The following is a 144179-nucleotide window of genomic DNA, read 5'->3' as shown; positions in this document are numbered from 1 at the left end:
ACGGGTTATGGAAAGAGCCTTGGGAGGAAAACAAACACTAGATCCTTCTATTTGGGGGAAAACCTGGGAACCATAATGGGGGGGGGGGGGGGTCATTTTAACCTTTGTTATGGGCCCTCTCTTTTCTATGTACACCATTGATTACGTTTTCTCTCATTTTAATTTAATGTTTGTTTCCACCATTTCTAATATTTTTATGTTTACTGTGTCCTAAATAAAGATTAATATTATTATAATAAAAAATGCACATTTTTTTTTAATATATTTTTTTCCTAGGGGCTGTTTTGTGCTCCATTGTGGGTTTACCAGACTTAGCAATTTCAGTTGATCATGGTATCTCTGACAGTGCCTACTGCCTAATTGTATACATTAGCTAGTTGATGGTTATTGAGCTGCTGAGCTAAGAAGTGCTAAGGAAGGAATAATTACCGGCAGTATATAGGGAAATGGCTCTAAGTAGTAAAACATGAGGTTTACAGTAAAACAAAATGAAAAATATGTTATATAGTGTATTTGTTGGGATAAGTTTATGGGGTAAAACTACGCACTTAAAGGGGTTGTGTTATGACAGACATTTATGGCATATTCACAGTATATGCCATAAATGTCTTAAAGAAGCGGGTCCCAACTTTGGGACCTGCACCTACCTCTGAAACGGGAGTACGCCGACCCTATGCCGTCTTTTGAATTGACCTTTGGTCGCCGCATCTGGGCGGGAAAACAGTGCACAGCAGATCGGGTTTCCAGAAACAGCCGAGTTCACTGGGATTTACATTCACTTCTTATGTGTATTTCGGAAACAGTGTAGCTTAGCACGAGCTCGGCTGTTTCCGGAAACCCGTCATACTGTGCACTGATGCTCCGCCGAGAAGCAGCGGCCAGTGGTTGCCTCACCAGGCGGGACAAGGAAGGGGGACTCACGTTCGGGAGATAGGTGCGGGTCTGAGAGGTGAGAGCCGCAATTATCAGACATTTATTGGATATCCTGTGAATATGCCATAAATGTCTGTCATGACACAACCCCTCTAAGAAAACAATCGATTTGCAATTTACAATTAGGCTGGGTTCACACGTGGTGGAATTTCACTTAAATTCCGCTGCGGACACTCCGCAGCGTTAATCCGCAGCGGTGCCGTTTGTTCATTGACTTACACTTTAATTTAGCAGTGTTCGTTTAGACGAGGCGTAAAATTCCGCTGCGGAGCATAGGCTGCGGAGCGGAATTTGGTGTCCGCAGCATGCTCTGTCTGTTGCGGAGCAGTGGCGGACTCATGGCGGAATTTCTCCATTGACTTCAATGGAGATTCTAATTTCCGCAATGAAGTCCGCAGCTGTCATGCACATGTTATGTGTGCTGCGGATCCGTCTTGCTTTTTTAACTTGACATTTCTTCATTCTGGCTGGACCTATGTATTTCTAGGTCTACAGCCAGACTGAGGAAGTCAATGGGGCTCCCGTAATGACGGGAGCGTTGCTAGGAGACGTCAGTAAATAGTCACTGTCCAGGGTGCTGAAAGAGTTAAGCGATCGGCAGTAACTGTTTCTGCACCCGGGACAGTGACTACCGATCCCAATATACATGTATCTGTAAAAAAAAATGAAGTTCATACTTACCGAGAACTCCCTGCTTCTGTCTCCAGTCCGGCCTCCCAGGATGACGTTTCAGTCTAAGTGACGGCTGCAGCCAATCACAGGCTAATAACAGGCTGCAGCGGTCACATGGACTGCCGCGTCATCCAGGGAGATCGGGCTGGATGCCGAAGGAGGGACGCGTCACCAAGACAACGGGCGGTAAGTATGAATTTCTTTGACTTTCACAAGGGAAAGTGCTGTCCCTTCTCTCTATCCTGCACTGATAGGGAGAAGGGAAGTACTTTTACCGCAGTCCGCAGCAGCTAGTCCGCATCAATTTACTGCACATTTTGTGCAGATCCGCAGCAGAATCTGCAACGCAGATTCTGTGCGGCATTGATGCGGACAGTTGCGGAGGAAATCCGCCACGTGTGGTCATGCCCTTACTGTTTCTTTTTTTTTTCTTTTTTTAAAGCATAAAGAAAAATAGACAATATACTCGGTACACGCCAAGTCGGTATTGACATCGGCCACAGGCCAGTAACTTGCATAACAAAAGGGCATAAAATGTCAATGGAAGGCAGTATACCGCTCAGAATAGTAATGCAAGAAATGCAGATATGCACCATGAACCCGCAGCGATGCATAATACTCCGTAGTCGAGCAGCAATATAGTAAAAGAAAGAAAGAAAAGCGGGGACAGAAGGAGAGAGAGAGAGGGAGAGGAACTGACCTGACATAATCGGGCCTAGAGAAGAAGTCAAGAGGCCATGATGGCCTTGTATTCCACAGAGGATTGAAAACGGATCCATTCACGCCAGGTTCTGAGGAAGGAGGCATGGGACCCTTTCATTGATGCCGTGAGGTCCTCCATCCTCATAATCTCCTGGATTTTGCCACACCACATGCCCACTGATGGGGGACAGGATTGTCTCCACAGCGCAGGAACACATGCTCTAGCCGCGTTCACCAAGTGGTGAACAACTGAGCGCCTATACATGGACAACGGTATCTCACACAGATGGATCAGGAAAAGGTCCGGCGACCTCAGGAGGGGTAAATCCGTGAATTTCGAGGAAATGCGCCACACCTCGGACCAGAAATCAGTCAGGAGTGGGCAGTCCCAAAAAATATGCAAGATCGTACCCACATGGTCACCACATCTCCAGCACAGAGGCGAAACCGCTACAATTACTGTTTTGCCCATGAACAAAATCCTTGCCAAATCCAGCTCTCAAGTGCTTTACCTGTGGCTATCAGCCTTGAAGGAGACATAAGAAAACACATGTTTTCCATCATGGCTTATGTATCGGGACAACGACCACTGCTTCTACCTTTGCAGCTGCTGCCGGTCTCTCCATAGCGGTGAGTGATTAATTAATTCGGCTCAGAACTGCCACTACTTGACGGAGCAAAAAGGTTCTGTGGATCCTGTCCATTTGTCAAGGTGTTTGTTTGCTATTTTGAATTTGTCCCGGGCCGTTTTCTGAATCCTTTCAAGCACTGCCTGCGCTGAATTGTATTTGTCTTTTCATGTTGCATAAACTTTGTCAGCCGTGATCTCGGATCTTCCAGTCGTTGGTATTTGAGACTGCTCTGGGGACACAACTTGGGGAATCCCTGCACAAATCCTTACCGCGTAAGAGGTGCTCTAAGGTAAGGAGTGTACAATCCCTTAGACCCTGCCCCCGATTTAACCCTAGCCTGATCTAATAGTGACTGGAAAACATTAACAGGAAATAGACATGGACCGCACAATCCACAATGTATACGTTGATCTGGGCCGCTAGGAATAATTTATAAACATGAACATGAGGTTCTTTGTTAACATTTTGATCAAACTGTATAAGCCCACTTGACACTACACGGCGACCTCCTTTAATGTGGGTCCCTACTCTACCGGTTGCAGCACCGCATGGCAGCCACCGCAGAACCGCTCCTGCAGAGGGTGAAACCCAGGGGCCCAAAAGCACCCATGCCATCAGACCGTGCCAAGCCTCCTTGGCTCTGGGCTACATCCCCCCACAAAGGCAGCACCACAGCAACAGGTACCACCCCACAGCACCAGAACAAGTGAACAGATGGAATAAGCTCATTTTATCATGCGCCCCCAGTGGCCGACTGAGAGCACAAGCAAGAGCAGAAACACTCATGAGGTTATTCCTGGATTAAAATCAGCTGGGGTTTGTGGATTGGTTGGTCCATGTCTATTTCCTCTTAATGTTTTGCATATGATCTAATAGTGACACAGTGGTTCCACGCCCCTGTTTGGAGGCTTGACCGTGATAGCACATAATTATATTACTAGATACACTCATGTTAACATTTTCTGTATATCCAAATGTCAGAAAGAAGATATTTGGGGGATTTAAATAGACGTATAAAACTAGACAACTGCGCCAAATTTATCAAAATGGTGCGCGCTGTATGATAAATTTGGCTTTACATGTTAGTAACTTTTCCCTTACTTTACCTCATGGCTGGTGTACTTTACATCGATATTTTGCGCCAAAAAATGTCACATGCCATTAACAAATCTGGTTGATTCCACTCTTAGCCTTTTTTGCTTAATATCTCCCTAAGGGTATGTTCACACGCAGAGTCAAAAATGTCTCAAAATACGGAGCTGTTTTCAAGGGAAATCAGCCCCTGATTTTCAGATGTTTTTTGAGCAACTCGCGTATTTCGCTGCGTTTTCCGCGGCGTTTTTTACGGCCATTTTTTTTGGAGATGTTTTCATTGGAGTCTATGAGAAAACGGCTCCAAAAACGTCCCAAGAAGTGCACTGCACTTCTTTTGACGAGCCGTCATTTTACGTGTCGTATTTTGACAGCGACGCGTAAAATGACAGCTCGTCTGCACAGAACATCGTAAGACCCATTGCAAGCAATGGGCAGATATTTGCCGACGTATTGGAGCCGTTTTTTCAGGCGTAATTCGAGGCGTAAAACGACCTCCATTATGCCTGGAAAATGGTCGTATGCACATACCCTTATTGTTGTTAGACACATATAAGTTAGTATAGAGTTAATTATACAGTGATTGCAAAGACTTTTCGTTGGTGGACAGTTGTGTGATCATCAACAAGTGCTTGTTGATAAATGGGACATTGTTTCCGTTTTGCTGCTCCGTCTATAGTAAAATATAAAATGTACAGCATAACACTGCATTTTGGTTTTGTGGCGTTTTGAGGCAATTTTGGGGTCAGTGGCGTTTCTTTCCAATTGCAACATGCTCTGGTATCGCGTTTTTTTCATGCATTTTTTCATAGGCTTCTCTATAGGACTTAAAGGCTATGTACACCTTGAAGTGCTTTTTTTTTCTTTATTTTTTTTAATAAATAGATCAATCAGTGTGTTTTGTGTAACTTCTTAATTAGTTTTTATTAAAAAAATATTTGTACTTTTTGAGATACAACTGTTCTGTATGCAGTACAGTTGTATCGTTCGCTATTCACTGAATCCGTCAGTTCCATGGACCTGACGGGTTCAGTGTCGGTGGGTCCTGAACTTAGATGTCATAGTTTACAGGTGGATCCTACGAACAATACAGTTGTATCTTCAAAAGTAAAACAAATTTTTAATAAAAACTAATTAGGAAGTTACACTAAACACACTGAATGATCTATTTATTTAAAAAAAAAAAAAAAAAAAAAAGCCCTCAAAGGTGTACATAGCCTTTAAGAAACGCCACAAAAAAACACCAAAACATGGTATTGCAGCTCACTGCTGTTCAGTTCCATTCAAGTGAATGTGTAGTGGCAGGAAGGGGGTGAAGGGAAAGTGAGCCCTAATCTACCCACCGCCCTGTCCCTGCCTACTTGCAACGACCCGCCCTAGGCGACGGGGTACAACTGGGCGGCGGTCCCTACGTTGTCTAAGTGCACGGGAGAACAAACAGGGAACACGCAAGGGAAGGGGCAGTAGCCCACGGAACGCCGCGAGGAAACGGAGCGGTGAATGAATAGTCAGGACCAGGATGAAGTGGAGTATACCAACGTGAGCATGGAGAAGGAAGCAAGCCAGGGGCAAAGCGAAGCAGGTTAAGCGGAACTGCAGCAAGGCAGAAGCACGGCAGAAGCAGGCTGGAGCAAGCAGCAGTGGAGCCAGGAATCCAGAAGAATTACAAGCACTGAGGAAGAGAACACGGCAGGAAATAAAGGACAGGGGGCGGAGCTAACTCCGACTGACCAGGCCGCGATAGGCTCTCCCACTCCTGAGCCTGCCACCCTGGTTGGTGGGAGACGGTGTCAGTCTAACAGGTCTGGCCTCAGGTGTGGATTGATTAATCCCAGGAGTATACCTAGACATAGTACCTGGCAGATCCCTAACAGTACTCCCCATTTTATGAGGGGCCACCGGACCCTTACTAAGAGGACCCGGCTTAGTAGGGAAGAGAAGGTGGAACCTCCTGATCAATACCCCAGCGTGAACATCACGGGCAGGTACCCAAGTCCTCTCCTCCGGCCCGTATCCTCTCCAATGGACCAGGTACTGGAGGGAGCCCTGGACCATCCTACTGTCCATAATCTTGGCCACCTCAAATTCCACCCCCTCAGGGGTGAGAACGGGAACAGGAGGTTTCCTCGAGGGGGACCAGGACGGGGAGCAGCGTTTGAGGAGGGAGGCATGGAAGACGTCATGTAGGCGAAAGGATGGGGGCAGCTCCAGACGGAAGGATACAGGGTTGAGGACTTCAATGATCTTATAAGGTCCAATAAATCGGGGAGCAAACTTCCTGGACGGGACCTTAAGGCGCAAATTCCTGGACGACAACCAGACCAAATCCCCGACGACAAACCGGGGGTTAGCAGAACGTCTACTATCAGCCTGAATCTTTTGTGCGCTCTGGGACGCCTCTAGGTTCTTCTTAACCTGGGCCCAGACTGTGCACAGTTCCCGATGAACATCCTCTACCTCAGGATTATTGGAACAACCAGGGGAAATGGAGGAGAACCTTGGGTTAAACCCGAAATTACAGAAAAACGGGGAGACCCCTGACGAGTTACTGACCCGGTTATTCAGGGAAAATTCAGCAAGGGGAAGGAATGAGACCCAATCGAATTGACAGTCAGAGATGAAACACCTTAAATATTGTTCCAGGGATTGGTTAGTCCATTCCGTTTGGCCATTAGTTTCGGGATGGAAGGCGGAGGAGAAGGACAGAACAATCTCCAACTTTTTACAAAAAGCTCTCCAAAATAAGGAAACAAATTGTACCCCTCTGTCAGAAACTATATTGACTGGGGCCCCATGGAGACGCAGGATGTGTTTCACAAACAAAGAAGCTAACGTCTTGGCGTTAGGTAGCTTCTTAAGGGGCACAAAGTGGCACATCTTGCTGAAGCGGTCTACTACCACCCACACCCCCGACTTGCCCTGAGATGGGGGCAAATCGGTGATAAAATCCATGGAGATATGGGTCCAAGGTCTCTGGGGAATGGGCAAGGAACGTAGTAGGCCCGCAGGTCGGGACCTAGGGGTTTTGGACCTAGCGCAAACCTCACAAGCGGCGACGTAAGCCCTAACGTCTTTAGGCAACCCAGGCCACCAATAGTTTCTGGTAATGAGGTGTTTGGTGCCCAAGATGCCAGGATGACCAGATAGAGCGGAGTCATGGTTTTCCCTGAGTACCCTTAGCCGGTATTGCAGGGGAACAAACAGTTTGTCCCCAGGGACGTTCCCGGGAGCTGAACCCTGATCAGCCGCAATATCAGAAGCTAAATCAGAATCCGTGGCAGAAACGATTATACCAGGGGGTAAAATACAAGCAGGATCCTTCTCGGAAGGAGGATTGGCCATGAAACTACGTGACAGAGCATCAGCCTTAATATTCTTGGACCCAGCCCTATAGGTAACCAAGAAATTAAATCTGGTAAAGAATAGTGCCCACCGAGCTTGTCTAGGATTAAGCCTCCGGGCCGATTCTAGGAAAACCAGATTCTTGTGATCCGTAAGGACCGTTACCTGGTGTCTGGCCCCCTCCAGGAAGTGCCGCCACTCTTCAAAAGCCCATTTAATGGCTAGAAGTTCGCGGTTGCCAATATCATAGTTACTCTCCGTGGGCGAAAACTTCCTAGAGAAGTAAGCACAGGGGCGGAGATGGGTGAGGGAGCTGGTACCCTGGGACAAGACGGCCCCCACTCCCACCTCGGATGCGTCAACCTCCACAATAAATGGCTCCTCTTGGTTGGGCTGAATCAGCACGGGGGCCGAGATAAAGCACTTCTTGAGGGTCTCAAAGGCCTGGACGGCCTCAGGGGGCCAATGGAGGACATCAGCACCCTTGCGAGTAAGGTCCGTAAGAGGCTTAGCGACGACCGAGAAGTTGGCAATAAATCTCCTGTAATAGTTGGCGAACCCTAAAAAACACTGTAACGCCTTAAGGGAGGCAGGTTGGACCCATTCCGCCACAGCCTGAACCTTGGCAGGGTCCATGCGGAATTCATGAGGAGTGAGGATTTGCCCTAAAAATGGTATCTCCTGTACCCCAAAGACACATTTTTCAGTCTTAGCAAACAGATTATTCTCCCGAAGGACCTGGAGCACCTTCCTGACATGCTCCACGTGGGAGGACCAGTCCTTGGAAAACACCAGTATGTCATCAAGGTACACAACAAGAAAATTACCCAGGTAATCTCTCAGGATTTCATTAATAAAATTCTGGAAGACAGCAGGGGCATTACACAACCCAAAGGGCATGACCAGGTATTCGAAATGACCCTCGGGTGTGTTGAACGCAGTTTTCCACTCATCCCCCTCTTTGATGCGGATAAGGTTATATGCCCCCCGTAGATCGAACTTAGAAAACCATTGGGCTCCCTGAACCTGATTAAAAAGATCCGGAATCAAAGGAAGTGGGTACTGGTTCCTTACGGTGACCTTATTCAGGTTACGATAATCAATGCACGGCCTAAGACCACCATCCTTCTTCCCCACGAAGACGAAGCCAGCACCTACAGGAGAAGTCGAGGGGAGAATGAAACCCTTGGCCAGGCATTCTTGGATATACACCCTCATAGCTTCACGTTCAGGACATGAAAGATTAAATATCCTACCCTTAGGAAGCTTGGCACCAGGCACCAAATCGATGGCGCAATCGTAATCTCTATGGGGGGGCAACACCTCGGAGGCCTCCTTAGAAAACACATCGGCGAAGTCCTGAACAAACTCAGGAAGCGTGTTTACCTCCTCCCGGGGAGAAATAGAGTTAACAGAAAGACATGACATAAGACATTCATTACCCCATTTGGTAAGCTCCCCAGTATTCCAATCAAACGTGGGATTATGCAACTGCAACCAGGGAAGACCTAATACCAGATCAGACGATAATCCCTGCATCACCAGTACAGAGCACTGCTCCAAATGCATGGAGCCAACCAGGAGTTCAAAAACAGGAGTATGCTGAGTAAAATAACCATTAGCAAGGGGGGTTGAGTCGATACCTACTACAGGGATAGGATAAGGTAAATCAATAAAAGGCATCTTTAGAGACATAGCAAATTCCACAGACATGATATTAGCAGATGAGGCAGAATCCACGAAAGCACTGCCCGTGGCAGACCGGCCAGCAAACGAGACCTGAAAGGGAAGCAAAATTTTATTGCGTTTCACATTAACGGGAAATACCTGTGCGCCAAAGTGACCTCCCCGATGATCACTTAGGTGCGGAAGTTTTCCGGCTTTTTATTCTTGCGCCTGGGACAGGTGTTCAGTAGATGCTTGTCGTCCCCACAGTAGAAGCAGAGACCATTCATTCTGCGAAACTCCCTACGTTGTCGAGGGGACATGGAGGCCCCGAGTTGCATAGGTACCTCCGAGTCCTCCGTGTAGGGGCGAGGGGACAGGACCTCGGGGGGGATCGCAGAAAAGTCACAGGGGAGCACAATGAAACGTTCAAGCTGACGTTCCCTGAGACGTCGGTCAAGTCGTACTGCTAGGGCCATAACCTGGTCTAGGGAGTCAGAAGAGGGGTAGCTAACCAGCAGATCCTTCAGGGCGTCAGATAATCCTAACCTAAACTGGCACCTTAGGGCCGGATCGTTCCACCGAGAAGCTACGCACCACTTTCTAAAATCAGAACAGTATTCCTCAACCGGTCTCCTACCCTGACGTAAGGTCACCAGCTGACTCTCGGCTAAAGCAGTCCTGTCAGTCTCGTCGTAAATGAGTCCGAGGGCAGAGAAAAAACGATCAACAGAGGAAAGTTCAGGGGCGTCAGGAGCCAAGGAGAAGGCCCACTCTTGGGGCCCTTCCTGGAGTCGGGATATGATGATACCCACCCGCTGGTTCTCGGAACCTGAGGAGTGGGGTTTTAGGCGGAAATACAGTCTGCAACTCTCCCGGAAGGAGAGAAACGTCTTACGGTCCCCTGAGAACCGGTCAGAAAACTTGAGGTCGGGTTCTAGAGGTGAGGTGAGGGGTACTACTAAGGCAGCGTCACCCTGGTTGACCCTCTGGGCCAGGGCCTGGACCTGTAGGGAGAGGCCCTGCATCTGCTGGGTCAGGGTCTCAAGGGGGTCCATGATAGCGTCAGCGTAGGAGAATGGTAGACTAGGTATGGGCTTGTAATTATGTAGTGGCAGGAAGGGGGTGAAGGGAAAGTGAGCCCTAATCTACCCACCGCCCTGTCCCTGCCTACTTGCAACGACCCGCCCTAGGCGACGGGGTACAACTGGGCGGCGGTCCCTACGCTGTCTAAGTGCACGGGAGAACAAACAGGGAACACGCAAGGGAGGGGGCAGTAGCCCACGGAACACCGCGAGGAAACGGAGCGGTGAATGAATAGTCAGGACCAGGATGAAGTGGAGTATACCAACGTGAGCATAGAGAAGGAAGCAAGCCAGGGGCAAAGCAAAGCAGGTTAAGCGTAACTGCAGCAAGGCAGAAGCACGGCAGAAGCAGGCTGGAGCAAGCAGCAGTGGGGCCAGGAATCCAGAAGAATTACAAGCACTGAGGAAGAGAACATGGCAGGTAATAAAGGACAGGGGGCGGAGCTAACTCTGACTGACCAGGCCGCGATAGGCTCTCCCACTCCTGAGCCTGCCACCCTGGTTGGTGGGAGACGGTGTCAGTCTAACAGGTCTGGCCTCAGGTGTGGATTGATTAATCCCAGGAGTATACCTAGACGTAGTACCTGGCAGATCCCTAACAGAATGGGACCGAGCTGCAATACAAGGCACAGCCACTATTAAGTGTACAGAGCTGTGCCTTGTAAATAATGAAAGAGATGCGGTGCTCTCTGGATCGTCGCGGCCCCTTCAATCAGCTGATCATGGGGGTGCCAGGAGTCGGAGCCCTACCGATCTAATTTTGATGGCCTATTCTATGTATAGGCTAATAATATTAAAATCCTGGAAACCCCGTTTTAGCATTACACAATTCCCATTCATATCAATGGGTTTTCTGTGTAATGCAGGACAGGACAGGTTATCCAGAGCGAGAGACGCTCTTTGTAACTGCTCTCCACTCTGGCCAAAAGAGGAAAATCTTGAACAGAAGACCCCCCTATATTAACTCAGAATTCCCCTACAGTTATATGAAAATGGGTTTTCTACATTGGATAACCCCTTTAGGAGACATGCTACGATCTGTCTTCAGACATCAATTTCATTTATGGTTGTGTGAAGCTGACAGGCCTGCCACTTAACCAGGGTTTCATGTTTATGTCTTAGACCCTTTTGTCACTGTAACACTCCTTTAACAACTAGAGAGTTGACACTACGTCTCCGATAAAAGAGAGAGACCTCAATTACACTTCATTAACTCCAGGTCGCTCAAGAGGAAGTGTATGCAGGAGTAGTTCAAACCTCAATTTCTCATTGCTCACGTACAAGAATAAAAATGTCGTAGGATGTGTTTGGCAGACTATTATAACAGTCAGTTGTATAGAAATACTAAGGTTTATTATGGACGGCCATGACTGCAATTAATCGCTGAGCTTTGGAAGTGTCAGTAGTTATTAGCCTTAATTATAATTAATACTTCCGCTTTCCCGTGTGAATTATTTGCAGGTTAACTCTTTTGTAGAACACGGTTGTAATGTCTATAGAAGCTTTGTGTGATTTATGTCATATTATATTCCCACTGAAAGCCGCTTTTGGAGTTGCTAGGCAACATGGTTCTAAAAGCTCTGTGTCTGCGAGTCACAAGTGTAGAATGAGAATTAAGGCAACTCAATACTTCTTTTTTTTGGCATTGAGGCCTTAGTGCACATGTACTGTATAAAGTATTGTCCTCCGCATTAGCATTACTCAGGTATACCATGTTCCTTTTGTAGGTATTGAAATTCAGTTTACAAAGCGGTCCTCACAACTTCTCCTCCCCCGAAACGGCCAATAAAATTACAGAGCAGTCAAAAGTGTGTATTACAGAGAAGTACTTTAAGAAGTTTCAGCGTGCGACGGGTCCTACATGTGAAGATTACAATTCTAACACATTATGAATTGATTTGTTCGGTGTCTGCTCTCCTGACAAGTGCCCTGAATATTACACAACTGTACAAATGATGTAGTCATAGAGCCTGAAATCTTCCTTCTATTCATGTTACCATCTGGACCTGAGCCAGAATGTTTTCCTCCATGGTGCTAGTTCCCAACAGTGGCAGGACGAGCGGTAGGTGGAGTAGATGGCAGCCTAGCACACCATTGAGAAGATAAGGGAGCAATTTAGAGGTAAAATTAATATATATATATATATTCTTTGGCATAAATTTCTTGGTAACCTGCCAATTGGACGCTCCGTCGAAGTTGCTGTTAAGGTTGTAGGTGCCAGGGTATGAGAGCTTCCCTTTAGTGCATTGGAGAAGAAACAGAATCGATTTTTACTGTGTGACAGGTGCCCACTACAACAATCAACACTTCTCTGTAAAGAAAAAGATGCTGACTGAGGGGTCGGACGGCAGCATATATTTATGATGGGGTCACGAGAAGGACTGCACGTGTCGGCAAACCTTAATACAGATACTTGGAAGAGTATCCTGCTGGCCCAGCATTGTGAATTGCACTTATGTGGAGGTGATAAGGGTAAAGGTAAATGGGGAGTATGTGTTATAAATAAAAACATGAAGGATTGACAGGGAATGGGTTGAAACAGAAATGAGAGTAGGGGAAGGGGCAAATTCTGAAGGACCTGTCGTGGGCACCCCAAGAGTTTTTTCCGTTTTTCCCACCCTTAATTCTTGGACAGCAGGGCACATAACTTTTTCTGCACCCCTTCCAAATGCTTGTAGGATAAAAGGGCAGATTGACCCTCAAGCTATTTCTTCCCTCTCTTTATTACTAAAGTTGTGTGCCTACAAAGTAGAGGAGACCTGTAAAGGTTTACATTACAAATGGGAAGGATAAAGGAGCTAATGTGAGATATCTTCACAAAAGCATGGCAGCTGTAGAGGTTGTCTGTATTGCAGTGCTGGTCAACCTAGCACATTATGGTGGCCACATTGAGTCCCTCAGAAGTCCACACATTACATTATATGTTCTTATGGAAACAGTCACGTGAGCTTACTCAACTGTTACCGTAAGGGTAGGTGCACACGACCTCTTTTCAGGCGTAATGGAGGCGTTTTACGCCTCGAATTACGCCTGAAAAGACGGCTCCAATACGTCGGCAAACATCTGCCCATTGCTTGCAATGGGTCTTACGATGCTCTGTGCAGACGAGCTGTCATTTTACACGTCGCTGTCAAAATACGGCGCGTAAAATGACGGCTCGTCAAAAGAAGTGCAGGACACTTCTTGGGACATTTTTGGAGCCGTTTTCTCATAGACTCTATTGAAAACAGCTCCAAAAACGTCTGTAAAAAAACGCAGAGAAAACGCGAGTTGCTCAAAAAACGTCTGAAAATCAGGAGCTGTTTTCCCTTGAAAACAGCTCCGTATTTTCAGACGTATTTTGTTAATCGTGTGAACATACCCAAATGGTGTGCGGCCATATCTATCCTCCAAATGGCAGGCCCTGTTCTCGGCATAAGATAGATCGACTCCTATCAGTCAAGCATTTATGGCAGATCCTGTCCAAAGCCATAAATGTCTATAGTGGGCAAAACTCCATTAAAAGTGCTCAGGACACCAAAAGAAAAAGAAAAAACTGTTAGGATAATTAATTTATGTCTCAGATAGTACACAGCTCTGAACACACACTCTACTATTCTGCTTACAGAGATGGACAAAGAGAACCAAGGGCCACAGTAAGAACAGGAGAGCCACATGTGGCCTTGGACTGTTAGTTGTCCACCTCTTCTTTGTGGTATATACCTCCCTCAATAGAATATAATGGCACAAGCAGGGCCGGCGTTAGGGGGGGCAAACTGGGCAATTCTCTAAAGGGCCCCCTCCTTTAGCATTGCCCGTCCGTGAAATCAAGCGGGCGGGTAGCTAAAAAGCAGTATAGGGAGTCTCTACCAAAGAATCAGCACGGAGGAGAACTGCGGGAAGGCCGATATTCTCTAATCCGGCGGCATGGCGCTCCTCCGTGCTAATTCTATGGTAGAGACTCTCTACCTGACTCTCCTCCAAGTCCTGGCATGTGTACCGTGTCTTCCTGATGCTGTCAGCGTCATGACGTCGTGTAGGCTGGGCAGTATCAGGACACAGTAAATTGTCAGTAAGGGCCTGTTCACATCAGCGTTGGCTTTCCGTTCCGGGGTTCCGTCTGAGGTTTCCGTCGGGTGAACCCCGCAACGGAAAGTCAAACTGAAACTACAGCTTCCGTTTCCGTCAACATTAATATCAATGGTGATGGAAACATTGCTAATGGTTTCCATTCGTTACTATTCCGGCAGGTTTCCGTTTCTCCAACGGAATCAATAACTCAGTCAACTGCTCTATTGATTCCGTCATTAAAACGGAAACCTGCCGGAATGGTGATGAACGCAAACCATTAACAATGTTTCCATCACCATTGATATCATTGGTGACGGAAACGGAAGCTGTGATTTCAGTTTGACTTTTCGTTGCGGGGTTCACCCGACGGAAACCTCAGACGGAACCCCAGAACGGAAAGCCAACGCTGATGTGAACAGGCCCTTAGTATAGCAGGCAAGATCGGAGGAGGTACATTTATACATAGGCAGCACACTGCCATAGAATATTATCTCCATGGTCTGATTTATTTATTTTATTTTGTGGTGAAAGTGACTTAAATCTGGGGTTAGATTCTGAGCAATGAGGAGGTACATATAATATGTGTGTATGATATGTGTATGATATACGCATATTATATGTACCTCCTCCTTGGTTTTCCCATCAGAGACATGTCATAAATGTCAGATAGATACTTGTCTCACATCTGGGACCCGCACCTATCCCTAGAAGGCGGCCCCCTAAACCCTGTTTTACTGCTCTGTGTTGTGGCTGAAGTGTGTGATTTCCGACCATGAATTACGGAAACAACGTAGCTGAGCTATGCTGTTTCCATAACTCCCATAGTAGTGAATGGCAGTTAAGGAATAAGCGCAGTATGCGAGCTACGCTGTTTCTGTAACTACCATTCAGTTTTAGGGGATTTACAGAAACAGCGTAGCTCAGCGAGCTATGCTGTTTTCACCTAACATGGTCGTGAATCACACACTTCAGCCACAACAGAGCGCTAGAACGGGGTTAAGGGGGCCCCGTTCTAGAAATAGGTGCGGGTACCAGAGGTGGGACCAGTATCTATCTGACATTTATGAATGGGCTTGAAAATGGCTTCATAGAGAAGGTGAAACATGGTATTGGATATTGAATAAATAAATCCATTTTTTTCTGAGTGCTGCTTCACTTTCTCTTCGTTTTGACGTTCAACATACAAGGAGGGGTCACTCCTTTGTTTGAAGCATAGCACCGGCCTTGTTAGGCGTATACCCACAGTGCTGCTCCAATCCTCTGTTTTTTGTCTGACATTTATGATATACAGTGAAGGAAATAAGTATTTGATCCCTTGCTGATTTTGTAAGTTTGGCCACTGTCAAAGACATGAACAGTCTAGAATTTTTAGGCTAGGTTAATTTTACCAGTGAGAGATAGATTATATTTAAAAAAAAACAGAAAATCACATTGTCAAAATTTTATATATTTATTTGCATTGTGCACAGAGAAATAAGTATTTGATCCCTTTGGCAAACAAGACTTAATACTTGGTGGCAAAACCCTTGTTGGCAAGCACAGCAGTCAGACGTTTGTTTGTAGTTGATGATGAGGTTTGCACACATGTTAGATGGAATTTTGGCCCACTCCTCTTTGCAGATCATCTGTAAATCATTAAGATTTCGAGGCTGTCGCTTGGCAACTCGGATCTTCAGCTCCCTCCATAAGTTTTCGATGGGATTAAGGTCTGGAGACTGGCTAGGCCACTCAAGGACCTTAATGTGCTTCTTTTTGAGCCACTCCTTTGTTGCCTTGGCTGTATGTTTCGGGTCATTGTCGTGCTGGAAGACCCAGCCACGAGCCATTTTTAATGTCCTGGTGGAGGGAAGGAGGTTGTCACACAGGATTTGACGGTACATGGCTCCATCCATTCTCCCATTGATGCGGTGAAGTAGTCCTGTGCCCTTAGCAGAGAAACACCCCCAAAACATAATGTTTCCACCTCCATGCTTGACAGTGGGGACGGTGTTCTTTGGGTCATAGGCAGCATTTCTCTTCTTCCAAACACGGCGAGTTGAGTTAATGCCAAAGAGCTCAATTTTAGTCTCATCTGACCACAGCACCTTCTCCCAATCACTCTCAGAATCATCCAGATGTTCATTTGCAAACTTCAGACGGGCCTGTACATGTGCCTTCTTGAGCAGGGGGACATTGCGGGCAGTGCAGGATTTTAATCCATTATGGCGTAATGTGTTACCAATGGTTTTCTTGGTGACTGTGGTCCCAGCTGCCTTGAGATCATTAACAAGTTCCCCCCGTGTAGTTTTCGGCTGAGCTCTCACCTTCCTCAGGATCAAGGATACCCCACGAGGTGAGATTTTGCATGGAGCCCCAGATCGATGTTGATTGACAGTCATTTTGTATGTCTTCCATTTTCTTACTAATGCACCAACAGTTGTCTCCTTCTCACCCAGCGTCTTACTTATGGTTTTGTAGCCCATTCCAGCCTTGTGCAGGTCTATGATCTTGTCCCTGACATCCTTAGAAAGCTCTTTGGTCTTGCCCATGTTGTAGAGGTTAGAGTCAGACTGATTAATTGAGTCTGTGGACAGGAGTCTTTTATATAGGTGACCATGTAAGACAGCTGTCTTTAATGCAGGCACCAAGTTGATTTGGAGCGTGTAACTGGTCTGGAGGAGGCGGAACTCTTAATGGTTGGTAGGGGATCAAATACTTATTTCTCTGTGCACAATGCAAATAAATATATATAATTTTGACTACGTGATTTTACATACATAGTTACATAGTTACATAGTTAGTACGGCTGAAAAAAGACACATGTCCATCAAGTTCAACCAAGGGAAGGGAAAAGGGAAGGAAAAATTTCTACACATAGGAGCTAATATTTTTTTGTTCTAGGAAATTATCTAACCCTTTTTTAAAGCCATCTACTGTCCCTGCTGTGACCAGCTCCTGCGGTAGGCTATTCCATAGATTCACAGTTCTCACTGTAAAGAAGGCTTGTCGCCTCTGCAGCTTGAACCTTTTTTTCTCCAGACGGAGGGAGTGCCCCCTTGTTTTTTGAGGGGGTTTTACAAGGAACAGGATTTCACCATATTTTTTGTATGTGCCATTAATATATTTATATAAGTTAATCATGTCCCCCCTTAGTCGTCTTTTTTCAAGGCTAAATAGGTTTAATTCTTTCAATCTTTCCTCATAACTTAAATTCTCCATGCCCCTTATTAGCTTCGTTGCTCTTCTTTGTATTTTTTCCAACTCCAGGGCATCCTTTCTATGAACTGGAGCCCAGAACTGAACTGCATATTCTAGATGAGGCCTCACTAATGCTTTGTAAAGTGGCATTATTACATCCCTGTCCCGTGAGTCCATGCCTCTTTTAATACACGACAATATCCTGCTGGCCTTTGAAGCAGCTGATTGACACTGCATGCTGTTATTGAGTTTATGATTTACAAGTACACCCAGATCCTTCTCAACAAGTGAATCCGCCAGTGTAGTGCCCCCTAGGACATATGATGCATGCAGGTTGTTGGTACCCAGATGCATAACTTTACATTTATCTACATTAAACTTCATCTGCCAAGTGGACGCCCAAACACTTAGTTTGTTTAAATCTGCCTGTAATTCATGAACATCTTCCATAGTCTGAACTATATTACATAGCTTGGTGTCATCTGCAAAAATAGAAATAGTGCTATTAATCCCTTCCTCTATATCATTAATAAATAAGTTGAATAATAGTGGTCCCAACACTGAACCCTGGGGTACACCACTTATAACCGGTGACCATTCAGAGAAGGAATCATTGACCACAACTCTCTGGATACGGTCCTTGAGCCAATTCTCAATCCAATTACAAACTATATTTTCTAAACTATAAACTATAAACTATATTTTCTTTTTCTTTTTTTTATATAATCTATCTCTCACTGGTAAAATTAACCTAGCCTAAAAATTCTAGACTGTTCATGTCTTTGACAGTGGGCAAACTTACAAAATCAGCAAGGGATCAAATACTTATTTCCTTCACTGTATACTGTGGATATGTCCAAAATGTCTCTGATGGGAAAACCAAGGAGGAGTTACATATAACATGTGTATGATATGCGTATGATACACACATATTAGGCTCTGTTCACATCTGCATTGGGGTCCCGTGGGCACCGGATCTGTCACCATTGAAAACAATAGTGATGGAAACTGAAACCTCTGGTTTCCGTCGGTGTCAGTTTGTGTCTGTTCAGGGTCCCCTTCTGACAGAAAGCTCCAATGGAACGTCAGAACAGGACCCCAACGCAGATGTGATCAGAGCCTTATATGTACCTCCTCATTGCTCAGAATCAAACCTCAGATTTAAGTCACTTTGACCACAAAATAAAATAAATAAATCAGACCCTGGAGATAATATTCTATGGCAGTGTGCTGCATTCATACACTGTCTGAATAAATGTTTTTGCAATAATACTATGAAGCCAGGCCATATAGTGCTAAAGACTGTATATGAGAGCTGCATATATACTCTTAGGCCTCGTTTGCATCAGCATCGGGCTTACGTTCATGGGTTCCGTTACACCTTTCCGTTGGAGGAACCCATGAACGGAAAGCCAAGCGGAAACCATAGCTTCCGGTTGCATTACCATTGATTTCAATGGTAAAGCTTTCGTTACAGTTGGTTTACGATTGTTTCCGTTCGGTAAAGTTTCCATTTTTTTTAGAGGAAACAATAGCGCAGTCGACTATGATATTGTTTCCGCTAAAAAAACAGAAACCTTATTGAACGGAGACAAACGGAGTCCATTTGCAGCAAAAGCATTACCATTGAAATCAACTGTAATGCAAACGGAAACTATGGTTTCCGTTTGGCTTTCCGTTCATGGGTTCCTCCGACAAAAAGGTCTAACAGAACCCATGAACGCTGATGTGAAAGAGGCCTTAAAGGGGTTGTCCAGGCACGGGCAACTGATGACCTATCCACGGGATAGGTCATCAGTATATGATCGGTGCAGGGTCCGCGTGTCAGCCCCTGGCTGCCTCCGGGCACAGCAGGTGGGCAGGACTCCAAACGCAGAATAGCGGCCTGGCTGCAGTGCTACAGTTCTGCTCCTATTTGAGTGACTAGGAGCAGATTTGCAGTTCTACAGCAGAGCCGCTATGCAATGTACGGAGCTAACTGGTTCCAGCTCCGTACACTGCATAACATCAGATGCCCAGAGGCAGCCGAAACAGTTGATCGGTGCTGGGTCTGGGTGTCGGACCCCCATGATCATATACTGCTGACCTATGCTGTGGATAGGTCATCAGCTGCCCGTGCCAGAACAACCCCTTTCAGTACTAATATAATGGTGGTTTCTCTTGGCTCAAATACCCACAATATCTCTCTCAGACCGGAGCAGGCAAAACTAAATTGGGTATGATCCAAATACCCTAAATGGCATATATAAAGTACAGTTAAGTTTACCGCTCAGATGGCACTGGTAACAGTCCAATATCATTCAGTATGGACACTCTCTCCCAGAAAAATGCAGTGGACAATCCGCAATCCAATGTGGGTATGGATGGTAATTCTTATCCTTGTAGTTCCACCGAGCTCCTTATCGTCTCTCTCCACATTCAAAGAACTCCTGGTAGGAAAAGGATCTTATGTCTCTAATAGATGGAAAAAGGAAGACACATAGTGCAACACCCTCTGAAAAAAGATTGCTCCATGCCAAGTTTAATCCATACTCACAGAAGTAACAAGAAATAAAAGCATCAAGGTAAGTAAAAATCTTTAAAATTTCTAGGCGGCACGCCAAACACTCTCGCCCTTTCAGTACTATATGGCCTGGCTGCAGCAGTTGTCTGGTATGGGGTCTGAATTTTTTTTTTTAATTCTCTGTTATTGTGACATATATAATCTGTGGTCTGAATATATATTGCTGCAATAATACTATGTGAGTGTGAATAGGGAACCTGATTAATCCCTTCCCTCCACAGCCATTTATCAGAATTTCACTCTTGTTTTTCCTCCCCACTTTCCAAAAGCTATAGCTTTTATATTTTACTTTAATATTGCCATATGAGGGCTTGTTTTTTGTGGGAGTTGTAGGTTTTGGCACCATTTATTGTACCATATAATGTACTGGGAAACGAGAAAAAAATTATTTGTGGGTGGAATGTGAAAAAAACAGCAATTCATTAATATTTTAGGGGGATTTGTTTTTACGGCATTCACCGTGGGGTAAAAATGATATGTTAACTTTATTCTGTGGGTCAATACAATTGTAGCGATACCAAATTTATATTTGTTTTCATCTACTGAATTGACTGAATGTAACTATGTTGTTGGTACATTATTTTAAAATTTGGACTCCCCCCTCAGCACAAGAGGCTTTTAAATTGTCACAGATACCAGACAGATGTCTGTGAGGACGCCAGCTGGCCACAAGATGGCAGAACTGGGCTTCACATAAAGCAATCCCTTTTCCCAGAGTCTAACAGTGTCTCCCAGTACTCAGTTATCCCCCGGACTTAAAGTAGGGCCAAATTGTAAACCTACCGGACAGTCGAAAGGAACGGAATTATAGAACATGTATCACAAAATAATGAAAGGCAACAGGAATAAAAGAAACCGGAACTCACCTTACCGATTAAATACAGGGATGGTAGCAAGATGATGTCAGAAGGATGGTGGAAACCAAATGGATAATGGGTGATGTTAGAATACTAACCCTAATTAGCTGTTACTATATCTATTCCTGGATCTGTCACTAAGCACTGACACTAAAATTACACCACTAACCATCACTGACCCAAACACTGCCCTGAATGGAGTCCCTAATCTTCAGACACTGTCACTAACACAGCACCAGGAAAACACTAGGAGCAAGAGGCAATGAAAACAAAACTAACAGATCCAAAAACTTGTGAAAAAAGCAAAGCAGAACAGGGAATAATAGAGACAGGATAAAACTGAACAACTGAGCAAGACCAAACACTGAAGTAAACATGGACTGAAGAAATACAAGACAGAGCTGGCAAAACACAAGATCACAGAAGCACAAGGACAAATTAGCACCAATCAGGTCACTCTCTCTAAACGAGCCCCAGTGGCTCACATCAGTGTGGTCATCTGACCATCAACTGTGCAGTAGTTATCTCAGCAACTGCCCCAGCTGCTGCTAAAGAGCTAGGAGATGATGAGCGTGCAGGAACAGACCTGCTGCTGGTAACACTGACCAAGAGTTTCGAATGAGATGTATTGTCCTGTCGTTCCGTCAACATTGCAAGTTATCTGGCTATGGCCTTTTTGCTGAAGATATACTGCTCCTTCTACGTCTGTTGCCAACTAGGAAATTGTTGATTTTAATTTATATCAGGGGTCTCAAGCACGCGGCCCCTGGGGCTGTCATCTGCGGCCCGCGGGACACAGAGCCGCTAGTATCGGCTCTGCTCCGAGACTCTGGAATTCCCTGACATCGCTGTCCACATATGAACAGCGATGTCTGGGGCTTCCCCAGAGCCGGAGTCCCGAGCAGAGCGCTGGTGTCGGCTCTGCTCCGGGACTCTGTGGAATTCCCTGACATCGCTGTCCATATATGAACAGCGATGTCTGGGGCTTCCCCAGAGCCGGAGTCCCAGGCAGAGCGCTAGTACAGGCTCTGCTCCGGGACTCTGTGGAATTCCCTGACATCGCTGCCCATATATGGACAGTGTGTCAGGGTCTTGCCCAGAGCAGAGCAGAGCGCTGGTGTCGGCTCTGCTCCGGGACTCTGTGGAATTCCCTGACATCGCTGTCCACATATGAACAGCGATGTCTGGGGCTTCCCCAGAGCCGGAGTCCCGAGCAGAGCGCTGGTGTCGGCTCTGCTCCCGGACTCTGTGGAATTCCCTGACATCGTTGTCCACATATGAACAGCGATGTCTGGGGCTTCCCCAGAGCCGGAGTCCCGGGCAGAGCGCTAGTACAGGCTCTGCTCCGGGACTCTGTGGAATTCCCTGAAATCGCTGCCCATATGTGGACAGTGTGTCAGGGTCTTCCCCATAGCGGAGTCCCGGGCAGAGTGCTAGTATAGGCTCTGCTCCGGGACGCTGCGGAATTCCCTGACATATCTGCCCATATATGGACAGTGTGTCAGGGTCTTCCCCAGAGCGGAGTCCCGGGGAGAGCGCTATTATCGGCTCTGCTCCGGGACTCTGGGGAAGCCTCTGACATCGCTGTCCATACATCGACAATGATGTCAGGGGCTTCCCCAGAGCAGGAGTCCCAGTGATATCAGGAGCACAGCTGGAGTCCCAGGAAGAGCCTACTAGCGCTCTGCCTGGGACTCCATTTCTGGGCAAGCCCCTGACATCACTGGGGCAGCCTCTACAGAGGGCACTGGGGCAGCCTCTACAGAGGGCACTGGGGCAGCCTCTACAGAGGGCACTGGAGCAGCCTCTACAGAGGGCACTGTGGCAGCCTCTACAGAGGGCACTGTGGCGTTATCTACAAGTTGGTGTGTGGCAGTATCTGAAGAGGACACTGGCATTATCTAGGGGTGTTTTGCATTATCTACAGAGGGCACTGTGGCCTTATCTACAGAGGGCACTGTGGCCTTATCTACAGAGGGCACTGTGGCCTTATCTACAGAGGGCACTGTGGCCTTATCTACAGAGGGCACTGTGGCCTTATCTACAGAGGGCACTGTGGCCTTATCTACAGAGGGCACTGTGGCCTTATCTACAGAGGGCACTGTGGCCTTATCTACAGAGGGCACTGTGGCCTTATCTACAGAGGGCACTGTGACCTTATCTACAGAGGGCACTGCGGCCTTATCTACAGAGGGCACTGTGGCAGCATCCACAGAGGGCACTGCGGCAGCATCCACAGAGGGCACTGCGGCACTATCTAAAAAGGGGCTGCCCAATCTTGACATGTGTGCTAACTGAGCCGCCGGACTGCATTTAGCGACACTTAAACTGGAAAGCTGTATTGTTGAAATAAGCACGTGGAGAAATATCTCAAATTTTAAACCTAGCGGTATTATTATAGTAATGTAGTATTGTTATTCTAGTAATATAGTTTCTTAAGATAAAAAGGGGGATAAAAAAGAGAGAAACCGGCGCTCCTCTAAGGTGATATCGTTCTGGTATTTGTAGGATAATGAGTAACTTAATGAATGGAGCTCACCTTGGTGAGTTGTGCAATGTCGCCAGCACAACTTAACTTTGTAGCTTGTACACGCTTGATCACACTGTGCTTGCCTCTGGAGCCATAACCGCATAGGGTGAATTCGTATCAGGAACTCCTCTCCTTGCGGTTTTGAAGTAATGCAGATTAGGAAGAAAAAGCTGCTCCTCTGAACGGGTGCTCAGGTGTGGATTGTACTGATATCTTCACAAAAATCGTCAACAATTTAATTATTAAAAAAGAACAATATAAAATTAGATTGCTTTAATAATTAAATCGTTGAAAATACACCCTGACGATTTTTGTGAAGATATCAGTACAATCCACACCTGAGCGCCCGTTCAGAGGAGCAGCTTTTTCTTCCTAATCTAGTAATATAGTGTTATAGTAGTTCAAATAACTAATTGATAACAATAATTTTGTATTGTATCAAATTTGAAAGTAATGCGGCCCATTCAACTTCCCATTTTTTCTATATGCGGCCCACTTACCCGGCCGAGTTTGAGACCCCTGATTTATATGGTGAGATCTAAGTAATAATGGTCATATGAAGTAGTTTTTGCAATGAATTAGGTCATGCTGTATACAATTGCAATTACTCTCCTTGCAAAATTGTGACTGCCTAGTCATGTCCTCTTGAAGGAAAAACTTGAAAACAAGGGCAATGCATTAATAAATATAATGCACGTCACACTCACACGCACGTACGTACATTTACCAATACTGGCACAGCTGAGTGGTGGGCTAGTATGTATTTACAATGTAGCATGCACCTTATTCCTCAATACAGCACTCATCTATTGAGGAATACAGCATGGCTATTGAACTAGACTAGGGCTTGGGTGATTTGCCATAATTGATGGTACGATAAATTCTACTCTCTAGTAGAAAATCCTGAATGATCATGTCCAGTCATCATTCGGGGAACTGAAGCTCGAGTGGAATTGAATTATGTAGAAAAACGTATATAAAATTTTGTTTGTAGATCTGAAAGAATTAAGTGTGACAAATATGCAAAAAGAGAAAAATCAGGGAGGGCGCAAATACTTTTTCACTACACTGTGTGTGTATATATATAAAACGATATTGTTTTTGTTTTTTTGTAAATTCTTTTTTTTTTTGTATTAAAGAGGCTCTGTCACCAGATTTTCAAACCCCTATCTCCTATTGCAGCTGATCGGCGCTGCAATGTAGATAACAGTAAAGTTTTTGTTTTTTTCAAAAACGAGCATTTTTGGCCAAGTTATGACCATTTTTATATTTATGCAAATGAGCCTTTCTTAAGTACAACTGGGCGTGTTTAAAGTTATGTCAAACTGGGCGTGTATTGTGTGTATCTGGGCGTTTTTACTTGTTTCACTAGCTGGGCGTTGTGAATAGAAGTGTATGATGCTGACGAATAAGCATCATCCACTTCTCTTCGTTACCACCCAGCTTCCGGCAGTGCACAGACACACAGCGTGTCCTCGCGAGATCACGCTGTGACGTCACTCACTTCCTCCCACAGGAACTTCATCGCGTCGGATGAGCGAGGACACGCTGTGTGTCTGAACTGCCAGAAGCTGGGTGGTAACGAAGAGAAGTGGATGATGCTGATTCGTCAGCATCATACACTTCTATTCACAACGCCCAGCTAGTAAAACAAGTAAAAACGCCCAGATGTACACACATAATACACGCCCACTTGGACATAACTTTAAACACGCCCAGTTGTACTTAAGAAAGGCTCATTTGCATAAATATAAAAATGGTCATAACTTGGCCAAAAATGCTCGTTTTTGAAAAAAAAAAAAACACGTTACTGTTATCTACATTGCAGCGCCGATCTGCTGCAATACGAGATAGGTTTTTGAAAATCTGGTGACAGAGCCTCTTTAAAGTATTCTAGGGGGGGGGGGATACAGAAAGGAAAAAAAAAGTGATGGGTGGGATAGTAACACAATAACAAGTCATGTTCAACTATATTGGTTTTTATCTTTTCATCCAAGTTATTCGTTCGCCTAGTAAGGGGTTTTATGCCCCCTGCTGGTCATTTGTACTCATTTATTGAATAACCTTTTTTTTTTCTTTCTATTTAGTTGAACCATTTTCTTTTGGATGCAGTTTTGTTTGTGGAAACTATACTCCTCAACATTGAAGTTGCAACACCAAGAAGGAAAAGTTTTGGAATTATGGAAATCACACAATCGATAGACATGTTAATGATATGCAAATGATAAAAAAATGGAAACAAAATATTCAAAACATCTTGATTTATTCAGTACCGAGTATGAGCGCCACGTGTAGAAATACACGCACTTACGCGCCTTGGCATGCTATCAATGAAGTTATTAATGGTTATCTGCGGAATATTATGCCACGCTGAATACACTAGGTCACGCAATGTAATACTAAGAGGATGTCAGCTGTATGTTACAACCAACACTTCAATGCAACCCCTTATATGCTGCGGTCATTAGCAACCGCGGCATCTAAGCCATTAGAAACAGACGTCCCATTGGCCCCCTGCGACACGATCGCTAGGGTTGGGGGTTGCCATGGTTGTTATTGCAGCCTGGGGGCCTAATGAAGGGGCTTAATACCCCCAGGTCTGTCATCTTTGTGGTCCTATAACGCTCCACCAGAGAATTAGTATTGCAGTATATCATGTAAGAAATACAACAATTGCTGGTTCATGTGCCCTAGGGAGACTAATTAAAAAAGTAAAAAGTGTTTTTTTTTTATGTACACAAAATGTTTTAAAGTTAAAAAAAACTCCCCTTTTACCATTTTCCCACTAAAGCAAAAGCAATGTAGAGAAATAAATAAACATAATTGGTATCGCCACATTCGTAATAGTCTGAACTATTACTATATAACATTATTTAACCCGCATGGTAAAAGTCTTAAAAAAAGCCATAAAAAAATTTGAAATGCCAGAATTGCTGTTTTTTGGTCACCTCGTGTCCCACAAAAAATGTAATAAAAAGTGATCAAAAATTCTTATATCCCCAAGAATGAGACCAATAAAACCTACAGCTCGCCACACAAAAAAAAACAAGCCCTTACACTGCTCCATCAATGGAAACATTTTAAATTTCTTCTTTGTAAAATTAGCAAAACATAAAAAAAATTAAAAATAAATTTGGTATCACAAAAACCGTATTGACCCACAGAATAAAGTTAACATGTTCTTTTTACCGCATGATGAATGTCGTAAAAACAAAATCCAGAAAACAATGGAGGAATAATTGTTTTTTCCAAATTCACCCCACAATTTTTTTCACACTTTACCAGTACACTATAGGATATAATAAATGGTGCTATGAAAAATTCTGACTCGCAAAAACAAAACCTCGTATGGTGATATCGAAAAAAAAAGAAGTAGGGCTTTTGAAAGAGGATGTGGAAAAAAATAATAATTCGGAAATACAAAAATAAAGAAAAAATGGCTGCGGGGCAAGGGGTTAACTTTGTGAGTATACATACTGGATTTTAAAGATGCATACATCCATAAAACTCAGTCTCACCCCCATTGTATATGGAAGTAATTGAGAACGATCCCCCAATCTCCACACTACTGCTATTTCCCAGACTCATGGATCACATTATTAGGCCCCTATGCACGCGACTGTAGATTACGTCCGTAATTACGGACCCATTCATTTCTATGGCCGACAGACACCTCCCCGTATTATACGGGAATGTGTCCGTGCCGTAGAAAGGCCTACGCAAAAGACAGGGCATGTCCAATTTTTTGCTTTTTACGGACCGTGCTCCCATATTTTAAATGGTAGGATGTCCCGCAAATGCGGGTGGCTGTCAGCGGCCGGCTGTGCCCGTAACCACAGACTTTGATTACAGGCACAGTCGTGTGCTTGGGGCCTCATGCTTCTTTTTACTTGTTAGGATATCTTCACACGGCTTATTTACGGACGAAATTCGGGCGTTTTACGCCTCGATTTACGTCCGAAAATGCATCTCGATAGCGTTTGCAAACATCTGCCCATTCATTACAATGGGTCTTACGATGTTCTGTGCACACGGTAATTTTTTTTACGCCCCGCTGTCAAAAGGCACTAGATCAGGATACAGGTTACAGGAACAGGAAACACTGGGAGCAGGAAACACTAGGGGGCCAGACTAGGAATACAACAACAACAAAGCTCAGACATAGAACTAGGGGGCTGGACCCCTCTTATAGTCCAGAGTACTCACGGGTCAAAGTTCAGGAACGAGGTCTGGTGCGCGCACTGCCCCTTAAGAGCGACGCTACGGGATCCGGCATTGGTGAGTAGACGTGAGGGATGGCTTCTCCTGAGGAGGAGGCTGGGGCGAGAGCTTGCCGACTCGTGGCTGCGGCTGTCAGGGGAAGAACGGAGCTGACAGCCCGCAGCCACGGACATGACAGTAAAAATGAACACTGAGCAGTCAATGGCCTCAGCAATAATAGAAGATCATCCGGTGTGTGTGCAACTGTACCTTACTTACAAGGGCAGTCCATATGGGACTGTGGTTGAGAAGAGGATTGGGTGAGGGGGAGCACCAGCAGAAGAGAGATCATCTGAAACTGCACGTCCTACAAAGTTTATTTTCTTTATTATAGAATCTCATTTTATTCCTCTGAAGCTCTGGCATCAAAGGCCCTAGATGTGCATTTTTCCATAGCGAGTTTGCTTTATTACAGATAATCACAATGAAATCCCAGCTCTACAAAGGCTTTTTGCCTTTAATGGAATTTCTCATTTGGGTAAACTCACAGCTCGGTTTTCCTGCCACATCCATTGCCTGTCAAATCTGCGCTGCACTTAAAAGAGCTGAAATATTAGATACAGGTTTATTATTAAAAGAAAAATTCGATTGTGTTTTATATCTAGTCCCGCATCACTAATAGACTCGGAGGCAGCACATTGTGTTATTTGGTTAGTGTTTAAACCAATAACTGATAACATATATTCAGGCGATCAGCAGGTCAGGAACACAGGGCACTTTGTTGAGGCTTGTTCCATAAGATAAGGCTTTGTCGTTTTTGTCAATCAAGACACTTGGCACAGCAGTCACTCGTGACGTTCAAGGAAATCTTATCCAGATGTGTCATGTGCTCTACTAAAATACTGAAAAAACATCGAGTGATTTAAGAAAACAAGATTATCCTAATGTTAAAGTGTACCGCCAGCCAAAATGAAAACATCACATTGGTCCAGAATCTACACATGGACAATTACACGGGCAAACGAGCGTTCATGTACGCAACGATCTGCCAATGAATGAGTGAACTTCATCGTCTGATCTGCTAGTTTATGCAGCGTTAAATATTATCATGTCGCCAGCACATCTTGGTGTGTAAACTGGGAGGTGCTGCCGACATGATGATAACGTATGGGGACGAACGAGCATAGTAATGATCGCTCGTCCCCATACATAACCAATTATGGATCCTTGTGAAAGAAGCAAAACGAGGGCCAATTAACAAGCTGTCTCGTCAATCGGCACTCGTTTACACAGCCAATATCGGGCCGTGTAAGAAGACTGTATGACAGTAAGCTCACTTTAGTGGTTGCTGGGATGCTAGCAGGTTAGTGTTTAAATCCATGTCTATACAGGGGATTTGCCGTGTAATTCACATTTAATGATACTACAATTCACCTGGGCAATGGGGTCACTGGGCCTGTATATAAAAAAAAAAAAGAAAAATAAATAAATAAAAACCAACACCTAAGCCTAAAGGAAAAAAAAATTGTTCTATAACCAGTCTAAACACTATTTATTCTCACGGAAGTTACATGGCAAATAACAGATTATACTACCGGCTTACTCAACTATTACAACCGCTGAATGTTGGTTATTTTTGGCAAAATCTTTGATATTAAACTTTGTTAAATTGTATTCAAGGTACATAGTGCTTCGAAGAATTGTAGGCGGTAACATTACAAATGATTCACAGAAATCATAGCCAATTAAATCAGGAATCGCCTCGGATATCTGTCCTTACATGTCGTTTTCCAATTTTCTAGCAGCATTTACTATTAGGCTGGGTTCACACGAGCACATTAACGTCCGTAATGGATGGACGTATTTCGGCCGGAAGTCCCGGACCGAACTCAGTGCAGGGAGCCCTGCTCCTAGCATCGTAGTTATGTACGACGCTAGGAGTCCCTGCCTCTCCGTGGAACTACTGTCCCGTACTGAAAACATGATTACAGTACGGGACAGTTGTCCTACAGAGAGGCAGGGACTCCTAACATCGTACATAACTATGATGCTAGGAGCCCGGCTCCCTGCACTGTGTTCGGTCCGGTACTTGCGGCCGCAATACGTCCGTCAATTACGGATGTAATGCCCTCGTGTGCACATACCCTTAGGCTGGGTTCACACGAGCATGTTACGTCCGTAATGGACCGATCGTATTTCGGCCGCAAGTCCCGGACCGAACACACTGCAGGGAGCCGGGCTCCTAGCATCATAGTTATGTACGATGTTAGGAGTCCCTGCCTCGCTGCGGGACAACTGTCCCGTACTGTAATCATGTTTTCAGTACGGGACAGTAGTTCCACGGAGAGGCAGGGGCTCCTAGCATCGTACATAACTATGATGCTAGGAGCCCGGCTCCCTGCGGTGTGTTCAGTCCGGGACTTGCGGCCGAAATACGTTCCGTCCATTACGGACGTAACATGCTCATGTGAACCCAGCCTAATAGTGTTCTTCAGCCATGTATATATCCCAACCCGTAATTGGTCAGTGGAGCAGAGACTGCAGAATATATCCGCGTTTTAGTATATTGCATGTAATCATGAAAGAAGCAGCTTATTGAGGATAGAAAATCCTATAAAGTACTCAGCCTCATTGGCTATGCAAGTATTGGATTTTACATAGTGATTATATCGTATTCTAATGACCTTGAACACAGAAGAGGAGAAAACACGTTCCATATAAATACACATAAGTGAAAGATTATAAACTTGTCATCTAAAACGCAGGGAGAGCGCCACACATTAAAAAGATTAATGATCATCAATAATAAGATACTGAAGTCCTTGTCATAGTCTGTTGTCAATTTGATAGCCCTTTTCTGTTCCATCCATGGCAGAGTCCTACACAGCAATCTATGTAATACATTGTATAATTGGCAACATCATTTTGCAGTGTGGAGCAGATAAAGCCTCGTCTTCACAATCGCATCCATTGTTTGTCCAAAGGACTATAATGAGCGTGCGTCTAAATCGGACCACAATGTTGAGAAATCCGAAACTTGCAGTGGAGTTTAGGGTCCCCCATTCAGGTTCCTCATCTATTAGCCAGATTGGAGCACCTCTAACTCTGGTAGACCTCGACTGTCTGTGCATTACAAGCACAGTCCATTGATTTTCATAGGAGCGGTGTAATCCTTCACTTTTCCCGTGGTGGTGGTGCTGTAGGGAAATTGAAAATTTGCACCCAGACTCCCCCACAGATTACAGCTGATCGCTGGGACTCCAAGCAGTGGGACACCGTGTGATAAGCTTATTATTGAGGGCCCCTTCAAACAAAAATAGATCTAAAGTGGAAAAAGCTTAAAGGGAATGTGTCGCTAGAAATTATTATTATTTTTTTTTTTAGTTAAACAATTATTATTTAAGTGATTACACATTGTTTTAATTTTTTCACAAGTCAGGAAATATTATAAATTAGATTCTAATTTATAAAATTTCCATGTGCTGGGCACTAGAGGGAGCACTTCCCAAAATTGCAGCATGGTAAATGTGGTAAAGCACCCTCATTGCTTTATGCTGCAAATTTGGGGTAGACACACTCTCTAGTGTCCTCACACAATCCCCTCTCCCTTATTCTGGCTAGTGCCAGGAGAAGGAGGGGGTTTGAATCGTCAAATCTCCTACACTGTGTGCCGCCATTTTCTGAGCGAATGCAGTGTAGGAGGATTAGATACAGTGCTCAGCAGACAGTATAACACAAACATACACAAACGTAAAACACACATCACATACACGAACATAACTTACCTGCTCCTGCTGCCGTCTCTGCTCCTATTCCTTGCGCCTTCGCTTCGTTGAACATATGGCCGGAAGCCGCGGCCGTAAGTAATCATCTTACTGTCCGGCCGCGGCTTCCGATCCACATGAAAATGGCGCAGGATTTCTCTCGGCCAAAGACTTTCTTTTGGTCTGTGTGGGAGCGGCGCATGCGCCGTTCCCACACAGACGCCGTACGCTGCAGTGAATGGAACAGCTCCCGTTCGCATTCTCTATGGGGATGTATGTGCCGTATTCCATCTCTGTATGTGTCGTTAATCGACACATACAGAGATGAAAAAAAATGGCAGCCCCCATAGAGAAGTAAAAATAAGAAAAAAAAGTAAAGAGTCGAACACGAACACAAATAAATTACATTTTTTTTATCATACTAAAAGCAATATGATAAAAAAAATAAAAAAAAAATTTCATGACACCTTCCCTTTAAGTTTAGATAAAAACTGGTTTCCTAGCACTGGTTGGGGCTCACTAACAAAGACAAGTAGCAGTAGGTTTTATATACACCGCGTTCCAAATTATTATGCAAATGTTATTTTTCGCTGATTTTCCTAGTCGATGCAAATTACAGTATAATCGTCAAGCCATCAACCGTTGGAGTATAATGCTAATTTTATTGAACAAATCTCCTAATAACAGATCTTTTTTTAGAAGTAAAAAACTCAAAATGCACTGTTTCAAATTATTATGCACAACAGAGATCAAAACATTTTAAAGGTTGTAAAGAGAACTAAAATGGTAATTTGTTGAATTTGCAGCATCAGGAGGTCATATTTACAGAAATCAAAAGCTCTTTCAATAAAAAACAAAAACTTAACAGGCCAAGTTACATGTTAACATAGGACCCCTTCTTTGATATCACCTTCACAATTCTTGCATCCATTGAATTTGTGAGTATTTGGACAGTTTCTGCTTGAATATCTTTGAAGGATGTCAGAATAGCCTCCCAGAGCTTGTTTTGATGTGAACTGCCTCCCAACCTCATAGATATTTTGCTTGAGGATGCTCCAAAGGTTCTCAATAACCCAAACTCTTCATTATGGGGCGACCCGCTGGTTTTGCCGTCTTCATCTCTATTGGGCCCCATGCGCTTTCAACGGGAGGTGTGGGAAACCTGTAAACAACGCTTTCATTTGGCGTCGGGTTGCCCGCCCTTGACCTCGGTACTCTACACTCCCACTATTCCGGGCGGTACTGCCTCCAGGGTAGTCCGATTGTGGACGGGGATAGAGGTATTCCATTTGGCCGATATGGTTGATCCTCACACGCTAGAGCTTCACCCGTTTTCATATTTCCAACGGCATCATAACATCCCCTCTTCTACATATTTCCACTATCTTCAGATCAGACATTACATGCAACAAACTTTCGGATCCACGCGGGTCACTACACCTACAAGCTTTGAAATGTTGTGTCGGCATACTACCACTACTAAAGGGCTTATATCCGCTATTTACGCGATACTGCTGACTCCGGATAACTCCCCTCCACTTGCTTTTTTTTGCAATAGCATGGAATTTATCCTAAAAAATAATATCTTTTCATTCAACCAGAAACTGTACCACCAAGTAAAAGGCACAGCTATGGGGACACGGGTAGCTCCTAGCTATGCAAATATCTTTATGGGAATGTTTGAGGAAGAACACATCTGGCAACATCCATGGGCAATTTCTAATATTTTATTATTCAGAAGATATATAGATGATCTGTTCTTGATCTGGGAAGGTTATCTTACAACAGCGACAGAATTTTGTCAAACATTAAATAACAATACCTGGGGGATAAAATTCACTTTTAATATACAACCAATTGAAATTGATTTTTTGGATCTTACAGTAGTAAAAACTACAAATAAAATCATTACTCGTACACATTTCAAAAAAGTTGACAGCAATAGCTACCTGGACTATAAGAGTAGTCACTACCACAAGTGGCTAAAAAACATCCCATATAGTCAGTACAAAAGAATCCGAAAAAACTGCACATTGGATAAAGATTTTAATGATCAAAGTCGTATTTTACAAAAAAGATTTAACCCCTTAAGGACGCAGCCTAGTTTGGGCCTTAAGGCTCAGAGCCCATTTTTCAAATCTGACATATTTCACTTTATGTGGTAATAACGTCGGAATGCTTAAACCTATCCAAGCGATTCTGAGATTGTTTTCTCGTGACACTTTGGGCTTCATGTTCGTGGTAAAATTTGGTCGATATATTCAGTCTTTATTTGTGAAAAATTGCAAAATTTAGAGAAAATTTACAAAAAATAGCATTTTTCAGAATTTAAATGCATCTGCTTGAAAAACAGACAGTTATACCACCCAAAATAGTTACTAGTTCACATTTCCCATATGTCTACTTTTGATTGGCATCGTTTTTTGAACATTCTTTTATTTTTCTTGGACGTTACAAGGCTTAGAACATAAACAGCAATTTCTCATATTCTTAAGAAAATTTCAAAAGCCTTTTTTTGAAGGTGCCAGTTCAGTTCTGAAGTGGATTTGAGGGGACTATGTGTTAGAAACCCCCATAAAACACCCCATTTTAAAAACTAGACCCCTCAAAGTATTCAAAACAGCATATAGAAAGTTTTTTAACCCTTCAGGCATTTCACAGGAATTAAAGCAAAGTGGAAATTAAATTTGCAAATTTCATTTTTTCTGCTGATTTTCAATTTTATTCAATTTTTTTTTAGTAACAGAGAAGGTTTTACCTGAGAAACACTACTAAATATGTATTGTCCAGATTCTGCAGTTTTTAGAAATGTCCCACATGTGGCCCTACTGCGCTCGTGGACTAAAACACAAGCCCTAGAAGCAAAGAAGCACCTAGTGCATTTTGAGGCCTCTTTTTTATTAGAATATATTTTAGGCAGCATGCCAGGTTTGAAGAGGCGTTGAGGTATCAAAACAATGGAAACCCACCAGAAGTGACCCCATTTTGGAAATTACACCCCTCAAGGAATTCATTTATGGTTTTTGTTATCATTTTGACCGCACAGTTTTTTCACAGCACCTATTTGAATTGGGCTGTGAAATGAAAAAAATGATATTTTTTCCAATAAAATGTCATTTTTGATCAAATTTTCTTATTTTCACAGGGAACAACATACCCCATTTTGTTGCCCAATTTGTCCTTAGTGCGGCAATACCCCATTTGTGGTGATAAACTGCCGTTTGGGCCCATGGGAGGGCTCAGAAGGAAAGGAGCGCTATGTGTTTGTTGGAGTCCAGATTTTGCTGGATTGGTTTTCGGGTGCCATGTCGCATTTGCAGAGCCCCAGAGGTATCAAAGCAATGGAAACCCACCAGAAGTGACCCCATTTTGGAAACTACACCCCTCAAGGAATTCATTTATGGTTTTTGTTATCATTTTGACCGCACAGGTTTTTCACAGCACCTATTTGAATTGGGCTGTGAAATGAAAAAAATTATATTTTTTCCAATAAGATGTCATTTTTGATCAAAATTTCTTATTTTCACAGGGAACAACATACCCCATTTTGTTGCCCAATTTGTCCTTAGTGCGGCAATACCCCATTTGTGGTGATAAACTGCCGTTTGGGCCCATGGGAGGGCTCAGACGGAAAGGAGCGCTATGTGTTTGTTGGAGTCCAGATTTTGCTGGATTGGTTTTCGGGTGCCATGTTGCATTTGCAGAGCCCCAGAGGTATCAAAGCAATGGAAACCCACCAGAAGTGACCCCATTTTGAAAACTACACCCCTCAAGGAATTCATTTATGGTTTTTGTTATCATTTTGACCGCACAGTTTTTTCACAGCACCTATTTGAATTGGGCTGTGAAATGAAAAAAATGATATTTTTTCCAATAAGATGTCATTTTTGATCAAAATTTTTTATTTTCACAAGGAACAACATACCCCATTTTGTTGCCCAATTTGTCCTTAGTGCGGCAATACCCCATTTGTGGTGATAAACTGCCCTTTGGGCCCATGGGAGGGCTCAGAAGGAAAGGACCACCATTTGGCCTACTGGAGTTTTTCTGGTGCTAAGTCATGTGTGCAGAAGCCCCTGAGGTACCAGTACAGTTGAAACCCCCGAGAAGTGACCCCATTTTAAAAACTACACCCCTTAAGACATTCATCTAGAGGTGTAGTGAGCATTTTGACCCCACAGGTACTGTGTAAAAGATAATGCGCAGCAGATGGTGCAGTGTGAGATTTGCAATTTTATATATGTATATGCCATTTCAGTGTCCAATATAGTGTGCCCAGCATGCGCCACCGGAGATATACACCCCTTAAATTGTAATGTGGGTTCTCCTGGGTACGACAATACCCTACATGTGGCTGTTATCAGCTGCCTGGGCATACGGCAGGGCTCAGAAGGGAAAGATGAGGGGGGTAAGCTGTGCGGAGTGCATCAGGGTAAATTGAAAATCAAGGGATGTATGATACATTTTAAAACAATCTTTTATACAGAGCCCTGGTTTTTCGGGACACGTGTCACATTGGTATATTGTGTTCTTCCTTATCCCCCTCTTATAGCAGACTCTGCACCTCTTTTGACTCTTTCCCTTTCCACCGGTTTGGGGACCTTCTCCTGGAAAGTGTTGCCCTGGTACGATGCGCCCCCCCTTCCTGGTCCCTAAAGATTAGATCTTGAAATTCCAGGAAAGTTCCCCTCTGGCCTGCACATCGACGTAGCACATACGCATTGTACAAAGCCATCTGTATGATGTGCCCGGCCAGCTTCTTATACCTCACCGCATGGCGCTGTAGGGCTTCAGGACTTGATTTGACAAGTCCATCCCTCCCATGTACCTATTGTAGTCCAGGATGCAGTCTGGTTTGGGGGTGGCCTTTCCTTCATATATCCTAAATCTGTAGGTATACCCTGATGCACTCTCGCAGCTTATACATCTTCACGCCATACCTTGCCCTCTTACCTGGCAGGTACTGGCGGAATTGAACCCTCCCTTTAAAATGTACCAGGGACTCATCAATAGAAAAACACTTCTCGGGGGTGTATGCTTGGGAAAACCGGGCACTGGAACGGTCTAATAGGGGTCTCCGTTTATACAAACGGTCAAAACTGGGGTCATCTCGGAGTGGGCACGGCTCATTATCAGTATAATGTAAGAAGCGAAGTATTGCCTCATTTATTTATTTTTTTAGGTTCCAGTTAATTTCTGAAGTTGCTTTGAGGGGCCCATATATTAGAAACCCCTATCAAACACCCCATTTTAGAAACTAGACCCCTCAAAGTATTCACAACAGCATTTAGAAAGTTTATGAACCCTTTAGGTGTTTCACAGAAATTTAGAGCAAAGTAGAGGTGACATTTACTCTTTTTATACCATTTTTTTTATAACACAAAAGGATTTATCAGAGAAACGCAACTCAATACTTATTGCCCAGATTCTGCAGTTTAGAGAAATATCCCACATGTGGCCCTAGTGCGGTAATGGACTGAAGCACCGGCCTCCGAAGCAAAGGAGCACCTAGCGGATTTTGAGCCCTCTTTTTTATTAGGCACCATGTCCGGTTTGAAGAGGTCTTGTGGTGCCAAAACATTGGAAACCCCCCAAAAGTGACCCCAATTTGGAAACTAGACCCCTTGAGGAATCCATTGTAGTTTTCATGGGGTGCATGCGGCTTTTTGATCAGTTTTTATTCTATTTTTAGGTGGCGTGGTGACTAATAAACAGCAATTCTACTATTGTTTTTGTATACTTTTTTTTTTACAGCGTTCACCGTGCGCTATAAATGATATATTAACTTTATTCTGCGGGGCGATACGATCACGGCGATACCAGATGTTTATAGTTTTTTTTTATGTCTTATGGCGTTTGCACAATAAAATAAGTTTTGTAAACAATCATTCACTTTTTGTGTTACCTTATTCTAAGAGCCATAACGTTTTTATTTTTCAATCAATAAAGCCGTGCGAGGACTTATTTTTTGCGTAACGAACTGTATTTTCCATCAGTACCATTTTTAGGTACATGCGACTTTTTGATCTCTTTTTATTCCATTTTTTGGGAGGTGAAGTGACCAAACAATTGTGATTGTGGTACGGTTTATTAATATTTTTTTTTACGGCGTTCACCGCGCGGGATAAATAACAAAATAATTTTGTAGTTCAGGCCGTTACGGACGCGGCGATACCAATTATGTATAGTTTATTTGTTTGTTTATATATTTTTATTAATAATAAAGGCCTGATAAGGGAAAAAGTGGGACTTTTACTTTTATTACTTTTAAAACTTTTATTTTCTTATTTTTACACATCTTTTTTTAACTTTTTTTTTACTTTATTACTTTGTCCCACTAGGGGACATGAGGGCAGGAGGCCCTGATCGCTATTCTAATACACTGCACTACATGCGTAGTGCAGTGTATTAGAACTGTCAGCTACTCACTGACAGCAAGCATAGTGGGTCCTGACGTTGTCAGGACCCACTAGGCTTCCGTCTATGGCATAGCCGGACGCCATTGTTTGGTGTCCGGTTGCCATAGTCACCATCGCCGGCCGCTATCGCGTAGCAGGCCGGCGATGGCAGCTTAACCCCTAAAAAGCCGCGATCTCTATAGAACGCGGCTTTTAAGGGGTTAATCAGCGGGGACACAGCGATCGGTCCCCGCTGTAGGAGCTGTGACAGCTGCTGAACAAGACAGCAGCGTCACAGCTCCTGTATGTGTCGGGAGGACGGCCGAAACGGCCGTTACTCCCGAGACGTACTATTACGGCATGGAGCGCGAACGATACAGCTGCCATGACGTAATAGTACGTCAAGGAGCGGGAAGGGGTTAAAGAAAAGAATTACCCACAGACCCTTCTCACGGATGCATATAAAAAAACAGTAACTCTAAGCCAGGAGGATTGTCTACCTCCTAAGAATACATTAATAAAAGTAAAGGATACAACAGACATAATAAAAGTGAAGGAGAAACAACAAACAAACTCTTTTTCCCTCAACTTCATAACCAAATATAATGCAGCACATAAAAATATAAAAGATATCATGAACAAACATTGGCACATTTTACATATTGACCCGTTTTTAAAAAAATAGCCTGCCAATAAAACCAATGATAACTTTTAAAAGTGCAAAAACTGTGAAGAATATTTTAGCACCGAGTCGGATTAATTTTGCTGGAAAACAAAAGATGTTTCAACAAAATACTTTGATCCCATATTTATACACAAAGGGGAGTTCTAAATGTAGAAAAAAAAGATGTTTATGCTGTTCTAGTATACGTACTACAGATATTTTTAGATCAAATCAAACAAAAAATGAATATCAAATTGAAACACAGCTAAACTGCCAGTCAAACTATGTTGTATATCTCATTGACTGTATTTGTGGTCTCCAATATGTGGGAAGAACCATTCAACCCTTACATTGTCGACTAAATAAGCATCGTTCCAATTGCAAGAAAAAAATCCTTTTGCATAGTATCTCCAAACACTGTACTTTATCTCATAATAATGATTTTGGATGCTTTAATATTACACCTATTGAACATATAAATGTAAGCCGAGTGGATAGATACGATTCACTATGCAAGAGGGAAATCTATTGGATATATAAATTGAAGACTCTAAAACCTGAAGGTCTGAATGAAATCACAGAGATCATAATCTAACAAAACGAATTTACTCTGGATGAGTCCTATTATATAAAGATAATTAAGAAATTCGCTATATGCGACTTTATATATGTAATTTTTACAAGAACCGGCAAAAAAAAAAAAAAAAAAAAAAAAATAAAAAATAAAAAAATCGCACTGAAAAAAAGAGAGAAAGAAAAAAATATATATTTTTTTTCTCATAATAAAAACCACAAAATCTCATTTTTTGAAAGTAACACCAAGTCTAGTATAAGGATAAAATTAGTATTACTATATATTTTTATGAAAATGATACAATTATAGAGAAAAAAAAGACACCTGAAAATGTATATATACATGTGTATATACACAAAATTTGCAAAAAAACTATTTTAGCTTAATACTTATGAATCTATATAGCTAAATATAAAAATAGAATAAAATGTGCAAAAAAAGAAATTTATCCTTTATACTACCATTAGAAACAACTATAAACAGGATGATACTCCATTTATACGCTAAAACTCTCTTCATGATAATTATGATCATAAACCATACATGGTCTCCAAACGTTAAGAATACTATGGTAGCTTTCTGTTATCTTTAAAAATCTTTTTTAAATAAAATCTCTTTATACAAAAACCTCTTTTCTTAATTAAATTTTAACATCACAATAATTTTAGACCATATATATATATATATATATATATACATATATAAACTGCATGTATATATGTATACGTTTTATTCTGTTTAATTAAGTTTTTATGCAATTGTTAGATATGTTCCGATCATAATATATGTTTAATTGATATACACATATACATATATACTTTTTTATTTCAATTTTAATTGTATTTATATGCATTATCTGATACGTATTTTTGTTTAACCTGTGTACCCGACCCGGTAGTTCTCGCCCTCAACTGACCTTTCATTCGGTTATTTAACCGACACCCCACCCATTTACGTATTTGTATGCTACTTGAGGAAGAAACCGGTCCGGTTTTGAAACTGTTCACTGCTAAACAGTCGTGTTTTATATCTAATAAATCCTTTTTACCACCGATCATTATCCTATCTTTGAGGCATTTGGATTGTATCCAGTATGGATGATTGCCTCGATCAGTAGCGCATAGAAGACACCCGGTTTTTTGGCTTTTGCTTTTATTCCTTCCCCTCCACTTGGGCATAGATATATGTTAAAATGGGAGATCCTGTTGAATAAACCTATCCCTCTCTCATTGTGGCAGATTATCTGGTCACAAGCAGCTAAAACTTCCATCTGCACTGCATATAAAGAAAATCAATACAAAATTCTTATGTTTTGGTACCATACCCCTGCCTTTCTGCATGGCTTCAATCCGGGTATTCCTTCGGATTGTTGGTGATGCAGAGAGGAGACCTGTTCCATATTTTTTGGAGCTGCTCACTGGTGCAACAGTTTTGGCTGGAGGTTAGGAATTTGGCGACGGCGGTATTACAGCGGGATATTCCTCTAGACCCTCTTCATTATCTCCTGAATGTCCCTCCTAGGTCCTTGGAGAAGCCACTAGCTCGACTTTTTCGACACTTTCTCACTGCCGCTAAGACTTTGATAGCTTGGAAATGGAGACAGACTGCCCCTCCTTCTCACATCGACTTACTGACTAGAATTCGGGAAATTCGCACTATGGAGCATATGACGGCCTCAATTGACAATATGCTGGACAGGTTCAAAGTGGTGTGGGATCCGTGGGATAAGTATTGGCTACAGATATGTCAGGGTTAGGCAGTAGATTGATCTCGGATTGTCCCCCCCCTCCCCTTTTGTCTTTTCCCCGGTGTTTTGTTTTGTCTGTTTGGATTTACTGCTATGTCAAATGGATTGTATGGCCTGCCCACGCGTCCTAATGTTGTGTGTATTTTGAAAACTCTCAATAAAAATACAGTTGAAACCAAAAGGTTCTCAATAGGGTTGAGGTCAGGGGAACATGGGGGCCACACCATGAGTTTCTCTCCTTTTATACCCATAGCAGCCAATGACATAGAGGTATTCTTTGCAGCATGAGATGGTGCATTGTCATGCATGAAGATAATTTTGCTACGGAAAGCATGGTTCTTCTTTTTGTATCACGGAAGAAAGTGGTCAGTCATAAACTCTACGTACTTTTCAGAGGTCATTTTCACACCGTCAGGGACCCTAAAGGGGCCTACCAGCTGTCTCCCCATGATTCCAGCCCAAAACATGACTCCACCAACTCCTTGCGGATGTCGCAGCCTTGTTGGGACATGGTGACCATTCACCAACCATCCACTACTCCATCCATCTGGACCATTCAGGGTTGCACGGCACTCATCAGTAAACACCACGGTTTGTAAATTAGTCTTCGTGTATTTGTGAGCCCACTGCAACCGTTTCTGCTTGTGAGTATTGTTTAGGGGTGGCCGAATAATAGCTTTATGCACACTTGCAAACCTCTGGAGGATCCTACACCTTGAGGTTTGCGGGACTCCAGAGGCACCAGCGGCTTCAAATACCTCTTTGCTGTTTTGCAATGGCATTTTAGCAGCTGCTCTCCTAATCCTATTAATTTGTCTGGCAGAAACCTTCCTCATTATGCCTTTATCTGAATGAACCCGTCTGTGCTCTGAATCAGCCACAAATCTTTTCACAGTACGATGATCATGGTTAAGTTTTCTAGAAATATCCAATGTTTTCATACCTTGTCCAAGGTATTGCACTATTTCACGCTTTTCGGCAGCAGAGAGATCCTTTTTCTTTCCCATATTGCTTGTGGCCTGCTTAATAATGTGGAACGTCCTTCTTAAGTCGTTTCTTTGATTGGGCACACCTGGCAAACTAATCACAGGTGTCCGAGATTGATTAAAATGATCCACAGATCCCTAAGACACAATACCATCCATGAGTTTTAATTGAAAAACTAATAATTAAATGTTTATGACACTTAAATCCAATGTGCATAATAATTTGGAACACTGTAGTGAAAACCTTTAGGGCGTTGTCCAGAATGTAAAAAAAGGCAGTTTTTTTATTTATTTTGGGAACAGCGCCATTTGTATCCATGTGTTGTCTCGTATTGTGCCCAGCCCCACTCACTTCAATATGGATGAGCTGCAATACCAGACACCGCTAATGGACATATGTGGCTGATTTTGGAGGAACAAAAAAGGCAGATCCAGTGTCTTATTTTTCTTGGCCAGTGTTTTCCGGACAAGCAAATTTCCTACTACTACGGCATTATGACCGGACAACTCTCGGGTCCTTCAAAATAAACCAATAAAACCAGTCAGATTAAATGTAACGCTATAAATTAGCGCTGAGGTCCTGGGTTTGTATCAGACCAATGACATCTGCATGGATCTAGTTTCCTTCCACAATCCCCCTTCCAATTAAATCAGCCCTAGTATATGTGTCTGAGAAATAAGATTGTGAGCACCACAGAGGACTGGGGCTGATGTGAATGTGACAATCTCTGTACACTGTTGCGGAATAGGTTGGCGCTATATAAGCAACTGGAAAAAATACTTTCTTAATTTGGCCATAGATTTGTCGAAGATCCAACAAATATTTGGTTTTTCTATCAGGTGCTCATCAATAAAAAGATAATGGACATAGGATTAGTCTAGGAGCTCCAGCAGGGAACAGAGAGGGATCTGAGTATATCATCAGTTTAGCGAGGTGGAGTACATTGACGATACGGAACGGTATTGCTGCGTGAACACACACAAATTAACTTTCTGTTTTATGAAAAATAAATTTATTACTTAACACCTTGTTTTAACAATGCTGAATAATTTTTTTTTAAATCAGAATACTTGTCATTCTTGTCAAATAGTTTGATACAGTACATTGTATGTTACAGTTTCTGCATTCCTTATAAATTCGAAGGCTTTCCCACCCCATGTACTCCGCTGTAACTATATCCATTCTAAAATAAGGTGTCGACCAAATAAAAACAAATAGGAACGGATTTGAAATCCACTAGACCAAGCCAGCTGAGAAAGATCCGACCAGACGCAGTGTCCGAGGACGAGCAACTTTCATGCTCAATGTTTTTGGTTTTTAAAAACTGGTTAGCAAGTCAGCAACAGAAAAAAATAGGACCATACATTTTTTTTTAATTTCTTTTTTATTATTTTTTTTTTTTTGTTTGCTGGAGCAAACGGATTCAAATCAGTTCCAGACATTTACTTTCATATAGCAGCTTTAATACCAGTCAGGTTAAGAAGTTAATCAAAATTTGGGTAATAATCTTTGGGAGGCTCATAATGAAAATGAAAAAAGTTTAATAATGGGGCTAAAATGTAACAAAATTGCGGATTTAAAAAAAAATAAAAATAAATACTCATTTGTATCACAAAAAAAAAAAAAAAGTACCAAAATGATCTGGAGATATTTGTTCCAGCCTTGTGCGATGATGATGGTTAAGATCATTTAAAAAGAAAAAAAAAAAAAAAAAAAAAAAGTTATTGGTCAGATAATATTCTTACGGTAAAAAGTCACCACATACGATAACGAAAAACTGTTCCAAGCATACTTCACAGTTTCAACTTCTAGCATCACTGAAAGAAACGCATTGGTCGATTTAAACCATTTTCAAGTATACTATGGAAGTAGCAAATTCACAATATAGACTGTGCTAAGATTTGCGCACTCACTCGCTTTCGAGTCAAACCTCCATGTGGGATCTACATTCTGTAAAATGTTGTGTAACTTGGCTTTTGGACATTTTCAAGGTGTGGTTGTACAGTACACTCCAAAGCCAGGCGGCTACAACTCAGTCCTGTAGCCTAAGCGACAGTGCATCGACGTTTCCTGGTCTCTGGGTACAGCTCAGTACCGGTGAGTCTGATGGGAGTATTGTGGAGGCTGCTGGGAGGTAGTCGAATATCCCATGCTGCTCTGAGGTTGTGATGTGCTTGGTCCAGGGTTTGGATAGGCAGCATGTGGATTGGAACGCTACAAAGCAGAAGAAAAGAAAATTTAGAAAATGGAAGTTGCTGCCATCTAATTTCCACTGCAGTGGCCACTACAGGAGAAATGTAGTATTACATGCAGCCATTCATATGGTTTGTTCTCTGTTCTGGCTCAGAGAGGCTTCCCGATCGAGGGGGCCTCTGCAAGATGCCCAAAGGACGTGATAAAGTAATCAACTTTACATACCAACCACTAAACCTAAAATTGGCAGGTTAAGGTTTCAAGCGGTTCTCAGCGAATCATGGGGGGGGGGGGGGGGGGGGTGTTTTAGACATTTATATCTTTAAATGGCATCACTGACATGGGTAGCTTCTCTTTAGCAAGAAATGGCTGCCTACAAGGAACAAAACATTGCGCATCAAGTGGAAAGATCATATCAGTCTAGTTGGTACTTCTGTAGTGGGTGCACTACCTGGTCCTTAATCCATTAGATCCTGATTAAATGACCATAATTGTATTTCCATTGGAAAAAGATGGTGTTCTACGTTACTATGGACAGTTATAATACACAGATGAGCAAGACACAGTAAGGGAGAGCCAAATGGTTTTTACCTGATAGTCTGAGGTCATGATGAGCCCACCTGAGGTAGTGGTAGGGGGAACAACCCTCACTTTCTTCAGCGGTGGCCCTTGTGCGTGGCTGTTATCTTGGTTTCCTGGGTGCCCAGTGCCATTAGTATGATTATTGCCTTGCTGCTGCTGTTGATTTTTCTTCAGTGATTTAAAGACACAGAATTATTTTAGTGGTGAACATGAACAAAAAATTCCTATGAAAGGAGTTGTCCGTACATTAAATATCATTCATTATATAGATCATAAAAAAAAGAAAAGAAATGAACAATGTTTGCCATTTACATGCTGTTAAAAAAACAAAACGATCCAGTGAATTTATGACATTTACTTACATAGTATGACACCACCTGGTGTTCAAAGTGTATAGCCATGTGCATGGCCACCTAATGAGAGGAGTGGACACATATGTTCCATCACTCTCCCCGCAGCCAGGTCTCTGCGTAGTGATTCTCAGTTCACTGCAGAGTAGCCAATAGAAATAACTTCTGTCCTGCTGGTCAGGGAAGGATCAGAGCCTCTGCAGTAGCATGCATAACTCCGCTTCTTAGGACTGTAAATATCTATATCCTGACAGCAGATATGAACCCTGCACATGCCCACTCTTGTCTTTGTTTTATTTAATTATATATTTATTGGTTTCTAAGGGAGTGCATACTGTGGATGTCACACAGTAATACCTTCACTACTCTGGATCCCATGTTACCTATATACAGGCAAAGTAAGAATTATCAGCTGCCAGATGTAGAAGGAGACTAATTCTGCTCAGAGAGCCCATCCCCTAGCACAGATTAGAAGCAGCACCAAGGGGGACAAAGGGAAGCAAAAAAATAAAAAAACAAAAAGCTATTATTGAATGCTAGAAACACTGGGTACTACTAGAACACAGCTGTTAACGCCATTTCTGGACACTTGGCATGAAAAGGATTCATCGTATAACCATAACAGAGTGAAATGTACTAAATATCTGATGCAGGTAGGAGCAATATGGTGTGAACCATAAATGTCCGCACCATCATAATAGCTCATATACTGGGGCTACTGAATGGCTATATTCTATAGAGAGGACCTTTGTACAAACAGCTGCTAAAAACACAAAATTTCCCCAGTCCAAGTAACATTACCTACAATTACAAAACCTTTCAGAGGGTATTTTGCCCTGATTAAATTTACCCCCCCCCCATTATAAATGGGCAGTAACTGAAGACCACTTACATGGTAACATAGTTGTAAACACAATCCGATTAATCAACCATACTTTTATTGAGGACATCAAAGTATATATATATATATATATATACATACATATATATATATATATATAACGACTGCATACACAAAAACAGACCTATGACACATACCTTGTCCCCCTTGTCATCAGGCTCCTCTTCAGTGAGGAACTCCCTCTTGGGGTAAGGTATCTGGCAGCCTGCAAACACACTGCAGAAAACCAAATGGTTACTACAAAAGGTCTAAAAAACACAATAATAATTATAATAAAGAAAAAAAAAAAAAAAAAGGTCGGGGTTCTGGCCGTCTACTTATTATATGGATTGCCATTCATTTGAATAGCCGGCATGTTATACTACTACTACTATTTCCCCGGCAGTGGCTGCATACAAGACCGGCCAGAGCTTCCCCCGGAAATAACAGCTGACTCCCCCTTTAGTTAAAGGGGTTCTCCGGGCACTTTTTATTGATGGCCTATCCTTAGGATAGGCCATCAATATCAGATCAGTGCGAGTCCGACTCCCGGCACTCTCGCCAATCAGCTGATTTATGGGGTGGTGTAATTAGTCACCGCAGCCTTTTCATGGTTTACAGGCACTATGCTGTACATATCCGTAGCGGCTGTGCCTGGTAAACACTGAAGAGGCTGCAGCAATGAACGCCGTGGCCCCTTCAGTCAGCTGATCGGCGTAGGTGCTGGGAGTTGGACCCCCACCGATCTAATATTGATGACCTATCCTAGGGATAATCCATCAATAAACAATGTCCGAAGAACCCCTTTAAAGAAATACTGCATCAGTCAAGCAAATATCTGGTGACCTCATCCTCCCTCCCCTGGTTTCTTAGTCTATATTTGAGAAATAAAAATCTTGATTCGTAAATCAAAGTCTGAATAATAAGTCAGCAACAGGTCTCGGGGACAATGGATAAATGAGCACTAATCTAGAAACATTAGAAGAAACTGTTTTAATCCCTCCTTCTTGTATTTTAGCGAGGGGATTATACCTCTGGAGAGCAGATTAAAGAGGTTGTCCAGGATTAGAAAAACCAGTCTGCTTTCTTCCAGAAACAGCGCCACACCTGTCCATGGGTTATGTATTACAGCTTGACTCAAATTAAATTAATTAGGCTGAACTGCAGTACCACACACAACCTTTGGACTGGTGTGGTACTGTTTTTAGAATAAAGCAGCCATGTTTCTGCAATCCTGGACAGCCCCTTTAAAGGTGGATATGATTACGTGTTCAGCAGACTCTGTGTACATGTGTACTGATATGGTCCAGGACAGGGAGATACATGCATTATATGAGAGTTACTTACTCTGATGTGGGAAGTGGGTCTTCTAGAAAATATGGATCCTGCATAGCTTGCTCAGAGGAAATTCTCTTTATCGGGTCCATTGTCAGCAGTTTTTGAAGCTTTGTGGGAGGGGAGAAAAAAAAAAAAAAAAAAGTCTTCAATAAAATCTGTTGTGTACACCCTCACCCTGATATTTTTGTGACCGTTTAGGTGCCCTATTCCCCCTGCTGATGTCAAGGGGGGGGGGGGGGATAAAATATATAATATGATCACAGGACCACAAAGCAGTTTTCTAGGAAAGGTTCCCAGAACTGCTTCTGTGAGAACAAAAAATATACACATTGCAGTTTGATTTAGACATGGTATGTTGTGGATCCCTATCTCACCACTATCGCCACATATATATCCAGCTTCAAAGAGGACCTATCAGCTCTCCTGACATGTCTGTTTTAGTAAATAATTGTATTCCCCATAAAAAAAATTCTGGAGCATCTTTTCTTAGCACTCTGCATTGTGCCGTTCCTCTGTTATTCCTCCTGGAAATGTATTAATAGATTGAGAACGAGGCGTTCCAATCAGTGCGGACAATGACAGTGTGCAGGGACACACCCTATAATCCATACAAGTAAAAAGTCTGGATGATCAAAGCGGGTCCTACTGTTTGGACTGCCGACAATTAACTATTGATCACTGGGGGAGCTGCCGGCTGAACTGAGAGACGTAATGCACAGAGAAGCCTCGATCCCCAGAGGGAGAGCCACTTGGCAGCGCTAAACTATGGCTGGGGTAGAGCGTATGAAAAAAGTTATCTAAAGCAGACAACCTCTTTAACTCCTTAACGCTAGTTCGCGCAGGAGGACGGCTATATCCGTCCTGTGATCGCGCGGGTACCGTCACTGTACCCACGCGATTAGCGGCAGGAGCACGGCTGTTATACACAGCCTGGCTCCTGCTGCAACTGCCGGAATCGAAGCGCGCTCCGATTCCGGCAGTTTAACCCATTAAATGCCGCTGTCAATAGTGACAGCGGCATTTAATGTGTTTGACAGAGGGAGGGAGCTCCCTCTGTCACCCGATCGGCGCCCCCGCAAACAAATCGCGGGTCGCCGTCGGGTTTCCATGACAGCCGGGGGTCTAACAAAGACCCCCAGGTCTGTCTTCAGCATCTGCCTGTTAGGCGATGACGGAGGCATGACCTAATAGGTTGCCTGTCAGTTTTACACTGACAGGCAATAATGCTTCGGTATACGAAGTATACCAAAGCATTATATATGCGATCAACAGATCGCATAGTGAAGTGTCCTGATGGGACTTTAAAAAAAAATGACAATCAGTTAAATAAAGTTTGTGAAAAAAAAATAAAAAATGACAGTCAAAGTCAAATAAAACTACTTTTTTGGCCCAAAAAGTGGTTTTATTTAGTAAAACTGTCAAAACAAAATCACACATACACATATATGGTATCCCCGCGAACACATTAATTAAACCGCCGGATGAACGGCGTCCAAAGAAAACGCAAAAAACAACGGCAAAATTCTCTTTTCTCCCATTCCCCCCATAAAAAATAAAATAAAAGTTACCTATGTACCCCAAAATAGTACTAATGAAAACTACACATTGTCCCGCAAAAATCAAGCCAACATACGACCACATCGACGGAAAAATAAAAACGTTACGGCTCTTGGAATGCGGCGATGCAAGTAATTTTTTTCTAAAAGGTTTTTTATTGTGGAAACGTAGGAAAACATAGAAATCCTTTACATATTTGGTATCCCCGTAATCGTGCCGACCCATAGAATAAAGTTAACATGTTATTTACGCTGCATAGTAAACAGCGTAAATTTATAACGTGAAAATTCATGCTGGAATAGCTGCTTATTTTCAATTCTCTCCTAAAATAAAGTTAATAAAAGTTAATCAATATATTGTAAGCATCTAAAAATGGTGCAATTACAAAATACAACTCGTCCCGCAAAAAACAAGCCCTTATACGGCTATGTCGACGGAATAAAAAAAAAGTTACGACTCTTGGAATGCGACCGTGAAAAAACAAAAAATAATCCTTGGTCATTAACGTGCAAAATGGTCCGGTCATTAAGGGGTTAAATGGGAACTTATAAAAGCAACACTTACCAAGTGGAATGTTTTGCTGTCGGGTTTTACTTTATGCTTCTCCATATATTTAATAAGGCTGCAGTTGGTATAACTAAAAAACATAACGAGTGTATAAATAATGTGAGAATCTACAATGGGGAAATCCCTGCAGAAACACCAAATGCCATTTTCAGATTGGAGATTAGATATCTTTGTGTGGCTATTTATTCCCCTGTGAAAACTAGGTGGAGTGTTGTACAACCGGCAGAGGAATGGCCGAGCTTTTCTACTCCCTTCCCCCCAAATCCCTATAAGGCCTCACGCACACGTCATATTACGGACCTATATTATATGGAGCTGTAAATTAGAACCCATAGAGGAGCAAAAAAAAATGGCAGCATGTTCTGACATACAACAATGAAAAGGGCGTCATCCGACAGCAAACAGTACCTAAAGCTCCGTAATAATGGGACACAGGGGGCGCAGTGTGCCACCATACGTCTCTGCGTTGTGCAGGAGGTCATAGAGATCAATATTTATCAGCAACGTGTGCTGCTTATCTCCAAAGTCATGAATTGTCTGATGTAAGGGATTGCCACTGCTGCTCCTGTCAAAAAAACATCTGAACTGGTGGTGGATACATATAATGCTGCCTGTGAGTACAAGGGCAAGGATGGGCTCGTCTACATGAAGGAACTCACAATCCAGTTACTAGAGGTAACAGGTGTCCGTCTATTACAAACTCCCTTAAAGGGTTATTCCCATGACATTGTGATGGCGTATCGCTAGGATATGCCATTGCTTTCTAAATAGCGGGGGGCCAACAGCGGGGACCCACACCTATCCGGAGACTGCTATAATGCTGTGTCTCCTTTAAAAGTTTCCCTGCACAGAGGCGCTCCTGGCCACCAGATGTGCAGGCAATCACGGCATGAACCTATTCATATAAATAGAGCGGTGCTGTGGTTCCCTGCATGGCTGCAGATAAAAACAGTCAAGGGGCCGCCGCAGCGTTAAACAGCGCTGCTGCCCCTTCAGTCTCATTATTGGTGGGGGTCTGGACAGAAAGATCTCACCAATCAGAAACTGATGGTATATACTAACAATATGCCGGCACTTTCTATGAGGGGAATACCCCTTTAACCACAATATGAGGTTTGAAACTTAAGGCTATGTTCACACAGAGTATTTTGCAGGAGGAATATCTGCCTCAAAATTCAGTTTGGAACTTTGAGGCAGATTTTCCTCTCCCTGCACGCCGATTTTCGCTCCGTTTTTCATTGAGCGCCGCAGGCATAAAACACAGTGAAATACGCTTTCTCTGCCTCCCATTGAAGTCAATGGGAGGTCAGAGGCGTAAACACCCGAAGATAGGGCATGTCGCTTCTTTTTACCGCGAGGCAGTTTTACTGCTCGCGGGAAAAAGACACCGACGCCTCCCATTGAAATCAATGGGAGACGTTTTCGGGCCGTTTTTGCCGAGTTTTGCAACGCAGTTTCCGCGTCAAAAAACTCGGCAAAATACTCCGTATGAACATAGCCTAACATGGAGCCAAGGATACCTTTCAGAGAATACGGATTAGGCCAATGTATTACAAGCATGCACTAGATTTGTAATGTACAGTAGAAGGAATGACAGAAAAGTACCATCCACTGACTTACGTATTTCTGCGAAAATCCTTCATAAGTGTAGTGTGTTCAGGCATTTTCTTGATGTCTTCCCAGTCTTTTTCTGCAGAAAAAAATAAATAAATAATCCACTTGTCCACAATGGAACTACAACAATTATCCCTTTGAAGTGTTAACATGGTTTATGGTTCGGTCACGCTGATTTCAGTAGAACAACAAAAATTGAAAGATCATGTACAGTATATACTTACCTAGTAAACTACAGGTCTCTATTGACCCGGCGCTCCTCTTTTCCCTGGCGCAGGTGGACAGGTGCATGCGAATGTCTAACATTAGGCGTCTGCAGTGTCTCTGGAGGTCAAATCCAAGTATTGCTTCCCTCTCGTGCCCATTTAAATCGGTATTCTCAAGTAATTATAACATTTTGGTAGCATTTAAATATCAGCCACGACTTACGAAAAGTGACCCTCCGACAGGAGGATTGCTTTATAGCAGGGGTGCACAACCTTTTCTGGTCTGAGGCCACATATTCTTTTTTTTTTTTATCACATTTGTTTTTATTGAGTTTTTCAAATCGAACATACAAGTAAGCAGGAACTAAGCTTACTTACAAAACTTAACATAGTAAAAATAGAAATAAATTTACATAACTTAACAAAGGTATCAGTACAATATCATAGCTTTGTGTACAATAAATCATTATGAACAATAAAACAATATGTAAGGGAATACATCAGGGAGTCTCAATGGTATTTTTGCACAATAATATATGGTTTGTATGTGTGAATATCCATAAATCTAGTGTATCGCATTACAATACTGGCTGGAGGTCCAAACATCCCACATGTTGTCAAATGAGCTTTTTTTATTTAAGGAAGAGGCGATCATAGATTCAAACCAGCAGTTGTTGTTTATTCCCTGAATAATTACTGACAAGGATGGGATTTTATTGGTTTTCCAGTATTTTGCTATTTTGAATCTAGTCACTATAATAGTGTGTAGGATAACTGCTCTGTGAGTGCGATCATACTTGTCGGCACCAATTGCCAACAAGCATAATGGGGCATCTAGGATAATTGGATAACCACATATATTTGACAGAAAACGACCCATTTTTCTCCACACTTCCAGGATATGTGGACACTTCCACCAGATGTGCAACATAGTGCCTGTATTACTACATCTCCAACACTCTTTTGATTCTTCGTAAAATTTATGAAGTTTCTCCGGGGTGAGGTACCATCTATACAAGAGTTTTCTGGCTGTTTCAATATGATTAGTACATCTGGAGATCGATGAGACAGCATAGAAGGCCGAGTTCCATTGATCTTCAGATATAGTGACCTCAAGATCATGTTCCCACTTTTGTTTGTATATATGCAAGTCATTTGGGAGGGAGTTTAGTAAAAATTTATAACATTGGGAGATATTACCTCTGGAGGATGAGTTATTTGCTAACCATTTGCTTAATTTGGATTCTGATGTTGGGAGAGGTTTGGGTATGGATGTCAGTGCATGCCTAATTTGTAGATATTTATAAAAGTCAGGTTTCTGAATATTGTACATTTGGGCCAGAGTTTGGAAGGGTATCAGGATGTCATTTTCCCATAAATCGGACATGTGGAGTAATCCATTAGCCATCCAAGTAGAGATGTCAAGATCTGGAATGAGAGCCATCAGTAGTGCAATACTAGATTTCTCATAATCCGTAGAATACAGGCTATGTTTAATAACTAGGTGGTGCCATAACTCCGTGATTGCCCTTATTGTAGGATGTGTGGACCTCATATGGTTCCCAAATAAAGAGGAAGCAGATAGGGATATTGCTAATGAGTGCCTTCCCAATACAGATGATTCAATGGAAACCCAATGTTTAGAAGCATCCTGTGACCATAACGATTTTAATTGGTCGAGTATAGCGGCTCTATAGTATTGTAATAGAGTGGGGCATCCCAATCCCCCCTCACGCATGGGTCTGTAAAGAATATCTGCTTTAACTCTTGATTTGGTTTTCCCCCATACGAATCTCATTAAGATGGATTGCAGTTTATTTATGAAAGCGTTTGTCACAAATATGGGAACATTCCTAAAAGTGTATAGAATCTTAGGAAGAGTTAACATTTTGATGGCAGCTATTCTACCTAACCAAGAAACACCGTGGTGTTTATAGTTATGTAGGTCCTCAATGATTTTCTTGTGGAGAGGAATATAATTTTGGTCAAACAATTTTGAGACTGGAAATGTTAGATTAACCCCTAGATAAGGCAGGGCGTCTTCCACCCATTTGAAGGGGAATGATGCTTTAAGTTGTGCTACCATTTTCTGGGAAAGCCCCATATTCAGAATTTGTGACTTAGAAGTGTTTATTTTGTAGTAAGACGCATTACTAAATTCTGATAAAACTTTACTTATTTCTGGAAGGGATGTGGTTGGGGAAGAGCATATTATTATTACATCATCCGCGAACAGACCTATACGGTGTTCCTTTTTCCCTATTGTGATTCCAGAAATTGAACTAGAAGACCTTATTTTCTCAGCCAGAGGTTCCATTAAAAGCGCAAAAATTAAAGGGGACATGGGACATCCCTGTCTAGTTCCATTTGTAATGTCAAAGCGTGAGGATAAAAATCCGGCTGAGTATACGGAGGCGGAAGGACCGGAGTATAGAGCTAAAATGGCTTTCCCAAACGGGCCCACTATTCCTATTTTATCCAGAACCGACTCTAGATAACCCCAATGGATCCTATCAAAGGCCTTCTCTGCATCTAATGATAGGAGCAGAGAAGGGGTGTTATGCGTTTCTGCATAGTGAAGGATGTTGATTAGTCTTCTAGTTCCATCTACCGTTTGTCTATTTTTAATAAATCCTACTTGATCAATATTGATTAGAGAAGGAAGGATATCGACCAGCCTGTTGGCCAACACTTTTGAATATATTTTCAAATCGCAATTTAGCAAAGAAATTGGTCTAAAATTTTCGGGTCTGTCAGGAGATTTACCTGGTTTCGGGAGGGTAATTATTAGTGCTTGTAGCATTTCTTTAGGAAAACGACCTGAAATAGTGGCCTGATTGAACATTGATACTAGGTGAGGGGCTATAATCTGAGAGAACTGTTTATAATATTCGTTTGTTAGACCGTCTGGTCCGGGAGATTTATTAATCTTGAGTTGTTTAATGACATTTTGTACCTCTGATAATGTGAATTGTGCATTAAGGAGTGTCATTTGATCACTCGGGATCGACGGTAAATTGACCGAATCTAGAAAGCCATCTATAAGTTGCTGCGTAGGTTGTTTGGTGAGAGGATCTTTGTTTAAATTGTATAAATGACCATAATATTCAGCAAAGGCTTCAGCTATCCCCTGTGGGTTTAAGATTTTATCCCCAGATGGTTTAAAAATATAGGGTATTTTAGCCTTCAAAGTTTTGTTTTTAAATTTATTAGCTAACATCTTCCCAGCCTTATTACCCTGCCAGTAATAGATCATTCTGCTCCTTCTCAGGGCGTATTCACACTTGTGGTATAACAATTGGTGAAGTTGTGTTCTTAATTGTTTTAATTCGATTGTTAGACCTCTCGTGGTTCTCTTTTTATTAAGATCCTCTAATTTCTTAATTTTAAGCAACAATTCTTCTGTTTTAGCTAATCTTATTTTCTTTGCTGTTGCCGCAATTTTGATAAGGTGACCTCTGATTACTGCTTTGTGTGCACACCAGTTGTTAAAGGTGGACGTGTCATCCGGTTTATTAGTTTTGAAAAAGTCAGTCAACGCTTTGTGTATCTGTGCATTGTATTCCTCTTTGTTTAGTAAGGAGTTGTTTATGCGCCAGGGGGAGGTGGGAACTCGATTATATTGCTCATTAATAGAGATAGAGACCGGGGCGTGGTCCGACCAAGTGATTGTCCCGATGCTAGGGTTGATCACACGCTGGAGTAACCATTGGTCAGCAATAATAAAGTCAATTCTAGAATAGCATTTGTGGGGGTGAGAGAAAAAAGTATAATCTCTTTCTGAGGCATTACAAGTTCTCCATGTGTCAGAGATTTCCCCTGAATAAAATATTATATATGTCTGTGTTTTTTTCTTTTGGTTTGCTCCTACTCTTGTCTAATTGAGGAATCAGTACTTTATTGAAGTCCCCACATAGTATTAGGGAACCAAATTTATTATTCTCAATTCGTTTAAGTAGACGTTTGAGAAATCTGCCTTGATGCTTATTAGGAGCGTATAATGAGACCAAGGTGTATTTCTCATTGTTAATGAGGCACTGTATGATTACAAACCTATCACATTTATCATAAGTTACTTGTATAAGTTGAAAGGCCACAGAATTTTTGATAGCAATCAACGTCCCCTTTTTCTTGCCTGAGTTTGGGGTACAAAAAATATGGGGGAACTGTGCATTTTTAAGCCTGTGGATGTCTTTCTCCAAGAGGTGTGTCTCTTGTGCACATAACACATTTCAGCATTTTACACTCTTTCCACATGAGAGAGCGTTTGAATGGACTATTAAGGCCCTTCACATTCAAAGATGATATTTTAAAGACCATTATATCCTAAGAAAGATCGATACTGTGTACTCTTGTAGCATACCTGAACTCTAAATATCTCCCCTACGTGAGTAATATTATGTGAGTGAGGACCACTCATCTCCGTTATTCCCCGACAAGAAAGACTATATGTACATAACGTATTTTTCTTATCAATCAGTAGTGATACCTTGTAACATAAAAACCTGAGAACACATATGAAAATATGTTCAAATATATCTAGCCAACTCCTTGTAAAGGAAGTTGGCCTCATGGGGGGGGGGGGGGAAGAGACACAACACGTGTAACATAAGTGCCTTCCTAGCCCACATGGTTATTTAAAGGCACAGTACAACCTGCAGCAATAAGATTATCAAAAAGAAAAAAAAAAAAGGATATCAGACAACACCGTGAGTTCCTTATTCTGGATTCAACAGGGAGTCCAAAATTCTTGCTGGGTCATTCTCCTCTATATTCAATCAGATTGAATTCAGGGATTCTTAGGAGATCCAACCTGTGTCCATTCCTGGGATAATACCGGTGGTTTCTTTTTCACCATCATTTGATGATCTCGAGGCTGAAAGTCGGGAAACCATTTTGCTAGAAGAGACGCTGCTTCTTTGGGTGTGTGAAGGACATGGGTGGCTCCATTTTTCGTGATGAGGAGCTTGACCGGGTAACCCCATTTATAGGGAATTTCTTGGTCACGTAGATGCTTTGTGAAAGGCGCAAATTCTCTTCTGCGATTCATCGTGGTTGGTGATAAATCTGCGTACAACGAGATGCCCACAAACCGCTCAGGGATGTCGTTATTTTTAAACGCCGACTTCAAGATGGCCTCTTTTGTTTGATAAAAATGGATTCTTGCCAGAACATCTCTCGGCGTTGTTTGAGGTAGATGTTTGGGTTTTGGCAATCTGTGTACTCTATCAATCATCAAATCTCTTTGATCCGCCTCTGTGATTAAAGCAGAAAAATAATCAATCAGGAACTCTCTGAGCTGCGCTGGCATGATGGATTCCGGTATACCGCGGAAACGAATGTTGTTCCTTCTGGAGCGGTCTTCCAAGTCAGCCAATTTTAATTTTACTGCTAGCATGTCTTCATCTGTCTCATTTTGAGCGTCCACTAAAGTATTAAAAGCAGAGGAAAATTCATCCATTTTTGTTTCAAGATGAGCTGTGCGATCACCAATATCTCTAATGTCCTTAGACAGTGTGGTAAAGGCAGTTTGGAAATCGTTTTGCATGGATGTCCTTAATTCTGACAATAGACTCCTCATATTAGATAAGGTGATGGCTGATTCCTCAGATGGGCTGCTTTCCCTAGATTTCCCCAGATTGGGCAGACTAGGAGGGAGAGAGACTGACCTGAAATCCAGTGCATACAGCTTGTCTGCTGTGCTTGAAGTTCCTTCCACACTTGGACTGCCTGCTGTGCAATGTGCTGCCTGGGAGAGGATAGGAGCTCCTAGGACCGGAGCGTTTTCCTGCAGAGTGTGGCCGGCGCCATTTTGTGAGTTTCCCGCCGGGGGATAGAAGGACGTGAGTTTAACCGGGGCAGCCGGTTTAGATCTTCCTCTCACCATCCCTGCTGCTTTGTGGCTACTTCAGGAGTCTCCAGGTATATTTTTGTGTCGGTATCCGACCTTTAAGGGTGGTTATGAGCCGCTTTATCTGAGGCTAGGAGAGGAGCTCAGACTTATGTGACCGCTCTCCTCGGCATCCGGACACGCCCCCCCGGCCACATATTCTTATTGTACCACTCCTAAGGACCGCAATAAAACTTAAAAGGGCATTCCCATCTGAGACAGTAATGGAAAATGAAAGTTAAAAGTTGTGGGTTTCACTTGTGGGACTCCTCTGCACTCGTTTGGCACTCCGCAGAAAATGAGACAGGGTGGCGGCACATGCACGCAGCTATCAATTGTAGTTTGTAGGATTGACCTAAATAACTGAGCGATTTACATTTCCCATAAACTACAATACAGACATTTACACGCACCCGCAACTAGCGCTTCACCTAGTCTCCTTCTCTCTGGGGTACAAATCCTGTGAATGTGCCAGAAATGTCTCTAGTGGGATTACACCTTTAAAAAGGAGGAATCCGAAAAAAATGAATGCACTCGGTTATGCCTAATACAGGACCCGAGGTAGCAGTGCAAGACACAGGGATCCAAAGACAACCAAGAAAAGTGACCTGCACTACAAATATCCGTAACAATTTTACCTGGATTGCTCCTTTACGTTACCTAAAACAGAGTTTATACAGCCCCACAGTTCATCTCCCATAAGAGCGCACGGTCCCTACTCTCGTATCCTGTGCGGATATCCATGGTTGTTCACCCAGACCTTAAAGTGAACCTTCCGTCATCAGACAGGTCTTAAGAAGTGGTCACAGGATGGTAAGCTCTGCCATATCCCGCTCTGGACCACCCCCAGAGGCCAGAACAGAGAGACTTCAAAAGGAGCGGTCATTTAAAAAATAAAAATTTATTATTATATCAGTATCACCTATTTTGTGACAATTTCTTTTGATATAATTTATAACAATTCAACCTGACCATAAGATAATGTCATCCTTTCCACGGGCCAATGTTGGGGTAAACGATCATTTCTGATCATTGCCCAGTGTAAACATGGCTGCGATCAGCCAACAAAAAAAGCAAACGCTCGTTTGTCGGCTGATCAGATTTTTGTGTGACTCAAAAAACAGGTCGCTTTTTGGCAGCACATCTCCTTGTTTAAATAGGGTATCTGCGGTGTACAAGAAGCAAATTTACGGGGACGATTAATCGTATTAATCATCCATCCCCATACTAAATGATCATTGCTCTGTTCAAATAGAGAGAACGAGTTGCGGTCAACATGCAGAAGTGTGGAGCTGCGCTCGCATACCATGAAGAAAATCGGACCATGTAAAACCACCTTCTATGTAAAAAAATTCTGTTTAACTATTTTGTGTGCACCCAGCCGTGACCTCACACAAATCACGTCCCGGCAGATAACCTACCTGCAGGAAATCCCATGACATTAAATATTCTATCTAGCTGGTCGTGGTGGTAAGGATTACTAGTCTTTATGTCTTCTTGCCGACAGTGAAAAATTGGTTCAGACGTTAGAAGTTCTGCAAATATACATCCTATAGCCCATATATCTGAAAAAAACAAAAAACAAAAGAAAAAGCAGAATTTTATACTTAAACTCAATGCAACAGTTACACAAAACTTCTTTAAAGAGGACCGGTCAGCTCCCCTGACATATCCGTTATCGTAAATACTTGCATTCTCCATAAAAAACAGCAACTCTGGAGCATCTCCTCCATTGTGTAGTTCCTCCTGAAAATGTACGAATACATTGACAAATGTCAAGCCCCATTGACAACATTCCCCTTGTTTATGGGGTGTGCCCCTACGCAGCCCGACACTGTCCAAATAGTGCCACATCATTATGGTCAATAGTGTCTGATCACTGGGACGCCCGCTGATCCTATGAATAGGCCTGTGTAACATAAATCAGCGTCAATGAGCCTTGATAAATAAAGTCAGGCACAGATTTGAAAACCTATCACAATGTACACGTCTATTGAGGAATATGGTGAACAGGAAAGTGACAGAAAACCTTGATATGGAGGGTGACTTGCAAACCACACTGCCTTCTTTAGCTCCATTCATGATTGAAACCAATTTTTCTTTATGTAGTTCTCCATATGAAAATTGGCATCATTGCATTAGTAAACCTGCCTCACCATTTTCAGGATCAGTTTGTCCTCAGTGAAACCTGTGCAGGCCTTTCACTTCTCACAGCGGCAGGATGGCTAAAATAAAGTCAGTCTACAGAATTCTGAGTTAAAGGGGTTGTCTCATCATGAACAGCCCATACTAAATTTAAGACAGCCTGGAGATCAGGTGATCGCTGTGGGAAGCGGTGACCCACCATACATGTAGTATGATATGCTTGCCGCTAAAATGATCGGCCGGCCATGTAATATATAGACGGCTGGGTTCACAAGAGTAGGAGACACTCTTTGTTAGCGGTACTCCACTGACTAATAGAGGGGGAGCCCAAACACACCTCTAGGACATCCAAATTGCCCTAAAGGACATATGGAGAGGGGTCGTCTTTAGGAGAGAACGCGTTCAAAACACAACTCTCTCCTGTCTCGAGGGTTTATTACAATATCAGTAGGGATCTGTATCAGCCTGGAATACACAGCGGCAAAACCTTCAGTGTCGTATAGATCTGTATTACAGCGCCCATAGCACACCGCCAGTTTTACACGGGTGCACCATACGGTCACCTATGGGACCAGGTCACTAAAGTGTGTCTGTGAACGTGGTTATGCAGTGTGCATAGAATTGGTTGATGGCAGATGTCGCCCGTGTTGATCACCTTTAAAACGAGTGCTGGTTGATAATACAGCTTGTCGATCAGCGCTTATTTGCTCCTTTTAAACGGAGCAGCGATCGTTTACTATGGGGACGCCTTTGCATCATGTTCCCCAGATCATTGACCCGTGTAAATAGGGCCTTAAGGCTATCAGGTCATCGTGTGGTACTGTATCTAATTCCAACGCTTCCTTGGAGTCAGAACCACATTATAAGCACTGACAGACCATGCAGTATTTGCCATGACTTCACATTTTTGGAGTCCGTAAGGTTAATTAAATTTTACCCCCTAGTGTATAAATATTAGGGCAGAATGAAATACAAAAGACAGCCTCAAGACCGCAAAAAAAATAAAAATTAAACCATACGCTGTCAATATTAAAAGTGTAAAAAGTGAAAAAGGGATAGAAAACTGCTGAATTACAAACACTGTACATTGATTGATACAGTGGATGCCATGTATTAGATCACATCCATCGTCTCTACTCACCAATAGCTTTGGTATAATGTCTGGCCCCGAGGAGTAGCTCTGGAGCTCGATACCAGAATGTAACAACTACGGGATCTAAATCAGCTAAAGGCTTTAAAGGTGAATTAAATAATCGGGCGAATCCCATGTCCGCTGGAAAAGAAAAATGTACAGTTAAGCAGAATGGTTATCAGAAGTCCTCACTTTATGGTACAGCCACCTCAATTTCCCTCGGCTGTTGCATAGCAACAGTTCATTTATGTATTGGTTGACAACGGCGGATCTCCATCATTCTGTGTGATCTGCTTTTGTCAGAGATCCTGCAGACATCCCCCGTAGAGTACTGTAAGGTTGGCCACACACATTAGATAATTGTCGGCCGACAGTCATTCCCCCTAATCCTTCGCTCGATTCGACGAAGTCTGCATGTATTCTGAATAGCAAGCGGGAAGTAAGTCGATGCCAGACGGCTCTGGCGGCGGCTTATTTACCCGGAGAACAAAAAGGAATTGGGTATGTTGAAACTCAACAGCCTGCTACGCGCTCTCCCAACATCTTCCGTCGGAGGAGTCAGGAGGCCTCCATACATATTAGATAGTTGGTCGGCACCACTGAGATTCGGCGTATTCGACCGACATTCATCTATTGTGTGTGGCCAGCTCAAGACATCGGTGCAAGTAGATGACAAATGACGCTAACCCAGCAATACTGTGCGATTCCTGCAAGTTATATGGGAGCCAGAGCAGTGTTCAAATATTGAAATAAACCATTTGGATTTGTCTGGGGGGGGGGGGGGGGGGGGAGATTTCATTGCACCGTCAGAGATTTTCTTTCAAGGAATACGTTTGTGTAGAGGTGAACGTACACTAAAGTCCAGCACTCCTGTACACCATGCGCCATTCCAGATAACGTTTATAACCTAAGAGATATAAGGGGCAAGTAATGAAGGCAGATAGTCTATAATGCCCATGAGAAATCGCGATAAAAATATAGGCCGTGCCCTTTATAAAAGTTATGTATCATGGCATTCATGCACGTTGGTATTCCAGTTATTAATAGCAGAGGCCCGTGGTTTGCTATCAGTGTGTAACAGATCTGTAAATCGGATAACTGGATATGCCAGAGAACATAGGAAAATCCATTTTCTACAAGAAGTCCCATTGGCCCAGCAGTTTGGCTTAGCATAACGTTTACATAGAGATATGAAGAAAGACGTGATTTCTTATTTTCGTACAAACCTATTTTTACTCGTCCTCGTTCCGGACCTTCACCCATGACTAAAATGTTAGCAGGTTTCTGTGTAAGAGAAGGAGACGGTATTACGATCAGGGTTATAAGCTTATAGACCAGCTGAGAACAACCAGATATCTATTGAAATGGCTTCAGCATTCACGTCAAAATATATGAATTCTCATTGCAAATTACAAATGGTCTTCTAACCCGAAATACCAGGTAAGCGGTCAATTCTAGTCACAAGGAAATTGATCTGACACTTAGTATCCAAGACTGGAAATAAGAAGTTGGATGAGGGTCATCGACTGAATGCAAGTGCAGAGTCTGAAGATACATCATAGAGTAGGGATATCATGCGGAGAGTGAATGCTAATGGGGGAGTTGGGGGAGGGGGTTCACTACAGTCAAACCCACACTCTTGTTTCCTAAAAGTCATACACATTTAAGATAATCAGCGTCAGAGGTATTTAGCAACCACTCATGTCCTCAACACAGAAATAACATGCCTCTTGAGTTGACCTTAATGGGCATGTCAATGGCTAGCTTAAAAAGGGGTATTCCCATCTTAAGTGATGGCAAAATCGCTAGGATATGCCACCACTTTATGATCAGTGGGAGTCTGCCCACTGGGACTCCCCGAGATATTGAGAATGAAGGGGCCTCAAAGCTGTAGGCCCTATACGTTTTTTTTTTACTGCACAGCGCTGCCCGGTCACCTGCTGGGCAGCGAACCACAGCATTTCTGAAGTTCGCGGCACAGTCGGATGGCCAGAAGCACCACTGTGCAGGGATATCCTAGGGCTATGCCATCACTTTAGGTGCGGTTAAAATTTAATTGAAAAAAACGCATGCGTTTCTAATGCAATTTGCTGAGTTTTCCAATGCGGTTGTTTTTTTCACATCAAGTCGTGGTAAAAACACATGCGCTTTTAACCACACCTCAATGTCTGAATACACTCATTGTAGGGGGATAAAAAAAACGAAAAAAAAAACCCATTCATTACCCCCGGACACAAACAGGACACAGCAGCAGTCAGCCATAAATTATGTTACTAGATATGATCGATATTATGGTGGTCCAATGTGTTAGACACAAGTGGGACCTGCTCTCAACCGAGCCGTCAGTTCAGCTGAACTAACAGAGTTGGCTCATAGCGAACGACACAGCTTCTAGAGGATCGATTAAAAAATGTTCAGAATTACATCAAAAAAACATTGATTTAAGAATCATAAATTGAAAAAATAAATAAATAAATTAAAAAAAAGCGCTTCCAAAAGTATGCATAGCCTTTAAGTACATAACATGTGGGAAGTGTGTATCTTATTCCTGGATCATTAAATCCACCTTTAACCCTTTCACTGCAAAGGACAAGGAAATGTAACATGATGACTAAACGCTAGAATATAAAAAGCTTAGATCTGGTCATCATAATAAAGCCCAGAATCTTTAAGCTTTCAAATTATACCAGGCTCAATAGTCCAGGTGCAATATTTGGTGTGCAGAATTGTTTGAAGTCAGGAGCAGGAAGAAATCTTTTACTTCCTGGTCTTGTGTCAATGTAAGGGTATGTTCACACGCACTGTTTTCAGACGTAATTCGGGCGTTTTACGCCTCAAAAAACTTCTCCATTACGCCTACAAACATCTGCCCATTGCTTTCAATGGGTTTTACGGTGTTCTGTTCCCGCAAGGCGTATTTTTACGCGTCGCTGTCAAAATACGGCGCGTAAAAAGACACCCGCGAAAAAGAAGTGCAGGACACTTCTTGGGACGTTTTTCATAGACTCCATTGAAAAACAGCTCCAATTACATCAGTAAAATACGCCGCGAAAAAGGAGAGTTGCTACAAAAACGTCTGAAAATCATGAGCGGTTTACGCCTGAAAACGGCTCCGTATTTTCAGACGTATTTGTGTGAACATACCCTTAGAGAGGGGTAGGAGGTGGAGCTGCAAGTGAGAGCAGAAAGAAAGATCACAGCCTGTTAAACCGGTTTTCCCACCATAGTAACTTATCACCTATCCACAGGATAGGTCATAAGGGTTGATCATTGCGTTTCCCACCGATTAAGAGAATGGGGGTGCCGAGTCTTCTGATTGAACGGAGCGCCAGTCACTCATGTGCGCTACCACTCCATGCTCTATCTCTTGCAGTCCCATAGAGAATGAATGGAGAGCCAGCATGAACGCAAGACAAGTTATGGTGGGATAACTCGCCAGCGTCGACAAACAAGCAAACACTCGTTTGTTGGCTGATCGGATCTTTTATGGGACCACATATGGGGAGGAACTATCTTATTAATCGGAAATGCAGGAACTTTTCTTCATTTTTTCACCCTTTTACCCATCTGAGAGGATATGTGTTCTGTCACGTTACAGGTGCGGAGTCCCCCCCCCCCCCCTACCACAGGGTTGAGGAGCTGTTGCACATCTAAATCGCTCCCTGCGCCTAATCAGGACGTTTGTCGACTTCGGGATGTTTACTACCATTTGGATGGCAGAGGTTTTTGCCTCTCTTTAGTACTGGGGATTTTGAAGATGTGTGCATGGAGACATTGACATAAGTGGCTTGTATGAACCCTGCACATCCTGAATTTTTATTTTAGGGAGGGGTGTGTGTCTCAGGCTCTGCTTGAGTCAGACTTTTAGCCACAAACCTGACTGTTTATTCATCTGTTTACACAATGTTATGCTTCAATACAAAATTACATGAAAGCATCCATGATTGAAGAGTGCTGCGTGGAATTTTTATTACGTGTCAAGTATCTACCTTCAGAAAATATATGGTATGGGAATAGATTATGATTTTTTAAATTATTTTTAATAAAAGTTTGTGTGTTTCTCAAAAGTGTGAACATTGGCCCGACAGTAAAAAGTGATAAATATTTTTTTTCACAGCGGAGTTGCATCTATACATTTTGAGCCCTTTCATTATGGGCAGCTGTGTCATGTGATCTCAGTCTGACCGCCAGAATAGACCATGCTTGTGTGTGTAGACAGGTCATTTCTCCTGTGTAGAGGACTTCCTGTGAACTGCAGGATTACATCACCAATCAAATCCCTCCTGGCAGTTCAGGCCCCTCCCTTTTTCCTAACCCAGTTCCACCCTCCTTGTTCCTCTGTATGCCACCCCATATATATATAGTGCTGGAGAAGAGATTATTTCTGCCCTAAGGGACCAGGCGTGCAGTGATATAATTGAGGAGTCTATATAATACATAGAAAAACACAAAATTTTACTGCTCAAACAGTACTGAAAGGCAATCCAAGGTATTTTCGGAGGATACACGCTTCGCCAGCCTGTATGCAGTAGATAATCCACAATTGAAAACTATCGGAGAGGAGAAAATTATATTAGAAAGTTGAGCCAAAGGGAGATATATTGGATATAAACCTTACACCCTGTGGGACTTCATTCAGATTTTTTTTTTGTGAGGGCTATTTGATGCATTTCTCTTGGTTGTTTCTTCGCTCCAATAAAGTTGTTACATACACAGTATGTAAACATTTGTAGGCCGAAAGCATCTGTTGAAAGGATCTAAACTATCGGAAGATCATGATGCATACGGACACACTATTTATGGCTTAGGAGCACTCAAAAAGTTATGATACTATTAATGTGTTATTACTCCTTATTCTTGTGGGTATACTTACAATTTTTCAGATCGATATACATAGTTGAGTGCATGGGGAGCGCCTTGCAGCACAGTAAGATTCACCTATTCATGAATGAAAGGGTGACGTCACTGTATACATGTCTCGCGATTGGCTGAGAAAGTCTCAGCTGTGATTGGTCAAGACGCTCCCAGTCCCGATTGGGTGATGGAGCTAAGCGGTAAGAAAAATATCTAGAGATATAAAACAATCTAGGGGATATGAGCCAGGGACTGGGAAAGCGTAACACCCAGGAGTAGGGATCTCATTAATATTTGTAAATGAAGTGGAGGCTGTAGTTTATGGTAGGTGGTAGCTTATAATAAAGATTATAAATATATGTGGACCAAAATCCATAGTGCAACAATCGTGAAAGGTCCGATTGAGTGTTGAGATAATGGGTAGTTTAAAAAAACAAAAACAAAAAAACCAGAAAAGATAAAACCACAAACAAATATTATATATACACACACACACACACACACACACACACACACACACACACACACACACACACACACACACACACACACACACACACACACACACACACACACACACACACACACACACACACACTAAATGTGCATTTTTATTGTATATTTCGAGTATTGGATGTATTTTATTTGTGTTTTTAAAGAATTGTAGCTTTTATACTGCTGAATGTTGGCGGCTATTTATTTAACCTCAGTAATTGTACACACCTCAAATGCCACAGAGGAAGCCGGAAGGGCGAAACCTAGGGTTGTGCTAGAGTGCTTGGTGTGCCACATGTGTTTTTCCCATTTCATACTTCTGAAACTTTTTTGTTTCCTGTAAGTATGGGATAAACAAGCGTGGCATGAAATCTGTCCCAAAGGCGTTGCACTAAATTTTTATTTTTTCCCCATACTTGAGATATAGATTCTTGTCCTATCTGGAAAATTAGTGTCGGGAGGCAGATATTCCTTCTGTGGAATTAGAGGGCTCAGAAGAGCGGAGCACACACACGAGCGGGATTGTGGATCATCTACTGCATACAGGCTGGGGAAGTGCGTATCGTCCGAAAAATACCCTTGACTGCTTTTCAGTACTGTTTGAGGTAAACACTGTGTGTTTTTCTATGTATTTTGGGTGTTAAAGGATTTCACCTTTCTTTTTTACCTGCTCCGGTCTGAAACAATTTGCATTATAGGGACTCTGAGTAAAAGGAGTACAGATATTTTACTTAAAGTTATGAAACTTCCCGACTCACATAACAATCTATATTATCTGTGTGTGCTGTGCAGAGAGTCCAGTGTATTTAAAACTGCTCTCCCCGGCCTCTTGCTTGTAATGGCTAAAATTGAGAAATCTATAACTAGCAGGAAACAGAGGGGACAGGCTGAAGCAACATCACATAGGATACACAGATTCTGCAGTGTGAGGAAAGAAGTTCTGTGTCAATGATATATCACTTGCTGCACTTAGATAGGACTCAGGGCAGAGCAAGAACAGTCTGAGGAGACTAAGGCATCATGGGAATTGTTGGCTGCATTAGAGGACCCATAATAGAGGTGAAGAAGGAACCAAGATTGCAGAAAACCCATAAATTGCACATTAACTAAAACCGGTATACACAAGAGCCTCTACATTATTCTTTAATAAATACATTGGCACTTATTTCTTAAAGCTGGTGTTTTGTTTTTTTTATCCAGTTTAAGTAAAGGAATAGCTGTAATGATGAGGGCAAACTTATTATAAAGCACATGCCTCTTAATAAATTTGGTGAATTTTTGTTACAGGTACTACAGTAAGGAATGAGATCTACTCCTGCTAGGAGGTGTAGTAAATTTTCTCCAAAACATGCACAATTTCCTCCTGTTCCACATAGTAAGCGTAGCTACATTTTAGCTGCGCAGTATATGCAAAGACCTGCCATGAAGTTACTTCAAAGGGCTCCATCTTTAACCTTACACTCCAGGCAAAAGCGTTTTAAAAAAAAAAAAAAAAAAAAAAGCGTTACTTTATTATAACTTCCAGTTTCGCCTTCCGGCTTTTCAACATTATGCTCCCAATTTCTTTGCTTGTATCCATCCATCTTGTAGCAGTCAGTTTGCCCTCTATTCCTGTAATCTCTCACATACATTTATTTTCCAACAATTTGCTCATCTTTATTACACCCACAATGGGGATAAGCTCGGGTTAGGTCATTTGTGCCATCCGTGGTATGCGAATAGGTCTTCTCCTTCCCAATACTCTGCTCATCCCTTTTCTTGTTTTGCGCAGCCATCGCATGCAGCAGCAGAAAGTACTAAACTGGAAAGCCTAATCTTCAAGATCCAATTGCAGATACTGGCCCCAGTGCAAACAAGCACCCCCCCTTCCCGTTTTGGACTGGGGCCAGTATTATCAATAGAAGCTTTGGTTAGGCATATAAAACTGAACTGGTGCAAAATGCACCTGGATGTACTAGACTATGGGGGCAATTTATTAAGACTGGTGTCTTATATGCCAGTCTAATTAAAAGAAGAATTAAGTGCGACACATTTGTTAAGAGGCGAAACCGTGTAAATGTGTGGCATCCTTCAGCCGGGCACCACAAAATTGTCAATTTTGGCACCACGACCATGTATGTTGTTGAACACTCAAGATGAAACAAGTGCTCTGATGCTTTTCATAGTCGCATGCCGCCTATGCATATAAAGAAGTTGTGGATCAGTCCCAGAAGAGCATCACAATAAGGGTATGTTCACACACCCTATTTACAGACGTAATTCGGGCGTTTTACGCCTCGAATTACGTCCGAAAACACAGCTCCAAACATCTGCCCATTGAAATCAATGGGGTTACGATGTTCTGTGCACACAGGATTTTATTTTATGCCCCGCTGTCAAAAGACGCCCGCGTTAAAGAAGTGCACGTCACTTCTTGGGGCGTAATTGGAGCAGTTTTTCATTGACTCCATTGAAAAACAGCTCCAATTACGTCTAATTGCCGCCGCGAAAAACGCGAATACGAGCAATTACGTCTGAAATTCAGGAGTTATTTTCTCCTGAAAACAACTCCGTAATTCCAGCCGTAATGGACGCTGCCATGTGAACATACGCTAACGATTAAGTCAAGCAGTCACTATGGTTTATGGAGCAGATAAAACCACCGCACTGTAGAAACGCACCAGAGGCTGTTGACATATATTGGAGATCTGCACTTTACATGTGATTACACAAATCTCCTAAATAGCAAATTAAATGCACGTAGTGTAAAAGGTTAGAAGAGCAGTGAATGCGGACCGCCGAGATTGACTAACAGAGGGCGATCTACTTAACAAGGACAGAGGATGATTAAAGCAACAGGAGGGCACCAATGTCACTGCAAGGCACACGGAGGGCTCCGCTTGTCTACTGTAATCTAGAGACAGCGGGGAGCTATTGATTGTAGCTCTGTAAACTGGGACACATCGAAGAGACGCAGCACAACGTGATTTGTTGCTGTACCTTCGAGAACAACAATATAGTAGCGGCAAATTTGGACGATTGGATCGAATTCTGAGTAGAAGAGAAAAACAGATCAGCACACAGGCAAGAACAGGCTCAGCAGCATAGGAAAAATAAATGTGCTCCTCAACACGGACTGCAAATCTGCAGAGATCTTCACAAATAAGAGAAAAAATAAATATTTCAAATAAAAAGCCCTTGGAGCGAGGATTGTGCTCTCCAACCTGGAGCTCTGGAACTGTTGGAAAACTACTACTCCCAGCTGCAGGGCATGGGGAGATTTTAGGTTATGGAGCAGCTGACAGGCATGAGTATATTTACGAAACTTTTTGATTGGATAGGCACCATTGTACTAACACATCTCTCCGAAACTACGTCTGGCGAGAACGGATGATTGTTGGGGGGGTATCAGCCGACAGACGTGCAGCGGATCCTCACTTAGAAAATTGGTTGTCCAGATTGGCGAGATTATCCTTTAGAGAAATGTCTGCAAATAAAATAAAAAAACCCTGTCCCATTCATCTAAATGGGGTTTGTAAAGATCACAAGCTGCAGAAGAATCCTCCACTCACTATGTACAGAAAGAACAAATCAGACAAAAGTTTTTTAGGATTCGTAAAACATTGTTAATTCCCTTCCAGGAAAATGGTGCCACGTCTGTCCACAGGTTGTGTGCGGTATTGCAGCTCATATTCACTCACTTCAATAGAGCTGAGCTGCAATACCACAAACACATGGACAGGTGTGGTGCTGTTTCTGGAAGGCAGAATCCATGTTTATCTAATCCTGGAGAGCCCCCATTAAGGCAGAATTAGGTTCTCTACTATTTTCGTCAGCCCGTAGACTTTGAATGATGCGTGACTGCCGCTCCATTCAAACTCTTCCTGACTGCGGTCGAGTATGGACCATTACTCGAGACATAACTGGGTGTCCAAGTTACATAGTTAGTACGGTTGAAAAAAACCAAAAAAAAACGACATGTCCAAGTTCAACCAAGGGACGGGAAAAATGTCTACACATAGGAGCTTATATTTTTTTGTTCTAGGAAATTATCTAAGCCTTTAAAGCCATCTACTGTCCCTGCTGTGACGGCTCCTGTGGTGACTATTCCATAGATTCACAGTTCTCACTGTAAAGAAGCCTGGTTGCCTCTGCAGGTTGAACCTTTCTTTCTCCAGACAGAGGGAGTGCCCCCTTGTCTTTTGAGGGGGTTTTACATGGAACAGGATTTCACCATGTTTTTTGTATGTGCCATTCATATATTTATATAAGTTAAAGGGGTTTTCCGGAAGTAAAAAATTACTTTTAATTAAACTAAACAATAAAAAACATTTAACTTTGTAATGTACTTACGTTTGATTAGCTGGCTGTATCGTCGTATCCCCTCTTACGTCACGTAACCGCTTGTCCATGTAAAATTTGCACTTCCTGTGCATACGCGTCCATTCGCGCCTAACTTCCGGTTTGCACAGTGTACGGTTACGTCATAAATGACGTAACTGTACCACGTGTTTTCCCCATCTGCTTAGAGCATGCGTGGTTGACACTACCACGCATGCTCTGTTAAATGATATGGCTGCGTCTTCATCAGCAGTGTTTCATTGCGCATGCGCAAGTCTTAATATGTGGTGTCTGTGTGCACTGTGACGGCCGTGTCTGCCGTAGCTCGTTCTCTCCTTCTCCTCCTCACAGTCCGAAGCGCATGTGAGGAGGAGGAGGAGGGTGTTTATTTGCTCACTGTAGGAGCGGAATCCCCAAACCCGGGATTGGAGATTCCGCTCCAGGAGAAGTCACAGACTTCACTGTGTCCATATATGGACAGCGACGTCAGGGACTAATGAAGCGGAATCCCCGCCGATGTGGCCGGGGATTCCGCTCCAGGAGAGGTCACGGACTTCACTGTGTCCATATATGGACACAGTGACTTCTGAAGCGGAATCACCGGCGAATTGGCCGGGGATTCCGCTCCAGGAAAAGTCACTGACTTCACTGTGTCCATATATGGACAGTGACGTCAGGGACTTCTGAAGCGGAATCCCCACCGATGTGGCCGGGGATTCCGTTCCAGGAGAAGTACCTCACTTCACTGTTCATATATGGACAGTGAAGTGAGGGATTTCTCCAGAGCCGTCCCCTACAGGAAAGTACGGAGGGTGGCATTGCCTACAGGGGGGGCTATGTGGCACTGCCTACAAGGGGGGCTGTGTGGCACTGCCTACAAGGGGGGCTGTGTGGCACTACCTACAGGGGGGCTGTGTGGCACTACCTACAGGGGGGCTGTGTGGCATTACCTACAGGGGGGGGGCTATGTGGCATTACCTACAGGGGGGGGGCTATGTGGCATTACCTACAGGGGGGGGGGGCTATGTGGCATTACCTACAGGGGGGGGGGGGGCTATGTGGCATTACCTACAGGGGGGGGGGGGGGCTATGTGGCATTACCTACAGGGGGGGGGGGGGGCTATGTGGCATTACCTACAGGGGGGGGGGGGGGCTATGTGGCACTACCTACAGGGGGGGGGGGCTATGTGGCACTACCTACAGGGGGGGGGGGCTATGTGGCACTACCTACAGGGGGGGGGGGGGGGCTATGTGGCACTACCTACAGGGGGGGGGGGGCTATGTGGCACTACCTACAGGGGGGGGGGCTGTGTGGCACTACCTACAGGGGGGGGGGGGCTGTGTGGCACTACCTACAGGGGGGGGGGGCTGTGTGGCACTACCTACAGGGGGGCTGTGTGGCACTACCTACAGGGGGGCTGTGTGGCACTACCTACAGGGGGGCTGTGTGGCACTACCTACAGGGGGGCTGTGTGGCACTACCTACAGGGGGGCTGTGTGGCACTACCTACAGGGGGGCTGTGTGGCACTACCTACAGGGGGGCTGTGTGGCACTACCTACAGGGGGGCTGTGTGGCACTACCTACAGGGGGGCTGTGTGGCACTACCTACAGGGGGGCTGTGTGGCACTACCTACAGGGGGGCTGTGTGGCACTACCTACAGGGGGGCTGTGTGGCACTACCTACAGGGGGGCTGTGTGGCACTACCTACAGGGGGGCTGTGTGGCACTACCTACAGGGGGGCTGTGTGGCACTACCTACAGGGGGGCTGTGTGGCACTACCTACAGGGGGGCTGTGTGGCACTACCTACAGGGGGGCTGTGTGGCACTACCTACAGGGGGGCTGTGTGGCACTACCTACAGGGGGGCTGTGTGGCACTACCTACAGGGGGGCTGTGTGGCACTACCTACAGGGGGGCTGTGTGGCACTACCTACAGGGGGGCTGTGTGGCACTACCTACAGGGGGGCTGTGTGGCACTACCTACAGGGGGGCTGTGTGGCACTACCTACAGGGGGGCTGTGTGGCACTACCTACAGGGGGGCTGTGTGGCACTACCTACAGGGGGGCTGTGTGGCACTACCTACAGGGGGGCTGTGTGGCACTACCTACAGGGGGGCTGTGTGGCACTACCTACAGGGGGGCTGTGTGGCACTACCTACAGGGGGGCTGTGTGGCACTACCTACAGGGGGGCTGTGTGGCACTACCTACAGGGGGGCTGTGTGGCACTACCTACAGGGGGGCTGTGTGGCACTACCTACAGGGGGGCTGTGTGGCACTACCTACAGGGGGGCTGTGTGGCACTACCTACAGGGGGGCTGTGTGGCACTACCTACAGGGGGGCTGTGTGGCACTACCTACAGGGGGGCTGTGTGGCACTACCTACAGGGGGGCTGTGTGGCACTACCTACAGGGGGGCTGTGTGGCACTACCTACAGGGGGGCTGTGTGGCACTACCTACAGGGGGGCTGTGTGGCACTACCTACAGGGGGGCTGTGTGGCACTACCTACAGGGGGGCTGTGTGGCACTACCTACAGGGGGGCTGTGTGGCACTACCTACAGGGGGGCTGTGTGGCACTACCTACAGGGGGGCTGTGTGGCACTACCTACAGGGGGGCTGTGTGGCACTACCTACAGGGGGGCTGTGTGGCACTACCTACAGGGGGGGGGGCTATGTGGCACTACCTACAGGGGGGGGGGGCTATGTGGCATTACCTACAGGGGGGGGGCTATGTGGCATTACCTACAGGGGGGGGGCTATGTGGCATTACCTACAGGGGGGGGGGCTATGTGGCATTACCTACAGGGGGGGGGCTATGTGGCATTACCTACAGGGGGGGGGCTATGTGGCATTACCTACAGGGGGGGGGGGCTATGTGGCATTACCTACAGGGGGGGGGGCTATGTGGCATTACCTACAGGGGGGGGGGGCTATGTGGCATTACCTACAGGGGGGGGGGCTATGTGGCATTACCTACAGGGGGGGGGGGCTATGTGGCATTACCTACAGGGGGGGGGGGCTATGTGGCATTACCTACAGGGGGGGGGCTATGTGGCATTACCTACAGGGGGGGGGCTATGTGGCATTACCTACAGGGGGGGGGGCTATGTGGCATTACCTACAGGGGGGGGGCTATGTGGCATTACCTACAGGGGGGGGGCTATGTGGCATTACCTACAGGGGGGGGGCTATGTGGCATTACCTACAGGGGGGGGCTATGTGGCATTACCTACAGGGGGGGGGGGCTATGTGGCATTACCTACAGGGGGGGGGCTATGTGGCATTACCTACAGGGGGGGGGCTGTGTGGCATTACCTACAGGGGGGGGCTGTGTGGCATTACCTACAGGGGGGGGCTGTGTGGCATTACCTACAGGGGGGGGGGGGGCTGTGTGGCATTACCTACAGGGGGGGGGGCTGTGTGGCATTACCTACAGGGGGGGGGCTGTGTGGCATTACCTACAGGGGGGCTGTGTGGCATTACCTACAGGGGGGCTGTGTGGCATTACCTACAGGGGGGCTGTGTGGCATTACCTACAGGGGGGCTGTGTGGCATTACCTACAGGGGGGCTGTGTGGCATTACCTACAGGGGGGCTGTGTGGCATTACCTACAGGGGGGCTGTGTGGCATTACCTACAGGGGGGCTGTGTGGCATTACCTACAGGGGGGCTGTGTGGCATTACCTACAGGGGGGCTGTGTGGCATTACCTACAGGGGGGCTGTGTGGCATTACCTACAGGGGGGCTGTGTGGCATTACCTACAGGGGGGCTGTGTGGCATTACCTACAGGGGGGCTGTGTGGCATTACCTACAGGGGGGCTGTGTGGCATTACCTACAGGGGGGCTGTGTGGCATTACCTACAGGGGGGCTGTGTGGCATTACCTACAGGGGGGCTGTGTGGCATTACCTACAGGGGGGCTGTGTGGCATTACCTACAGGGGGGCTGTGTGGCATTACCTACAGGGGGGCTGTGTGGCATTACCTACAGGGGGGCTGTGTGGCATTACCTACAGGGGGGCTGTGTGGCATTACCTACAGGGGGGCTGTGTGGCATTACCTACAGGGGGGCTGTGTGGCATTACCTACAGGGGGGCTGTGTGGCATTACCTACAGGGGGGCTGTGTGGCATTACCTACAGGGGGGCTGTGTGGCATTACCTACAGGGGGGCTGTGTGGCATTACCTACAGGGGGGCTGTGTGGCATTACCTACAGGGGGGCTGTGTGGCATTACCTACAGGGGGGCTGTGTGGCATTACCTACAGGGGGGCTGTGTGGCATTACCTACAGGGGGGCTGTGTGGCATTACCTACAGGGGGGCTGTGTGGCATTACCTACAGGGGGGCTGTGTGGCATTACCTACAGGGGGGCTGTGTGGCATTACCTACAGGGGGGCTGTGTGGCATTACCTACAGGGGGGCTGTGTGGCATTACCTACAGGGGGGCTGTGTGGCATTACCTACAGGGGGGCTGTGTGGCATTACCTACAGGGGGGCTGTGTGGCATTACCTACAGGGGGGCTGTGTGGCATTACCTACAGGGGGGCTGTGTGGCATTACCTACAGGGGGGCTGTGTGGCATTACCTACAGGGGGGCTGTGTGGCATTACCTACAGGGGGGCTGTGTGGCATTACCTACAGGGGGGCTGTGTGGCATTACCTACAGGGGGGCTGTGTGGCATTACCTACAGGGGGGCTGTGTGGCATTACCTACAGGGGGGCTGTGTGGCATTACCTACAGGGGGGCTGTGTGGCATTACCTACAGGGGGGCTGTGTGGCATTACCTACAGGGGGGCTGTGTGGCATTACCTACAGGGGGGCTGTGTGGCATTACCTACAGGGGGGCTGTGTGGCATTACCTACAGGGGGGCTGTGTGGCATTACCTACAGGGGGGCTGTGTGGCATTACCTACAGGGGGGCTGTGTGGCATTACCTACAGGGGGGCTGTGCGGCATTACCTACAGGGGGGCTGTGCGGCATTACCTACAGGGGGGCTGTGCGGCATTACCTACAGGGGGGCTGTGCGGCATTACCTACAGGGGGGCTGTGCGGCATTACCTACAGGGGGGCTGTGCGGCATTACCTACAGGGGGGCTGTGCGGCATTACCTACAGGGGGGCTGTGCGGCATTACCTACAGGGGGGCTGTGCGGCATTACCTACAGGGGGGCTGTGCGGCATTACCTACAGGGGGGCTGTGCGGCATTACCTACAGGGGGGCTGTGCGGCATTACCTACAGGGGGGCTGTGCGGCATTACCTACAGGGGGGCTGTGCGGCATTACCTACAGGGGGGCTGTGCGGCATTACCTACAGGGGGGCTGTGCGGCATTACCTACAGGGGGGCTGTGCGGCATTACCTACAGGGGGGCTGTGCGGCATTACCTACAGGGGGGCTGTGCGGCATTACCTACAGGGGGGCTGTGCGGCATTACCTACAGGGGGGCTGTGCGGCATTACCTACAGGGGGGCTGTGCGGCATTACCTACAGGGGGGCTGTGCGGCATTACCTACAGGGGGGCTGTGCGGCATTACCTACAGGGGGGCTGTGCGGCATTACCTACAGGGGGGCTGTGCGGCATTACCTACAGGGGGGCTGTGCGGCATTACCTACAGGGGGGCTGTGCGGCATTACCTACAGGGGGGCTGTGCGGCATTACCTACAGGGGGGCTGTGCGGCATTACCTACAGGGGGGCTGTGCGGCATTACCTACAGGGGGGCTGTGCGGCATTACCTACAGGGGGGCTGTGCGGCATTACCTACAGGGGGGCTGTGCGGCATTACCTACAGGGGGGCTGTGCGGCATTACCTACAGGGGGGCTGTGCGGCATTACCTACAGGGGGGCTGTGCGGCATTACCTACAGGGGGGCTGTGCGGCATTACCTACAGGGGGGCTGTGCGGCATTACCTACAGGGGGGCTGTGCGGCATTACCTACAGGGGGGCTGTGCGGCATTACCTACAGGGGGGCTGTGCGGCATTACCTACAGGGGGGCTGTGCGGCATTACCTACAGGGGGGCTGTGCGGCATTACCTACAGGGGGGCTGTGCGGCATTACCTACAGGGGGGCTGTGCGGCATTACCTACAGGGGGGCTGTGCGGCATTACCTACAGGGGGGCTGTGCGGCATTACCTACAGGGGGGCTGTGCGGCATTACCTACAGGGGGGCTGTGCGGCATTACCTACAGGGGGGCTGTGCGGCATTACCTACAGGGGGGCTGTGCGGCATTACCTACAGGGGGGCTGTGCGGCATTACCTACAGGGGGGCTGTGCGGCATTACCTACAGGGGGGCTGTGCGGCATTACCTACAGGGGGGCTGTGCGGCATTACCTACAGGGGGGCTGTGCGGCATTACCTACAGGGGGGCTGTGCGGCATTACCTACAGGGGGGCTGTGCGGCATTACCTACAGGGGGGCTGTGCGGCATTACCTACAGGGGGGCTGTGCGGCATTACCTACAGGGGGGCTGTGCGGCATTACCTACAGGGGGGCTGTGCGGCATTACCTACAGGGGGGCTGTGCGGCATTACCTACAGGGGGGCTGTGCGGCATTACCTACAGGGGGGCTGTGCGGCATTACCTACAGGGGGGCTGTGCGGCATTACCTACAGGGGGGCTGTGCGGCATTACCTACAGGGGGGCTGTGCGGCATTACCTACAGGGGGGCTGTGCGGCATTACCTACAGGGGGGCTGTGCGGCATTACCTACAGGGGGGCTGTGCGGCATTACCTACAGGGGGGCTGTGCGGCATTACCTACAGGGGGGCTGTGCGGCATTACCTACAGGGGGGCTGTGCGGCATTACCTACAGGGGGGCTGTGCGGCATTACCTACAGGGGGGCTGTGCGGCATTACCTACAGGGGGGCTGTGCGGCATTACCTACAGGGGGGCTGTGCGGCATTACCTACAGGGGGGCTGTGCGGCATTACCTACAGGGGGGCTGTGCGGCATTACCTACAGGGGGGCTGTGCGGCATTACCTACAGGGGGGCTGTGCGGCATTACCTACAGGGGGGCTGTGCGGCATTACCTACAGGGGGGCTGTGCGGCATTACCTACAGGGGGGCTGTGCGGCATTACCTACAGGGGGGCTGTGCGGCATTACCTACAGGGGGGCTGTGCGGCATTACCTACAGGGGGGCTGTGCGGCATTACCTACAGGGGGGCTGTGCGGCATTACCTACAGGGGGGCTGTGCGGCATTACCTACAGGGGGGCTGTGCGGCATTACCTACAGGGGGGCTGTGCGGCATTACCTACAGGGGGGCTGTGCGGCATTACCTACAGGGGGGCTGTGCGGCATTACCTACAGGGGGGCTGTGCGGCATTACCTACAGGGGGGCTGTGCGGCATTACCTACAGGGGGGCTGTGCGGCATTACCTACAGGGGGGCTGTGCGGCATTACCTACAGGGGGGCTGTGCGGCATTACCTACAGGGGGGCTGTGCGGCATTACCTACAGGGGGGCTGTGCGGCATTACCTACAGGGGGGCTGTGCGGCATTACCTACAGGGGGGCTGTGCGGCATTACCTACAGGGGGGCTGTGCGGCATTACCTACAGGGGGGCTGTGCGGCATTACCTACAGGGGGGCTGTGCGGCATTACCTACAGGGGGGCTGTGCGGCATTACCTACAGGGGGGCTGTGCGGCATTACCTACAGGGGGGCTGTGCGGCATTACCTACAGGGGGGCTGTGCGGCATTACCTACAGGGGGGCTGTGCGGCATTACCTACAGGGGGGCTGTGCGGCATTACCTACAGGGGGGCTGTGCGGCATTACCTACAGGGGGGCTGTGCGGCATTACCTACAGGGGGGCTGTGCGGCATTACCTACAGGGGGGCTGTGCGGCATTACCTACAGGGGGGCTGTGCGGCATTACCTACAGGGGGGCTGTGCGGCATTACCTACAGGGGGGCTGTGCGGCATTACCTACAGGGGGGCTGTGCGGCATTACCTACAGGGGGGCTGTGCGGCATTACCTACAGGGGGGCTGTGCGGCATTACCTACAGGGGGGCTGTGCGGCATTACCTACAGGGGGGCTGTGCGGCATTACCTACAGGGGGGCTGTGCGGCATTACCTACAGGGGGGCTGTGCGGCATTACCTACAGGGGGGCTGTGCGGCATTACCTACAGGGGGGCTGTGCGGCATTACCTACAGGGGGGCTGTGCGGCATTACCTACAGGGGGGCTGTGCGGCATTACCTACAGGGGGGCTGTGCGGCATTACCTACAGGGGGGCTGTGCGGCATTACCTACAGGGGGGCTGTGCGGCATTACCTACAGGGGGGCTGTGCGGCATTACCTACAGGGGGGCTGTGCGGCATTACCTACAGGGGGGCTGTGCGGCATTACCTACAGGGGGGCTGTGCGGCATTACCTACAGGGGGGCTGTGCGGCATTACCTACAGGGGGGCTGTGCGGCATTACCTACAGGGGGGCTGTGCGGCATTACCTACAGGGGGGCTGTGCGGCATTACCTACAGGGGGGCTGTGCGGCATTACCTACAGGGGGGCTGTGCGGCATTACCTACAGGGGGGCTGTGCGGCATTACCTACAGGGGGGCTGTGCGGCATTACCTACAGGGGGGCTGTGCGGCATTACCTACAGGGGGGCTGTGCGGCATTACCTACAGGGGGGCTGTGCGGCATTACCTACAGGGGGGCTGTGCGGCATTACCTACAGGGGGGCTGTGCGGCATTACCTACAGGGGGGCTGTGCGGCATTACCTACAGGGGGGCTGTGCGGCATTACCTACAGGGGGGCTGTGCGGCATTACCTACAGGGGGGCTGTGCGGCATTACCTACAGGGGGGCTGTGCGGCATTACCTACAGGGGGGCTGTGCGGCATTACCTACAGGGGGGCTGTGCGGCATTACCTACAGGGGGGCTGTGCGGCATTACCTACAGGGGGGCTGTGCGGCATTACCTACAGGGGGGCTGTGCGGCATTACCTACAGGGGGGCTGTGCGGCATTACCTACAGGGGGGCTGTGCGGCATTACCTACAGGGGGGCTGTGCGGCATTACCTACAGGGGGGCTGTGCGGCATTACCTACAGGGGGGCTGTGCGGCATTACCTACAGGGGGGCTGTGCGGCATTACCTACAGGGGGGCTGTGCGGCATTACCTACAGGGGGGCTGTGCGGCATTACCTACAGGGGGGCTGTGCGGCATTACCTACAGGGGGGCTGTGCGGCATTACCTACAGGGGGGCTGTGCGGCATTACCTACAGGGGGGCTGTGCGGCATTACCTACAGGGGGGCTGTGCGGCATTACCTACAGGGGGGCTGTGCGGCATTACCTACAGGGGGGCTGTGCGGCATTACCTACAGGGGGGCTGTGCGGCATTACCTACAGGGGGGCTGTGCGGCATTACCTACAGGGGGGCTGTGCGGCATTACCTACAGGGGGGCTGTGCGGCATTACCTACAGGGGGGCTGTGCGGCATTACCTACAGGGGGGCTGTGCGGCATTACCTACAGGGGGGCTGTGCGGCATTACCTACAGGGGGGCTGTGCGGCATTACCTACAGGGGGGCTGTGCGGCATTACCTACAGGGGGGCTGTGCGGCATTACCTACAGGGGGGCTGTGCGGCATTACCTACAGGGGGGCTGTGCGGCATTACCTACAGGGGGGCTGTGCGGCATTACCTACAGGGGGGCTGTGCGGCATTACCTACAGGGGGGCTGTGCGGCATTACCTACAGGGGGGCTGTGCGGCATTACCTACAGGGGGGCTGTGCGGCATTACCTACAGGGGGGCTGTGCGGCATTACCTACAGGGGGGCTGTGCGGCATTACCTACAGGGGGGCTGTGCGGCATTACCTACAGGGGGGCTGTGCGGCATTACCTACAGGGGGGCTGTGTGGCATTACCTACAGGGGGGCTGTGTGGCATTACCTACAGGGGGGCTGTGTGGCATTACCTACAGGGGGGCTGTGTGGCATTACCTACAGGGGGGCTGTGTGGCATTACCTACAGGGGGGCTGTGTGGCATTACCTACAGGGGGGCTGTGTGGCATTACCTACAGGGGGGCTGTGTGGCATTACCTACAGGGGGGCTGTGTGGCATTACCTACAGGGGGGCTGTGTGGCATTACCTACAGGGGGGCTGTGTGGCATTACCTACAGGGGGGCTGTGTGGCATTACCTACAGGGGGGCTGTGTGGCATTACCTACAGGGGGGCTGTGTGGCATTACCTACAGGGGGGCTGTGTGGCATTACCTACAGGGGGGCTGTGTGGCATTACCTACAGGGGGGCTGTGTGGCATTACCTACAGGGGGGCTGTGTGGCATTACCTACAGGGGGGCTGTGTGGCATTACCTACAGGGGGGCTGTGTGGCATTACCTACAGGGGGGCTGTGTGGCATTACCTACAGGGGGGCTGTGTGGCATTACCTACAGGGGGGCTGTGTGGCATTACCTACAGGGGGGCTGTGTGGCATTACCTACAGGGGGGCTGTGTGGCATTACCTACAGGGGGGCTGTGTGGCATTACCTACAGGGGGGCTGTGTGGCATTACCTACAGGGGGGCTGTGTCAGTATCTATAGAAGGTAGTGAATGGGGCCGCAATTCTCTCGTGGATTTTCAGGGGAATTGCGCCCACAAAAGCACGTTAGTGTGTATGGGGCCTTACATACATTTATAGTAAATTATGTAAAAAAAAAAAAATAAAGTTTTACCATTGTTTGGAGTAGTGTTTGGCGTTTGCTTCACTGTAAGGCCCTGTTCACACAGTTATTAGCAGGCAGAAAATTCTGCCTCAAAATTTCGCTTGAATTTTCAGCCAGATTTTGATCTGCCTCCACGCCGTTTGCCACGATTTCCGCCCGCGGGCATTGAGCGCAACGGGCAAAAACGCTGCGAAAAACGCTTTCTCTGCCTCCCATAGATGTCAGAGGGAGGTCAGAGGAGTAAACGCCCGAAGATAGGGCATGTCGCTTCTTTTTCCCTCAATTGCCACGGGCAAAAACGTGGCAAACGGCGTGCAGGCAGGTCAAAATCTGCCTCCAAATTCAAGACAGAATCTTGATGCAGAATTTTCTGCCAGCAAAAAAACCTCAGTGTGAACAGGGCCTAATACAGGATCTATTGGAACAGATCCAGCAGCAGGTGAGGTAAATGTGCTGACTGGATTGTGTGTTCCAAGATGTCGGACTTAAGTAAAGTGGGCAGACTTAGGGCATGTTCACACGGCCTATTTTCGTCCGTTTTTCGGGCCGTAAACTCCCGAAAATCCGAAGCAGAACGCCTCCAAACATCTGCCCATTGATTTCAATGGGAAAACGGCGTTCTGTTCCAAAGGAGCGTTTTTTGATGTGTTTTTTTACACATAAAAAAACGACCGCGAAAAAGAAGTGCAGGAAACCTCTTGAGACGTTTTTGGAGCCGTTTTCCATAGACTGTAGTGAAAAAAGCTCCAAAAACGGGCGTAAAAACGCAGCGAAAATCGCGATTTGCACAAAAAACTTCTGAAAATCAGGAGCTGTTTTCTCTTGAAAACGGCTCCGTATTTTGAGACGTCTTTGCCTGTGAACGTACCCTGACATTGATCAGGCTGTGAAAGGGACGGGGAGGGAGACGGGTGCCTGGACTTAGATCAGGGATAGATGGAGGCACAAAGGATAATTCGGCTTATTCAGACGAACGTGTAATACGTCCGTGCAACGCGCGTGATTTTCACGCGCCTCACACGGACCTATATTCGTCTATGGGGCCGTGCAGACTGTCTGTGAGTTTCATGCAGCGTGTGTCCACTGCGTAAAACTCATGACATGTCCGATATTTGTGTGTTGTTCGCGCATCACGCACCCATTGAAGTCAATGGGTGCGTGAAAATCAATAGCAGCACACGGAAGCACTTCCGTGGTACGCGCAACAGCAGTAAAAAGTATGAATGAAAACAGAAAAGCACCACGTGCTTTTCTGTTTACAAACATACAAACGGAGTGTCATAATGATGGCGGCTGTGCGAAAATCACAGTCACGCATCATACGGGGCTGACACACGGAGCTGTTATGTACCTTTTGCGCGCACAAAACGACATGTTTTTTGCGCAAGCAAAAGGCACACGCTGGTGTAATCCGGCCTCAGACAGTGTGCAGGGAGGGAGCCGTCTGCCTGTAATCTGTAATTAGAGCAGGGAAGGACCATGTGACCATAGAGCGCGTGGCCATATGCAAATAGCTGAGGTGCTTTGGAGGATGGGGGGGGGGGGGTGCAACTGTCTCCTCAGATGCAGCCGGGGATCATGGGTATAGTGGGTTACAAGACAGGAAACAGCCAGTAAGGGATGTAAACAAACAGCAAGGGATGTAAACAAACAGAAAAAGCAGCAGTGACTATGGAAATCAAACAGAAACTGGTTAGAAGTTTAACCCCTTCAGGACTGAGCCTGTTTTGGCCTTCAGGACGAAGCCGATTTTTAAAATCTGACATGTGTCACTTTATGTGGTAATAACTCCGGAATGCTTTTACCTATCCAAGCGATTCTGAGATTGTTTTCTCGTGACACATTGGACTTTATGTTACTGGCAAAATTTGCCCGATAGATTCAGTATTTAATTGTGAAAAACACCAAAATTTAGCGAAAAATTGCAAAAATTAGCATTTTTCTAAATTTAAATGTATCTGCTTGTAAAACCGATAGTAATACCACACAAAATAGTTACTAGTTACCATCCCCCACATGTCTACTTTATTTTGGCATCGTTTTTTGAACATTATTTTATTTTTCTAGGACGTTACAAGGCTTAGAACTTTAGCAGCAATTTCTCATATTTTCAAGAAAATTTCAAAAGGCGATTTTTACAAGGACAAGTTCAGTTCTGAAGTGGCTTTGAGAGTCTTGTATATTAGAAAGTCCCCATAAATCACCCATTTTGAAAACTGCACCCCTCAAAGTATTCAAAACAGCATTCAGAAAGTGTATTAACCCTTTAGGCGTTTCACAGGAATTAAAGTAGAGGTGAAAGTTACAAATTTCATTTTTTTTATACAAAATTCATTTGTAATACATTTTTTTCTGTACCACAGAAGGTTTTTCCCAAAAAATTTAACTTATTATTTATTGCCCAGATTCTGCAGTTTTTAGAAATATCCCATATGTGGCCCTAGTGTGGTAATGGACTGAAACACAGGCCTCAGAAGCAAAGGAGCACCTAGTGGATTTTGGGGCCTTCTTTTTTTAGCATATATTTTAGGTACCATGTCAGGTTTGAAGAGGTCTTGTGGGGCCAAAACAATAAAGACCCCCAAAAGTGACCTCATTTTGGAAACTACACCCCTCAGGGAATTTATCTAGGGGTATAGTTAGCATTTTGAACCCACAGTTTTTTTGCTAAATTTATTTGAATTAGTTTGTGAAGATGAAAATCTACTTTTTTCTGAAAAAACGTAGAAATTTTTAATTTTTTCAAGGTATAAAAGAGAAAAAACACCCCAACATATGTAAAGCAATTTCTCCTGATTATAGCAATACCCCATATGTGGTAATAAACTGCTGTTTGGACCCACAGCAGGACTCAGAAGGAAAGGAGCACCATTTGGATTTTGAAATTCTGATTTTGCTGGAATGGTTTTCAGTGCCTTGTCGCGTTTGAAATGCACTGGAGGGAACAAAATAGTGGAAACCCCTGGAAAGTGACCCCATTTTGGAAACTACACCCCTCAAGGAATTTTTCTAGGGGTAAAGTTAGCATTTTGACACCACGGTTGTTTTGCTGAATTCATTGAAATTATTCTGTAAAGGTAAAAATCGACTTTTTTTCTGAAAAAAGGTAGCCATTTTTAATTTTTACAAGGAATAAAGGAGAAAAAGCACCCCAACATTTGTAAAACAATTTCTCCCGATTACGGAAATATGCCATATGTAGTAATAAACTTCTGTTTGGACCCACAGCAAGGCTTAGAAGGGAAGGAGCGCTATTTGGCTTTTGGAGCTCAAATTTAGCTGAAATGGTTTTTGGGTGCCATGTCGCATTTGCAAAGCCTCTGAGAGGCCAAAACAGGGGAAACCCCCCAAAAGTGGAAATTACACCACTTAAAGAATCTATCTAGGGATATAGTGGGCATTTAGACCCCACAAGTCTTTTGCAGGATTTATTAGAATTAGGCCGTGAAAATGAATATCGACATTTCTTCCACTAAAATGTTGCATTTTTTTCAATTTCACAAAGGATAAAGGGGGAAAAAGCACCCCAACATTTGTAAAGCAATTTCTCCCGAGTACGGCTATACCCCACGTGTGGTCATAAATGGTTTTTCATTAGAAAGTAATTAACCCTTTCTGGAGTGATCCATTTTTTTCTTTTCCTTCTTAGTTTTTTCCTCCCCGCGTTCCAAGAGCCACAACTTTTTTATTTTTCAGTCAATAGAGCGGTATGAGGGCTTATTTATTGAGGGACGAGCGGTCGTTTTTATTGGTGCAACTTTTTGGTACATACAACTTTTTGAGCACTTTTTATTACATTTTTAGGTAGAGCCAAGGTGACCAAAAAAACAGCGATTTTGCCGTTCTAAATTCTTTATTTTTTACGTGAGACGCTCCATACATCACCCCCCACACTACGACATGCTATGTCATGGTGCGCGCAGGGGTTAATGCGCAGCGCATGGTGCGGAGTGAAAATTACAATTTTCCACTCATATGCCATTTTAGTGCATTATATGTTATGCCCAGTTTGTGCCACTGAAGACAAATAACTGAAAATATTAACCGGGTTCTCCCGGGTATGGCGATGCCATATCTGTGGACGTAAATTGGTGTTTAGGCACGCTGCAGGGCTCAGAAGGGAGGGACGCCATTTGGCTTTTGGGGCACAGAGTTTGCTTGGTAGTTGTTCTGTTTGGGGTTTTACTGGTGTTTCAGTTTATAATGTGGGGGCATATGTAATCTGTGCGGAGTACATCAGGGTACATGTTATCTGTGCGGAGTACATCAGGGTACATGTTATCTGTGCGGGGTACATCATGGTATAATAATGCAGTAAATAAATAATAATCCGCAGATATGTGGCCGGTGTCGCACTTATAAATGGTGCCCGATCTTATCCGCTTTTGGACACTACACATTTTGCATCGCCATATTCTGAGAGCCAGAACGGTTTTATTTTTTCTCCACCGGAGCCGTGTGAGGGTTTATTCTTTGCGGGACAATCTGTAGTTTTCATTGGTACCATTTTGGGGTACCAGAAATTTTTTTGATCACGTTTTATTCCATTTTTTGGCAAGCAAGGTGACCAAAAACCATCAATTCTGACAATGTTTTTTATTTGTTTTTTTTATGGCCTTCACCCTGGGCTATAAATGACCATTATACTTTATTCTGCGGGTCGATACGATTACGGCGATACCAGATGTATATAATTTTTTTATGTTTTGCAGCGTTTATTTAATAAATAAGTGATTTTATTGCACAAATTAATTTTTGTGTCACCATATTCTTAGAGCCGTTTTTATTTTTCAGTCAAAAAAGCGGTGTAAGGGCTTGTTTTTTGCGGGACGGGATGTAGTTTGTATTGGTACCATTTTGGCGTACGTGCGACTTTTTGATCACTTTTTATTGTATATTTTGGGAGGGTTGGTAACCAAAAAATTGTGATTCGGGCACTGTTTTTCGTTTATTTTTTTCGCGGTGTTCACCGTGCGGGAAAAATAATATTACAGTTTTATAGTTGGGGTCGTTACGAACGCGGCGATACTAAATATGTGTACTTTTTTTAACGTGTTAATTTTTTTCCTATAATAAAAGACTTATTATAGGAAAAAAAGCATTCTTTGTTTAGGTCACTTCTAACTTTGATTTTTACACTTTTTCAAAACATTTTTATTATCTTTTTTTAACTTTTTTTACTTGTCCCACTAGGGGACACTTAGACTGGCAGCTCTGATCGCTGCTGGAACACATTACACTACACACGTAGTGTAATGTGTTGTAACTGTCATTGTGACGTAACTGTCACACTGACATGAAGCAGAGGAGGAACGGCCGGAGGCTGATCCTCCGAGGCTTCCGTACATGGCAACCCGGAGGTCATTGTTTGGCCTCTGGTTGCCATGATAAGGATCGCCAGCCCCCGCAAATACATGTGGGGGGCTGCCGATCCGCTGTAAACCTCTTCGATGTGGTGATCGCAATCGACCACCGCATCGAAGGGGTTAATTGCCGATTTCAGCGGCGACAGGCCGCTGATCGGCAACGGGGAGAGCAGGGCTGACACCCTGCACAGTTAACCGCCGCTGCGTTGTAGCGCCGCGCGGCGGTTAACTTTTAAAGCGCGGACGTAACTGTACGCCCAGGTGCGCGAAGTTACTGCTTATCTGGACGTACAGTTACGCCAAGGTGCGGGAAGGGGTTAATAGGGGGTATTAGGGAAGGCAAATCAAGGCTGGGGGACATTTTTTAGAAATTTTTTTTTTCCTGGACAACCCCTTTAATCATGTTCCCCCTTAGTCGTCTTTTTTCAAGGCTAAATAGGTTTAATTCTTTTAATCTTTCCTCATAACTTAGATTCTCCATGCCCCTTATTAGCTTTGTTGCTCTTCTTTGTATTTTTTCCAACTCCAGGGCATCCTTTCTATGAACTGGAGCCCAGAACTGAACTGCATATTCTCAATGAGGCCTCACTAATGCTTTGTAAAGTGGTAATATTATATCCCTGTCCCACGAGTCCATGCCTCTTTTAATACACGACAATATCCTGCTGGCCTTTGAAGCAGCTGATTGACATTGCATGCTGTTATTTAGTTTAGGATTTACAAGTACACCCAGATCCTTCTCAACTAGTGACTCCCCCAGTGTAGCTCCCCCTAGGACATATGATACATGCAGATCGTTGGTACCCAGAGGCATAACTTTACATTTATCTACATTAAACTTCATTTAAATCCGCTTGCAATTCACGAACATCTTTCATAGTCTGAACTATATTGCATAGCTTGGTGTCATCTGCAAAAATAGAAATAGTGCTATTAATCCCATCCTCTATATTATTAATAAATTAGTTGAGTAATAGGGGTCCCAGCACTGAACCCTGGGGTACACCACTTATAACCGGGGACCATTCAGAGAAGGAATCATTGACCACAACTCTCTGGATACGGTCCTTGAGCCAATTCTCAATCCAATTACAAACGATACTTTCTAAACCTATAGTCCTTAATTTACCCATTAGTGGGGCCCCCCAGTGATCAGACATTTATCACCTATTTTGTGGATAGGTGATAGATGTCCTTTGTGGGACATCCCTTTAAATATGTCACATATAATGTAACTCCTAGCCCACTTTCACAGGATCACTATTGGATTTGTAATGCATACTTTGACTGCTACTGCAGGGGCGAAAGCTAAAAGAAAGTCAGACGTCTTGCCAATCTTTGCCTAAATTTTTCACGTAAAGGTTTATTCTGCCCCACATGACAGTCCCAGAACACTTACACAGACGCTTTCAACTTCAAGGATTTTATCATCCAATCATTATACACTTTCCACACATACTTCAGGTCACAAATCTTATCCAAACATTTTAAGTGCTTTTTGTGAATTCAAGTGAAACAGACAAGTTTACTGTATTTTTACATAAAATATTTCAAATTCATAAAACCTTGTTTTTACAAAGAACATTTATTTCATTCATAAGTGACGTATTATTTTATGCTCTTGAGAAATTAAAATATATATATATATATATATATATATATATATATATATATAAAATAAAAAAAGTCTATTCTAAATGCTTGTGGAGTCATACTACATCAGGGATCGGCAACCTGTCAAGGCACAAGTGACAAGTGGCCATGATCTCCGGCACGTGCCCTTCTCCCAGTGTCCAGGGCTGTTGCATGCAGCGGCTCTGAACACAGGGCGAGAGAGCAGTGCTTCGGTTTCAACTTCCTTATCGATCACTAACAAACAGGAGAGGAGAGCACCGCTTCATTCTGTTTCTCGGTGCTGAACACCGGGCGGTGCTGTGTTGTGTGCTTGCCAATCACACAATGCAGCACCAGTCTCTCTCTTGGTGTTCAGCGCTACAAGGGTACAATGAAGCGCCGCTCTCTGTCCTGGTGATCAGCACCGGCACCATCACTGGTCTATGTAAAAGTAAGTTAAGGTCGGTTTAGTAATCAATGCCACGGTGGAAAAGATTTCAAGCTTCTTTGTCACCGTCGCCCCCACAACGAAATGTCTGAAAGCTCGTTCCACTATGTATGTCCCAGACACCCCCACCACAAGGAAACCTCTGGCAGCTTTTCTCTTCTGTGCAAACCCGCCCCCCAGGATCTCTCTGGCTGTTCTCTCTCCTATATGCACCTCCCCTTCCCTAATCTGATGTTCAATAGCCTCTGTCTCTATGTGCAACCCCCTTCCCAAAACTATTGTTCAGTAGCCGTGGTCTCTCCTATGTGCACCCCACATTCCCTAAGCTGATGTTCAGTTGCATGGCACACAGAGTACTTAATCTCAGATTTTTTTTTTATGTATTATCGGCACACCATACTAAAGGTTGCCTACCCCTGTACTATCTAGTATTCACATTTATTATTCTTGTATAAGGACTTGTCACCACTAGAGGGAACACTATTAGCACGTGCTCATCCTTGCTGTAGGACTGTTGCGATTACGGACGAAAACTACGGTCATGTTTATGGGGCCCAAGGGTATGTTCAAACGTGGTTGGGTTTATCTGCCACAAATCTGTGGCAAAATCCCCATGTTACAACGATCCGTATGATGTATACTGTATCTAAAAAAACCTGAAAACAAGAGGGACAGAGTATTCTCTTTGGATAGAGAAGAGGAATGATTGAGCTTTCTTCCATCTGGCTCTGACACCTGTTAGCAACGCAGAGCTGCTGATCAACTTACCAAATCTCTATGTAACACCCAGTTGGCGTGCAGGTAGTGAATACCATCTAGAATCTGATACAGTAGTGACTTCACCATTCCTCGAGGTAACTGTACAGGTTTCTTGTTGGCTTTAGACGCTCTGTGAAATTTGATTATGTGCTGAAAGAAGCAAAAACACAATTGGCAATGGGACGAGACATGGGAGAGGTTATTTCCATTCAGTTTTTTTTTTTTCCCTAGAACCTTTACAGAATGAACTTGCATCTGAAGGTCAGATAACATGAATGTAAGGGAACGAAAGCAAACATACAAAAAGAAGCACCATTAGAAGCAGAAAAGCTGATGGTAGATAAATGATCCCACATTTCAGATATTACTGGTTTATTCTCAGGACAGTCTGGTGTTTATTTCCCTTTACTTGCCCTCGGCAGGATAATCTAACTAGTATAAACCAACAGAATTATGTTGGCCGCCGTCACATCTATTATGACTTTTACTCTGCCTGAATATTTATCGCTTATATAAATGATTGCTAGGATGCAGTGTGCGGAGTGTCCTTGATCTAGAAGGGGCAGTATCCCCATTTTCATAATTGATTTAAATGCACAGGGCTTAGGCGGGATTCACACGACCGGGTCGCACCCGCGCCCGAGTGCCGGCCGGTAAAATCGGCCATTCTGCCCGGCCGGTTTACATAAAGTTTTGCATCCGTGCCGGGCAGATCTGGACAGTGACATCAGCGGCAACTCCTGAAGGGGAATCCCCATGTGTTCGGGGATTCCGCTTCAGGAGTTTCCCCTGATGTCACTGCCCAGATATGGACAGAGACATCAAGCGCTCTGTCCAGGAGCGGAATCCCCGAACACACGGGGATTCCGCTCCTTCAAGGAGCTAAAGTGCGGCTAGCACATAGCAGAGCGGGGAGATACCTCCCTGCTCTGCTATAGTGGCGTCGCTGCAGTAGTAGCAGCCGCAGGAGCTGCTAGCGGCGCCATCGAAGGTGTCGCCGGGCCAGGGCGCTTTTAAAACAAGCAGGGGAAGGGAGCCAGCGCTGCCACACCGTGTACAGCGATGCCATTCGTCAGAATGGCATCAACTCCTCCTCCTCACATGCACTCTGCGCTGTGAGGAGGAGGAGATAGAGCGCAAGCGCCGGAAAACCCGGCCATCACTCGGGACACATCCCGGTGATGGCCGTGTATTACCCGGCCCCATAGACTTCTATGGGAGCCGGGCGGCCGGGTACCCGGCCGAAGATGGAGCATGTCCTATTTTTTGACGGCCGATTTATGAACGGCCGGGAAACCCTGTCGTGGGAATGAGGCCTTAGGGTATGTTTACAAGTCATGATTTTTCAGGATACGATCACTTCTGTAGCATGTAAAAAAAGTTTCCTTTAGGCGGAATTCACACGACAGGGATTCCCGGCCGGGTGCCGGCCGTTCATAAATCGGCCGGCACCCGGCTGCATTAGGAATAATAGACCCCTAATGGGGCTATTCACACGACCGATTTTTTGACGGCTGGGAAAACCGCCCGTCAAAAAATAGGAAATGCTCTATCTTCGGCCGGGTGCCCGGCCGCCCGGCTCCCATAGAAGTCTATGGGGCCGGGTAATACACGGCCATCACCGGAATGTGTCCAGAGTGATGGCCGGGTCTACCGTCGCTCGCGCACTCTCTCTCCTCCTCCTCACAGTGCAGAGTGCATGTGAGGAGGAGGATCTTTTATTGCTCGCTGTAGGAGTCGGAATCCCCAATCCCCGGCTGGGGATTGGGGATTCCGCTACAGGAGAAGTGCGTGACTGCACTGTCCATATATGGACACAGCGAAGTCACGCACTTCTGCAGCGGAATCCCCGACTCTATGGCCAGGGATTCCGCTACAGGAGAAGTGCGTGACTGCACTATCCATATATGGACACAGCGAAGTCACGCACCTATGCAGCGGAATCCGACTCTATGGCCGGGGATGCCGCTACAGGAGAAGTGAGTGACTACACTGTCCATATATGGACACAGCGAAGTCACTCACTTCTGCAGCGGAATCCCCGACTCTATGGCCGGGGATGCCGCTACAGGAGAAGTGAGTGACTACACTGTCCATATATGGACACAGCGAAGTCACTCACTTCTGCAGCGGAATCCCCGACTCTATGGCCGGGGATTCCACTACAGGAGAAGTGAGTGACTACACTGTCCATATATGGACACAGTGACGTCACTCACTTCTGAAGCGGAATTCCCGACGTGTGGCAGGGAATTCCTCTTCAGGAGAAGTCAGTGACTACACTGTCCATATATGGACATTGAAGTCAGTGACTTCTCCTGGAAGGGGGGGGGGATGGGTGCAGCCTACAGGGGGCAGGGTGGCATCGCCTACGGGGGGCTGGGTGGCATCGCCTGCGGGGGGCTGGGTGGCATCGCCTGCGGGGGGCTGGGTGGCATCGCCTGCGGGGGGCTGGGTGGCATCGCCTGCGGGGGGCTGTGTGGCATCGCCTGCGGGGGGCTGTGTGGCATCGCCTACGGGGGGCTGTGTGGCATCGCCTACGGGGGGCTGTGTGGCATCGCCTACGGGGGGCTGTGTGGCATCGCCTACGGGGGGCTGTGTGGCATCGCCTACGGGGGGCTGTGTGGCATCGCCTACGGGGGGCTGTGTGGCATCGCCTACGGGGGGCTGTGTGGCATCGCCTACGGGGGGCTGTGTGGCATCACCTACAGGGGGCTGTCTGGCATCACCTACAGGGGGCTGTCTGGCATCACCTACAGGGGGCTGTCTGGCATCACCTACAGGGGGCTGTCTGGCATCACCTACAGGGGGCTGTGTGGCATCACCTACAGGGGGCTGTGTGGCATCGCCTACAGGGGGCTGTGTGGCATCGCCTACAGGGGGCTGTGTGGCATCGCCTACAGGGGGCTGTGTGGCATCACCTACAGGGGGCTGTGTGGCATCACCTACAGGGGGCTGTGTGGCATCACCTACAGGGGGCTGTGTGGCATCACCTACAGGGGGCTGTGTGGCATCACCTACAGGGGGCTGTGTGGCATCACCTACAGGGGGCTGTGTGGCATCACCTACAGGGGGCTGTGTGGCATCACCTACAGGGGGCTGGGTGGCATCACCTACAGGGGGCTGGGTGGCATCACCTACAGGGGGCTGGGTGGCATCACCTACAGGGGGCTGGGTGGCATCACCTACAGGGGGCTGGGTGGCATCACCTACAGGGGGCTGGGTGGCATCACCTACAGGGGGCTGGGTGGCATCACCTACAGGGGGCTGGGTGGCATCACCTACCAGGGGGCTGGGTGGCATTACCTACCAGGGGGGCTGTGGCATTATCTACAAAGGGCTAAATTCATCCGATTTTAAAACGGACAGGGAAAAAAACGGATGCAAATCGGCCGGTAAAAACGGCAACTCGGTCCGGAACGGAATGGATGCAAAACGGATGCAAACCGGCCGGGAAAAAAAAAAAATAAAATCGGCCAAAAACGGCCGATTTTCCCGGCCGACACTCGGACCCTGTCGTGTGAATGAGGCCTTACAGTTAGGCCTCATTCACACGACAGGGTACGAGTGTCGGCCGATAAAATCGGCCGTTTGGGGCCGTTTTTCCCGGCCGGTTTGCATCCGTTCCGATTCCGTTCCGGGCCGTGTTGCCGTTTTTAACGGCCGATTTTGACCCGTTTTGCAGCCGTTTTTTCCCTGTCCATTTTAAAATCGGATGAATTAAATTTAAATTTGTTGCCACACACAGCCCCCTGCAGGCGATGCCACACAGCCCCCTGCAGGCGATGCCACACAGCCCCCTGCAGGCGATGCCACACAGCCCCCTGCAGGCGATGCCACACAGCCCCCTGCAGGCGATGCCACACAGCCCCCTGCAGGCGATGCCACACAGCCCCCTGCAGGCGATGCCACACAGCCCCCTGCAGGCGATGCCACACAGCCCCCTGCAGGCGATGCCACACAGCCCCCTGCAGGCGATGCCACACAGCCCCCTGCAGGCGATGCCACACAGCCCCCTGCAGGCGATGCCACACAGCCCCCTGCAGGCGATGCCACACAGCCCCCTGCAGGCGATGCCACACAGCCCCCTGTAGGTTGCACCCATCCCCCCCCCCCACATTCCAGGAGAAGTCACTGACTTCAATGTCCATATATGGACAGTGTAGTCACTGACTTCTCCTGGAGAGGAATTCCCTGCCACAGGTCGGAAATTCCGCTTCAGAAGTGAGTGACGTTACTGTGTCCATATATGGACAGTGTAGTCACTCACTTCTCCTGTAGCGGAATCCCCGGCCATAGAGTCGGGGAATCCGCTGCAGAAGTGAGTGACATCGCTGTGTCCATATATGGACAGTGTAGTCATGCACTTATCCTGTAGTGGAATCCCCAATCCCCGGCCGGGGATTGGGGATTCAGACTCCTACAGGGAGCAAAAAAAGACCCTCCTCCTCACATGCACTCTGCGCTGTGAGGAGGAGAGAGAGTGCGCGAGCGACGGTAGACCCAGCCATCACTCGGGACACATTCCGGTAATGGCCGTGTATTACCCGGCCCCATAGACTCCTATGGGAGCCGGGCACCCGGCCGAAAATAGGGCATGTCCCATTTTTTGACGGCCGGTTTTCCAAGCCCGTCAAAAAATTGGTCGTGTGAATAGCCCCATTAGGGGTCTATTGTTCCTAATGCAGCCGGGTGACGGCCGACTTATGAACGGCCGGCACACCCTGTCGTGTGAATTCCGCCTTATAAATTGACAATTCTAGGTGTAAATTACAAGTAAAAGTGACGTACATGCTAAAAGTTTTGCCTGTTGGATGGGACAAATGTAGCAATACTGCTTTCGATCAAAAAAATCACTGCGTGTAAACTCTCATGTGTTTTATTGGCATCGAAAAGCATGTACAGCCAGTCCTAGTTGTTTTTTCTGTAGGTGAAAGGCAGTTTACAAAATAGACCCGGCACAGTTAGGGTACGTTCACATGGAGTTTTTTGGCACGGAAACCAACCAAAAACGCCTCCCATTTATTTCGATGGGAGGCGGAGGAGGTTTCCCATGAGCGGGAAAAAAAAAAAAATAATAAAAAAAAAAAATTAATGCACTTTCTTCAGTAGTTTCTGTCTCTGACCTTCCATTGACAATGGGAGGCAGAGAAATCTGTTTTCGCTGCGTTTTTCGCCCGTGGCGCTCAATGGACTTGGCTGAAAAACGCTGCAAAGAACAAAAAAATAAAAATAAATTATACTATGCATTGTTTTTACTGTATCTCTCTGTAGTCTACTACTCTATTGTACCATACAGGAAAAAAAAAAAACAAAAAAAAAACCCCCCAAAACATGTCACACAAAGGGCTGCAGTATGAGAGCACAACCTAATTTTGTAAATACGCTTTCCTAATCTCGTATATATTATATTCACATGATGTTTTGCTGTCCACTTAAAATCTAAAGCCAAATTCTGTTGGCTCCAGTTGCCAGAGAGTAGTGAATTGTGGGATGTCATGACAATTAGAGCCAGAGTTCAGCTGTTAAGGTCATATATGTTTGACAACAGGGTGGCGCAAAACTGCTGTCTGTTTCTAAGGGCAACCAGCAAAATATAGAAACAAAAACAATTTTTTCCCCCCAAAACCTGTAGAAATAAAAGCAGAAGCATCGTAAGATCTTTGGTAAAAAGCAATTCTACAAAAGATCCTAGCATTGTCATTAAATAAAAAGGTTTTGTGTATGAACATAGCCGTAAGGTAGAAAATTGCAGCTTATAATGTCATCACTAAACCAGTTACTAAAATGCAACGTAATTCAGGACCATACTCTTCATAATATGCTACAGTATGAAAATAGGAACCCGGGAGGAAAGACCAGCGAAAAGCTGAAACGCACAATGTATGAATCGGACACCTGATCGTGCCTGGACACAAAAGAATGCATTTAAGAGGCAGAACCAGCAAAAGTTAATCCATTCTACTTGTAGCGGAGGCCGATGAAAGGCGAGACGCTGGAATAGTGCCGGCTCTGAAGAGCACTTTCAAAATTCCTTTTCTGAGAATCCAAGCCAGGTCCGGAAGCTTGGCCACTGCATCTGATACAGTAACAGTGGTTCAGTATACTTGGCTGAAAGGGGAGCCTGGCCCATTGAGTTCATTCTATGGCCTGCTCCATATCTTTTCTTTGGTATGTTTATCCAGAGCAAAAGGAAAACAACGGACTGGAAAAAAACCAATAAACTAAGAGCCAAAAAGAGAAAAACCCTTCCTACGACTAAATAGAAAATGCATTAAAATCTGGAATCCGAAACAAAAAGACTGGGCACTGGCGTGACTCAATGCTTAGCTGGAGAACGCATTGTACAGACACCTGTAATAACATAGTCGTGGCCCCACACACATAACCAATTAACTAAGAGCTGTCAATCAGGTTACACACCTCTTAAAGCAAGACGTGCAAGATCCGGAAGGGATTTATATAAAGAAATCTCATTAGACCACTACTTGGTACAACAACGTTCAACATAGTGTTGCCCTTCTCCAATGGTGGCAACACGATACAGCCAGGTCTATGCCGTGGTCCCTACTAAATGGAGGCTACGCAAGTTGCAATAATATTTATACAGCGCCGACATATTCCGCAAGAACTTTACAATTGGGGAAGTAACAGACAAGTAATGAAAATAAAAAAAATTAAAATGAAAAAAAGGTCCCTGCCCATAGGGGTTTACAATCTAACATTATTTGTGAGGGGCACGGTAACCTGATGGGAGTATGCCTGTAAAATCTTGCAGTGACTGCAGAAAAGTGTGGGACCTCAGCTCAATGCAATTCTGCCTCAAAATATAATAAAAGAATGTCTTTGGGTAAAGGGATCCCCATAATTTTTTTTGGCTTTGTTCACACTGGGTAGCTTCTTTTTAATGGATGAATGATAGTTATAAACAATGACTAATGTCTCATGCACACCGGCCAGGTCCCGTCCGTGATCCCATCTAATGTCCATCTTTCCACAGACCGGAGATCATGGACCCTTTCACTTTAGCGGGTGCCACTCGGATGCCGTTAAAAACTGCCTGAGCAGCAAATCGGTCTTGTGCAACTGGCATTAAAATGGGTCTGTCAGGTTTTCGGACTCATCCGACAAGGGGGCGCGAATAAGCGGACAAGCGTGGTTTAAGATGCGCCAGATTTTGGCACAAAAAAAAGTGGTCTACAGTTAGCCATACAAGAGGTGGTATAAAGACAGTTGTCTAAAGATATGCCAACGCTATCATCCAGCAGGAGCAAGTGAGATTAATTTGGCACATCTAGTCCAATTCTAAGTGGTTATTTCCATCTTATTAATCAGGTCTGAAATGGCAGCTAACCTAAACTTAACTAAATACCTTTCCAAATGCTACTTCTCTCCAGATACTGAGCCTGCGACACCCTTGCCCTCTTTGGTTTTCGGCTAATATTTTTAGGGTTACGACCACCGCAGTGGCCGCGTTCGCAGCGTTTTCTTGGCATCCTCTGTTGTAGACTGCAGCGGGGGTCTCAGCAGCACACCTCCTAGCATATGTGCGTTGGCTCCCAGCTCAATCTCCTCTCTCCAGCACAGTTGAGTTACGTGGCCAGCTGCAGGGAATGCGCAGTAGCAGCCCTGGAGCCACTGAACATAGCTGGCAACTGTACATAGCTAGATACACCGCCGATGCTGCTACGGGGATTGTATATAGCAGCTTCGAAAACGCACACATTCAGGCCAGCGGGGTGATTACATCACATCGTCGCCGTCCTGTACCATCAAGCAACCCAGGAAGTGGCGGGAAGCGTTGACTATAATACGGAGGTAAACGGGGGGAGAGGGAAGTGGGCCAACGTCTTTAAGACCGTATTAGTAAATCTACCCAATGAGTTTCATAGATCTCTATCCCAGGTCACATAGTAAAGAAAGGCTTTAAAACAGGTTATTTCAACAAAAAACCCTGATTTCAATGGTAATGCTTCCGTTGCAAGTGGTTTCTGTTGGTCTCCGTTCCGTAAGGCTTCTGGGTTTTTGTTTAGCGGAAATAGTGTAGTTGACTGCGCTATTGTTTCTGCAAAAGAAAAAAAACAGAGACCTTGCAGAACAGAAGCATTACCATTGAAATCAATGGTAATGCAAACGGAAGCTATGGTTTCCGTTTGCCTTTTCGTTCATGGGTTCCTCCAATGGAAAGGTCTAGCGGAACCCATGAACAGAAGGGTGACGCTGATGTGAACAGGCCTGAGTTCATATAATGGATGCGTGATGTACACTTATTTCTTACTGTGTTAGAGTAAAGTGTCTTACCCACAGGTCGTGCTCTGCGAAATCGAACAGAAGATACACCTTCCTGTCCGCATGGGAGAGGAACACTTTTTGTAGAGAAATAACATTTGGGTGTTTCAGCTCTCGCAGAAGCTAAAAAATAAAAAAAAGGAACAATACATTAGTTTCAATTAAACAATTCTGCAATCGGTGTGATTTTAATTACACGAGCTCTCCGGGACATTGTTATACCAATTAAACATCACTAAGGCCAGGACCACACACAGTTATGATGCAGCTTTTGGAGAAAACGCCAGAAGTGGATCCAAAAGGAAGGGAAGGTATAAAAAAAAAAAGACTGATGGATCTCCTTTCTGGTGTCCAATCCCATGAAGAAACTGAGCCAAAAACTGTGTGTGTGATCTCAGCCTTCGAAAACCAATCCCATATACCTGGACCTTTACTGCCCGTTGTGAACCCTGAGAAATAGCACATTTCCTATATACACAACTTTCACATTAGTAGGAGGTTGAACATCTGCAGGTCTTATATTTACAAGGGGTTTCCACACGGCTCTTATATTAAAGTAAAGCTCCGGTGGTTAGATGTGAATTCCACGGCAGTCCATCTCCATCATACCTGTCCAAAGTATTGCTGGAAATGAAAATCTAGAGATGGCTCCTGCTCTCCATACTTCTCTCCATGGAGTCCAGGTATAGAAGATTAACAAAGTTTGCTCTGAACAGTGAATCTCCATTAGGCCAGAATCAGACAAACACAAAAGGTTTTGATGCAGTTTCTTTCTTTTTTTACAATAAAATGTTTAAATTTGGTTTTACAATTTTGGTAATAAAAAACACCAAAAAGAAAAAATCCAAAAGATGGAGAGGTCAACATGACCCTTGATTATCACATCCTATATAATAAGACATGGGAATTACAGTAACACCTCATGCACATGACCATTGCGCCACTTGGGTCCTTTTTAACAGCATCTGATGGTCTTCATGGACCCATTCACTTTAGCGGGTCTGTGAAAACTGACTATTCGAGGACAGATGGAACACATTCTATCTTCTCGGATCACTGACGAGACTCGGGCGGCGCACACGGTCGTGTGCACGAGGCTTTAAAGGCATGGTGTTGCCCGAAAAACATGGTTTTTTTTTAAAATTTAAACATTTAGTGTGTGGGTGATTAAACATTGTTCAAATTTTTTTTATTTTTTTCGCGAGTCAGGAAATATTATAAATTTTTTCTAATTTATAATACTACCCATTTTTGGTCACTAGATGGAGCTAGTTCCCAAAATTGCAGCATTGCAACATTGGGTTAAAAGCTCTCGCTCTAGTGAGCTCTCAGCATCCCCCCCTCCTTTATCCTGGCTAGTGCCGGGATAAACGAGGGGTTTGAAAGGTTTAACCTCCTACACTGTGTGTCGCCATTTTTTGAGGTAACCCACAGTGTAGTAGGTTTACATACAGTAGTAAACACACACAAACACTAACATACATTGAAATCTCTTACCTGCTCCTGCCGCCGCGGCTCCCTCCGGCCCGTCCGCTCCCTTTGCTGCCGCTGTTCCATGTGCACAAGTCCGGAAGCCGCGACCGGAAGTAGTAATATTACTGTCCGGCCGCGACTTCCGGTCCACAGGAAAATGGCGCTGGACGGCACCAATTTCGAATAGGACTGTGTGGGAGCGGCGCATGCGCAGTTCCCACACAGACGCCGTACACGGACGTGAATGGGACGGGAGCCGTTCACAGTCCCTATGGGACTGTGGCTGCCGTACTCCATGTCTGTGTGTGTCGTTAATCGACACACACAGAAATGGAACAAAAAATGGCAGCCCCCATAGGGAAGAAAAAGTGTAAAAATAAGAAACAGTAAAACACAAACACACAAATGAATATAAACGTTTTTATTAAAGCACTAACATCTTTAACATATAAAAAAATTATTTGTGATGACACTATTCCTTTAAAGTAAAGAATGAATGATCGTATAACATTAAAATGACAAACAGTGGGACCAGTACCGGTCCAATCAGCACTGGTCAGAAAGAAGAGGGTGTGTGTGTGTGTGTGTGTGTGTGTGTGTATGTGTGTGTGTGTATATGTATGTATGTATGTATAAAAGGAGAAAAAGATATACATAAAAAAGGCAGTATATTCACATAATTTGCGATTTCGGGAAGTTACATATGGACAGATGGGAAACATTGGTTATATAAAGTATTTTATTGAAAGGATTTACTCCATTATCTGCTCATAAAAAGGAGCCCTAGAGATGTAAACATTGCATGGTTTAGAGTAGGACACACAGAAAACGGAGGAAAAAAAAATTTGACTTCAGGAACTTTTCCCCCCCAAGCTTTCCTTGGAAACACTGCCATTTGGAGGACTGTGGTGCATGAATATCCTTGAACTTCCCACATTCGTTTTGCCAAAGCTTACAAATGTGTTATTACAGCGAGCGGGCACAGCCACGAAATATGAAGATCTGCAGGAAGGAGTCAAAACCACATCAACCAGCTCACAAAAAGCAAAACAACATCTATAAAAAAAGTGGTTTAGGTGCTTTGCACAGTGTCAACTGTTTGATGTCTACACAAGCGGAGCCCATAAAGCTCTTATGAGGTATTGAGAGATTAGCGAGAAGAGAAAAATGACTGCACAACTGTGTTAATTCGGTACCACGGCCGCTTTTTATTCTGCCCCAGAAAAATTCTAACAAAAAACTGATCAATCTAAACTCTGCTCATCACTGGTAATGAAGTTCACAGTACTGGTGATGAGGACTACAAGGTCAATCATGCCCTGCAATACTCTGAATATTTATGTACAATAACACATTTCTGATAAAGATGCAATTTAAATGTGTTATCTCACGACAGACATCAATAGGATATACCAATGTCCAATGGGTGGAGGTCCGACCCCTACCGAACACTAGAGCATCACTAGGAAAGAAGCTTTCCTGTCAGCTACAGTTGGACTTCCAAACCAAGCAACTTTGAATGATACCCCCAATATCTAGGGGTAAGCCGACCTCCAGTTCACACGAAAATGTGAAATTAGTCAGTACATACAATGAACGGGAGCCCTACATCCGGGATGCCCAGACTTTCCAATAGGAGGATTACAGAAATGCTGCTCGCAATGAAGGAGACTTTGTAGACATCGGTTTTAGGTACTGGCCACTAGTGCTGCGGCACAAAGTAATGTGCCATCTCCTCCCTGCATATCACCCAGCCTTCGCTGTGCCGATACCAGGCCACACTTGTGATAAAGATCTCCAGCGCAGAGGTATGGAAGGAGAGGGCACATTCTACAGGGTCTTTCTTCATACTCCCAACTGTTCTCCAATGGGAAAAAAATGTGAAAAAAAACACAGCATTAAACACGCCCAGTTGTACTTTTGCAAACCTCATTTGCATAAATACAAAAATGGTCATAACTTGGCCAAAAATGCTCGTTTTAAAAAAATAAAAACGTTACTGTAATCTACATTGCAGCGCCTATCTGCTGCAATAGCAGATACGGGTTGCAAAATCTGGTGACAGAGCCTCTTTAAAGTGATTCTTAGTAACCCCATATAAAGTTCAGATGTTCTATTAGGATTTTCCTGACATTTACTTTGTTGCATGTGACAGCAAAAGCCATGGTCCATAAAGAGCTTACAACACATCAAAGGAATCAGATTGTTGAAAGGAATCAGTCAGGAGAAGGGTACCAAAGAATTTCCAAGCGTTAGATATATTATGAAACACAGTGAAGAAGTGGAATATATTTGGCACAACAGTGACATTACCAAGACCTGGACATCTCTCAAAACTTGATGAAAAGACAAGACGAAAAATGGTCCGGGAGGCTACCAAGAGACCTACCGCAACATTAAAAGGAGCTGCAGGACTTTCTGGCAGGTACTGGTTGTGTAGTGCATGTGACAACAATCTCCCATATTCTTCATGTGTCTGGGCTGTAGGGTAGGGTGGCAAGACGGAAGCCTTTTCTAGCAAAGAAAAACATCCAAGCCCGGCTAGGTTTTGCAAAGACCTACATCAAGTCTGCCAAAAGCATGTGGGAAAACGTGTTCTGGTCTGATGAGACCAAGGTTGAACTTTTTTTTTTCCCAAACTCTTTATTTGGTAAACAAGACATAACAAATCAGTTGACATTCCCACATATTGGGAGCATATATAGCTACGTAGAGCTTTAATAACATTCTCAGAAGAAAACAGTGATAGAGATTCATTTCTATACAGGTGTTGCAAGAATATCACATATTTTCTAAAACATTGTTATATCAATACTTTAAATGATATTTATGAGTACATTGTAACCATAAAACACTTAACCCCTTCCTAGTGTATGATGAAGTAAAAGTTAGTAAATGTGTGTCTCTAGGAAAAGTAGGGTTTTCCAGCCCCTAAATACCGAGACCGGCTAGGAAGCAACAACAATTAAACCAACATCTACCAAACATGGTGCAGCTATCCATAGTAAAGAATCTATTTCTGTCCTAAACTGGTGAGTCCTCAAACCTAACAGAAGGCTCTAAGCAATTTCTATGAGGTCCAACTGATCCACTGGGCTTCACATTGTGGTAATCTGTTTTCCAGAATACTAATTAATTTCTCAAATTGGTGTATCTCTTTAATTTTGTTCAGCGTCCTTGGGAATGGGATAGACAGTGATTTCCAGCTAATGGCTACCGTCCATTTGGCTGCTGATAAAATATGCGAGATTAATTTTCTATTTATTTTGGGTACCTCCGGAATTTCTGCATTCAGTATCGCTGTCCAAGGGGTTAATTTGATTTGTAACTGTAATTTAGAATTGATAAGGCGCTCTACTCGTTTCCAATGAGCCTGTACTACTGGACAGAACCACCAGATATGAGCCATAGTGCCCCTCGCCCCACAAATTCTGAAACAAGTATCAGAACTACCTGGAAACAATTTTGCCAATTTGTCTGGAGTAAGGTACCACCTCGTTAGAATTTTATACGATGTTTCTTTAATATTATTCGATTGAGATACTTTAGCTGTGTTATCATATATTTGTTGCCACGAGGTCGAGTCTGGTATATTTCCCAGCTCCCGTTCCCAAGCCATCATATACGAAGTAGGACCATTATATGTTTCGCTTCTGAATTGGGAGTACAAAACTGAAATTAGCCCTTTCCCCCTTGGGGAGTCTTGACAGTTAGCTTCATAGAGGGTTATATTAGTGTCGCTTGGTAAAAAGACAGATCCCGAGAGAAGATGGTGTATTTGTAGATATCTAAAATATTCCCTAAGCGGGATTTGAGAATCCTGTCGTAGGGCCTCAAAAGTAAGGGATTTACCGTCTTTGCACACAATTTAAGTATTGAAGTAAAACCTAATGCGGTCCACCACTGGAAGGCCTCCGGGTGTAATCCCGGTGGAAAATCAGGATTAAGCAATAATGGTTGTAATGCGGAAGGATTAGATATAAGTTTAAACTTTTCCCGACAAATTAACCAAAGTGTGAGGGAGTGTTTGATAATGTTATTTTCAATGCCAGAAATATGGGATCTTAACCCCTTAGTGACCACTAATACGCCTTTTTACGTCGGTCACTAATGGGCTTTAGGCTAGGCTGACGCCTTTTCACGTCAGCCTAGTCTAAGTCCTGCACGGGTCTCCCGTGCAGGCTGGTGCCGGGGCTCTGCTGTCTGATGACAGCTGAGCTCCTGCTCCAACGCCCGCGATCGAAGTTTACTTCGATCGCGGCCGTTTAACCCGTTAAATGCCGCCGTCAATAGCGACCGCGGCATTTAACTTTGTTTACAGAGGGAGTGCGCTCCCTCTGTCACCCATCGCCGGCCCGCGAATGCAATCGCGGGTCTCCGATGGAGTGTCATGGCAGCCGGGGGCTTGATAAAAGCCTCCAGGTCTGCCCTGGACATATTCCTGTCAGGACGCTCCGGAGGCACGTCCTAACAGATTGCCTGTCAGATTTACACTGACAGGCAATAATGCTCTGGTATACGAAGTATACCAGAGCATTATAGCAGCGATCGGAACATCGCACAGTAAAGTCCCCTAGTGGGACTAATAAAATCAGTCATCAAAGTGAAATAAAGATTATTAATAAAAAGTACAGTAAAAAAAAAAAATAAAACCATTTTTTTCCATAAAAAGTGGTTTTATTTAGTAAAAGTGTAAAAAAAAAAAAAAAGAAGAAGTACACATATGTGGTATCGCCGCGACCGTAATGACTCCATTAATAAAGTTAATATGTAATTTAAACCGCAAAGTGAACACCGTAAAAAAAAAAAAAAACGCAAAAAACCGTGGCGAAATTGCAATTTTTTCCCATTGCCCCCCAAAAAAGTCATAATAAAAATGAATCAATAAGTCCCATGCATCCCAAAATAGTACCATTCAAAACTACGTCTTGTCCCGCAGAAAACAAGCCCAAAAAATCACTACATTGATGGAAAAATAAAAAAATTACGGCTCTTGGAAAGCGACGATGCAAAAGCAAATAATTTTAGTTCAAAAGTGTTTTTATTGTGCAAAAGTCGTAAAACAAAAAAACCTCTACATATGTGGTATCGCCATAATCGTACCGACCCATAGAATAAAGGTAACATGTTATTTACGTCGCATAGTGAACAGCGTCAATTTAAAAACGCATAGAACAATGGCGGAATTTCAGTTTTTTTCTTTATAATCCCCCCCAAAAAGGTTAATAAAAGCTAATATAAAAATTATATGTACCCAAAAATGGTGCCATTAAAAAGCACAACTAATCCCGCAAAAAACAAGTCCTCATACAGCTATGTAGACGAAAAAATTAAAACGTTATAGCTCTTTGAATGCGACTATAGAAAAACGAATAAAATAGCTTGGTCATTAAGGCCTAAAATGGGCTGGTCACTAAGGGGTTAAAACCGGAGACCACATCAGTGCCTTTAGTGAGGATGGAGATGTGGTAAGGGATTCAAACAGAACCCATTTTACGGTGATGGGATCACAATTCCATGCTGCGATCTGTGAAATTTGAGCAGCGTAATAATATAATTTCAGGTCTGGAAGACTAAGTCCCCCACTAACCGTAGAGCGATGCAAGGTGGACTTACCAACTCTTGATCCTTTATTCGCCCAAATGAATTTATTTATTATCCGCTGTATATGTGAGATGGCATAAAGCGGAACTCTAACGGGAAGGGCCCAAAATAAATACAGCAGCTTGGGTAGAATGGTCATTCGAACTGCAATGAGTCTGCCCATCCAAGATATATGGTACCTAGACCATTCCTCTAATAATTTCCTAATAGATGCAAATTTTTTAGGATAGTTACTCAAGTATAAGGTAGTTGGATCTCTTACTAGAGCTATTCCTAAGTATGTCATGTGGGAGTGTTTCCACTGAAATCCAAAGTTAAGTTTTAACAGATCCACCTGCTCCATCGACATTTGAATCTGCATTGCTGTGGATTTAACCAGATTTACAATTAACCCTGAGTAAGCCCCAAAGCGGGTAAGAGTATCCATGAGATTTGGTAAAGAAACCAGTGGCGTTGTAATGAATAAAAGCATATCATCTGCGTAAATGCTAAATTTAAACTCATGGGATTGCACCCTGTATCCCTTAATGTCTGGATTTAGCCGAATATGCTGTGCAAGAAGCTCCATGGCGAGAGCAAACAAGAGAGGAGACAACGGGCATCCCTGTCGTGTCCCTTTTTGTATCTGAAAATAAGGAGAGTATTGACCTAAGAATTTTACTCTAGCCTGGGGAGAGGGATATACCGCCCTGATAGCGTATAGGTACGGACCCCTAATACCAAATTGTGTAAGTGTGCTATATAAGTAATTTCAGTCCACAGAATCAAATGCTTTCTGGATATCTAGGCTCAAAATTAGTAATTGGCGTTTATGCGTAGTAGCATGAAGAATAATATTGTGAGCCAATCGAATATTGTCCGTTGCTTGTCGTGATGGTATGAAACCCGTTTGATCAGGTGAAATTAGGGAGGTCATATACGGTGCAAGTCTATTTGAAAGTATTTTAGTAAATAACTTGTAGTCTACATTAAGTACTGATATTGGACATAAATTTGCACAGTGGGTTTCATCTTTTCCTGGTTTTGGAATGAGTGAAATATTAGCATGTGAAAATTCAGGAGGGGGCACTTCCTCTGCCATAAGTGTGTTGAAATATGTGGTTAGATGCGGTGTTAATGTCTGTGAAAATGTTTTGTAATAGAAAGCGGAGTAACCATCTGGGCCTGGACACTTGGAAGATGTGAGGTTTTTTATGCTTTCAGTGACCTCTTCTGCTGTGATCGGGGAATTCAGTTGTAATTTTGCCTCAGCTGTCAGAGATGGAAGCGGGTGTGTTGAAAGCCATTCAGGTAGTTCTGTGGAGTTCAAGGGTTGGGGCTTGCTATACAAAGTACTACAGAATGTACTCATGGTGTCTAATATGTCAAGGGGATTGGTTGTAAGTGTTCCCGTGTTGTTATGCATGTGGTAAATTTGTTTGCCTCTAATGTGGGAGTTTAGTTTTCTGGAGAACATGGAGGTAGCTTGATTGGAATATGCATATAATTTTGCCTTGCCCCATCGAAGTGCTTTCTCCGCCTTGCTCTCCTCCAATGCTCTAAGAGAGCAGAGAGTTTCCTCTATTTGAGCTTTAATCATTGTATTTGGTTTATTAATATACTGACGCTCTAGTCTTGTAAGGGTCGATAGCAATTTATTAAGAAGTTGCAATCTATCTCTCTTGAGTTTTGATCCTTTTGCCATTAGTACACCTCTCAATACTGCTTTATGTGCCAGCCATATTTGAGCGGAAGAGGTATTTGGCAGATTATTAATGGCAAAATACTCTTGTAGGGCGCTGGATATAGATGTGACTATTTCTGGATGAGAAAGTAGGGAATCATTCAGCCTCCATGATGGCGGACGTGTGACGTTGCCAATACAAACTTGGAGTGAATGGATATTGTGGTCAGACCAAGCACATTGGGTGTATACGGTATTATGTGGTCTAACAGATAGCTGTGAGGAAGTTAGGATGTAGTCAATCCGAGAATAACTGTCATGCACTGCGGAGTAAAATGAGAATTCCTTATCTAGGGGATGATCTTGTCTCCACAGATCTACGAGAGATAATTGTTTCATCCTATACATAAATGATTTCGGTGCTGACTGTGCATTAGCTTGGGGATGGCTTCTATCCCATTGGGCATTCATCACTATGTTGAAATCCCCCCCTAGGATAATGTAGGAGTCGGAGAATTTCTCCAGCTGTCTAAAGAATTCCGTAAAGAAGGAGGTTGCTGAATGGTTAGGTGCATAAATTGTTGCAAAGGTAATGCGTTGTCCCGCTAGTTGTCCAGTAAGGATAACGTACCTACCATCTGGGTCTATTATGGAGTCAGTTACTGTAAATGGAAGTGTATTCCTGAAGAGAATGGCTACTCCTTTTTTCCTTGTGTCCGAGGTGGATAAGTATACTCTCTGGAACATCCTATCAAAGTATTTTGGGTAACTAGTGTGAGTAAAATGTGTTTCCTGTAACATTATAACATCGCCATGAAGCCTCTTGTAGTTATTAAAGGCCATTCGTCTCTTCGTCGGGCTATTCAAGCCCTTTACATTATGTGTAATAACAGTATATGCCATAGAAATTCAATCGAGTTACATTATATAAATAAGCAGACAGTACTTTAGTATGTAAAATATAGCTGCAGCCAACATAAATAATACCTTTTACAGTTAACTTCAAACTAACAAAACAAAAGCGGAGTGCGGCTAAGTGCCCTCCACATGACCCCATTCGGGCCTCTTTATCTCTTTCTCAACTTGCTGAGCAAAACCCACGCCCGGTAAAACCGGCCCTGAGCAAGTTCAGCAAATCTAGCACGGGGGCGTTACCAGACTTTTGGCTGACCCACCACAATATCAAGCAAATCATGCAATGTTAGTCAAGTAAAAAAGTAGAATTAGCTTAAGTACCATATTTACCAGCAGGGCAGTCTATTGCCGTATATTCAACCAGGGTCCTCCCCCTCCCATCCGGGAGGACAAGGTTCCCTGGAGAAGGGGAAAAAAAAAAAATAAAAAAAAAATTCCATAGCGACCATACAGATTATTACATCAGGTGTACATTACAAATATATTTCGCCACCCTCCGCCTCAGGTCACAGTTGGTGCTCGTGATCTCAGTGAAACTGGTGCTGCAGGAGGAGTCATATGCAGTTGTCGGCGAGGTGCTGTTATCCAAATGGGTTCCAACGGGAGGCTTTGATGAGGTCGGTTAGCGGATTCTGGAGTAGGAGTCCCTTCTCTGAGGCCTAGTCGAGTGATAAGTCTCCAACCCATATCCAGTGCTGAGATAGTATGCGGAGCACCCTTGTATTGAAAGGTCAACCGGAATGGAAAACCCCATCTATATATCTGATCCCAGCCTCTCTCAGGATGTCCGTAAGAGGTTTCAGTTGTCTCCAAAGTAACTGAAGAGATATCCGCAAAAATCTGTAGCGGTTCTTGTTTGAAGGAGAGTGGAGTTTTTTCTCTTGCAGCTTTAAGGACCTCTTCCTTCACTATAAAGTAATGAAGTCGCAGAACTATGTCCCTTGGTCTTTCTCCAACCACCGGCCTGGGTCGCAGCGCCCGATGTATACGGTCCATCTGGAATTGAGTCGTCGGAACATTCGGTAGTAGGAATGTGAAGAGTTGTATTGCATAGTCCCTGAGATCCTCCACCATTTCTGAGACTCCTCTTAAGCGCAGGTTATTCCGTCTAGATCTGTTTTCTAAGTCTTCCAGATGAAGATGTATCGATTCCTGAGAGGATTTTATGAGATCAATTTCGGTTTTGAGTTCGCCGTGCGCTTTAACCAACTCGTCATGTTTTGTTTCCAGAAGATCTGTGCGAGTGCCAATTGATGTTATTTCCATGGTAAGATCATGCGTCGCTCTTTGTAATTCGGTATGAAAAGAGGTCTTCAATTTCTGGTACCGTGCGTCCATACATGTTGTTAGGTCCTCTTTCGTAAGATGATCCTCCCTGGCCATATCAGGCGCTATTGAGGGTGGGGTTCTTTTTGGAGATCTCTGTGGTAAGGGGACCGAGTCACCCGCCATTGAGGCCTGTGACGCTGACATATCCGAATCCGTATCCTGAAGTATGGAAGGTAACGAATTTCTGCGAAATATATCTGGGATGGAAGATTGAATTGAAGACGCTTTAGAAGACTTGCCCCGCCTCGGCATTGGATCGTATTCAGGGGACCTTATAATCAGATAGGTTGTATGTAGCTTATGTAGGTCCGTGGCAGACAGTTATGCGGTGGGTCAGATCATTGTAGTAAGACTAAGGCATCACATAGAGCTTTTCAGGTGGAATAGTGCAGCACTGCGGCCGCATCTGTAGTGGTTTAATAAGATTTGTTAGTTTAACAGAGTATGAAATGCCTGCCTTGTGTGGCTGTAATGTGCTCCGCTGTGGACTGGTCTGCAGGTGGCTGCCCTCACTAATCCAGGCCCCAGTCTCTCAGATAGTGGTAGGCCGCAGCTGGGAATGTGGCTGAGAGAGTCTCTAATGTCCCCTGACAAGAGGAGAGGGTCCAGTTGTGTCCTGGGGAGTTTAGCAATGAATTAGGGGAGGTTTGGGAAGCCCACCTGGTATCCTGTGTCTGCTGCAGCCAGGTCCGGACGTCCGAGTTCCGTCCGGTTCAAAATTTAGTCCCCGGCTCCGGCCGCGTGTGTAGGCCCCGATATCAAACACCTCCGTTTTTGGCCCAAAGGCCCGGATTATGCTCGTAATCGTCCAGGGGTATCCCGTTATGCTGTGGGGTTTCACCCCGAAGCTTGTCCTGAGGAGGATGCCTGCTAGTTATCGCCGGGATGCAGGAGCACCATGTAAGTGCGTCCGTTCTCCTTGCCGTCGTAGCCACGCCCCCCAAGGTTGAACTTTTTGGCCATATTTCCAATAGGTATGTTCAGTGCAAAGCCAACACTGCACATCACCAAAGGAACACACAGTGAAGCAAGGTGGAGGCAGCATTAGAGAGCACGGTGGAGGCAGCATTAGAGAGCACGGTGGAGGCAGCATTAGAGAGCACGGTGGAGGCAGCATTAGAGAGCACGGTGGAGGCAGCATTATGCTTTTGGGCTGTTTTTCTGCAGCTGGAACTGGGGCTTTAGTCAAGGTGGAGGGAATTATGAACAGTCCCAAATATCAGTCAATATTGGTACAAAACCAGCAGGTCTCTGCTAAAAAGCTGAAGATGAAGAGGAATTTCACCTTTCAGCATGACAACCCAAAGCATACCTCCAAATCAACAAAATAATGGCTTCACTAGAAGAAGATCAAAGTTTTGGAATGGCCCAGCCAGAGTCCAGACCGGAATCCCATTGAAAATCTGTGGGGTGACCTGAAGAGGGCTGTACTCAGGAGATGCCCTCGCAATCTGACAGATTTGGAGCGCTTTTGCAAGGAAGAGTGGGCAACAATTGCCAAGTCAAGATGTGCCATGCTGAAAGACTTCTACCCAAAGGGACTGAATGCGGTCAAAGGGTAATTCAACAAAGTATGTAAGGGTGTGCATATTTATGCAACCATATTTTTGTTCTTTATTTTACCACCCTAAAATATTTCAGTTTGATTTTCAATACAATTGTACAGATTATAGGTCACATTAAGGCTGGGTTCACACGACCTAATTTCAGACGTAAACGAGGCGGATTATGCCTCGTTTTACGTCTGAAAATAGGGCTACAATACGTCGGCAAACATCTGCCCATTTATTTGAATGGGTTTGCCGACGTACTGTGCAGACAACCTGTCATTTACGCGTCGTCGTTTGACAGCTGTCAAACGACGACGCGTAAAAATACAGCCTCGTCAAAAGAAGTGCAGGACACTTATATACATTATATGCAGGACACTTCTATACATTATATGCAGGACACTTTTTTCAGACGTAATTTGAGCCGTTCTTCATTGAACTCAATGAAGAGCAGCTCAAAATTTACGGCTGTCAGAGAAGCCTCGCAAAATGCGAGGAGGAGCATTTACGACTGAAACGAGGCAGCTGTTTTCTCCTGAAAACAGTGTCTTTTCAGACGTAAATGCCTGCTATCGTGTGCACATACCCTTAAGGTGGAAAATTTTTGAAATGATTCATCGTGGACTGATTTTGTAACATGGCAAACACCTGACATTTTAACAGGGGTGTGTAGACTTTTTATAGCCACTGTATATTAGGTGGATCCTGTGAGTCAAAGACACGCAGGACCCGATTTCCGTTGAGCCGTCAGTTCAGCTGAACTAACGGAATCGGCTGAGACGAACGATACAGCTTCTATGTATACAAAATACATAGAAACTATCGTAAACAGTAAAACATTTTTTTTTTTTTTTTTAAAGTCAATGGAAAAGTTAGTTACAATCTTTACAAAGTTCTCTTCAAAAAAAGTGGACATACCTCTTATAGGACTTTCCGACCGGTGAAAGGCCCATTCATGCGATATCCCTACTCCTGTCCTATTTTAGAATCAAAATAGCTCCAACAGGTAATAAAACAATTACCAGTAATAGCTTTACATTAGCGAGTGCAGTTCCCTAATAGAGTGCATTCCAATTGAGATTGACAAGACATATATGGTGTGTGTGTAAAATGCATCATAAATGTCTGATAGGTGGGTGTCCAATGTTTTTGACACACGTTAAAGTGGTTGTCCCAGAAGGACATTTACCAGATATCCACAGGAGAGGTGATAAAGGTCTACTAGGTGGGACTTCCACTGATCACTAGAACAAGAGTCCATGGGGCTGATGGAAAGGGTAGAGTACAGTACTCGGCTGTTTGTCGGCCCCATAGACATTAAACGGTAGGGTGCATGTGTGACCGCCGCTACATTCAAAGGAAAGGTCATTTGGGACCCCTGATCTAGTGACTAGTGGGGCTCTTAGTGATCAGCCATTTATCACCTATCCTGTGTACAGGTAAAAATGTCCTTCGTGGGACAATACCTTTAACAGGTCCCCCATTTTTAGAACATACTACAGATACGCCATAAACGTCTATTTCTCAGAAACTGGTTTTCCGACTATAAAGTATACAAAAGATACCCGTCAGGACAGGAAACAGAATGTGATTATAAACGATTAAAAAGGGAAGTCTGTTTGATCATCAAGTACACAACACAGAATTGTACTTACAGCAATCTCTCTGCATGCAGACATAGAAATTCCAGTACCTTCTATTTGTTTCAGCGCATAATCTCGGTCATCTTTCCTAGGACAAGGTAAAGATAGATAGAATTACATGCTGTGCGGGTCATCAAACACTATAGAAACAATCAAGTAACAAAAATATTGGGAAGATCACGGAACGTTATCAATGGCTACTAAATATGGCAGATTGTAGACATATCATGCAAAAATCTCCACGAAGTATAAAATACCCTTATCTACCTCTCCATCCCAACCCACATCTTTCATCCATTTATCACATGGAGAATTATACACAATATTACACGTAACCTACGTTCACATGTGATCATCATTTTACGGCTAGACGTAATCTACATATGTGAGTAACCACCCCTTTAATGTAAAAAAAAAAAAAAAAAAGTTACACATCTGGTATCGCTGCATCCGTAATGACCCCATCTATAAAGTTATTGCATTATTTAACCCGCGCGGTGAATGCAGTAAAAAATAAAATACAACGCATAAATTGCTGTTTTCTGTGAATCCTGCCTTAAAAAAAAAATGTGATTAGATGTGACCTTTTGATCACTTTTTCTCCAAAATGGTAGCAATAAAGACTACAAGTCATCCCGCAAGAAAAAAAGCCATCATAGAGCTGCATCGGCGGAAAAGTAAAAAAAACAGTTACGGCTCTTCAAATATGGAGACACAAACAAATAATTTTGAAAATAAAGGGTTTACTGTGTAAAAGTAATAAAACATACATAAATTTGGAATTGTTGCAATCGTAACAACCCACTGAATAAAGTTAGTGTTATTTATAGCAGACCGTTAACGGCGAAAATGGAAGACGCAAAAAAGTGGCGAAACTGCTGGTTTTTTTTCTATCCCCCCCCCCCAAAAAAAAATGAGACTATGGAAAAATGTAAAAAATAGCTTGGTCATTAAGGCCTAAAGTAGGCTGGTCATTAAGGGGTTAACAACACCCTGCTCTGTTTATTCTGCTGCAGCGCCATAAAAAGGCTACTGCATCACAATAAGGCACGTTAGTAGCCGCCGTAAAAACACCTATGGGCGGTCACTAATGGGTTAAACAGTTTACATATGCATTGGAGACTCCTTTAGGGGCCTTCGTCGCCAAAATTACCGGAAATAATAGCGCAGCATGCTGTGCTATTGTCTCCGGTAAGACCATGGATAGAAAGCCGACTGAGCCCATTAAAGCCAATGTGTTCAGTACGCCGCCGATGGCGTCAAAAACGTCTGAAAATACGGAGCTGTTTTCCCTTGAAAACGGCTCCATATTTTCAGACGTTTTTTAAACCACTCGCGATTTTCACAGCGTTTTATTATAGAGTATGAAAAAGTTTTTTTTATGAATCCGTTTTTCTGCTTCCGATTTTTCACCCGTTTACGGCCCGAAAAACGTCCGAAAATACAACGGCCCATTTGTGTCTTGCATTCCCTTGTTCTTGCTCCGGACAGAGCGGAAGAACAGAATGCCGTGACGCAGGTGTGAACAGGGCCTTAGCAAACATGTGCTGTGCTCTTATCCGAGCCCTACTTATATGAAGCAAATAAACAGATATCTGCAGAAACGACCTGAATTCTCCCCTTTGATACCTTCATATTCCTGAGGCTGCCGGGAAGGAAAGTGAAGTCAATTGCAACCTTTTCTCAGCTGGTGTAAAGATTAAAAGTCCTCTATATAAAAAAAAAAGTGCTATCTGCCAGATACATGATCTTTAACACTTCATCTTCCTACGTAACCAAAGAGCCCCAGAGCGGCTGCTATTAAAAGTCGTGAAAGGGACCCTAGAAATACACGTCAGGGCCTCCATAGCAGAGATATCCTTTTATACAAGTGTCTGGATTCTAGAGATCATAGAACAAGATGGAAATGGCTCTGCAATACTGAAAAGCAGAAGACGTGTTTCTTCACAAGCTCGACATCTCAATCCCACAAACTCCCCGCCCTAAAGATGTCACAGGTTGGTCGAGAGTCAGTCTGGAGACACGTCTGGGCCAGACTCCTCTCAACTGTCCTATTGTGTAGTCCACATTTATCAATGTACTGCGGACATAACTGCACTGACAGTAGTTGTAATGCTGGACACACACACAGGCGCACACACACACAGGCGCACACACACACAGGCGCACACACACACAGGCGCACACACTTTTCAAACAGTCTAATTACAATTTTGTGAGGCAATTTGAATGAAGAAACACAAGGAGGGGGCATTATTAGGGCCTGTCCACACGTGTTGGAATTGCTGCGTATCTTCCGCCCTGAATTGTGGATGGAAAATATGCAGCGGAATACTGTAGCAGCAAAGTGGGTGAGATTTCACAAATCTCATCCACACGCTGCATAAAATTTCCGTCCCGAAATTCACCTGTCACAACGATCATATTGCTCCTAACAGCAGCGCTTACACGCCGACTGTGAGGGGCTTTGTGATACAGCTGTCTATAGACAGCCTGTGACAGCGATCACATTGCTCCTCCCAGCAGCGCTTGCGCGCCAATGGTAAGGAGCTCAGCTATGTGAATGCTGCGACAGCCTGTCACAGCCATCACATGCGTGCCGATGGTAAGGAGCTCCATAATACAGCTGTCTAGACTGCCAGAAAGGAAGAAGAATAATGTCATGTAAAAAATATTTGTTTAATAAAAATTCTCTATAAATAAATTGGTCTGCTACACAGCGACTTTGGCCACGCACAACACAGGTCGACCAGCTAAAGTTCGCTATGTCCCGTAGCCTACATTACATGTAATAAAAGTCAATGTGGTTGTGGCACAAACACGCAAGTTGCCACGACAGTTACAAATAACCCAAACGGTCGCGTCACAGTTACTTGCAGGATGCAACACAACCACATTGACCTGCCTGCACTTTTTTGCCGTGGTTTTCGCCCGAGGCCATTGAGGACCGCGGGCGTAAAACGCTTTTTCTGCCTCCCAGCCACCCGGAAAAAATTAACAGCCGTTTATTGGCACGGATTCCGACGCAGTTTCCACGTCAAAATCTGCGCCAAAAAAAACCTCTGAACTGGGCCTTAGGGTGACGTTAGATGTGGCGGATTCACTGAAAATTTTACCTGCGGCTTTACGCAGGCAAAGTCTGCAGTGGATTAGAGTACAAGGCAAGTAGATGAGATTTTACAAATCTCAACCACATGCTGCAGACATTTTACACGGCAGATTTTCAAACATTTAATATATCATTAAATTCCATAAAATAATAATTTTTGGGGTGTCAAAGGGGTTTTCCAGTCCACAAAAATTGATGGCCTACCCTCAGGATAAGCCATCAATATCTGATCAGTGGTGGCTCGTCTCCCCGCCGATCAGCTGTTTTCAAAGTGGCCGCGATGTTCGTACGATCGTCGCTTCCCCTTAATTTCCTTTACTGCTCACACTGTGAATCACGGACACACTTGTAGCAGCGGTTCACAGTATTACAGTATACACTGGAATGGGAGAAGGCTATAATACTGTGAACCGCCGCTACAAGTGTATCTGCGATTCAGTGTGAGCAGTAAAGGAAATGGAGGGGAAGCAGCGCTTGTACGAGCACTGTGGTCCCTTCAAAATAGTCGATCGACAGGGGAGCTGGGCAGGGCCGGCATCAGCACCCGGCAAACCCGGGCAAGTGCTGGGGCCCACTCGACTTGGGGGGGGGGGGGGCCCAGTCGGCCGCCGGGTGCGGACGCTGCAGTCGTTAAGGCATCACTGCCCATATATGGACAGTGATTTAAGAAGGGGAGGAGTTTCAAGCAGAGCGCTAGCGGCTCTGCTCCGGGACTCAGTCTCTGGGAAAGCCCCTGACATCGCTGTCCATATATGGACAGTGAATATGGTCAGCGATGCCAGCACCAAAGCAGTGTCCCAGCCTGACTGCGCTGGTCCCGCCTCCAACTGAGCCTGCGTCCGCAGGACGCAGATACAGTTGGGTTGAAAGCTGGAGCCTTGCTCCAGCATTCACTGTGCTGTGAGTCACTCGGCACAGGCAGGCGCGATGTAGTGACGTCACTCACAGCACAGTGCAGAGGAGGAGAAGGATCCTCCACACGTCGTAAGGTATGGGGCAGCTATGGGGGGGGCATTATACTGTATGGTATGGGTCAGCTACGGGGAGAGCATTATACCGTGGCGGACAGCTACGGGGAGAGCATTATACCGTGGCGGTCAGCTACGGGGAGAGCATTATACCGTGGCGGTCAGCTACGGGGAGAGCATTATACCGTGGCGGTCAGCTACAGGGAGAGCATTATACCGTGGCGGTCAGCTACAGGGAGAGCATTATACCGTGGCGGTCAGCTACAGGGAGAGCATTATACCGTGGCGGTCAGCTACAGGGAGAGCATTATACCGTGGCGGTCAGCTACAGGGAGAGCATTATACCGTGGCGGTCAGCTACAGGGAGAGCATTATACCGTGGCGGTCAGCTACAGGGAGAGCATTATACCGTGGCGGTCAGCTACAGGGAGAGCATTATACCGTGGCGGTCAGCTACAGGGAGAGCATTATACCGTGGCGGTCAGCTACAGGGAGAGCATTATACCGTGGCGGTCAGCTACAGGGAGAGCATTATACCGTGGCGGTCAGCTACAGGGAGAGCATTATACCGTGGCGGTCAGCTACAGGGAGAGCATTATACCGTGGCGGTCAGCTACAGGGAGAGCATTATACCGTGGCGGTCAGCTACAGGGAGAGCATTATACCGTGGCGGTCAGCTACAGGGAGAGCATTATACCGTGGCGGTCAGCTACAGGGAGAGCATTATACCGTGGCGGTCAGCTACAGGGAGAGCATTATACCGTGGCGGTCAGCTACAGGGAGAGCATTATACCGTGGCGGTCAGCTACAGGGAGAGCATTATACCGTGGCGGTCAGCTACAGGGAGAGCATTATACCGTGGCGGTCAGCTACAGGGAGAGCATTATACCGTGGCGGTCAGCTACAGGGAGAGCATTATACCGTGGCGGTCAGCTACAGGGAGAGCATTATACCGTGGCGGTCAGCTACAGGGAGAGCATTATACCGTGGCGGTCAGCTACAGGGAGAGCATTATACCGTGGCGGTCAGCTACAGGGAGAGCATTATACCGTGGCGGTCAGCTACAGGGAGAGCATTATACCGTGGCGGTCAGCTACAGGGAGAGCATTATACCGTGGCGGTCAGCTACAGGGAGAGCATTATACCGTGGCGGTCAGCTACAGGGAGAGCATTATACCGTGGCGGTCAGCTACAGGGAGAGCATTATACCGTGGCGGTCAGCTACAGGGAGAGCATTATACCGTGGCGGTCAGCTACAGGGAGAGCATTATACCGTGGCGGTCAGCTACAGGGAGAGCATTATACCGTGGCGGTCAGCTACAGGAAGCATTATACCGTGGCGGTCAGCTACAGGGAGAGCATTATACCGTGGCGGTCAGCTACAGGAAGCATTATACTGTGGCGGTCAGCTACAGGGAGCATTATACTGTGGTGGATTTATACTGTGGGAGAAGCTATGGGGGGCATTATACTGTGGTGGTCAGCTATGGAGGGCATTATACTGTGTGGGGGGCAGCTATGGGAGCATTATACTGTGGTGGTCAGCTATAAGGGGCATTATACTGTGTGGGGGGCATTATCCTGTGGGGGCATTCATGGGGGTCTGTCGGGCAAGGCAGCTGGGCATAGATATGCGCAGGGGTCTGGTGGTTGGGTAGAGGTAGGGGGGCCTAAGCTGAATTCTTGCACCAGGGCCCATGAGCCTTTACTCCCAGGCAGAGTGCTAGTAGTGCTCTGCCCGGGACTATGGATCTGGGGTTGCCCCTGACAACACGGTCATCTACAGAGGGCACTAAATTTATGGGGGTACAAAGTGGGTGCCTAACTTCTATATGGGGGCATAAACAGGGCCTAACATCTATATGGGGCAAAAAGTGAAGATTTTTGGCATTTTACTTCTGCCGTGAGTTCCCCGCAAAGGGGCCCACTAAATCTGGAGCCGGCTATGGTGCCAGTTGTCGGACCCTGACCGATCGGATATTGATGGCCTATCCTGAGGATAGGCCATCAGTTTTTGTAGACTGTAAACGTCACATCTGTAATGGTCGTATGGTGTCAGCGAACAAGGATTGGAATTTTTTTTCTCTAAAAGCTAGTTTGCGCACCACTCATTGTAGATGCCACCTTGCGCCAAGCGTGTAAGAAATGCACACATATTTGGTAGCGTTCATGTGTTTACCCAGTGGCATGGACCAGAAAAAAAATATAAAATAAAAAAAGTGAGTGGACTGGCACGCCGTGCACCTGATATTTTATATGGGTTGTCCCTTCTGGATAAACGTTAAATACAGTCCTGCTGGTGATCATCTGATCTAGATGCACCTTGCTCTACTACATGGTTTTACATTTATCTAAATGTGCATTGTATAATAATTTGTTATTCAGGCCCCCATGACATCCATATCCTTTTAACTTGTATTGGTATCGGGTAGTGGGCATCTTATAGATGCCCCTATTTAAAGCCCTACTGTAAGTAGGCAGTATGAAACGTCAACTCTGGGATCACACGAACAGCGCTTGTGACGTAATGTCACCGGGGTATTTTACCAGGAGGCCAGTTGTGCCATACTCATACACAACAGCTAAGCCGCTTCAGGGAAAACGTAGTTTTACATAGCGGACATTTAAACGAGTGTTGGACTATGTAATACTTGGACGAGCTGAGACCGCCAGAGTGAGAGTCGCTCGGTTAGTGGCTCAGAGGGGGCTTGCCGCACTATGGTGTCCATATATCCTTAATAATAAGCAGAGCATACTGATCTTGGTGGAAAAGAACCTAAATTTCATAGTCTACAACCAAAATCCTCCAGCTTTTTAGAATAGTTGCCCATGTGGTTTTTCAGTCTTCAGGAATTTCTGTATTTTCCTGAAACATTTTTGGGTATTTTTCAAAAACAGATGTGTTAATTTGCTTTTATTCCCTTTTTTTTTTTTTTTTAACCTGGCAGACGGCAGAGAGATGGGGCTTAACAAAAGGGATGTGCTTAAAGGGTTATTCCAGCCTCAAGCGTTTTTTCACCTATCCGCTAAAGAGGTGTGAAATGCTAGATCGGTGGGGGTCTGACGCTGGGACCCCACCAAATCATCAGAACAGGGGACCCTGATCCCGTTTTCTTCAACTGTAAGACAGCAGCTAAGAGTAGTTTGAATGGAGCGGAGGCCGGGCATCCCAGCGGTGAGACCCCCATCGATCTAGCATTTACCTATACGGTGGATAGGTGAGAAATGCCTGAACAGCCCTTTAACGATTTATGCCCTATTGCGACAAAATGGTTTTATCGTATAGGCGGCCAATAACCGTAGAAAGCTGTCGGCCGACAGCTATGCTTCCCGAGCTCCCCATACACGCTCTAAGGCTGGGTTCACACGAGCACATTAACGTCCGTAATGGACGGACGTATTTCGGCCGGAAGTCCCGGACCGTACTCAGTGCAGGGAGCCGGGCTCCTAGCATCATAGTTATGTACGACGCTAGGAGTCCCTGCCTCTCCGTGGAACTACTGTCCCGTACTGAAAACAGTTGTCCTGCAGAGAGGCAGGGACTCCTAGCATCGTACATAACTATAATGCTAGGAGGCTCCCTGCACTGAGTTCGGTCCGGGACTTCCGGCCGAAATACGTCCGTCCATTACGGACGTTAATGTGCTCGTGTGAACCCAGCCTAAATGGCTAAACGTGCAGGTGTTCTCAATGGGGGCAGGGGAATAAGCTGCTGCCAGACACCTCTTGCGGTTGAAATATATCTAATCTATATGGCAGTAGAACTGTTCCTTTAAATCTCATCATAATCTTTGTCATCATTGCACACCCAGGGTCAATCTGTAAGGTCTAATAAGTTATTTGGAAGTTACCCCATGAGAAATAGATTCTAGTGGACCGGTGACGTAGGCCTCTAGCGCCAGATGTGTACAGAGCCTAATGAGTCATAGAAGTACATGTAGTATAATAAAAAGGTATACACAGGTCATAACTGCAGTCTGTATGTGGCGGATAGGACTACAAGCTGGAAATTGTGCCAAGAATCATTTGGTCTGTCTCTGGATTGGCTATTGACCAGTCATGTTTTAAGGCCCTACGGCTGGATTCACACATAGCACTTTGCTGACTTTTCTGTCAAATTTTTTCATGTGTCTTTCATTGCGGCCCGATGTTACATCGAAGTCTACAGTGAAATATAAATTCTCTACATGCAACGGTGTTTTGGGGTGTGTCATTTTTGAGGCATCCGTGTATTGTCCGTGGCTTTCATGTTGCCATGCACATAGGGGAGACTGGGCCGCAAACACGGACAGAAATAGGACCTGCCCTGAGTTTTGCAGAAAAGTCGCATGGCCACCAGACGAATCCGTGAAAAACACGGTAGAGTGCATGGGGCCATAGAAATGAATTTGTCAGTGTGCTCTCAGTTAAAAAAAACAACAAAAAAAAAACAGATAGCACACTGACGAAAACAGTACGTGTAGCCTTACGGAAATCTGCCCCTTTACCATCAGATAAAACCCCTTTATAGCAGAAAAAGGTCTGGATGTGTATAGATTACATGTACAATATGAATTCAGGAGGCGCGTATGGCCGGCGGGGACAGTGATCTGTCCCATATCTTATAGAGAAGCTGTCACTATGACAGAGCTGGTAAAATAAGCACAAGAAGTCATCAGGATCATGTGATGCAGGACGTGACTGAATGGCACATAATTCCGGTTAGGGGTAGTGAGATGTCGCTTGCAGTTCTGCTGGTAGCACAAGTTGATGCCATGACAGGGCCCGCTGATGCCCATGATATTATACAGTGCAGCAGCCACACGGCTCCTCATCTGTTTACAGATAGAGGGGAGCAGACAGATTTGACTAATCGAATTTGGCCAGAATTTCTTTCCCCTGACCTCTGTCATCAGACGAGAGCCAGGGCAACCCAATAAACATTAAGTATTTGGCGGTATTCCCAAAATCTCCTGGTTGAGCTGAAATATATCTAATCTGTATGGCAGAAAAATAATTATAATAATAAATAAGAATTTCTGAAAAGCTTTGGGTTTGGCAAAATTCAAAACTTTTGGGGTTTGTGGCACACGAAATCAGTAAAATGATTTTACAGATTATAGAAGAGAAAAGAGGGGAGAAAACCAGGTTAAAAAAAAAAATACCATACTCCATAGCAATGCCCCCTGCCGGCTTGCTGTGATTGGCTACAGTGGTCACATAGGACAAACTACGTTATCTTATCTGCCAACCTTCTGAGATGACGTAATTTGGTTACATGAGGCCATGCAGCCAATCACAGACTGCGGCGGTCACATGGGACAAAACGACATCATCTCAGGATGCCGGCAGGGATGCATCATTACGGAAGACCAGGGAAGGGGAGTGTGGGATTTTTTTATTTTAGTGGTGGAATGGCAAGTGCCCGGATTGCCCTGTCGGACTCCGATGTCTTGCAGGACTGTAGCCAATTGAACATCAGTCAGACAGAGCTATCAGGGCACTAGCGATTCACGGCAAATTAATTTGGACCAAATAGAGTTTCGGAAAATTCGCTCATCTTTATTTGCAGACAATGTTACATAAGTTTTTTGGGAGTAGAAAGAGCTGGGGCCTAAATTTTCACCATCATTTTCTGCATGTTTTTTAATTTACTGCAACGCCTGCAACTCATTCACAACATGTAAGCGATTCGGGAGTCTTTTGGATGTTACAAAGTCTAAATTGCACGCGTCTTGTTACCAAATCACATGCTAAAAAATAAATAAATATAAAAAAAGTCGTGCGACAGCAAATGGCAAAGATGTTTGTCGTGCGCTGTGTAGTTCTAGCTCAGGATCCCATTCCCCCCGACCGCCGCAAAATCAAAGGTGGAGATTCCAACAGCCGCCACTATGTGGTGCAATCTGCCTACAACTGAATATGGATCCACAAGCAGATACAAGACGACTCGCACCCCTATTGCCCCCGGATTCAAATCAGACAGATTGAGCCATAATCCCTAGTTTATACAATAAATGTTGTCAAAATGTTATTATACCCCTTTGTTGTACAATCTGACATGGGGGGGGGGGTTGTACACCATTGTATATATTTTAGCTGTACATTTACAACATAAACAGGAAAGAGACTAGTAAAGACGCCCACCTTTAAAACAGTGAACATTGGTTTATGAGAAAGGCACCACAAGATGCAGAGATTACATATGTGCAGCTAAAGGTCGGAGAACACAGAACGAGTAATGTTCCCATCCAGGCAATCCCGAGCCCTTAAAGTAACAGTTGCCTCATGTACCGAGTACGTATGGTGCAAATACTTCTATCATTACTTGGTATACACTACATGTGAACGGGGGTTGTATGAGTTTAGGAAGAACAGAAACAGCGCCACTCTTTTCCCTGGGCTACGTCTAGTATTACAGCTCAGCTCCTTTTATTTCAAAAAGGGCATTCTGCAATACCAGACACAGCCAGTAGACAAAAGTGGCGCTGTTCAGGAGAATCAAATAATCACCCTTCTAGGTTTATCATCACAACACAATTTTTTTTAAATTATAGATCAAGGCAAAAGTACAACGTTTAGGACATTTTTTGTCACCAGAACGTTCTAGTTGTAAGAGAATACCACCTACACATAGTGAGAAGATAATGGGCCCCTTATAGACAACATAGTCCCTCTAGCAAACCACAAAGTCATTCTCACAATCGTGCAGTAGAAGGGCTGGAGGCGGCAGCTAACCCTGGCCCCCTCTCCACACAAGGTTTAAAGGAGTTGTACAGGATTAGAAAAACATGGCTGCTTTCTTCCAGAAACAACGCCACACCTGTCCACAGGTTGTGTTTGGTATTGCAGCTCGGCTCAATTCATTCCAAAGTAGCGAAGCAGCAACACCAGACCAGCCATGAACAGGTGATGCACGGTTTCTGAAAGAAAGTAGGCATGGTTTTCTAATCTTGTACAACCCATTTAACTTGCTTTCCCTTGTTATCGCCCCTCAGGCCTCTATTGACCCTTCCTTTTGGTCAAAGCCTTCTTGCCTCATTCTCACTCTGTCCTGGTCAGCGCTTACACCCACTTTCTAGCCCAGGTTTATAGGGTGCCTGATGACATTGCTACCCCCCCCCCCCTGACGCACGCTCACACAGGTAATAAGGGGATTGTCTCAGCGCCAGTTAGTTGAAGCGAACCATATATTCCCCTAGCAGCGACTGCTGCAGGGAGATTATATATACACACCCATTCAATCCTCCTAATATATGGTCAGGCGGAGTCCACCAGAGCAGGAACTGCTTTCTTAGTGGATCCCCGGCCTAGCTAATACAGGGGGATCCGAAGCAGTAGACCCCTCTACATGACAGCCATATTCCCCAACAGGTTATATAGCCAGGCATTGTCTTCTTGCCACAATCCTATTTAGTTTTGTTGCATTGTATTGTACAATTTATATTGAAAGATAATAAAAACGTTAAAACTTGTTCCATAAATACAAAATTAAAGACGTGAAATGAGATACAAGAATAAAGGAGGGTCCCCGCACTCCGCTGTTTCCAGTCTTGGCTATGACTGTCCATTCACTGGGCACCTCAGCACGGTCCCTGGACCCTCACTGTATGATGTATCCCAGCAATTTGTAGTAGGAGGACCCCTTTAAATTCACCACAGTTCCCCAAATCACTGGTCTGCTCTAGATTACCGATCACCTGCCGATTAGAATTCAGAATTAACCTTTTAACTAAAATTAACAATGGGTTACAACGGGACGACGTACTCGCTGCGATTTGCAGTTGCTACACGGCGGCCTCGCTATTATTTGCCGTTACTATGCGGTGGCGGCCTCGCTATGATTTGCCGTTACTATGCGGTGGCGGCCTCGCTATGATTTGACGTTACTATGCGGTGGCGGCCTCGCTATGATTTGACGTTACTATGCGGTGGCGGCCTCGCTATGATTTGACGTTACTATGCGGTGGCGGCCTCGCTATGATTTGACGTTACTATGCGGTGGCGGCCTCGCTATGATTTGACGTTACTATGCGGTGGCGGCCTCGCTATTTGCCGTTACTATGCGGTGGCGGCCTCGCTATGATTTGACGTTACTATGCGGTGGCGGCCTCGCTACGATTTTCTTTAACCATGCAATATATTTTTGACGATAGTCACATCTCGACGTAGGTTTAACAGATCAATGCGGCAGGAATGCGCCGTAGAAATATCAGATACGTTACGTCTCCCGTTACCTACTGTCCGGTGCATCGCTACATCTCTAATCTATGGCGTTTATACCGTTACACTGAATCCGTAATTATCATCTACGACTCATCACAATTCTGATCAGCAATAAACAAATCAAAGCGTAAACCATGTCACGTCCGGTGGATTTGCGATCACAGGGGGATCATTATTGGTCCCAACCGATGAAAAGCAACACAAATCACCAGGGTAACGTGTGCCCAGCAGACAGCAGAGGGGCACGGAGGGCATTGTTATATCCTATAAACCTACAGTCATAATATAAGAGGACACAGACGTGTCCCACAGCCTCAAGCCGCCACATCGCACCTCCCCATGCCTGGCTGGCAGTGCCCGCACACTGCTGGGGCCCCCCGCCGCCCCGGGGCCCTCACACTACTCACCCATCTTTTCTCTTGGCTTTGAACACATGACCGTATGTGCCTCTTCCAACTTTGCAGCCCTCATATTCAAACAGGTCCTCCACCCGCTCCCGCTCCCCTGTCAGCTTCACCTTGAAGTCATAGTCCATCTTGAGCTGGGAACATATAGCGATATTATACCCGGGCGGGGAGAGGAGGCTGCACAGCCCGGATAGAGTCTTCTTATTCACAACAGCAGCAGCCGGTCTCCCTCCCTCACGCAGACAGCACAAGCAGACGCCGCTGCCGCAAACACTGTCGTAAAGACGGACGTTCCGCCTGTCACTGACTAGACCACGCCCACCGCACCAAGTAAGCGAATAGTCCCGCCCATCACTAACAAGGCACCTCCCATTCAGTCAGGAAGCGATTATCTCGCTCCGTCAGATGCTAGGCCCCGCCCACTCTCTGGCTTGGAAGCGGATGGAGGTACCTGGGATAACCCGATACCAGATTGTCTGCTGCGATTACTACGGGGCCGACCGATGGCGTCCGACTGTATAGTAAGCAGTCTGCAGTGCCGCGCCCGAACACGACCAGGTCCTGCCGTCTGTCCTGTCCAGCGAGCAGCCTTCTGGTCTATGTCCTGCAGACATGTAGTTCTCTCAGGACACCCTGTCACGGAGCCAGGGGCGTAACTAGGAAAGACTGGGCCCCATAGCAAACTTTTGACTGGGGCCCCCCCTCTGCTGGGAATCACACAACCCCCCCCCCTTGTAGATAGTGCCTCCCTATAGATTCCACCACACAGCGCCCCCCTATAGATAGCACCATACACAGCCCCCTGCAGATAACGCCATACAGCCCCCCTGTAGATAACGCCATACAGACTCCCTCTGTAGATAACGCCATACAGCCCCCCCTGTAGATAACGCCATACAGAACCCCTCTGTAGATAACGCCATATAGCCCCCCCCCCCCCAAAAAAAACGGCCTATAGTTTGTCCTACAAAAGACATGCATCCCCTATCCACAGGATAGGGGATACATGTGTGATCGCTGGCAGCGATAAGGAGAACGGGGGACAGAAAGTCCCCCGAAGTTCTCCATGACTAACCTCGGACTTCCGGCGTCTGCGCAGTTCAATAAAAATGAAAGGAGCGCTAGTCACGCATGCGCACAAGCGCGACCGGCGCTCCATTCATTTCTACGGAGCTGCCGACACAGACCCCGGAAGTCTGAGGTTTGTCATGGAGAACTTAGGGGGGACTTTTGGTCCCCTGTTCTCCTCATCCCTGCCAGCGATCACACATGTATCCCCTATCCTGTGGATAGGGGATACATGTCTTATGTAGGAACAACCCCTTCAGTGGCGTCGCGCTTTAGCAGCTATAGCGGCTGCTAGCGGAGCCTGCGGCCATGGGAGGGGGCCGTGCCGGCGGGTGGCACGGGCCCCCTCATGCTGCAGGCTCTGTAGAAGTCGCTACGGCTGCTATAGCGGTAGTTACGCCACTGCGTATAGGTTTGTACGGCGTAAAACTACAGCTCCCAGCATGGCCTGAACAATGGTAAGGATATGCTGGGAGATGCGGTTTCACAAAAAAAATCCTATCACCATCATCTCGCTGCAGATCATACAGTGACTACATTACTGATTAGAGGCAGAATAAACATTTACATTAAGTGACTCACCGGTGACGTCTCAGATTCTAGTTCTTTTCTTCTCCCTCCGGTTCAGACATCTATGATGGATTTCTCCCGGCCATGACCCATTTCTGCAGTTTTCCGTTCAGATGTCTTCAGCTTCTCACTTTTAAAACATTTCTGCTCCTATAAACAAAGTTAAAATTCTCAACACATCTAAATATAACTGTCACAAACACACAACATGCCCCCTGTAGATAGTGACCTACATAGAAGCCCCTATAGATAGTGCCCACATATGGACTCCAGAGCTGAAAGGCAGTAGTGCTAACCACTGAGCCACCGTGCTGCCCTACATATAGCTTCCCCTATAGTTAGTGCTCCACGTATAGCCCACCTCTGTATATAGTGTCTCACATATAGCTCCCCCTGTATATAGTGTCCCACATATAGCCCACCCCTGTAGACTGTGCACTACATATAGCCACCCTGTTGCTAGTGCCCCACAGGTAACCCACCCCTGTATATAGTGTCCCACATATAGACCCCCCTGTATATAGTGCCCCACAGGTAACCCACCCCTGTATATAGTGTCCCACATATAGACCCCCCTGTATATAGTGGCCCACATATAGACCCCCCTGTATATAGTGGCCCACATATAGACCCCCACCTGTATATAGTGGCCCACATATAGAGCCCCCTGTATATAATGGCCCACATATAGAGCCCCCTGTATATAGTGGCCCCCACCCCCACATATAGACCCCCCTGTATATAATGGCCCACATATAGAGCCCCCTGTATATAATGGCCCACACAACCACATATAGACCCCCCTGTAGCTACTACCCCACATATAGACCCCCCTGTAGCTACTGCCCCACATATAGACCCCCCTGTAGCTACTGCCCCACATATAGACCCCCCTGTAGCTACTGCCCCACATATAGACCCCCTATATATAATAGCCCACATAAAGATGACCCCCCCCCCACTATAGATAATGCCATTCACATTTTTATGAGGGGAAAAAAAAAAACTTGACATACTCACATTCGCCGGTTCCCACGCTGTTCACTGGCGATGCAGACATGCTCTCTTCTGAGCATGTCTGCAGGAGCTGAACGAGCGTCCTCCAATGACGCCGATTGGCGGGGCAGAATGACTTGCCCCGCCAATCAGCACCTTCCAAGCATGGAAGCGGCGCGATGATGTCATCGCGCCGCTAGCCAATCAGTGTCATTGTAAGGCACTGGATGGTCAGGCACGGAACATGCCCGGCCATTCAGTGCTAATACATGTATTTGGCTGCCGCTAGCACTGGGGCCCCCTCCGGTGCTAGCGACACCTACAGGCATGAGAGGGCCTGTGTAAGGCTCGTTGGCGCGGGCCCCACAGTAGCGGCGCTACCGCTGTAGTAGCCATAACGGCTGCTAGCGGCGCCACCGGGCCCCCTCAAGCCCCGGGCCCCGTAGCAGCCGCTACTGCTGCTACCGCGGTAGTTACGCCACTGCACGGAGCTAGAGAAGGGTTGTATCATCGATGAGATAAATACTAGAGATCCTGCAGGGGGTCTGACGCAGTAAGGCTATGTTCACACAGTGGATTGTTTGGACTTTGAGGCATAACCCACATATAAATCCTAACAAAATCCACAGTTTGTGAGCGTGGTCTGATGTGCCCCGAATACAATAGGGCAGAAGACCACCCTATTTTGAGGTGACTTTGGAGCCGGTCACTTGATGTCAGGGTCTATTTCTATTGGATCACAAATAACGTATTAGTTCCTAATGCGTTTTTGACGTTGAGTTGTCTCATGACAGACATGGCATATCCACAGAAAATGGCATAAACGTCTGATAGATGCCGCTACCACCTCTTGACCGTGGCATCTAAGGGGTTAAATGATCAGTGCCCTGATGCCCAAGGCTGTTATCAACAGCCTTGGCATTGGGATTATACAGCCCATACGTTGCAATCTTCTAAGGCGGCAAATCAGAAGTCCCCTGTTAAGCTGCCGTAAAAACACTACTGCGGTCGTTAAGGGGTTAAAGTGATTTTTGTGTACAATGACAAGAAAGATAACAATGCAATTAACCTGTTCAGTACAGATGGAGGGGGGTCCTCAGAATATTTTTTTTTTTTTTTGCCGTTTATTATTGTGCAATACAAGCATAAACAATGTGCCCTGACTGGGACTGATTTTTAGTACCATAGTCAAAGTCATTGACCCCTTTAGGACACAGCCTGTTTTGGGCCTTGTGGACACCGATGATTTTTTCAAATCTGACATGTGTCACTTTATGTGGTAATAACTCCGGAATGCTTTTACCTATCAAAGCGATTCTGAAATTGTTTTCTCGTGACATGTTGTATTTTATGTTAGTGAAAAAATTTGGTCGATAAATTCTGTTTATTTGTGAAAAACTTCAAATTTAAGCAAAAATTTGCATTTTTCTAAATTTCAATGTATTTGCTTGTGAAACAGATAGTAATACTACAGAAAATAGTTACTAGTTACCATCCCTCATATGTCTACTTTATATTTGCATAGTTTTTTTTCACGTCCTTTTCTTTTTCTAGGACGTTACGAGGCTTAGAACTTTAGCAGCAATTTCTCATATTTTCAAGAAAATTTCAATAGGCCATTTTTTCAGGGACCAGTTCAGTTCTGAAGTGGCTTTGAGGGCCTTCTATATTAGAAAGTCCCCATAAATCACCCAATTTTGAAAACTGCACCCCTCAAAGTATTCAAAACAGCATTCAGAAAGTATTTTAAGTAGAGGTGAAATTTACAAATTTCATTTTTTTTTTACGAAATTCATTTGTAAGAAAAAAAAAATATCTGTAACACAGAAGGTTTTACCAGAGAAACGCAACTCAATATTTATTGCCCAGATTCTGGAGTTTTTAGAAATATCCCACATGTGGCCCTAGTGTCCTAATGGACTGAAGCACCAGCCTCAGAAGCAAAGGAGCACCTAGTGGATTTTGAGGCCTCCTTTTTTAGGAATATATTTTAGGCACTATGTCAGGTTTGAGGAGGTCTAGTGGTACCTAAACAGTCAAAACCCCCCAAAAGAGACCCCATCCTGGAAACTACACCCCTCAAGGCATTTTCCTAGGGGTATAGTTAGCATTTTGACCCCACAGTCTTTTTGCAGAATTTACTGTGAAGATGAAAAACACCTTTTTTTCTGTGGGAACATAGAATTTTTTCATTTTTACAAGGAATAAAGGAGAAAAAGCACCCCAACATTTGTAAAGCAATTTCTCCCGATTACGGCAATACCCCATATGTGGTCGTAAACTGATGTTTGGACCCACAGCAGGGCTCAGGAGGGAAGGAGCGCCTTTTGGATTTTGGAGCGCAGATTTTGCTGGATTGGTTTTCAGTGCCATGTCGGTTTTGCAACACCCCAGAGGGACCAAAACCGTAGAAACCTCCCAAAAGTGACCCTATTTTGGAAACGACACCCCTCAAGGAATTTTTCTAGGGGTATAGTGTGCATTTTGACCCCACAGGATCTTTTTTAGAGCTAAGGTAAGCAAAAAAACAGCGATTTTGGCGCTTTAAATTCTTTATTTCTTACAGCGTTCACCATGCGCAATAAATTACGTTTTACTTTATTCTGCGGGTCGGTACGATTACAGCGATACCATATGTGTATAGTTTTTAAAAAAAAGCTGTGGGAGGTCTTGTTTTTTGCGGGACGGGTTGTAGTTTTTATTGGTACTATTTTGGGGTAAATGCGACTTTTTGATCACTTGTTATTCTACATCTTGGGCGGGGTGGTGACCAAACAATAGCGATGCTGACATAGTTTTCCGTTTATTTTGTTTGCGGCGTTCACCGTGCGGAAAAATTAACATTATAGTTTCATAGTTTGGGTCGTTATGGACACGGTGATACCATATGTGTACTTTTTTTTTTTAACGTTTTCTTTTTTTCCCTATAATAAATGACTTCTAGGAAAACAAAAACTTTTATTTTTACACTTTTATAAAACATTTTTATTAACTTTTTTTAACTTTTTATTTTTTTTACATGCAGCTCTGATCGCTGCTAGAATACATTACACTACCTAGGTAGTGTAACGTATTCCAACTGTCAGTGTGACGTCACAGTCACTCTGAGGCCCCATGCACATGACCGTGCTCGCAATCACGGCCCGCGATTGCGGGCACGGCCGGCCACCGACTGACAGTCACATTTTCGGGCCGTGCTCCCATACAAAGTATGGGAGCACGGCCCACAAAATGCAAAAGAACGGACATGTTCCATAATTTCCGGAACATTTCCACGGCACGGACACCCTTCCGTAGTGCTACGGAAAGGTGTCCGCGTTCAATGAAAGTGAATGGGTCCATTTTTGCAGACCGCAATTGCGGAGGTTTTTTACGGTCGTGTGCATCACAAGCATCAGCAGCCCCCACGATTGCATGGGGGCTGCTGATGTGCTACAAACCCCCTACATGCGGAGATCGCAATCGAGCCCCGCATGTAACGGTTTAATTGCCGAAATCAGCGGCGATGAGCCGCTAATCAGCAACACTGGAGTGTCAGCTGTCGGGGACAGCTGATCTCCCAGTTCCCGATGCACACCTTGTCTGTTCTGGAGATAGGTTGAGTCCCAGAGCTGTGATTTTAAATGGGTTTTTAGGAATGCTGCAGCTTCCTGTAGGGCCTAATTCACACAAACGTGTATTACGTGTCGCATGGACCTATGTTAGTGAATGGGGCCGTTCAGACAGTCCGTGATTTTCACGCAGCGTATGTCCGCTGCGTAAAACTCACGACATGTCCTATACTTGCCCGTTTTGCGCGCATCACGCACCCATTGAAGTCAATAGTTGCGTGAAAATCACGCACGGCACACGGAAGCACTTCCGTGTGACGCGCGTGATAAAGAAATGAAGGAAAAAAATAAAAGCACTTCCTCCATTTCTTTTTCGAAACTTCAAAACTGCGTGTCATAAGCATTGCATATGCGTTTAAATCATGCAGCACCTACTGATGACACACGCAACTGCAGCGTTTTTTGCGTGCGCAAAATGCACATGTTCGTGTGAATAAGGCCTAAGTGTTATTTCTCACCCCTGTGCTGGATACACAGCTACACTGCTCATTACTTCTCTGTAACTTCCTCCATGCTGCTGCTTGTGTGAGGGGGAGATAGTGGAGCAGGCTCTCCTCTTTTTTCTCTCTGTGCTGTGTATGGGAGACATCATAGCAGATAGTCTCCTGCACGTTTGGAGCTGAGCTCAGACTAAACTGAGAATTATGCCTCTTTTAGACAACAGTATTTTGGTCTGTATTTTGCTTCAGTATTTGGAAGCCAAAACCAAGAGTGGGTCCAAACATGGAAGAGGTACAAATCTTTCCATTATACTTTATTTCTGTCAGGGTACCACTCCTAGTCTTGGCTTCCAATTACTGATGCAAACTACTGAAAAAAATACTGTTCTATGAACGTGACCTAAGTGATAGAGCCTGCAGAAGAGAAAGCTGCTGATAATGCAGAATAGAAGTTCTATAATGGCCTGCGCCTTCTGAAAAGTTACTTGATATGGCAGTGATGCTTCTACGGAAATCCTAATCACGGTACTGCTTGCAAAAAGAATGGTGGTTTTAATGTCATGGTTTCCACCATTTTTCCTCTGACACGAAGTAGCTGCGCCATATTCATCAACACAGCATGTGGCATTCACTAATACAGTGCACGCCGCAAAGAAAATGCGTTGGCGGTGCACAAATATTAGTAATATCATATTCTCTAAAAAGAACAGCACAAATTTTCTGCCATGCTGGATGGGATTCTATACAATGGCACATTTTCATTGCTTAGCCCAACCCCTACAATGCAGTGGGACACTTAATTTCCCTGCATAAGATTACTGGACACTTCTTAGTCCTCATGCACACAATCGTGCCCATAATCACGATCCGTGATTACGGGCACGGCCGGCTGTGGACAGTCATCCGCATTTGCAGACACTGTTCCCATTATAAAGTATGGGAGAACAGTCCGTGAAATAAAAAAAATAGGATGTGTCCTATTTTTTTACGCAAGGTTTCTACGGCATGGACACCTTCCCATAAATATACGGGAAGTTGTCAGTCGGCTATTGAAATGAATGGGTCCATAATTACGAACCAAATCTACGGTCGTGTGCATGGGGCCTTAGACTGCAAATTATGATCGTAATCTCTGAGCAAACATTGCACCAAAAAGGAGGAATATTGGGAGATTTCTGCTTTGAAGTCTGCACAATTGTAAATGCAGCTCTGGAGTATAACACAGGCCGTAACTACGGATCAAGGCCTCATTCACACGACTTATATTTACAATGACACAGATCCTGAATACAATGTTGATGTATTTCAATGGGACCTTGCATACCACTGTATACGTTTCTTGTGGTTTATAGAGATAATTTTTTTTTATGTGGAGTCCCCAGTATGCTCGTTCAGACGCCATATAGATCGGACAGCGTTTTTCCCTAGAGGCAATGATTTCAACAGAACCTCACACAAAACTAAGTGACCCCTAACAGGTGTGCTAACTCATCGCTTGGGGTCAAAGTTCTTAAATGTATAGTATGTATAAAGATACTCCACGTATTAAATCTATATAAACTGTAACGCATACCTCCCTACTTTTAGACAGACCTGCCTTTCTAGACGTTTTCAAAGTCATGTGCCTGTCATACAGCGTTTAGCCACGTGCCCCATATACAGCGATGGCCACGTGCCTCTCATACAGCGATGGCCACGTGCCTCTCATACAGTGATGACCACGTGCATCTCCTACAGCGATGGCCATGTGCCTCGTACAGCGATGCACATGCCTTTCATACAGCGATGGCCACGTGCCTCTCATACAGCGATGGCCAGGTGCCTCTCATACAGCGATGGCCAGGTGCCTCTCATACAGCGATGGCCAGGTGCCTCTCATACAGCGATGGCCACGTGCCTCTCATACAGCGATGGCCACGTGCCTCTCATACAGCGATGGCCACGTGCCTCTCATACAGCGATGGCCACGTGCCTCTCATACAGCGATGGCCACTGCCTCTCATACAGCGATGGCCACTGCCTCTCATACAATGATGGCCACTTGCCTCTGATACAGCGATGGCCACTGCCTCTCATACAGCGATAGCCACTGCCTCTCATACAGCGATGTCCACGTGCCTCTCATGCAGCGATGGCCACGTGCCTCATACAGCAATGGCCACGTGCCTCTCGTACAGCAATGGCCACGTGCCTCTCGTACAGCGATGGCCACGTGCCTTTCGTACAGCGATGCACATGTGCCTCTCATACAGCAATGGCCAAGTGCCTCTCATACAGCGATGGCCACGTGCCTCATATACAGCGATGGCCACGTGCCTCTCATACAGTGATGACCACGTGCATCTCCTACAGCGATGGCCATGTGCCTCGTACAGCGATGGTCACGTGCCTCTCGTACAGCGATGGTCACGTGCCTCTCCTACAGCGATGGCCATGTGCCTCTCATACAGCGATGCACATGCCTTTCATACAGCGATGGCCACGTGCCTCTCATACAGCGATGGCCAGGTGCCTCTCATACAGCGATGCACATTCCTCTCATACAGCGATGGCCACGTGCCTCTCATACAGCGATGGCCACGTGCCTCTCATACAGCGATGGCCACGTGCCTCTCATACAGCGATGGCCACGTGCCTCTCATACAGCGATGGCCACGTGCCTCTCATACAGCGATGGCCACGTGCCTCTCATACAGCGATGGCCACGTGCCTCTCATACAGCGATGGCCACTGCCTCTCATACAGCGATGGCCACTTGCCTCTGATACAGCGATGGCCACTGCCTCTCGTACAGCGATAGCCACTGCCTCTCGTACAGCGATGTCCACGTGCCTCTCGTACAGCGATGGCCACGTGCCTCTCGTACAGCGATGGCCACGTGCCTTTCGTACAGCGATGCACATGTGCCTCTCATACAGCGATGGCCAAGTGCCTCTCATACAGCGATGGCCAAGTGCCTCATACAGCGATGGCCAAGTGCCTCTCATACAGCGATGGCCAAGTGCCTCTCATACAGCGATGGCCACGTGCCTCTTATACAGCGATGGCCACGTGCATCTCCTACAGCGATGGCCATGTGCCTCGTACAGCGATGGTCACGTGCCTCTCGTACAGCGATGGTCACGTGCCTCTCGTACAGCGATGGTCACGTGCCTCTCGTACAGCGATGCACATGCCTTTCATACAGCGATGGCCACGTGCCTCTCATACAGCGATGGCCAGGTGCCTCTCATACAGCGATGGCCACGTGCCTCTCATACAGCGATGGCCACGTGCCTCTCATACAGCGATGGCCACGTGCCTCTCATACCGCGATGGCCACGTGCCTCTCATACAGCGATGGCCACGTGCCTCTCATACAGCGATGACCACTGCCTCTCATACAGCGATGACCACTGCCTCTCATACAGCGATGGCCACTGCCTCTCATACAGCGATGGCCACTGCCTCTCATACAGCGATGGCCACTTGCCTCTCATACAGCGATGGCCACTGCCTCTCATACAGCGATAGCCACTGCCTCTCATACAGCGATGTCCACTGCCTCTCATACAGCGATAGCCACTTGCCTCTCATACAGCGATGGCCACTGCCTCTCATACAGCGATAGCCACTGCCTCTCATACAGCGATGGCCACTGCCTCTCATACAGCGATAGCCACTGCCTCTCATACAGCGATGTCCACGTGCCTCTCATGCAGCGATGGCCACGTGCCTCATACAGCAATGGCCACGTGCCTCTCGTTCAGCGATGGCCACGTGCCTTTCGTACAGCGATGCACATGTGCCTCTCATACAGCGATGGCCATGTGCCTCTCATACAGCGATGGCCACGTGCCTCTTATACAGCGATGGCCACTGCCTCATACAGCGATGGCCATTGCCTCTCATACTGCGATGTCCATGTGCCTCTCATGCAGCGATGGCCACGTGCCTCATGCAGCGATGGCCACGTGCCTCATACAGCGATGGCCACGTGCCTCTCGTACAGCGATGGCCACGTGTCTTTCGTACAGCGATGCACATGCCTCTCATACAGCGATGGCCACGTGCCTCTTATACAGCGATGCACATGCCTCTCATACAGCGATGGCCACGTGCCTCTCATAAAGAGATGGCCACGTGCCTCTCATACAGCGATAGCCTATTATTAAGGCCTCATGCACATGACAGTAGCCATGTGCATGGCCGTGATTTTTGGGTCGGCTGGCCGCGGAGTGTCATCCGTGAGCCGCCCGCAAATCGTGGGCCGTGCACATAGCCGTCCATTATTTTCTATGAGCCCGGACCATGGAAACCACGGTCGTGTGCATGGGCCCATAGAAATGAATGGGGCTGCAATTCTCCCATGGATTTTCGGGGGAATTGCGGCCGCAAAAGCACGTTCGTGTGCATGGGGCCTAGGAATATTAGAAGCCGCCTACTGACCACATACTGATGCAATATCGTCCTTATTACGGACGTTTACAAACACGCTCTTCAGAAAGACAATTGCTGGACAAAACGCTACAAACCAAGCCCTGCTGCTATTTAAAAGGAAACAACAAAACTCCACTGAGCCAAAAAATGCAAGACAAAATAAAAAAAACCTCAATGTTTGTAGTGTGTTCATTTTTTCACTGTTGAGTTAATTTAACATCTGGCCGGAACATATTTTTGCAGCAAAAACACGGCAAAAAAAAAAGAAAGAAAAACCCGACGAAAAAGTATTGTTTTTCCTAAAAATAGTTGTGTGTGAAGCCAACTCTAAATGGGATACTTCACTTTCATTATTCAGTGCGGTTCAACACCATCTGTCGTATTTGAAAGTGGCTCGCAGCCTACAAAACTTTTCGGACCACCGATATATACTGAATGTAAACTAAAATGGCGCCTAAAGACTAACACATTCGTGAATTGCTTGTTTTTTAGGCATCACATTGTAGACGTCCACCTCTTACCGTATTTGTCTGTACACAAAAGCTTTTAAATGGTTAATGTTACAAATAGTTTTGCATTTTTAATACTTGGTTGTTTGTGCCTCGACCTGACGCCCACGCCTTGCCAGATGTTACCTCATTGAGGTACCTGGCTATTTTCTCTTCTTTTACCACTGCAAGGTCTGGATAATACATCATGAACAAAGCTGTTTTATAAATCGTAGATCATTCGCCTCGAATGCCTCCGTCTTCCCTGTAGGATTTCATCGTTCTTTTGTGTTTTATTCCAAATGTCTTTGTAGAGAAGAATGTCACAGGTGCCCTGTTATCCGCCATAAAGAAACTGACAAAGGAAGCTCTGTACAAGTCCCCAATATAGAGACGCCCCAAATAAACACATACTTGTTACCGTACAAGAGGATTTTGTTTGATCATTCAGAAATAATATATTGTCATATTGTAAACTACTTGTCTTCCATAAGGGTATGTGCACACGATGAGAGGCTTTTACGTCTGAAAAGACAGACTGTTTTCAGGAGAAAACAGCTGCCTCGTTTCAGCCGTAATTGCTGCTCCTCGTATAATGCGAGGCGTCTTTGACGCCTGTAATCTTGAGCTGCTCTTCATTGACTTCAATGAAGAACGGCTGAAATTACGTTGCAAAGAAGTGTCCTGCACTTCTTTGCCGAGGCAGTCATTTTACGCCTCGTCGTTTGACAGCTGTCAAACGACGACGCGTCAATGACAGTTCGTCTGCACAGTACGTCGGCAAACCCATTCAAATGAATGGGCAGATGTTTGCCGACGTATTGTGGCCCTATTTTCAGACGTAAAACGAGGCATAATACGCCTCGTTTACGTATGAAAATAGGTTGTGTGAACCCAGCCTAACTGTATGACAGTCTGTATGTGAGAGAAGCGATGGGTTAGAGACGCTTTTAGGGTATGTTCACACAGGACGGATTAGATGCGGACCATATGGAAAATCTGCAGCGTATTACGGTAGAAGCAAAGTGGATGAGATTTTTAAAAATCCACACGCTGCAAAAAAAATCATCTGCATAGAAAAGATGCATAAATTGACCAGCGGTGCAAATCTTTAATCTGACATCTGTCCATTTATGCTGTGGGGTCGTTGCATTATAGTTGAAGTGAAAATCCGCCACAAATTAGAAATGTTGCGAATTTTGTTGCAGAAAAGCGGTGAATCCCTTACAAAAAGTAGAAAAAAACAAAACATTTCCTGTTTAAAAAGTCCATACTTCCTTCCTTGGCGTTGCCATAGCAATGACTCCTTGTTCCCCGGGTGTTCTCCCTGCTGCTGTCCTCCTGGGGTGACGTCTCACCCCATGTGACCACTGCGGCCAATCACAGGATACAGCGGAGCAGGGATGTCGCTATTGTAACGCCAGGAAAGTGAGTGAGAACTTTTTTATCTGCTCTGCTTTCCTCAATGGTGAATCTGGCTGAAAATTGCACGAAATTTGGTGCAGACTTTCAGCCAGAACTCCCAGCAGGTTCTAGTTTGGATATGCTGCGGACTTTTCCGGAGTCTATCCGCCCTTTATGAGCATACCTTAAAGGGGTTGTCTCATCAGAACAACCCCTTATTAGACTGATGCTAGTCATCAGCTGATCGCCACGGGTCAAACTTAAGAAAACCCCAGTGATCAGCTGTTTTACAATTCCCCTGCAGCAGGCCGAGTCTGATAGAGCCGTACTGTATTAAGGACTCTGCTCTGTCTAGAAGAGGGGTACCAAGAAGGTAGACCCCCCCCCCTTTATGATGTCCACATGCTCTAATAGGTCATTTAGAAAGGGATTGTCTTATTGAGACAACCTCTTGAAAGTTATGTAACCCATTGACATAAAAAGCAATTGCCTAATATCAAGTTTACGTATTTTGGTGACGGCACCTAATTTCTTCAGTCTTTGCAACCAAAATTCTCTAAATTTTGAAAAAAAAAATTGTCTGTTATTATACCTTCGTATACCTTCATTTTGGAGGTTACACTTCTGCCCTAGCTGGCAACAAAAAGATAAGTGCGTTGTTGGGACATTGGTGGCTGAGATACTAATGGGGCATCTATTGTATGGCAGCACACACTGTTATGGGGCATTTGTGGATGGCACACGCTGTCTAAGTGGGTTTCTAATGCTGGCAAATTCTTATGGAAATCTATAGCTCACTTTTTGGAACTTAGGGGTAAATATATATTTTTATTCCATGGCGAGGCCGGGGGTATGGCTGCGTGATTATGGCCTAAATCAAAATCACGATTAATTGAACATGTGACCTTGATTTCGATAAATTACCTTTAGGTCACGCCCCTTTTTGCATGCCACACCCCCTATTATGCCACGCCATTGAATTATTATAGATCCCCTAAGCCTGCTGTATAATATACCTATGACGCGGCCCCTCACAGTATAATGCCCCATAGCTGCCCCCACGCATTATAATGCTCCCATAGCTTTCCCCACGTACTATAATGCCCCAACACAGCCCCAATAGTGCCTAATAAAATACATACTCACCTAACCCTGTTCCAACGATGAGTGGAGGAGATCCCTCCTCTCTGGTCTGTGTAGCTGGGCAGATATTTTCAGATTCCACTGGACTTATGACATACCAGCGTTTCAGGCATCCTATTGGTCCACAGTGTCCTCAATGCCCACCCTATTTACTTCTTGTTTAGCAAAGCCCATGCGCCACAGCGAGCAGTCCGTGCCCGCCCCAATGTTATATACACAGATGATGGGGTTATATACAGGGTTCATGGAGTTATATACAGGGATGATGGCAGCTATATACAGGAATGATGGGGCTATATACAGGGATGATGGCGGTAATATACAGAGACCCCCATGATCCCTGTATATTACCACCATAATCCGTGTATATACCATTGGGGTGGGCAATGTCCCCTTGCCGTGGCGTGGGCATTGTGGGTAAGCAAAAAGTAAATAGGGCGGGCATTGAGGACTCTTTGGACCAATAGGATGCCTGAGACGCCGCTTTATGCCAGAAGTCCAGTGCAGACAGGTGCGAGGCAGTAATGTCATCGCACCTGTCTGCGTTGAGCCATAAGCGGCCGGTTACACAGGGAATAGAGCAGGGAACTGACGGCTCCCTGTTCTATAGAATATAACTGTATCTGCGTCCTGAGGACGCAGATACAGTTGAAACCGTAAAATAACTAAATGCGCAAGATGACTTTGGTTATCTGCGCTGAATTTCGATTTAGTTTTTTTTACAATTAATTGCCCAGTCCTAGCCAGGGGTAACTTTTTCATTATTAATTGTTGGAGGGTATATGTTATTAGAAATAATAGCCACCTATGTAATCCAGTAAAAGAACTGCAGGATTGTAGGGAATTGGGGCAGACACCAGAGCTGCAGCCATATGTTAGCTGGAAGTCAATGGGGAAACGTTAAAGAAACTACAAACAGTAAGTATTTTTTTATTTTATTTTTTTGCAATTGCAGCTTAGGGTTGGTTTGACGTTCTTTGTTTTTCTCAGGCAGTTAGTGGTGCTTTTCTCCCACAGACGTCCATTGTTTTTTTTTCACTTATTCAAAAAACGTGTCTTTCGTTTATTTTTTTTTAGAATAAATCACGTGTTGCAAAGAGGAATCTTTAGTCGCATGCTTTTCAATTTGAAAAATGTAAAATAAAAAACCGCATGTAAAACGCATGTTCAAAGTACACTATCTTGAAAAAAACTGCATGAAAAACATGCAACGTTAAAAAAAAAAAAAGTGTTTTTTTTCTGGGGACATCAGGAAGGACATAGACACAGGCTGGGGTAGATATTGATGGCTTTTTGAAGGATCGTGGTAACAAGAAGCTACTGTGAGAATGAACAATGAGTGCTGGAGGAGGAGTTCTTCTTTATTAAAGGGGTATTCTCATCTGAGACGTTTATGGCTTATCCATAGAATATACCATAAACGTCTCATAGATGCAGGTCCCAGTTCTGGAACCCACAATTACATTGAGAGCGGTTGTCAACCAACCCTCTTCCTGCCTGGTAAGGTGGCTGATTCCAGACGGGGACTATATGGAGTGGTGGCCACGCATGCTCGTGGTTCTTTTTATTATGTTCCATGGGAGTTAAGAAAACACATGAGACTGAGATGGCAATAACCCTATAAGATTAAAGACATGAGGTCCGGGTTTTTTCAGGCATTAGTAAGGCTGGGTTCCCATGGGACAGATGCGCTGCGTTAAAATCACGCAGCGTGTCCGACCTGGAATCTGCAGGACATTGTCCGAAAAATCACACCACATTGTGTCAGAGACCCGCTGACACTGAATCTGTCCGTCCCGCGGACCTGACCTAAAGGATTCAGCACTAGATACAGCTGCTCTGTATACAGGATACAAAGCAGCTGTATTTCAAAAAGTAAACATTTTTAATATAAAGTATTTTGAAAGTTTAACCAATCACACTGATACACATTTTTATTTAAAAAAAAACTATTTCAAAGGTGTACATAGCCTTTAACGTATTGTGAACCAACCAAGCATTCTCATTTCCATAATCAGCGCAGAAAAATCAGCTAAGAACTGTTAAAATAATTTACAAAGCAGAGTTATTGTTGCTCAGTTTTATTCATGCATTTCTCCACAGTTCTCACTGACCTCGACATGTCAGTTACCAGGACTTCTAGCACTGGCGCATCATTCACCAGCATGTCTAATGCAGACCATTGTGCCAGCTTCATAGTCACTCAGATTGCTCATGTTACACTTACTGAATTAACTTCGCTTGACCCTATGGTTGGTAACTTGGGCTCAGTGCAGTGTTCCTAAAGCTGGTTTCACAGTTCAGAAATGGATTCTAGTAAAATTAAATGTATGAAGGACAATGTTATACTTTTTTGGTTACTACAGTTTTGGTTGCAAGAAAAAAAAAATTGCGTCCATGAACCAAAGCTTTTTTTTTTCTTTTGCTGCGTGCCCCCTTCTTTTATCTTTTTCAGCTGTCTCCAATCTCTCTCTCGCCCCTCTTCATTATCACCCTTTAGTCCCAGCGCGCTGATTTAGTTCTCATCCACATGACCTTCACACATATCCCAAATACAGCACCCATAAGACTAGGGAGAATTTATGTAAGGCTGGATTCACACGAGCATGTTCGGTCTGTAAGGGACGGAACGTATTTCGGACGGATGCATCTCTTAAAAAATTAGCCGCATCTCTGGCTGCCTGTGCACCAGAAAGTCATGTCTGCTTGAGCTATGAGCAGATTTGCAATATAATTTACACAAGTTTTCTGTTTATCGGGCAGTGAGTGTGCCCTGTCCCTTTTTCTTTTTGCAAAGGTAGAGTGATAAGCTGGATTCACACGAGCATGTTCGGTCCGTAAAGGACAGAACGTATTTCGGCCGCAAGTCCCGGACCGAACACACTACAGGGAGCCGGGCTCCTAGCATCATAGTTATGTACGACGCTAGGAGTTCCTGCTTCTCTGTGGAACTACTGTCCCGTACTGAAACATGATTATAGTATGGGACAGTTGTCCCGCAGCGAGGCAGGGACTCCTCACACATGATAGGATTAAATATAAGGCCCAGCAGACAGTTTCACACGATGGGATTAGATACAGGTCAGCAGACAGTATCACACATTATAGGATTAGATACAGTGACTCAGCAGACAGTATCACACATGATGGGATTAGATACAATAGCTCAGCAGACAGTATCACACATGATAGGATTAGGCTGGGTTCACATGACCTATTTTCAGGCGTAAACGAGACGTATTATGCCTCGATTTACGCCTGAAAATATGACTCCAATACGTCGGCAAACATCTGCCCATTCATTTCAATGGGTTTGCCGACGTACTGTGCCAACGACCTGTAAAATGACTGCCTCGTCAAAGAAGTGCAGGACACTTCTTTGAAACGTAATTTGAGCCGTTCTTCATTGAATTCAATGAAGAACAGCTCAAATGATCTGCCGTCAAAGACGCCTCGCAATATGCGAAGAGGAGCTTTTACATCTGAAACGACGCAGCTGTTTTCTCCTGAAAACAGTCTGTCTTTTCAGACGTAAAAGCCAGTTCTCGTGTGCACATAAACATACCCTTAGATACAGTGGCTCAGCAGACAGTATCACACATGATAGCATTAGCTATAAGGCCCAGCAGACAGTATCACACATGATGGGATTAGATACACAGCTCAGTAGACAGTATCACACATGATTGGATTACACCGCATTCCAAATTATTATGCAAATGTTATTTTTCGCTGCTTTTCCTAAATAGTCGATGCAAATGACAGTCAGTATAATCTTCAAGCCATCAACCGTTGGAGTATAATGCAAATTTTATTGAACAAATCTGCTAATGATTTTTTTTTTAGAAGTAATGCACTGTTTCAAATTATTATGCACAACAGAGATCAAAACATTTACAGGTTGTAAAGAGAACTAAAATGGTAATTTGTTGAATTTGCAGCATCAGGAGGTCATATTTACAGAAATCAAAAGCTCTTTCAATAAAAAAAAACTTAGCAGACCAAGTTACATGTTAACATAAGACCCCTTCTTTGATATCACTTTCACAATTCTTGCATCCATTGAATTTGTGAGTATTTGGACAGTTTCTGCTTGAATATGTTTGCAGGATGTCAGAATAGCCTCCCAGAGCTTCTGTTTTGATGTGAACTGCCTCCCACTCTCATAGATATTTTGCTTGAGGATGCTCCAAAGGTTCTCAATAGGGTTGAGGTCAGGGGAACATGGGGGCCACACCATGAGTTTCTCTCCTTTTATGCCCATAGCAGCCAATGACACAGAGGTATTTTTTGCAGCATGAGATGGTGCATTGTCATACATGAAGATAATTTTTCTACGAAAGGCACGGTTCTTCTTTTTGTACCACGGAAGAAAGTGGTCAGTCATAAACTCTACGTACTTTGCAGAGGTCATTTTCACACCGTCAGGGACCCTAAAGGGGCCTACCAGCTCTCTCACAATGATTCCAGCCCAAAACATGACTCCGCCACCTCCTTGCTGACGTCGCAGCCTTGTTGGGACATGGTGGCCATTCACCAAACATCCACTACTCCATCCATCTGGACCATCCAGGGTTGCACAGCACTCATCAGTAAACAACACGGTTTGAAAATTAGTCTTCATGTATTTCTGAGCCCACTGCAACCGTTTCTGCTTGTGAGTATTGTTTAGGGGTGGCCGAATAATAGCTTCATGCACACTTGCAAACTTCTGGAGGATCCTACACCTTGAGGTTCGCGGGACTCCAGAGGCACCAGTGGCTTCAAATACCTGTTTGCTGCTTTGCAATGGCATTTTAGCAGCTGCTCTCCTAATCCTATCAATTTGTCTGGCAGAAACCTTCCTCATTATGCCTTTATCTGAACGAACCCGTCTGTGCTCTGAATCAGCCACAAATCTTTTCACAGTAGGATGATCACGCTTAAGTTTTCTTGAAATATCCAATGTTTTCATACCTAGTGCAATACCTTGGACAATTTCACGCTTTTCGGCAGCAGAGAGATCCTTTTTCTTTCCCATATTGCTTGAAACCTGTGGCCTGCTTAATAATGTGGAACGTCCTTCTTAAGTAGTTTTCCTTTGATTGGGCACACCTGGAAAACTAATTATCACTGGTGTCTGAGATTGATCACAATGATCCAAAGAGCCCTAAGACACATTACCATCCATGAGTTTAATTGAAAAACGAATAATTAAATGTTTATGACACTTAAATCCAATGTGCATAATAATTTGAAACACGGTGTAGATATAGGGCCCATCTCACTGACATTGCGGCTCCAGCGTTGGATCCAGGAAAGGTAAGAATAATTATTGTTTTGCTTTATGTGTTACTAATTATTTTCGTGTGTTTTTTTACAAATTCGGTTGTTGGACTTCGGATTCGAGGACTACTTCAATGACAGCGTTTTTTTATTCTCAATAAAATGGTTAATGGGGGTTGTGTTTTTTTATTTCAATAAAATATTTTTTCTATGTGCTTGTATTTTTTTTTACTTTATTATTACCGCCTTAGTAACGGCCACTGGCTGATTGACAACCTCCATTACTAAGGCGGGGCTTAATGTTAGCAGGTGCAGAGGCTAACACTAACCCCCATTATTACCCCGGTACCCACCGCCACCAGGTGTACTGGGAAGAGCCGGGTACGAACCAGTACTCGACCATCTGTAGTGACGGTCAGGCACCGGTGCAGCCGCAGGCTGGTATTATTAGGCTGGGGAAGGCCAAAATCAGTTGCCTTTTCCACCCTAGTAATGCTGCCTGCTGCTGCTGTGTTGTATCTGGCTGGTTATGAAAATTGGGGGGGACCCCACATCGTTCTTTCCAATTATTTTTTATTTTATTTTTTTAAATGACGTGGGGTCCCCCCCATTTTTCATAACCAGCCAGATACAATAAAGCAGCAGCAGCAGCCTAGCATTACCAGGGTGGGAAGGGCCACTATTTCTGCCCTTTCCCAGCCTGATAATACCAGCCTGCGGCCGCCACGGTGGCCGACCATCGCTACAGATTGTACTGGATCGTACCCGACTCTTCCCAGCACCCCTGGTGGCGGTGGGTATCGGGGTAATAAAGAGGGTTAGTGTTAGCCTCTGCACCGGCTAACACTAATCCCCACCTTAGTAATGGATGCTGTTAATCAGCCGGCGGCCATTACTAAGGCGGTAGTATTATAGTTTAAAAAAAAACACAAAGACATAGAAAAATATTTTATTGAAATAAAAAAAAACAACCCTCATTATCCATTTTA

General features: G+C 45.3%; 1 protein-coding gene across 1 annotated transcript; it reads right to left on the bottom strand.

Annotated features, from left to right (window-relative positions):
- Positions 1-43319: 43319 nt before the first annotated feature.
- On the bottom strand, positions 43320-124075 carry CDK8 (cyclin dependent kinase 8). The gene is made up of 13 exons (XM_075851662.1): positions 123787-124075; positions 111110-111185; positions 96933-97043; positions 88641-88781; positions 61315-61372; positions 60098-60229; positions 58233-58376; positions 50722-50791; positions 49099-49171; positions 46987-47084; positions 45798-45876; positions 44419-44577; positions 43320-43848 (listed from the first exon to the last, which is right to left on the bottom strand). The coding sequence occupies exons 1-13, from the start codon at positions 123912-123914 to the stop codon at positions 43723-43725; spliced, it is 1395 nt and encodes a 464-aa protein (XP_075707777.1). The 5' UTR covers positions 123915-124075; the 3' UTR covers positions 43320-43722.
- Positions 124076-144179: the final 20104 nt, after the last annotated feature.

This window comes from Rhinoderma darwinii, chromosome 2, assembly GCF_050947455.1.
Source record: "Rhinoderma darwinii isolate aRhiDar2 chromosome 2, aRhiDar2.hap1, whole genome shotgun sequence".
NCBI classification, from domain to species: Eukaryota; Metazoa; Chordata; class Amphibia; order Anura; family Rhinodermatidae; genus Rhinoderma; species Rhinoderma darwinii.
This window is presented reverse-complemented; position numbering and strand designations above follow the sequence as displayed.

Coding starts and splice junctions, on each gene's coding strand:
- CDK8 (XM_075851662.1), bottom strand. CDS start 123,914: ATGGACTATGACTTCAAGGTGAAGCTGACAGGGGAGCGGGAGCGGGTG. Junction 111,186..123,786: donor AAAGCCAAGAGAAAAGATGG/GTGAGTAGTGTG, acceptor ACCTTGTCCTAG/GAAAGATGACCGAGATTATG. Junction 47,085..49,098: donor ACAGCAAAACATTCCACTTG/GTAAGTGTTGCT, acceptor CCTCCCACAAAG/CTTCAAAAACTGCTGACAAT.